Genomic DNA, 144,179 nt, shown 5'->3' with positions numbered 1-144,179 from the left:
GCTACAGTACGGCATGATACAAAATCATTTCCAAGTGTATCATAGATTAAATAGAATGGATTCCTTAGTACTGAACTGTAAAATTTTCCATTACCTTCTTCCTGCTCTCTTCTGAGACCTGCAATCCACTAGTTAAGAAATGAAATGGAGTTATGTTTACTTTGTGCAACACAAGTCAAGGCTAAATTTCATAGAATGATTTAATTTTAGTATTGAGATAAGAGAGGCTGACTCAGATTCTCTGAGGGACAATTTTATCAGTACAGTCAGTCATGCAACTCTTGTTACAGTGACACACAGGAGCAAAAGAAGCCTTATGTGCTAGCTGAGATGAGCATAATACATCCCAGCTGAGTCTGGGATTGCTTGCTGTGTCTGAACTGAACCCTTGGCTTATTGGCTACGTTAACAAGACCTCCATATAGAGTTTGATCTTGTGTGCTTCTGAAGTCAGTGGCAGTGTGAGATGCTCAGCGCCTCTCAGGACTGGGCCCATGGGGGAAGGCCTTCACTTTGAATGATTCCACTCTAAATTAAATCAGATTTTGGCCCAGTGATTATTCCCTTTCTTTCTGAAGGGCTTATGTTTCACTGAGAGAAAGTAAATGCACGTTTGGAGAAACCCTGAGCTTTTGTAACGGGCAGCACATTTCTATCGATAGCAGATTAGCATCTTGCTGAAATTTGAGGATGTGTTGAAAATTCTATTCCAATGTCCCAAAGTTATTTTCCTGACTATTCCTTTCAGCATTATAATTTCTCACTTTGCATGCGCTTATCATATTTAATCATAGTTACAAATGTGTGAGCTGGTTCAGAGTGCAGAGTGTATGTCTTGGGCACCAGATCGAGTCAGAACATGTTGTGAGTACGTGAGTATTCTCCTACTCCTTTTGCCTGTGGTGCTGACATGGTGAGTCATAAACCAAATGATAATATAAGCCAGCAGTTACTTAAATATAAGGGTGCCGGTTGAGTTGTACCAATGCACAGGAGTCTACCTATGCAGTAAAAAGAAAAGGAGTACTTGTGGCACCTTAGAGACTAACAAATTTATTTGAGCATAAGCTTCCGTGAGCTACAGCTCACTTCATTGGAAACAACTCACGAAAGCTTACGCTCAAATAAAGTTCCACTCCATACGGCTAAATGCAGTGCCTTGCATAATGACAGGTTTCAGAGTAACAGCCGTGTTAGTCTGTATTCGCAAAAAGAAAAGGAGTACTTGTGGCACCTTAGAGACTAACCAATTTATTTGAGCATGAGCTTTCGTGAGCTACAGCATCTGATGAAGTGAGCTGTAGCTCACGAAAGCTCATGCTCAAATAAATTGGTTAGTCTCTAAGGTGCCACAAGTACTCCTTTTCTTTTTGCGAATACAGACTAACACGGCTGTTACTCTGAAACCTCTCAAATAAAGTTGTTAGTCTCTAAGGCGCCACAAGTCCTCCTTTTCTTTTTGCGGATACAGACTAACACGGCTGCTACTCTGAAATCTACCTATACAGTTTCAGAGTAACAGCCGTGTTAGTCTGTATTCGCAAAAAGAAAAGGAGTACTTGTGGCACCTTAGAGACTAACCAATTGGTTAGTCTCTAAGGTGCCACAAGTACTCCTTTTCTTTTTACCTATACAGTGTAGTTCTAGCTGTGTTGGTCCCAGGATGTTATGGAGACACTGTGGGTGAGATAAGATCTTTAATTGGAACAACTTCTGTTGGGAGACAAGCTTTTGAGCCACACCGAGCTCTTCTTCAGGTCTGGGAAAGGTACTCCCAGAGTCACACCAAAATGCAAGGTAGATCAGATTGTTTAGCATAAGTAGTTAGCACATATTGTAAGAGACCATTCAAGGTAGAGTGGCCCATTAACACCTCTGCCCTCATAGGACAAAAAGAGGGGGTCAGTGGGTTACAGTTTGCTGTAATAAGCCATAAATACTGTGTCTCATAGTGAATCGCTCTCAGTGAAGTCACATGGGATAATGATAAAAGGCAAAAGCACCCCTATCACCTATGGGTGAATACTTTTCACAAAGCGATCACTCTATATGTGACCTATCAGTCCTCATCCTCAAAGGAAACCTGCACAACACTTTCAAAAGATGAGCCTGGGAACTTGACTTCATTACTCTGCTAACAAATTTATTTGAGCATAAGCTACGTATGAAGTGAACTGTAGCTCACGAAAGCTTATGCTCAAATAAATTGGTTAGTCTCTAAGGTGCCACAAGTCCTCCTTTTCTTTTTGCGAATACAGACTAACACGGTTGCTACTCTGAAACCTGTCATTACTCTGCTAGACACTAACAATCATGGACTGAACAGAGACACTGTACGTTAATTGAAAAAGCCATTAAAAGTCCTAGTCTTCTCTTTACAGAATAAAAACAAACATGTAGGTACAGGAAAGGTTCAGCTCAGGAAGTTTCTTCCTTCTCACTCCATGGGGGAGAAGAAGAGGGAATTCCCCCACTGGGCAGTGAATTTGTCTCCTTATACCAGAGCTACTGATGCCTAGTGTTTTCACACAGCTCCCCAAGATGTATAGCTCCTGAAGGAGCCATGCTGCGATTGGATACCTTACCCCAGAACTACAGAAGCAGCTGAGTAGGGATAGACTTCGGATCAAATAGCCAAATGGATACCATAGGGCCTGGAGATAGGCATGCTCTGCAGAGCAGTGGCTCCCTGTTTATACCCCTAGATCCATGTGAAAACCAGTCCGTTGGTGTATCCATCAAAAGGGGTTCTGTGAAATTGCCATTGGGAGAAGCACACTGTGAAGCTGGCACTGCCTTCCTTCCATGGCCTCCATCAGGATTCAATTGATCTAGTTCCCTTTTAATGTTTAATCAGCACTCAGGAGTCTGCTAGGTTGGGGAGAAGATGCAGAACTTTTAATGTTCTGAGCACTCTCTTTGAACTGAATATACACAGGCATCTGGAAACATCTCGTTTGCACTGAGCATCTTCAGAAACTTAACATAGGCTTTGGCATAGTCGTTAACATTTTGTCATCTCAGGGCTTGCCTATACTTAAAATGCTACTTTGGTGCAGCTGCACTTCAGTGAAGACCCTACCTTTGCCGGTGGGAGGGCTTCTCCGATGAGTGTAGGTACTCTACCTCCCCAGTAGGCAGTAGCTATGTCGATATGAGAAGTCCTTCTGTTCACATGGTGTGGTCTACACTGGGAGTTATAGGGTGGTATAACTGGATTTTCCACACCCCTGAGTGACGTAGTTACACTGACATAATTTGCTAATAGAATGAGGAGTACTTGTGGCACCTTAGAGATTACATTAATTTGCTAATGTAGACCAAGCTTCACTAGCACAGCTACTTCCATACTACTGATGTGATACTTATCCCTATGTAAACTCCAGAGCTAGGAAGCTTTCTGGGAGCAGTTTAAGAAACTACAGTGGAGCATATATATACATGTACGGTATTGAAAATAAACCCGGCAGCAGGTAGGAACTCTCTCAATTTCCCCTTTTTACTTACAGGAGGAGCCAGAGAGCTCAATGTGTAACTTAAACTTGGCAGGAGGTGAGAACACCTCCTTAATTTTCCACTTTCACATGTAGGGGAAGCCAGAGAGCTTCCATACCCAGCAAATCTCCTCGTTCTGGAACTTACACTGACGCAGGAAGCATAGGAGAGAATATAACCCTAAGATATTTTTAAAAGCTATGTCAAGATTTGTTAGCCTAAAAATGGGCTTACTTTCGTTTGACGCTGGTGCCATCTGGGAAGTTTTTACCCTGCGGTGTCCAAATAATTTTTTCTGGAACACTGTCTACAATGCTGCTCTGAGTAATAATACTAGTTTAAGAATGAAAAAAACAGAGCTGGGATTTGCAGCGAGCTTCACATTAAACAGACTAGTAGTTTTGTGACATGTGAGAGAGGGAATGAATGTATCAGTGTTTTTATTACTAGTCTGATTTCAAGTCTTGAATTTGGTTTTAAAAACAGCTGGATAGAAGCATAGCCAGTTTTTAAAAAATGAATGGTTATAGTATACGGGGACAACTGTCAAGGGAGGTCAATTTTTCAGCCCATTGCCTTGACAGAGTTTCTTCAAGCAGGGAATTGCACTGAATTGTTTCCTCATGCAACAGGTTGGAGAACCTGTATATTACATCTGCATGTATTACTTTTAGGCCTGGTCTTTGCTGGAGAAATAAAACCAATTAAAGCACCTAGGACATCTGTGAAACATTCTGCAAGCAACACTAAAATACCCTAAACAGCATATGAAGGGTCTGATCACTGATTAGAGCAGACTGCCTTTCAGCAGGTTTAATAACTGGTTAAACCTGAACCATTTCAGACTGAATCAGTTCAGTGCCAGTGTAACACAGACACTAAAATGATTCAACTAATCCTCCCACTATTTGCCCACTGTGCACTAATCCTTGTGGACTCTTGCAGAATGCACGACTGCTGGGAATTGTGACACAAGTACTGAGAAGGCATTGCAAATGAAATGGTGTAGATGAGTACTAGTGTGGATGTAGGGTAAAACAAATCAACCAGCATGTATTGATGAATCGTGTTCATACAAGTTCAGTACGACAGATTCAGTTACAAACTGTTCGTGTCTCCAGTGTAGGCAAGATTCAGAGCGAGTGATAATGTATCTGGATCATATATCTGAAAGCCCTCCCCCCCCGCCCCCGTGGCTGTGGCTTTGCATCTTCCAATGTTGTTTTGCAGAACCATAAATAAAAATCAGGCAGATGTTTCCCACCTCTAGTTGCTGGTAATTACCTAACAAATAACTTTATGAAGGGGTGCATCATTCTTTATAGAGCTGGATTAATTTTGTGAATTCTCTGTCATACAATGTTTTGCATTATATTCACAGAAGTTAGTGCAGTGGGGATGGGTAAACTGGTTTGAATAAAATAGAACTGACCTGAAGTTGAAATTTCCTGAGATTTGTAAAGATTGTTATATTTTTCTATTATTGCACAGCTGCCCTACATTTCCAGGTTTCATACAGAAGTGAATTGAAAGAGCTAAGATGCTGTGGGAGGGGTTGTTCACAGGGTATTTCTGGTTTGACAGGAGACAGCTTGTTCCTATAAAATTTCTAATCTGATTTCCAAGTCAAAGGAGACTACATGCATTCAAGTAAACACTTTAACGTTTATAAGGCATTTATCAATGCCCTGTTTGTTTGCTTACTGCACAGCTGTCTCCACACCTTCTCCCAAGGGAAACTGCTGTTGTGTGTTCACACTGTCAGCTGCCTGCACAGTAGCATGTTCACACTTGTGGCACTTGCAGCGGTATTCGGAGCGGTGCACTCTGGGCAGCTATCCCACAGAGCATCTCCTCCTCTTCTGCCGCTAAGAGTTGTGGGAAGGCGGAAGGGATCGTGGGGCATCCTGGGTCCTGTCCCAATGCCCCGTGATGCACTGCTTTGTATCTCAGCAGTCCCTGTGCTTCCATCCACATTTGGTGCCATCTTTCAACAGTCTGTGTACTACGTACTCTGCCTCTTCGGTCTGCAGGAACGGATCCCGCACTGTTGACCAGTGTGCTGCTCACGCTCACTAACACGTCATGAATGGAGGTGGAGTTATTCCTTAAACTACAAAGGCAAGAGGAGCGTGACATTGATCTTGCCACGCATAGTAGCTACAGCACGAGATTGCTTGTGGCATTCTTGGAGGTGCTGACCACAGGGGAATGATGTTTTTGGGCTCGGGAAACAAGCACTGAGTGGTGGGATCACATCATCATGCACGTCTGGGATGACGAGCAGTGGCTGCAGATCTTTCGGATGAGGAAAGCCACATCATGGGTGTGACGTTGCACCGCACAAGACTTTAGGGAAATATGCTTATGAATGTATGTATGACACAACTGGAATATATTTTATGCTACATACGCCATGTAACATATCTATGTAAAGGTTAGGATCGACTGAATATATTCATCCTATTTGTATGAATGTGTCATTTTTGTATTCAAAATTATGAATATTGACTGTATACTTGTTTGATTTTAAATAGCTTTAGTAAGGCATTTGGTCAGCTTCTTGAGAAAGGAATGTGCAAGTTAAGTGCCCAGTCAAGAAGCACTTAACGGACAATGGATCTTGGAAGGGTCCAATCCACATAAGAAATCTACATGAGGACTTTCAAGGTAGCATGTGAACCATGGCTACTACCTGTAAGTTCTGAGTCATGCATGGACATGTGACTTGCCCATGTGACTTCAAAACTCCATCTTATAGGTGGAATTCTACACAGGGGGAAGAAGGGGTATCCACCCACAAGATAAAGTCTATTTAAACCCCTGGGAGACCCCTCCATTTGGTCTTCAGCTGGCTCAAGAGATAGTCTCCCCACCCCAAAAGGATACCTGAAAAAAACTGGAACAAAGGACAATAAACACAGGGGGTGTGAGAGATTGCTGGACCCAGACTAAGAGGAGACTAGTCTGTAAAAGGAAGCTTACTGAACTCCTCTGAGGGTGAGGTTTTATCTGTATTCAGTTTTCTTACCGTATTAGGCATAGACTTGCTGGTTTTATTTTATTTTACTTGGTAATTCACTTTGTTCTGTCTGTTACTACTTGGAACCACTTAAATCCTACTTTCTGTATTTAATAAAATCACTTTTTATTTATTATTTAACCCAGAGTATGTATTAATACGGGGGGGGGGGGAGGGAAACAGCTGTGCATATCTCTCTATCAGTGTTATAGAGGGTGAACAATTTATGAGTTTACCCTGTATAAACTTTATAAACAGATTTATTTGGGGTTTGGACCCCATTGGGAGTTGGGCATCTGAGTGTTAAAGACAGGAACACTTCTTAAGCTGTTTTCAATTAAGGCTACAGCTGTTAGGGAACGTGGTTCAGACCTGGATCTGGGTTTTCAGCAGGCTAGCGGGTCTGGCTCAAACCAGGCAGGGCACTGGAGTCCCAAGCAGCCAGGGCAGGAAAGCAGGGGCAGAAGTAGTCTTGGCACATCAGTTGGCAGGCCCAAGGGGATTTCTGTGATCCAACCCATCACAATGGAACTGTGCGATGAGCTCCCCCAGCCTTGTGGTGCAAGAACATGAGAATAAGAGCTGCCCTGCCATTGCAGAAGCGCATGGCGATTGCACTGTGGAAGCTGGCCATTCCAGACTGCTACCGATCGGTCACTAACCAGCATCATGTATCAGAGGGGTAGCCGTGTTAGTCTGGATCTGTAAAAGCAAAGCAGTCCTGTGGCACCGTATAGACTAACAGATATATTGGAGCATAAGCTTTCATGGGTGAATACCCACTTCGTTGGATGCATAACCAGCATCATGACATGACACAGAAAGTCCTCCTTAGTTCTTCGTGGCTGCTTTCTAATTCTGCACAGCCGTTCAGCCGGCGATAACAAAGAGGGACGCTGGGCTCCCAAGGTCATCTCTGTGAAGCCAAAACGCAACATTTTACAGAAGCAGTATTGTTTGCAACACACAGAACACTGATTCAGTGATTTAAAACAGAGCCAGTATTCACATACCTGTCACTAACTGGCTGACCCCAGGCAAGCACACATGAGCCACAAGACCCCCAAAATGGTGAGCAGCTGCAGGGGCAGGGTAAATCAGTGTTCCCGGAGCCTCACTGTATACTGGGCACATGGCTCTTGGGGAAAGCCAGCGCTGTAGGGGGACCTGATAATCATTCCTGTCCCCACATTTTCCACAGGCTGTGTTCATTATGGAAGATATCTCGCTGCTGAGGGTGAGCAGGGAATCCAGGGAGGGTGTTCTCCAAGCCTGTGGCTTCCACCCTGGCGCTTATGTGGCTTGCCTGTGTGCAGCAATGGTCCTGCCCCATGATGGCAGAATGGCATGGGAAGGTTATCGTTAATTGGGCAAGAAACAAAGCAGCTCTGCCAAAGAAACTGAGGCAGCGGATTGCCCAGTATCTCCATGAGAGTTTCCTGGAGATCTCTTTTCAGAGTAACAGCCGTGTTAGTCTGTATTCGCAGAAAGAAAAGGAGTACTTGTGGCACCTTAGAGACTAACGAATTTATTTGAGCATGAGCTTTCGTGAGCTACAGCTCACTTCATCAGATGCATACCGTGGAAACTGCAGCAGACTCTATATATACACAGAGAATATGAAACAATACCTCCTCCCACCCCACTGTCCTGCTGGTAATAGCTTATCTAAAAGCCATTTCCAGCACAAATCCAGGTTTTCTCACCCTCCACCCCCCCACACAAATTCACTCTCCTGCTGGTGATAGCCCATCCAAAGTGACAACTCTTTACACAATGTGCATGATAATGAAGTTAGGCCATTTCCTGCACAAATCCAGGTTCTCTCACTCCCTCACCCCCCTCCAAAAACCCACCCCCATACACACACAAACTCACTCTCCTGCTGGTAATAGCTCATCCAAACTGGCCACTCTCCAAGTTTAAATCCAAGTTAAACCAGAACATCGGGGGGGGGGGGGGTAGGAAAAAACAAGAGGAAATAGGCTACCTTGCATAATGACTTAGCCACTCCCAGTCTCTATTTAAGCCTAAATTAATAGTATCCAATTTGCAAATGAATTCCAATTCAGCAGTTTCTCGCTGGAGTCTGGATTTGAAGTTTTTTTGTTTTAAGATAGCGACCTTCATGTCTGTGATTGCGTGACCAGAGAGATTGAAGTGTTCTCCGACTGGTTTATGAATGTTATAATTCTTGACATCTGATTTGTGTCCATTTATTCTTTTACGTAGAGACTGTCTGTAGTGTTGGTAGGGAGACCTCTGTGGATTAGTATGTTGTTCAGAGGTATTTTGGAAATATTCCTTGAGTCGGAGACGTCGAAAATAGGATTCTAGGTCACCACAGAACTGTATCGCTATCTTAAAACAAAAAAACTTCAAATCCAGACTCCAGCGAGAAACTGCTGAATTGGAATTCATTTGCAAATTGGATACTATTAATTTAGGCTTAAATAGAGACTGGGAGTGGCTAAGTCATTATGCAAGGTAGCCTATTTCCTCTTGTTTTTTCCTACCCCCCCCCCCCCCGATGTTCTGGTTTAACTTGGATTTAAACTTGGAGAGTGGCCAGTTTGGATGAGCTATTACCAGCAGGAGAGTGAGTTTGTGTGTGTATGGGGGTGGGTTTTTGGAGGGGGGTGAGGGAGTGAGAGAACCTGGATTTGTGCAGGAAATGGCCTAACTTCATTATCATGCACATTGTGTAAAGAGTTGTCACTTTGGATGGGCTATCACCAGCAGGAGAGTGAATTTGTGTGGGGGGGTGGAGGGTGAGAAAACCTGGATTTGTGCTGGAAATGGCTTTTAGATAAGCTATTACCAGCAGGACAGTGGGGTGGGAGGAGGTATTGTTTCATATTCTCTGTGTATATATAGAGTCTGCTGCAGTTTCCACGGTATGCATCTGATGAAGTGAGCTGTAGCTCACGAAAGCTCATGCTCAAATAAATTCGTTAGTCTCTAAGGTGCCACAAGTACTCCTTTTCTTTCTGGAGATCTCTGAGGCAGATTCCCGTAAAATGAGGGAGTCAATCAACAGCCTGGTCCGCCACTCAGACTAGGCATGTGGTGGTAAGTGCATCATACAGACACAAGCCTGCTTTCTGCAACCCTTCTGCCCCCAACAACTTGCTTCAGCGATTTCCCAAATCAAATCCACTTACCATGGGCCTCCTCTCCTGTTTGTGCTTCACCAAGATCCAACAGCTGTGACTTGCTAGCTTCCTCCAGGATAGAAAAGAGCTCCTGGCTGCATGCATCTCTGACCTCTGAGTCATCCTCTGCCTCTAGGTCCCCTGCCCCTCCCCATCCTCGTACAAGATTTCCTCCTCCTGGCTCAGTCCACTCTTGACTGGCATGCGAGCCACAGAAGTATTCACAGTGACCTTCGCAGTGGAGGTGAGGTCGCCACCAAATATTGCGTCCAGATCTTTGTAGAACTGGCAGCTCGTGGGCACAGCACCAGAGCTGTGGTTTGCCTCCTGTGCCTTGTGGTAGGCATTCTGCAGCTCCTTCACTTTGACCCTGCACTGCAGTGTGTCCTGGTCATGGCCCCTTTCTGTTATGCGTCATGAATTCTGTCGGTAGGTATCATAATTCCTGTGGCTGGAGCGCAGCTGGGACTGGACAGCCTCCTCTCCCCAAATGCTGATGAGATCCAGCAGCTCGGCATTGCTCCAAGCTGCGGATCGCCTGGTGCATGGAGCAAGCCTGGCCACCTGGAAAGATGCGCTGAGACCACTGCACGCGTCACCAAGCAAACAGGAAGGGGACTTTCAAAATTCCCAAGGAATTTACAGGGTGGGGAATGATGGTTGGTCACCTGAGGGCAGGACAGTAGAGTTCACACTGATGACCAGAGAGGCAAAAACAGGCATTGTGGGAAATCTTCCAGAGGCCAATCGCAATGCTGTAATCGACGAGGGTGTCTACTCTGGCACCATGGCACTGTACCCCCGGCACACAAAGCTGTAGGCCTCTCGTTGGGGTGGGTTTTTTTACAGCACTGCAGCTGTGCAGTTTCTGCGCACTAAGTGGCTTGGCAGTGTGTACCCCTCGGGAGTTACAAGGCAGAAAGCTGCTTTACTTGCCAGTGTAGACAGGGCCATAGTTTAAAAGAGCTCAGAAGGGCAGCCAAGTGGATGAGAAAGATTTGAATGAAAGTTGATCTGGTTATTGATTACAGTATATATGGATGGTACCAGATAAACCAGAACACCACACAAAGTAATGGAGTCCTCTCCTGTGAATATAAATGACATGAGAAAGAATGAGTCTTTATTAATATAATAGGATTGTGTTGTGTTTAACAGGTGTCTCCTGCAGTATTCTATCACACCTCTGGCAAGATTAGCTACCAACATATATCCTGGGGAGAGATAAAAGGATGCTGCCTTAGGTCTCAATTCCACTTATAAATATTCTTTTTTTGTAAAGTAGCAGTAGTAATTATTATTGATTTGTTTATATAGTGCCGAAGGTGTAGTAGGTGTCTTGCAGACAAAGGTCTAAATTCAGCCTTGAGTCTAAGGGATAATAAAATGGTGTACTTATGACTTGCTCTGGCTCCTCAGTGTATGCCAGTATAGACTTGCTTAAGGCTTAACCAGCATCCACTGAGTCATTGGAAAGACTTCCATTGACTTTAGTGAAATCTGGATCGGAAACCTTTGCCCATACTCTGCTCTCAGTCATAGGCAGGGGGTAGCTAGCACTAGAAGGGGTTCAGCATCCCCAAATCAATCCCTGCCAGGTAAAGCCACTTCCCTGCTGGCACATCAGCTCCCGCTCCCAATCCCAGATTCCCTGTGGCTGAGCCTGTATGGGGAGCAGAGTGGAAGCAGTGACTAGGAGAAGCAGGACCTAGTGTGCCCAGGTTGCAATGCCACTCAAATGTGGCCTGGCTGCCTCTTTGTTACTTCAGCAGTGAAGGGGCTCTGCCATAATGACACCCAGCTCTGGTTACTGCCTTCCCATTAGCAGAGGTGTATCCTGACTCACCCATGGCCAGGGCGGGGGTGGCAGGCTGGTCACAATCTGTTGGCTGTGAGCTAGGAGCCAATGGGAAGACAGTAACGAGAGCTGGGTGGCATGAGGCGGAGCCCTCTCCCCTGTGATGGAGGGGTGGCTGGGCCAAAGAGTGGCATTGAGAGCTGGTGCATGGAAAATCCTCATTCCCCATTGACACAGTCTCTAGCTCTGTCACATGCCACCCAGATCTGATGCCTTTCTCTGCATTGATGGGGGTGTGCCCTGCCTCCACCCACTGCTGGGGGGTCCCAGCCAGAACCTGATTGTTTCTTTGGAATTGAGAGCCAATTAGTCAACGGGGAGCAGTAACTGGAGGTGGGTAGTGTCAGAGAGGGTCTGAGCCTGTATTATTGGGGAAGCAGAGCCCCATGGAGTGTATGAAGCAGCAGCAGCTTTACTAAAAGATTGCACCCCTCAGCGACTTGGCTAAACCTTTAAAAAAAATTTTTTTTTTGGCCGGGGGAGGGGGAGGCGCTGTGATCCTCATCACTTTAAGGATTGTGGCTGGTGCTCAGATTTGGGTGGGACATGGCCCAACTATGGCAATGCCCCAGCTCCCCAGCTGAGCCCAGTTGCCTATGTGCTCAGTAACACCATTTTTAATACTGAAGTAAACCCAGAGTTTCAGCAGGGTTGTTTTGGATTTACACTAATACATGGGAGTGGAATCTAGGCCCCTTACACTAAATTCTAGTATATTTTTTTCAGCAAATAGTAATTTTTCAAAAAATAAATGCATTTTTCAGGGCACAAAATTCAAGCTGAATTTGGTGAATAGTTTTGGGGGGAAAAAATCCTGGAAAAATATTTTGGAATGTCAAAATATTTTGTTTCAACAGTTTAGAAATGAACTGTTTTGACATTTTGTTGTGAAACAACATTTTGTACATTAAATATGTATTCAAATCAATATTTTGTTTTAAAAAATTCAGTTTGAACTGGAAAATGAAACAGTTTGTTTAAGCTCACTGAAATTTGTTCAGTGTTTTGTTTTGGTAAGAAACTGAAAAAAATAAATAAATCAGTTTTGATTTGAAACTAACCAGCTGGTTTTTTTTTAGGATCTATCCAAACTGAAAAATCAATTATTTGCTCAGCTCTAATTTACATCCACTTACAAAAGTATAATGTGCACTACCTTTTGTATCACAGCTAAATTTGTCCCGTGGTCCCTACCATTAAGACCTACAGTAGCAAACAGTGAATATTATATAGGTCTTGCCATACGCTCCCTTAGGTTATGTATTCATTAGGGCTGTCAAGCGATTAAAAAAATTAATCATGATTAATCGCGCTGTTAAACAATAATAGAATACCATTTATTTAAGTATTTTTGGATGTTTTCTACATTTTCAAATATATTGATTTCAATTACATCACAGAATACAAAGTGTACAGTGCTCACTTTATATTTATTTTTGATTACAAATATTTGCACTGTATAAACCAGAAGAAATAGTATATTTTAATTCACCTAATGCAAGTACTGTAGTACAATCTCTTTATAATGAAAGTTAAACTTACTAATGTAGAATTCTGTACAAAAAATACTTGCATTCAAAAATAAAACAATGTAAAACTTTAGAACCTACAAGTCCACTCAGTCCTATTTCAGCTAATTGCTCAGACAAACAAGTTTGGTTACAATTTGCAGGAGATAATGCTGTCCACGTCTTATTTACAATGTCACCTGAAAGTGAGAACAGGCGTTCGCATGGCACTGTTGTAGCTGACATCACAAGATATTTATGTGCCAGATGCGCTAAATATTCATATGTCCCTTCATGCTTCAACCACCATTCCAGAAGACATGTGTCCATGCTAATGACTGGTTCTGCTTGATAACGATCCAAAGCAGAGCTGACTGACGCATGTTCATTTTCATCATCTGAGTCAGATGCCACCAGCAGAAGGTTGCTTTTCTAGTTTGGTGGTTCAGGTTCTGTAGTTTCCTCATCAGAGTGTTGCTCTTTTAAGACATCTGGAAACATTTTCCACACCTCATCCCTCTCAGATTTTGGAAGGCACTTCAGATTCTTAAACCTTGGGTCGAGTGCTGTATCTATCCTTAGAAATCTCACATTGGTACCTTCTTTGTGTTTCGTCAAATCTGCAGTGAAAGTGTTCTTAAAATGAACATGTTCTGGGTCATCATCTGAGACTGCTATAACATGAAATATATGGCTGAATGCAGGTAAAACAGAATAGGGGACATACAATTCTCCCCCAAGGAGTTCAGTCCCAAATTTAATTAATGCATTATTTTTTTAACAAGCATCATCAGCATGGAAGCATGTCCTCTGGAATGGTGGGTGAAGGGGCATATGAATGTTTTGTATATCTGGCACATAAATACCTTGCAACGCTGGCTACAAAAGTGCCATGTTCTCACTTTGAGGTGGCATTGTAAATAAGAAGCAGTCAGCAAACTTGTTTGTTTTAGCAATTGGCTGACCAAGAAGTAGGACTGAGTGGACTTGTAGGCTCTAAAGTTTTACATTGTTTTGTTTTTGAGTGCAGTTATGTAACAAAAAATCTACATTTGTAAGTTACGTTTTCATGATAAAGAGATTGCACTACAGTATTTGTATGAGATGAACTGAAAAATACTATTTCTTTTGTTTATCATTTTTACAGTGCAAATATTTGTAATACAAAATAATAATATAAAGTGAGCACTGTACACTTTGTATTCTGTGTTGTAATAGAAATCAATATATTTGAAAATGTAGAAAAACATCCAAAATATTTAATACGTTTCAATTGGTATTCTATTAACAGTGCGATTAATTGCAATTAATTTTTGTAATCACAGTTAATTTTTTTGAGTTAATTGGGTGAGTTAACTGTGATTAATGGACAGCCCTAGTATTCATATTAGTGTTCCTAGACTATGCAACAAGCTATTTGGATGTGAGCCCCTGTGAGAGCTATTATAGCTGAGAAACTGAGCTGATTAAACTATTTAGCAGGCTAGGTTTGCCTGGAAAACATGCTAACAAGTTTAAGGAGCTGATGCACAAAAAAGTTACTCTTGTGAGTAAAGTTATTCTTGTACAGAATTGTTTATAAAATCAGGCCCTAAATTACTAGCTTCATGTCTTTGTAGATTGAAGGAATTATATAAACTGCTGGGAATTTCTTCTAACAATACTTCTTGCAGTCCACTCCAAATAAACTCTTCAGCCTACATGTATTTCATTCCACCCTTGGGATGACAGCTCAGTGTGCAATGATCCAGATTAATGTTCTACAACCAGATAAACTAGTAAGAAGGCAAATCTGTGTCTGCATATTCCAGAAAATTCTGTATGGAGTTACAATTTGGCAGATTACACATACACTACATGCACTGCCATTGGGTTTTGTACAGTTTTAAAATATAAAATTGCTTGTGGGCTAAAGCATTCTCAGACTCAAGAAACCCCGCAAATGTCATCTCATTTTACAAGGGACCCTGAGTTAGTGCTCACACTGTTACAAGACTCAACGTAGGCATGGCCATTTATTTATTTATTTTTCCAGGCTGAAGTATCTGTTGACCGCTTTCACGGCTCCCTTGCTGGACCCTGATCTTCTGTCAAAGGTTTTATATGGCCCCCATTACGATAATATGTACATGCCTCACAAACATTTAATGTATTTGTCCTCTCAGCACCCCTCTGAGGTGGGGATATACTATTATCCCAATCTAAAAAAATACACAGTTGAGGCAGAGAGAGACTGTGACTGGCCCACACAGGAAGTCAGGGTCCATGTGAGGACTTGAGTCTCCTAAGGCCTAGGCTAGTGCTGGACCATCCTTTTGCTCTTACAAAGTAGTTCCAGGTGCACATGAAAGAGGCTCATTGCAGGATCAGGGTCTATAGTCTATAGGGTCTATATCTATAATGTTCAATGCATTGCTCATGTTCTTTGATTTTATGCTGTATTCTAAAACTTTTGGAAAACGGAGTTTCATTGTGAAGATGCTGTGAAGCAGTTCTGTGTGTCTGTTTACAAATCTGAATTCAGCTGTGAACAGAAAGCTGCTGCTGTTTAAACATTTTTGAGGAGGATTCTACAAAGAAAATCACTTTTAATTTATGGTTGTTACCTTTAGTCAGCATTCAGCTTCCCTAAAATGGCAGCATAAGAAAGTTTGTTGATTATTCCTTCTGCTAAACTGTGTAAACATAATGCTTCAAGAGCAGTTTGTTTGTCCAGATATTATTGGGATGTATATATTTTTATTACAAAGATTCTTGGATACTTACTAGTAACCTACATTTTCCCATCTTCATGCTGCATGCTTATTTCTGACTGAGAAATTATATCAGATCATTGTGTATATTTTTATCCACTCCATGTTAGTTTGGATTGAAAAGTGCTTTTTGATGCTTTTGAGTATAATAAACTACCTAAATGACAGAAATCTAAAAAGGCTCCTTTAATTTGAAATCACAAAGCTTTTATTTTTAAGTTGAATGGTAGATCTTGGAAAGCTAGCTTTGGTTTGTCCTGAAACTTTCCCACCTTTTCATGTAAATAAAAGGAAACCAGAGACATTTTTGGGCTACCTTTCCATGTTTTCTGAGCAAAAGTGTCTTCTGAATACCTCTTTCGTGTACCAGCAAAGACAGGACTCTGCTAACTAGAATCTTTATCGTACTACAATTGAAGTTGTCAAAGGTTGAATAAGTTTTCATTGTCTGCATTTCTGCTCTGAAGCAGACTGAGAGAAATGAGTGTTAAGTAAACTCAACGACAGCCTTGCTAACGTCAGCATTCCAGGCTTCTACATGCTCATGCCTGCAACATAACTTCAGATTGTGACACCTCAGGCAAAGGCTTCTAAATTAACACACATCCAGCTGTCAGGGTTTTTATTTTCTTCTTCATGTTAACTGTTGAAAAGAAGGCCTAGCAAAAGGGTGGGCTCAAGTAATTTTTATTACATTGTTTATTCTTTCTGTAACATAGATGTACCTTATTGATGGTGAGATAGGAAATTAATACAGCAATAAAACTTTAAATTTAACAAATCAAATGTGTCTTCAGTTGCTTTTGTCTTGTGCCTCCAGGCATCTGCAAAAGATATTCAGTGGTACCTAGAGGCTCTGTGCTAGTGAAGTGCTGAGTACCTCTGTCCTAAAAGCACTGAGCACCCTTCAGCTGATTGAGGTCAGTGGAAGAGGAGTTGGCTGGGTACTTTGCCGGATTGGGTCCTCTGCACTTGTAGCTGACTGCTCTAAATTTTAAAAAGAAAACAGATGTTTATTACTTTAAACATAATTTTCTTTTACAAATATGCTGCTGTGATGTGTTACAGATCTAGGAAATCTCAGTCTTTGATACCGGAAACTTTTAGAGGGCTGAAGCCCAGTTACCCTAGTTGATGAAAACAACAAGCATCCTAACTCCCAACTTCAAATGGAGGTTGCATATTGAGCAATTTTGAGTTCATAAAGAACAAGTGCCAACTTCAGAGCTTTTATTTTTGCTTGCACAAGAGAATGAACTACATGAAATAGGGCCCTGTTCCTGGAAACACCCTTGTTCACACAAGAAAGTTTTACCAGTTATGTCAACATAGTTATACCAGTATAACCCTCTGTGTAGACACTCTTATTCCAGTATAAAAGTGGCTTTTTTTTTTGTTTAAATCCCTTCCAAGTAACATAAACTAAATTGAATAAAAACACTCTTATACCAGCATGAGTGTCCCAGTGGGGAATTATATTGGTGTAACTATGGTGATTAAAATTTATACCCGAGGTTATATTGTAAAATGTTTCCTGTATAGACAAGGCCTTAGGCACAAGTGTAACTTTAAGTGCATGAACAGAATGTTGACTTCAATGTAACTCGTCATATGAGGAAAGATAAATACGTGTGTAAGTGTCCGTAGGAACTAGATTGGTCCCGGTCCCTCCTATATGGATGTGAATCTTGTGTGGTGAAAAGGAATACACATTGAGGTGTTTTCTCTCCCCTACTGCTGTGTGAAAGACCTACACAAACAAAAGGGGGAACAGATGATCTGACTATATAGGGGAACTGGGTTAAACTGACTATGTATAAAGTGCTGGTAAATCCATAAACAGCCTGAAAAAATTTCTCTAATCTATTTCATTTAAGGTCATCTTAAGAGTCACCTGTAAAAAGAAGATCTGTCCTCCTTGCTCCTAGCTCTCTGTGACTATGTGTACACTGAGGATTTTCTTAAATTCTCCGAGCATTGCCTTTGCATTGGGGTAGTTCCACTAGGGCTAGCATTGGTGCAGAGACATGGGGGATTTTAACTGCTGTGTCTTCTAGGTTTGCTAAGAGTTAGGTTACGTAACACGGTGGTAAAAATGCTTGTGAGTGATCAGTACATACGTTCCTGCCATTGCTAGACCCAGTGGAGCTGCACCAGTGCAGGGCAATTCACAGAGCTAGGAAGAGCAATCAAAGATGTTACACAGGAACGTTAGGGTTAGAGGGCCCTGTCTGCCCAACAACAAAAAACCCTGTGTGCTGAGCAGTCACGCAACAGTCTAGGCCTCTGGTAGAGGTGGGTCACTGTTAGCTGCTGCAGTGTAATTGCATATTCACCAGGTGGGCTGAGGACACAAAACATTGTTTGAGCCAACCATGGCACTCAGGGTATGTGTGCAATGGAAGGTGTGATTGGAGCATGTTTAGACATACCTGATCTAGCTTTGATCTAGCTAGATCAGAGCTAGCTTGAGTAATTATAGCAGTGTAGCCATGGCAGTAAGGGCAGTGGCATGAGCTAGCTGTTCCACTATGTACCTGGGAGGCCTGCTGCTGTGGCTACACTGCTATTATTACTTGAGCTAGCTTTGATCAAAGCTAGCTCTGGTATGTCTACACATGCTGCACTCACACCTCCTGATTGCAGTGTAAACATACCCTAAGTAGGTACAAACTCTGATAACAGCTGTAGTGTGGACAGGCACTGTGCAAACCTCCTTATAGGTCTGCCAGTGCCCCTCAATCATGACCTACAACATGAGTACTACTGAAGCCGGGGGCCCCTCCTGAGTGATCAAAATCAATCATGCTAAACTCTTTGGTGGTGGCTTTTTGGTATTGACAAATGTGGGCTAGAGTAATCTTGCAATATTGATTTTCAAGGGTGATCTACTTTAGCATTTGAATTCAGGATTCCAAGTGTTTATGGGTAGTGCTGCCAATCTTGGACCATCAATCCTCTTGCAAAATTTGAAAACCAAATACACAGTTTGGCTTACATTTTCAGAAGTGTCAAGTGATTTGGGATACTTCAATTTTAAGGTGCTTAATTTAACATTTCTTAAAGAGGCCTGATTTTCAGAAAGAGCTGTGTACCCACCTGTTGACAATCAGGTCCCTTTTAGGTATTTCAGGTCAGGCACCCAAAATCTTCAGGCATGCAAGATCACAAGTCACTTTTGAAAACACAGGCCCTTTTAAAGCCTTTTCCCCTCCCACTTGCTTCACATACATAGAATATCTATCATTAGTTTTGGTTTCTATTTTAATTCACCCTGTTTATATTTGAGTACTAGCTATTTTAAGGCTCAGGGAGGTTTGTTCAAACCTGTTTTTCAGTTATTTAAACTGGATTGCCTTCCATGCACCTTGATCAAAGTTAATAACAAAATCATAAAATCCCACAAGCCACACAGTAGAGAATACAAATAATTAAGCTAACCTTTTACCCGGACTTTCCTTTAAGATAATTTTGAAAGACAGCAGCAAACATCTCAGCTACCTGATTAAGTGAGAGAATATTCAAAGTAACCTTATTGTAATGCAGTGTCCTTTTCAAATGAGTAGAAAATCAGGAAGTGACTAGTACAAACACCCACACTAGATAAGTTCATTACCCTGGATTTTCTGGTGTGTTGACATCAGTGAAATAGTTAACAATGTTGGCATTTAAATGGTCACAATTAGGCTTCAAAGTTAACACCCCATCCCACTGAGATAAATGCGAGTAGTTTACATTTCTTAGTGCTATTGTTTCAGTCTGGCTTACTACAGATTCTAAAATAAGACAACAGTACATCTATTTACATTCTGCTTCCGCAGACCCAGATGTGTTAAAAGCTTCATTGTTTTAAATGGAAGCTTAGATTTTGGAAAATACAACAAAATCCATGGGGTGTCTGTAGGAAGAAGACTCTAAATCTTTGTGAATTACAGAGCCCCACCCCATGCCCTTGCCTGCAACTCTCTATTGTCTCAGCTCAAGGCAATAAAGCCCTGGGGGGAACAACATTTCATACATGCAACAACCTCAAAGCAAGTTCTTAACTTATAATTTTTCTAAATATGGGGAAGTTCAGATTTTTCCTCTCTTCATAGATAACAGGAGAGACTATAGATGAAGGGTGAACTTATGGTTCCACTGAAGTCAATGGCTAAACTCCCACTGACTTCAAAGGGGCCAGCCACGGTTTCACCTGAAAATGTTTGGGTCCAGATGCTGCTCTCTGTGGCTCACATGAGTAGAATCAGTGAAATCACTTCTCCTGTACGTAAGTTAAGAAGAAATCTAACAGTGAGCTGTAGCTCACGAAAGCTCATGCTCAAATAAATTGGTTAGTCTCTAAGGTGCCACAAGTACTCCTTTTCTTTTAACCATTGAAAGGTAAGTCTTAAAATATTTCCTTGCTGTTTTATTTAACAAGACAGGCGGGCCAAAGCCTGCCTTTATTTACATGTGGTGCAATCCCATGACTGACTTTAGTAGGATTGCAGGGGCAGGAATGGATTGAAGTGAAGCCAGAATTTGTCAGTAAATGTGGTGGAAGGTCTCTATTTCCACAACCCCCCAGTAGTTCATTGCTCGCTCTGCCCAACCTGAGGGTTTCTACTGAGTGGTGAGCTGCACTCAACAGCAGTCAGAGGCCGAGCTCCATGTAAGCTTCTGTGTGAAGACTTCCCACTGCATATGCTCAGCCAGTGCACTTCCCCAGCTGTCCTGGCCAGCTCCTTTCTCAGCCAACTTCCCCCACTTTTACAGCTGTTCTGGCCCATGTGGACCCCTTGAAAGATGGTAAGCAGCAGCATGTTGTGCCACTGAAACCCCCCCTCTTTGGACTTTCTGTTACATAGAGCCTGGAACCATGGGTTATGCTGGTGGAAGATAGTATGTCCGGCTCTGAACCTAGTCCAGTTCTTTCACTGCTTGTAGAGATGGCAAGATGTTCATTGATGGCTCTTGTTGGACCTTCACATTCATTTTAACAAGACTAGTTCTATAAATGAGCCCTTTTAGAAGCAGGACAAATCCCATGTCTTGTCCAAAGCATCTTTTTTTATACAAAAGCAAGTCTACAGGCCCAGGAGATATTCCAAAACCTTTTCTATAGTAAGACTCAATTCTTCTTTGTCCAAATGAAATGAGATATTTGCGTTTTAACATGGTGCCTCATGTTTTTCTTCAGAGGTTACGCTCGTATAAAGGAATGGAAACTTCACTCATTTCAACTCAAAGGAACAGATTCCCAGCTTGTGTAAATCTGAAGTCAGTGGAACTAAATCTGTTTATACCAGCTGAAGGTCTGTCCAATAGAGTTTCCTTGTCATGTTTTTGACAGTGTGGGAGGCTGATCTCTATCTCTTCTGAAGAGACAGTAGGTTCGTTGGGCAAAGTCTGCACATCCCGGAGATCATCCTGTGGTAAGGGCCATTGTGCAACGGTCCATGTTTCTACATTGACACCCAGTATCTATGTCTCTCTGTTGCTCCTTGACTGCACAGTTCCTGCTGGAGCAGTGACACCAGGGGCTACATTTACTGACAGTGTCTCCAGCTCCACGACTGGAGGGTTTTCATGACATGGAGAGCGAACCTGCACAATTTACTGTTGACATCTTGCTCTTGTGTTTGCCTTCCGGTTTTGTGGGGGGAGTTGGTGAAATGTGGTGGGCCTCCTTTCCCTCTCACTGCCTCCTGAAGCGTCTCTGTGGTGGGGATTCTGTGGGACTCAGGAGAAGGTGTGGAACATGTTATGAAGCTGGCTCTTTCCCTGACTCCTGTGCTGCTGCACTTCCACTGGCTTGATCTGTGGTGTTCAGCTCTTCTCTGGCTACAGAAAGTAGAAGGGAGCTGGGGGCAGGCTTTTTGTGAGTTTGCCCGCAGCGACTAGCTGGCTGTAAAACAGGAACATTTAATCATCATATATCACCTTTTAAATAATACCATGAAAACAAGTGTATCTGCAAACCACAGTAAGTCACTGGAAAAACCCACTGTGGTTTGTGTTGGTCCCTGTTATATGGGTTTTACGGGGATGTGTCATATTTCTGCTTGTCCGGAGGGCCAAGGAATAATATCAAGCTTGGTGGTAGGTAGTCCAGGATCATGTCAGGCTGGAGGTTTCACCGCTTTCCCTCTCCAGGGACAGTCCCAGTTATAGGTGCAGTAGACAAATGCCAACTACAGGCAGGTGGTTTTCCCAGAGGAAATATCAATTGTGTTGCCAGAAATCATGATTTTTGTTCTGTGACTCATAATATTTGAGATTTTAAAAGGGGATTAATGAATTTTCTGATTTCTGACTTACAAGTGAAGTTTTGCCTTATCCAAAATGGCTGGCATCTCCCATTCCTGAAGGGAGGGACTGAAACCACAGTCTGCCCCTGGCAAGCTGACCAACATCTCCCATTGTTTCCAGTGGAGCTGAAACTAGACTGTCCTAAGGGACAATGGTGGCCCTTTCATCACCATGTGAGAGACAGGCAAGGGACAGAAGTATGCCAAGGCCCCAGGAGTGGAATCATAGAGGCAGCAGGGAAGGGAAATTTGTTGGGAAACTGGACAAGACACTATGAAGAGACAGGAATGTGGGGGAACAGGAAGCAATCTGGGTGGGGGGGGGAGTACAGGGGAAAAGAGGGGGCTCTTCAAGGAGTCCAGCAAACCCCAGGGGCAAGCCCGGTAGGGAGAGACTGACTTGGCCACCTGGCCATAAGGACTCCAGTAAATTTGCTACCCAGCCACCACTGAAGTAAGGTGGTGCACTGCCACTGACCTTCTTGCCTTTTTTTTTTTTAAACTCTGGGTGGGGCTTATGCTCTCTCTGAGTCTGAACTTTTGCTGTTCCCCCACCTCTAAACAAAGTAAGCAGGCCTTCAAGGGTGGGGCCCACTGCAAGGGCTAAAAGGCCTTGGTCTGAACTGGGCTGAGCCCCTGGTGGTAACTGGGAGTGGCAAGGGGGCCTTAACCCAGCTAGGGAGATGCCCCAGAGAGACTCTTTTTGCACAAAGAAAAGGAGTACTAGTGGTACCTTAGAGACTAACAAATTAGAGACTAATTAAGGTGCCACTAGTACTCCTTTTCTTTTTGCGAATACAGACTAACACGGCTGCTACTCTGAAACCTGTCTTTTTGCACAGACAAAATAAGGATGATGTAAATAGGATGATAGTAAATAAGGATGATGATACCAGCTGTCAGTGCTAGCATCACAGTTCATGCTGGGATAACAGAGGGAGCCTTAAAACAGTCACAACTTTTTAACAAGGGAAAATATTTCTCCATCTCCCCATGTCTGTCTGTGATGTACATTTAATATAAAGCTTAATCATTAGAGGCATTGCAGCAAAGGTTAGATGAGTATAATAAAAATAATTCTCTGCAGTGTGGTTTGGGTGGCCCAGAAGGGTCCTTCTAACACCAGCACTTAAGATTTTTTTGATCAATTTTTGTCTCTTACCCATAACCAATCTCAGCTTTCTCTCAGGCTTTTAAATTAAAGGTGACTTGCAGAATAAAAAAAAATTGGTTGGGCCTTTGTGTTAATTTATGGCATATCAGTAAGGGTTGAAAGATTATTGTTCTGCTTGATTTTTTTTTTTTCCATTAGAAATGCAGGATTTACCTAACCTGTCTTTCCTGGTAGACCCTGTAGGTGACTAGAGAACTAGTAGGACTATGATGTCACATGGACCGGGAAAGTCAAAAGGGAGTTTTACTTGAACTATTTAAATTATTTATTGTTTTCTTAATGTCTTTATTTATTCAAACAGGTAATTATAGGCCTGTCAGCCTGACATTGATCCAGGGCAAGATAATGGAGAGTCTTATATGGTTTTGATTAATAAAGAATTAAAGCAGAGTAATGTAATTAATTCAAATAAACATGGGTTGATGGAAAAGAGATCCTGTCAAATTAATTTGATATCTTTTTTTGATGAGATTACAGATTTGGTTGATACGGGTAGTTGTGTTGACTTAATACACTTAGGTTTCTCTAAGGCCTTTGACTTGGTACCGTACAACATTTTGATTTAAAAGGTAGAACGATATAAAATGAATGCAGCACACGTTACATTGATTAAAAACTGACAGGTCATCGAGCAGGGGTGTTTCCTGTGGGGTCTCACAGGGATTGGTTCTTGGCCTTTTTTGCTGTTCAACATTTTTATGAATGACATAAAATCATTATTGATCAGGTCTGCAGATGACACAATTGGGAGTGGTAAGTAATGAAGAGGACAGGTTAACTGATTCAGAGTGATCTGGATCGCTTGGTAAACTGGGTGCAAGCAAACAATATGCTGATGCAGTCTGGGGAGGCATAACAAGGGAATCTTGAGTAGGAGCAGAGAGTTATTTTACCTCTTTATTTAGCACTGGTGCTACCGCTGCTGAAATATTGTGTCCAGTTCTGGTGCCCACAATTCAAGAATGATGTTGCTAATTGGAGAATAGTCTAGAAGTATCTACTTGAGGAGCAAAGATTTAATAATGGGCTTTTCAGTCTAGCAGAGACGGGTATAACATCATCCAATGGCTGAAAGATGAAGCTGGATAAATCGACTGGAAATAAAGTGTAAATTTTTAATGGTGAGAGTAATTTACCATTAGAGCAATTTACCAAGGTCGTGGTGGATTCTCCATCATTGACCATTTTAAAATCAAGATAGGATTTTTTTTTGCCTAAAAGATATGTACCAGGAATTATTCTGGGAAAGTTCTGTAGCCTGTGTTATACAGGAGGTCAGACAAGATGATCAAAATGGTCCCTTCTGGTGTTGCAACCTACGAATCTATGAAAAAACACTGGAAAAGCAGTGGGCAGGAAAGCTCATTTTGTGCAGTACTCAGCATAACTAACCCTTTAATAAACAGCTGAGAAAGCTCCCACTCAAGCTCTCTAGCAAGACTTAGTACTTCTGATGATGCTAGGATAAAAAACAAGCAGGGGGAAAAAAATCTTTGGGGCCTTCTTTATACATCCTGAAGAATCAAACAAGGGTGCAAGTCCATTTTTTTTTCATGCTGTCACAGCCAATTTTGTGATCAGTGAAGATTTTGCTTAAGCGACTGTTTTTGAAGTCACTATTACTGTAGAAAGGGCCAAATCCTTTTCTTGATCATACCATGAAATCCCATTAGATTCCTTGGGATTGCCTAAGTTGGTGCAGTATTGGCCTTCTGGGACAAATTCTTCTCTCATACTGATTTTCTGCCGGTACAACTGTATTGAGTTCAGTACAGTGAAATCTGATTTACTCGCTATGAGATGAGAATCGGGCTCTCCCATGGTAGCATTGTCACTACCCACCCTGGAGAATAGGCCCATGGACAGTTGAGAATATGGGAGGCATTACAGTTGCTTAGAGTCACCTTTCCCTCTTGTTCCCCACCCCCACTCTGTTTCTTGCCTTGGATAAGTGGGGCAGAGTGGGATCATAATGGATTTGCACTGTGTGAAAAGAAAAAGAGGAAACCCAAGAGCAGTATTTATTTTGAAAGCTGCTCTTATGGGTTTATTTAAACCTCCCATTTAAAAACATCACCTCAAAATGAAAATATTGATAATACATACTTGGGGAAAAAAAGCAATTAAAATGTAATGGAACCCCTACAGTGTGCAGTAAGAACACTCAATACCAAAGCCAGAGGAAAGGTGTGTTGTTTAAACAAATAATGGGCTAGAGAAGAGAATCAAAGATACATTTGTTGGATTCATTTACACTTTATGATTCTCTGGTCCCTTTCTCCAAGGATCTCAAAGCACTGTGCAAATGTTAATTAAGACTCACAAACCCTATTTGAAGTAGGTAGATATTCTGTTACTCTTTTAAAATATGGCTAAGGTGACTTCTCCAACGTCACACTTAGTCAACAGCAGAGCTAGAAATAGAACCTAGTTGACCAGTCCCCTATACTAACCATCAGACTGCACTGCCTTCCTGTATGATGAATGAATTATGGCACTCTCACCTTTTAGTAAGCAAACCATAGAATCATAGAAGATTAGGGTTGGAAGAGACCTCAGGAGGTCATCTAGTCCAATCCCCTGCTCAAAGCAGGACCAACCCCAACTAATCATCCCAGCCAGGGCTTTGTCAAGCTGCGCCTTAAAGCCCTCTAAGGATGGAGATTCCACCACCTCCCTAGGTAACCCATTCCAGTGCTTCACCACCCTCCTAGTGAAATAGTTTTTCACTCCAATGTGGAGTGTCTTTTTATAGGCCAAGAGGGTGTGTGGATGGGGAAAATAGTTTTTCACAGCAATATAAGAGCTTGAAAACACCTGCATGCACTAGAATGCATATAGGAAGAGGGGTAACTGCTCTTTTTTCCCCACTGTGCAGTTTTGTATATGGTGGTCTTTTTTCTTTTCAATCCATATGAGAAAACAACTAACTGTTTTTATTGAATGGCAAAAACATGAAACAGCCAACAGTACATGATGTGAATGAGTTAGGAACCAGAAATCCCACCATTTGAACAGTGGAGAGTAAGTGCAACTTGAAGGTGAAAATCATGATGTACAGGGCTCTGGTGCTCTACCTTCAGGTACCTCCCTCATATATTAGATGAAAGTGATATTGATAGCAGAGTAATTCCCTGGGAAATATAAACCACTAGAAGCTTAAAATGTCATGATTAGAGCTGGGCAGGAATTTTCTGTTGGAATGATTTTTTGATGGAAAATGCAGTTTTCTTAACAGTGAAATTTTCTGTGGGGAAAATCTTGATTTTGTAAAGTTTTTGGGTTTTCCAGTGGGTTTTGTACTGGCAGCCATTTTTTTTTTGTTTTGGATTGGTTCAATTGATATATTTCAGTTTGTTGGACTGACCAAAAATGTTTAGTTTCCAGTCAGTTTAGTATTAAATTGTATTTCCCTATTATGGTGCATTGCCTCATGGGAGTTGTAGTTTGGAGTGCCTGGTGTCCACATTCCTTTCTTTGGGCTTGGATCTCTGACTGGATTAGATCACTTACGATGCAACCCAGTCTCTTCTGTGACTGAACAGCATTGTGCACCGTGGAAATTGCTCTCCCACAGGAGGAAATAGAAGTATCAGACCTGAATTATAGCTCCTATGATGCAATGTGCCAGGATAGGGAAATTAGCTTAACGTTGAACTAACATGAAATGAAATGTTTCATGTCAGTTCAAGAAAATAACATGAAACATTTTGATTTGAGAATATTAAAATGTTTCATTTTGACAGAAAATGCAAAACAATCCACTTTGCCATTTCCGAACTGAAATGTTTTATTCTGTGAAAAATGTTGATTTTTCAACTTTGTCCCAATTCAAGCATAGTACATATAAATTCATGCATAAAGGGAGAGGAAATAAACAGCACAGATACAAAATAGATTAATTAGCTTGTAAGCTCTTTGGCATAGGGACCATCTTTTTATTCTGTGTTTGTATAGTGCCTAGCACAAGGGGATCCTGGTCCGAGAGTAGGGTTTCTAAGTGCTGCCACAATATAAATAACAAATAACTTGTTATAATCACAGAGGCAGATAGAGCCAAACAGTGCCCATCACATGACATTGGGTTTATTTACATGTCGTAATACTATCTTTTCATGTAATTAAACACAATAGTTGCCTCTGAAAAGGATGGAACAAGTGACTAGATTTACTCACTGGTGGAACATAGGCCAAGATTTTCAAAAGTGATTAATTATTTTAGGCAGTCAAACTTGAGACACCCCAAGGGAGAATGCTTTTTGAAAAGAAGTTCTTAGCAGCCACCCTCTGAAAAATTGAGCCCTGTTAAGGTGCCTGTTTGGCCATTCAGAAATGGAGGCATTCAAAATCACTAGTCATTTTGAAAATCTGGGCCTCAGTGATGGAAAGAGTGCCAGGTGCTGCGATGCAAGCTATCTTCAGCCCTTTTCCACTGGGGCCTTGAGCTGGTTAGTTAGGGTGGATCCAGATCAGAATGGAGTAGGGCCAGGCAAGCAGGAGATGCACTGATACTGTGCCTCTGTTGGACGTTCTTTCAGGTAGGGTTCTGGAGTAGACTCAATGGGGTTTAAAAAATGTCTTTCTCTGGTGAAGGGCAGTGGTGATATCAACACCTGCTATTCTCCAAGATGAATCTCCAGCAAACTGTACCCCACGTGGCCACAATGTGGGTGAATCTGGCCCAGAATAGGGAAGAAGAGAGGGGAGAACATAGATTTCTGTCTTAAAAAGTGAGCTGCAATATGAACAAGGGAACCACAAGCACAGTCAGTTTAGAGTTAACTTCACTGTCAGACCTTCAAGTGCTCACGCACAGATACATTATTTGGGTTGCAGAGAAATGTTTCCTTAAAAAATATTGAAGTTAAAAGAATAATCATGGAGAGATTTCTGTTGATGTTAGCTTTTGCAGGAGCTTATTTTTAGGGCCAGATGTGATCTGACAAGGTCCCTTTAAAGAACTAACTTTGGATTCAAGGAGAAAAAATAAAGTAGAAGTTGTGAAGACTTAATTGTTAAGGGCTAAAGAATAGCTAAAAAACAGACTGCACAGCCTTCCCTCTTAGCTGGAGGAAAAGACACTTAATAGTTTCAAGGAATGGGTGGATGGGGCCTAAGGAGGCAGCAGGGGAGATAAAAAGGTATCCTGTAAAATGAAGGGATTAACAATATCTCCTAGTAAACAGTTTATGAAAGATCCTGCATCATATAGGCACTAAGAAAATATGATGATGAGCATGGTATAAGAGCCTAGGCAGGTAGGCCAAACACCAGCAACAGCTGGGAAGAAGAGACGGATGCATCAGTGAAATTGCAGGTATTACAGAGGTGATAACTTTCTGGTTTCCCCGGGGGTGCTCGACCCCCACTTCGGCCCAGGCCCTGCCCCCACTCCACCACTTCCCCAAGACCCCCTCGTCCCACCTCTTCCTGCCCCTTCTCCGTCCCACCCTGCCTCTTTCTGCCCTGTTCTGCCCCCTCCCCTGAATGAGCCCCGCCCTCTGTCCACCTCTTCCTGCCCCCACTCCTCCCCCTCTCCCTCACCCCAGCACCTCCTGTACGCTGCTGAACAGCTGATCACTGGCAGGCGGGAGGAGCTGATTGGCGGTGCCCACTGGGAGATGGGAAGTGCTGGGGGGGCAGGGAGGAGCTACTCTTTTTTCCCCATGGGTGCTCCAGCTCTGGAGCTGGTGCCTATGGCAGGTAATCCAGCACGTGGGCTATGTCACTTGTTCCTAAAAGGTGCCCTCTGCACAGTGTTCTCTAAGGAGGCACCTCTATGCAGTGATGAGCTGCCAAAATCTTAACAACGAGTTCCCTCCTCACCCCACGAGGGGGTTGTTGCCCACCCCCGGCCCCTGAGACTTCTGCCTCATCCAACCCCCCGTATTCCTTGACGCCCCCCCCGTTCCCCTGCCCCATCCACCCTCCTCCCCTGTCCCCTGACTGCCCCCAGAACCGGGCAGGAGGGTCTCGTGGGCCACCATAGTGGGTGTCCACCCCACCCCTAAGAGCCAGAGGAACCTGCCGGGGGGCGAGGTGGGGAGTCCCGGAGGTGCTTACCTGGAGCAGCTCCCAGGAAGCATCAAAAGTGGCGGGGAGCGGTACCCCTGCGTGCCCTCCCACCCCCCCGAGTTGCCTGCTGCAGCACGGGCGGCCCTCCTCATGCCCTCCCCCGCCCCAGGTCACCTCCACCTACCTGGGCCTGAGTGGGAAGCCGCGGCCTGCTTCTCAGCCTGCCCCAGCTTCCCACGCGAACAGCTGATTTGCGGGAAGCCTGGGGGGGCAGAGAAGCAGAGCGGGGCGGCGCATTCAGGGGAGGAGGCAGAAGCGGAGGCGGAGCGGAGGTGAGCTGGGGCCGGGGGTGGGGTGGGGAGCTGCCGGTGGGTGCTCTGCACCCACCAAATTTTCCCCTGGGGTGCTCCAGGGCTGGCGCACCCATGGAATTGGCACCTAAGGTGCCACTTTTGGCCGGTTAAATTTAGAAGCCCTTTTAGAGCTGGTTGTCCCTCGTGGAACAACCGGTTCTAAAAGGGCTTCTAAATTTAACAGCCGGTTCTAGCGGACCAGTGCGAACTGGCTACAGCTCACCACTGCCTCTATGTCTCTGAAGTTCCAATCTATGCTACAGGGGTAAATTTTTTTCTGACTCCAGGTATGGTGATTGGAGTGAGCTTGAAGACACTAATGCTTGATGAAGAATAATGATACTCAAGTATTTTATAATCCGTTTCCCCCAAAATCACTGGTATTGATAAGCCAGTGATTCTGCTAATATCAATTGAGGAAAGGAATTCCAAATATTCATAACCCTGTGGTGGTGGGGGACTAGTCCCTAGAAATATTTAATTTACAGTTGCGAAGAAGTTTCCAGGAGCATTACATATTTTCATGTTGATCATATTTCATATGATCCATCCATATCCAAATCCTTATGTCTCCTAAGAAAATTCTCTTCCCAACCCAATATAACAAAAATCAAGTGAGGCGTCTGAGTTTTCTGGCAAACGATCACAAATATCAGTAAAATTCTGTTTTGGTCTAATCAAGGAAGACTTAGAGAGGACTTTCCCAGTTTCCTTTTTATGGAACAGTGAATCTCTTTGTGAAAGATCTGACACTGTTCTCAACTGTTAAACAGGGAGTATTAGGTGGGGAAAATAGAAGCATAAATCTGAGCCTGATTTTCATCATGAAACAGATTTAATCTAAGTTGTTCTGTGCAGCTCATAATCCCTCCTTTCAAGTTTGCCCTTTCCCCATGGATCAGCAGCAACCCCATCCCTGATGCATCAAATCCAGAAATTTGCTGAGACTGTCACTATCCCTGGCAGCATCACGCAATGGAGATCATACTTATTTGACTGTAATAAATAGCAATCTATTCTCAGGGTCTGTGTATACAGAGGATATACCAGTGTAGCCACACTACTATCTTGGTCCCAAACCCACAGCGTACATGCATTGCACCAGTACAAAATGGGGCCTTAACATTGTTAGAGGGCTTATTCCTTCACCCACTTATTTCCCTGGTCCTTCTCACATGAACAGAGAGCAACAATACCTGAAGTCCAAAGGTGCAAACAATTCAATGTTTATTGGAGTGAACTTCCAGCAGGCCTGATTCCAGTTTCCTTCCTTAGTATCCTCCTTCCCAGCTCTGACACACAGAGCCTTACACCTGTTCCCATTCCTACCCTTAGCCAAACATGATTCCAACTTCCTTACTCCCATTCCCTGTTCCCATTTCCCCCTTTAGCAAAACATGATTCCAATTTTCTTACCCCCATTCCCTGTTCCCATCTCCCCCTTTAGCAAAACATGATTCCAATTTTCTTACCCCCATTCCCTGTTCCCATCTCACACACCCACATGCCCACCCCCACCCACACCCAGTCACTTCCTCATTGACTACAGATTATATAGTAAAACTTGAGTTCTGCTTAGCTATACCTTAACCAATCATTTTCCTGAAATTTAACTAACCAATCCTAACATATTGTAACATGATTATGTAACCAATTATATCCCACCACCTTAATTAGTTTACACCCAGCAAAATTAATTATACAGCAGACAGGAACAATCACAGAACCAGACAGATTATACAGACAAACAATAGCAAAGTGGGAACTATAATGACAAGACAATACAGAAGTGAGGATTTCACATCCCAGCTATTGATAAGTGAGTTCTTGCCAGACAGGATGCTATCAAACTAAGTTTCCTTTTACATTTTCTAAGCACTTCCCTTTCTCTGGAGGTGATAGGAACTATCAGGACAGGATTGTATTCCTAACAGCCGAATAGCACCTTATTTCAGTGTGACTAGTTTGGAATGTGAGGATGTGACCAGTCGCTTCCCAGCTTATGGCTGCCTCTGCTGCTTAGCCAAAGGCCTGAGCCTAAGAACAGGGCCTCAGACTGTCACAGTAAGAGAAGGCCCTTACACCAGCAGCCAGTGATTTTGATTCTTTCTTTTATACCTCTCTCACTAGCCAAGTGATAAGAATACACCTAAATTCTTAGAGTATAGGCCTTTACAGACAGGCCTGAATATCTATATCCTAACAAACATGTCTAGTTTTACCTCAGTGTCAAGCTGGGGTAAGTTTTTTCCTTTTATGAGGATTTTTTGTTTTTGCATCAGGGCCCTGATCCAGCTCCATTGAAGTCAATGGGAGCCTTTCCACTGGCTACCGGGAAGGGTGAGAATGGGCCCCAGGAATCTTTGCTAGCTTTTCTGAAGCAGATGTACCATCCACCATTCTTTTGCTGGTGTACTCTGGTAAAACCGCTGTATCTTTTTAATGGCTGCTGTTCTTTTGCAAGGGGGTTCTGATGTTTCAGATGCTTCCCTATGGCCTCAACGACATTAAACTCTTCCTGTCACTACACTGTCCTCCGTACATCTCCACTGATGCTAGCAACGTTGGCTGAGGGCTACTAGAGATAGGCTGCCATGACATTTAGATCTGCTGAATTAACACTGGAGTGGTTAAAGTGCCATCACTTTGTCTGTGTTACTACTTCCACTGTTAGTACCCTGGCAAAGCTGCACAGTGGTGGTGGTGCAGTGATGGGACAGTCTAAGAACAATGCTAATGTAGATACAGTGGTATCTAGTGGTATCATTTATGGCTCTTACGAGCCTTAGCCATGCTAGGGAGGGAGAGGGAGTGCATTCGCTAAGGTCAGAGCCTTTAGATGTTATGCCAGATGCTCTTAACCTTTTCTATGTCACGATCCCATGTTACAACAGGAGAAATTTTCAGGACCACGACCAATACGTCCAGGGTCATCTTCAGTCTAGCCATAAAGAAAGGGAGGTTGGTAAGAACCCCCTTGGACCTGTTTGTGACCTCCAGGTTGAGAATCCATCTTTGATGTCTTTGGAAATCCTCTAGAAATTTGGGGAAGTGCTGGGAGGAACATTCCTTACTGTCAGAGTAAATACATAGTGTTCTCCCCAGCACAGCCATTTGAGCACATGGGAGGACGTGGGGGAGATGTAACCCCATCTTCCTCCCACCCAGAAACAACTCTGAATTTAGTAATTGTGTTGGCAGTCCTAGCTAGCCTCTGCCCCTTTGTACCCCCCAGAACTTGGAATCTGATTGTGTCTTCCCTGCATGGGTACTATTGGGGAGAAAGGCCCCCTTTTTCTCCCATTTATCTCACCCATGCAAGCAGAGGCATGATTTAGGCCTGGGCATCTCAGCTGTCCCCTCACTAAAATGCCCACCTATTGTTTTCAGCCCACATTTTCTTCAATTCCCAAGCAGAAGTTGTTTTGGAATTTTTAAATGATAAACCACAGACATCAGTGTCTAACCCCATAGGAAATATTATTTTTGTTAAAGAAATTTAAACACAATGTCATTCTTTCCTCTTCCGCTGTTCTTTTTATGTACCCCTCAGTTTGGATTTTGAATTCTACACCTTAGCTGGTAAGCTGCTTGCTGCTGTACATCAGTAATATTATGTTGTAGAAGAAATGCATCTTCCAGGAGAAATGCCCTACTCACTGCCTTCTCTCTAGAAAAATTCATATGTAGATGGAATTCTGTTCTGGCAGTTAAGAGACTACTTTGTGTTGTGGGAGAGCAAACATTTTTTGTTTCTCCCCCTTAAAAGCTAATACTTGTGAAAGGAACAAACTTGATGGTCCTAGAGACTATTGTCTTCATAGAACAGTCACAACACAGACAATGACAGGGTTAATTTAACTACACGGCTTTGCCAATTAAGGGAGTGACTCTGATGGTGAGAGGAAGATTCAGCCCAGCCCTCTGTCCTTGGCCTCTCTGCTGTCTCAACCAGTTTTGTTGGTAGTTTTTGCAACGGCCACTAGAAATTGGAGTAGGAACTCATCCACCAAATGACCAACAAAGATTCAAGGAAAGCCAGTGCTATAACAGCTCCCCCAAAGTTAGGCTGGAACAAGTTGGAAGTCTGTGTGTGGTATATATATTGTACTGATTTTTTTTCATTAGAATTTTTCTTTTTTTCTCCATTGTGCTCTATTCCCCTACTACTCCCACTGCCAACAGTTTCCCTGTATTTACGTTTCTTTTTTCAGTCTCTAAAGTAGAATAAAAATCTGAACATATTTGAGTCTGAGGTGAACTTTGAACCCACATATTTGAAATTAGACCAAGTAAATGTGCCCATCTGTAGTTACTGAGGACATCAAGAGTTCTGTGAGCGACCTTTCTGTGTAGTAAGTGCCAGAGCCCATTAAAATTAACTTGTTCTCTTCCCTAATCATTCATAGCTCCAGCATGCTTTTAGAGCTGTGATCTACTATAATATCATAAGGTTCTAGTTACCCAGCAGTACCCATATAGAACTACAAACTTACTGGGTGCAATTCTGGCCCCGTTTTAAGCCAACGGGAAACCTCACATTGACTTCTGAGGGGCCAGGATTTCACTCTTAGGTCTTTTTCCAGTTATAATTTCTATTAGGACAACTGGGTCATCACCCTCCAATGCAAAATTACTCTCTTCTCAACTCTGTAGAAACAGAGAAGACAGAGGAATACACCTTATTGGATGATACCTTCACAAGTCCAAGGTCAAGAGTCCATCACCCAGAATAGGGACACCTATCATTGTCCATAAGTTCCTTACCAGCTCAGGGCTCAATTCATTAAGATATTTAGGTGCATGCCTATCTTTCAGCATATGTTTAAAGTTAGGCACATGCTTAAGAACCGTGCTTGATTTGGGGCCTTAGTCACAAGAAATGTTATATCTGGGTGTCTAAATTGTGGTCACTTCATTAACCTAATTTCTTTCCTATCCTAGTAAGGTAACTCCGCTAGAAAACTCTGTAAGCTCTCCATAACCAGACATGCCAGTTGTAATCTTTCCAATATATGAAGTCAATGGAGCTGCAGCTGGTTAAAGGGCTATGCGGGGTAAAAACTGGTATTAGTGGCTAATAAAGGCTAATTCTTTTGCAAGCAGAATTAGCTCGCTTCACTAGCTTGTTATGACTTGAAGTGTCTGGCCATTGAACTGTGCATTTGGCTCATTTGTTGCTCTCAAAGAGATCACACCCTGACTGACAGCTGTAGTGGACTGAAAAAAGTAACCTAAATGAGTGAGAACAAGAGGGCTTCAGCTTGTGTGACTTTAGGATAGTAACAATCTATACAAACCATGTTCATAAGCAAACTTGACAAAGACTGTGTGTGATATGGCTACTGGTTCAGGGCACGGATTTTTCTTTAACTGACTGGTTTATAATACAAAACATTCCATACTCCCCTTGTTTCTGCCTCCTAGTCATGTTATAGTGACACAGAAGATGTGAAAAGCTTAGTTGTGGCAACCCTAAATAATCAGTAGAATTCTAATGAAAACTCAATTTCCAGCTAGCTGAAATCTTGCCATGATGCTGTAAAGTGTTTAGACTTTAACACCAGGAATAGTGTCATTGCACTTACTGGCTAGCTCTGTGTTCACATATTTATTTTTGTTCACTAATGTTTTGGGGTAAACACCACATCAAAATACTTTTATTATCCAAGTTCCTGTTCCTGAACAATGCAGCTGTACCTATTCTAAACTGGGCCATAATGTTTCATCAAAGGCGATCATTTCCTTCTTTTATCTCAGATCAGTTTACACAGAGCAGTTATCCTAACTTCTTTAATCCTAGCCATCATAAAACCCTGTTACACATTCCTCCCTGCGTCATTCCTTGACCTAGCATGTGCCTAGAGACATGTTAACATATATATATATATTTCTTTGAATAAGCCCACTTTGTTATTGTTCTCTGTTTCCAAACTTTCAGGATTGTGTGAGCATAAGCTTGACAAGGCACCAATGAAAAAAGTTGGTGTGTGATACACATTCCCTCATGCGCTTTCGCTAATGCACCTCAATCCTGAGCTACTGTTAATGCCCTTGCTGGTTTTTTCTTATGACTTTTTGAGGGGAGATTGTGTGGAATTGTGATGTGGGTATTTAGGGTCAGGGATGTTTATTTTTTTCACCAGGGTAATTGTTTTCACACGTGACTTAAAGCAGAATTTCAAGACAAGTAACCAAGAATGAAAAGCTAGTGCCTTAACCCGTTGTGCCAACTGCTAGACTCTTGAGTTTTACTCTTCAGTTCACAGTTTGCAGGGGTCATGGAATATTTGTGCGTCTAAGTTCTGGGTCCCATGCTCCTCCTCATGTCCAGGAGTTTAGGGGGAGTCTTTGACCAATGAATGGGGGAGTTCTAACTCTGCAGCATGCATCTCACACTCTTTTCCCTTCTTTTTCTTCTTTCTTTATCCTCCCACACCCTCAGGTGCATAGGACATCCACCAGTTTCTGCCTTTTATTTTGGTTTTGCACTGGTCTGTTCAGGCTTTCGAGTGTCATGTTGATTGATTTAGTGTCTTTATTAATCTATGTAATGATTCTCTAGGTCACCCTCTTTTTCTCTTTGCGGCGAGTCTTCACTTTATCACTTGACATGGAAGACATGTTGGTGACATCCTTCAAGCATGTCCTAAATAGGTCCATCGTTGTTCAGTGCTTTAAGCTCTACTTAGAATTTCTAATATTGTTGTAATAAACACTTTCCGATGGACTCTGAAAGTCTTCCACAGGCATTTACTTTCAAATGAGTTGATCTTCTTATAAATTGCTGTTATGGATTTGCATGACTCTGCTCAGATATTGCTGATCATGCTACTTTTCAATTTTCTAATTTTTTTTCTAGTTTGTGAAAATTATTTGCTGCTTTTGATATTTGTTGCTTGACTCCTAGCATGGTGTCACCATCACTACACATCTCATTCCTCCGGTAGGTAATATGATGTACTTGTTTCTCTGTCTACTCTGATGGTTGCTTTTGGAACATTGATAGCCAGGTATTTTGTGTGTCCCATTGTTGATGAACAAGCCAACTTGTTTTGCTGTATCTGGCAAAAGCAAAAAAAAATTTTTTTTTTTTTTTGGAACAAAAGGGCTTCTGTGAAGTTTCTTCTCCATAAAGCTTGCAGAGGATGAAACTGAAAAAGTGAGAATCCAGCTGAGTTCTCCTAGATTCTCCCTATTATCCCCAAACCTGTGAAAAAAAGAAGTGCAAGTTGCAAACTGGAATATAAATCTCTTAATATTTACTCAAAATTTATTTAAAATGTGTAAAGTTACAGCTGACCAAACTCTACAGTGTAGACTCAGTCCCATTTTGTATTTAAATACCTGGATTTAAAGTTTTACACTATTGACCTAGTCACCTCGATGTGGGAATAGCCTGCCCTGGAGAGAAGAAACACTGGCATTGAAAACAACAACAAAGACCAGGAGAATAGTGACAAAAGCTAGTCCTAAATCTTCTCATGTTTAAAAATAATGAGGGTCCTACCAAATTCACAGTCCATTTTGGTCAATTTCACAGTCACAGGATTTTAAAAATAATAAATTTCATGATTTCAGCTATTTAAATATGAAATTTCATGGTGTTTTAATTGTAAGGGTCCTGACCCAAAAAGGTGGTGTGTGTGTGTGTGTCACAAGGTTATTGTAGTGGGGGTTGGGGTACTGCTGCCCTTACTTCTGCGCTGCTGCTGGGCAGCCAGAGTGTGGCGGCTGCTGGCCAGGAGCCCAGCTCTGAAGGCAGAGCCGCTGCCAGCAGCAGTGCAGAAGTAAGGATGGCCTGGTCTGGTATTTCAACACTTCTACGCTGCTGCCTGCATAGCTGGGCCCTCAGTCAGCAGCCACCACTCTCAGGCTGCCCAGTTCTGAAGGCAGCAGCACAGAAATAAGGGCGGCCTGGTATGGTATTGCCAACCTTCTGCGTTATTGCTGGCGGGGCGCTGCCTTCAGAGCTGGGTGCCCAGCCAACAGCTGCTGCTCTCCAGCCACCCAGCTCTGAAGGCAGCGCAGAAGTAAGGCTGGGGATACCACACCCCCCCTAAAATAATCTTGCAACCCCCCTGCAACTCCCTTTTGGGTCAGGACCCCCAATTTGAGAACCGCTGGTCTCCCCCGTGACATCTGTATTGTATGGAGTAAAAGCACACAAAAGACCAGATTTCATGGGGGCAGACTAGATTTCATGGTTTGTTACGCGTTTTTCATGGCCGGGAATTTGGTAGGGCCCTAAAAATAAATTTAAAAAATTACTGTGAAAGGTTTGGCCCAGTACTCCAACCACTGAATGTTCAGTGGCAGTTGGTGCTAATGAACTCCGATGCAGTCAGTAAGATTCCATCTACCTAGATGCAGTTACTGTTACATTCGTGGCAAGATATCAAGGTGCTGAATTTCTCAGGGCCCAGACTGCAGCGAGTTGTGAACCTCTGGTCTTAATTAGAAGTACTAGCAACAAAGACCTTCGGGACCTGATTTGTCTCAGAACTGGAATATTCCCTTAGGATGCACCAGTAGATACACTGCTTCCCATCTGAAAGTCAGAAAAGGCAATCTCCATAACTGTGTGGAAATAGCTACTAATATTGACTCTTCCATGGTGTACAGTGTAGGCTGGCCCAGTTCCCTACCACTGGTCCCATAGGCTCTACTGACTTCTCTCCCATCATCACCACAACCTCCTCAACTTCCTCTCATCATCTCATAAATCTTCTTGGGCCCAATCCTGGGTGTTGAGGGCACATAATATTTCTTAAGGCTCTATTCATCCATTCCTCCCTTGTCACCTGGTTCCTATTGTGAGATGTATTTTAACATTATTCCCATCCCCTTTACTTCTTCTCTTCCATCTTCAGCTCCAGAAATTCACCTCGATACATTACCTCTTTATCTTCTGCTCTTTCCATCTCCTCATGCCCTCCTCTCTCCCTATGCCATGTCACCGCCCTCTGCCTCAGTGATCCCTGCTCTTTTCATTATCCCCAATTCAAAGGCTGGGCAATGTCCCAACCTTTGGTGCTCCCATACCATCCCTCCCTTCTCCTCCTACAGCTCCTCCTTTGAAGCCCCTGCATCCTTCTGTTTTCTCTCCATCTCCTTTGAAGAATTTGCCAACCCCAGAAAAATCAGTATGCAGCGATGATGGTGCTAAGCTGCTAGTGGATACAGGGCTAAAGCATTTTAACTGCTGTGCCTTAAAATAGTCTCTGAGCCCATTTCTGTGACATGGTGATAAGAATACTGAGCCTTGTCAACACTGCTTGCTGACACTCTTCCTACCCGTAGTGCAGCTGCATGCTTTGTGGCTATTGCCATAATACAGATACTAATTTGTCTCTAGCATAGACAAGGCCTGAGTGCCTACTGCCTCTTTGTCTCTCCCTCCTGGTTCTTCCCTGATTTGAATGCTTGATGCAAATCCCAGGATGATGTGCACTTAATTTTATTGTCTGGGCCTGAGTCAGCAACAATACTTCAGACACAAGTCATTTAACTGTGCTGGTATTTAAGGCCTCACCTGCTTTCCTATAAAGAAACTCTATACTGCAGTTTAATCAAATAGCTTGTATGTCAGAAACAGGGTATGATTATTGCATATTAATCCCATTCTATACTCCTTTTACCTGCTGTAATAGTCACTGAATCAAACTTAGCCACTTCCACTTCTTTTCCTGATGCCTGTGATAGATTCAGTATGAAAATAATTCTTTATGTTCTTTTCGGGAAACCATTAGTTTGTGGTTTTTTCCATTCTCTCTTCTTCTTTAGGAATAACAACTGTCTGGCACCCGCTATGTCATTTTTAAGCTATTAGTGACTTTGTGATGGAGAGGCAGTTGTCAATCAAAGCTGGTTCAAAAGAAACCTCAAAACCTAGCAGGCCATATGTCATTATGAGGAATCATCACCAAGTGTGATGGGTTTGGGCCCTTTGGGGTGTCACCTGATGTGCTGGGATGCCACTGAGTCAGCCTATTCTGCTAGCCTGGGTCTCCTTTCCCTGGCCTTGCTGGGTTAGGCTCACAAGCCTCTTCCAACCAAGCACACAGACAGGGCCACACCCAGCTACACAGAGAGACAGAGATCCGCTCTGGAAAGATTCAGCCTTAGGAGCTTGCCCCAACACCCTGGTGCCCACTTCCTTAAAGGGGTACAAACCCAAAGGTTGTTTTATGAAAGTTACCCCCTCCCTTAATGTGGAGGGAGATATGCACAACTTCTTCCCCTCCCCGCTACCCAATTTGAAATTGCATAAACTGGGTTTTATTATAAATAAGAAATAAGTTTATTAACTATCAAAGGTGGATTTTAAGTGAATATAAGAGATAACAGACAGAACAAAGCAGATTACTGAGCAAATAAAACGAAGTATGCCAGCTAGGCTCAGTATACTTAAGAAACAGGTTACAAAATGTAATTTCTTATCCTAAACGTTATTTTAGGCAGGTTGCAAAGTTTCTATGGTTTAGAGTTCCAGTTATATTTCTTTTCAGACTGGACCCCTGTATCAGTCTGAACTGCCCCCCTGCCTTCACTTCATGTGGCTTTAGCAGTCTTTCTTCTTGGGCAGACAGGCCATGGAGAGGCGGAGTCCCATTTGCCTTCCTCCCTGCCCTTAATTAGGATTTACATACTAAGGCAGGAATCCTTTGTTTCCCAAATGTGACCCCCCTTCCTTTCCAGTGGAAGGTTACAAGAAGTCCCAGGTAATGTTTAATATCAGGTGACAAGACCACCTGACTCTCTAGTATCACAGCATCCATGAGTCAGTGGGAGTATGGAGCATCCACAGGAAGGCCAAGCCTTTTTATAGTCCATTGTCCTTGCTGATGGGCCATCCGCCCTGTCTGACTTTTCCATTGTTGTACCTGAAGTGTTAGCAGTGGGCGTCACCCAAAGTAGCATAGTTGAAATATAGATACATAGTCAATATTTCTAACTTCAGATACAGAAATAATACAGGCATACAAATTCGATAACCACATTCAGTAAATTATAACCTTGCCAATGATACCTTACAAGACCCATCTTGCATAAAGTACTTCTCAGTTAAATCATATTCATATCATAAGCATATTTTCATAAAGAATATGGAGTGAAACGTCACACCAGAACATCAGTGTACTTTGCATGGGCAAAAATACCTGCTATCCTTGACAGTTTAGTGATTGTTTCACACTATAGTTCTTATGTGAATTTCTTAAAGGATATACAAGAAAATGATGTGTCAAATTCTTCTCTTAATTGCACCTTTGTGGCTCTGATGGTAGAATTTGGCCCCATGTTGGATTATCTCAATTAATCTGATTTTTAATCAAGAGAGAAATTGGTGGGTACCTTTTCTGCTCCTTAGAAATGGCTGATCTAGACTAAAATTAAAATTTGATTTGAAGTTAAGTGAATCACTGTTGTGAGAAGCTGATTTCAAAATGCTTTAGTCTCCCTCTAGCATTTGCATTTGGTATGGTTGAACTTTGTTACCCATTGTTTTATTGTCTTTCTTTGAATTTATTTTCATAGGGGACAGTGAGGGATTATTAATCCTAATGGGCCCTTTCCTATTTTTTGTTGAGATTGCAATTGTATGTTGTAACCTCTACATTCAGCGAATAAGTGGTTGAAGAGAAAGCTGTGGATGTCTAATAGCTATAACAAAAAGCCAGCATAACTTGTATTGTTGTAATACCAATGTGTCTTCCAACATTTGCTGCTACTTCTGTAAAAAGGAAAGGAGTACTTGTGGCACTTTAGAGACTAACCAATTTATTTGAGCATAAACTTTTGTGAGCTACAGCTCACTTCATCGGATGCATACTGTGGAAACTGCAGAAGACATTATATACACAGAGACCATGAAATAATACCTCCTCCCACCCCACTCTCCTGCTGGTAATAGCTTATCTAAAGTGATCACTCTCTTTCCAATGTTTCTGATAATCAAGTTGGGCCATTTCCAGCACAAACCCAGGTTTTCTCACCCTCCGCGCCCCCCCCCCCACACAAACTCACTCTCCTGCTGGTAATAGCTCATCCAAAGTGACCACTCTCTTTACAATGTGTATGATAATCAAGGTGGGCCATTTCCAGCACAAATCCAGGTTTTCTCACCCCCCCCTTTTCCAAAAACCACACACACAAACTCACTCTCCTGCTGGTAATAGCTTATCCAAAGTGACCACTCTCCCTACAATGTGCATGATAATCAAGGTGAGCCATTTCCAGCACAAATCCAGGTTTTCTCACCTCCGCCCCCCCCCCCCCCCCCGCCCCACACAAACTCACTCTCCTGCTGGCAATAACTCATCCAAACTGACCACTCTCCTTACAATGTGTATGATAATCAAGGTGGGCCATTTCCAGCATAAATCCAAGTTTAACCAGAACGTCTGGGGGGGGGGGGGGAGGGGTAGGAAAAAACAAGGGGAAATAGGCTACCTTGCATAATGACTTAGCCACTCCCAGTCTCTATTTAAGCCTAAATTAATAGTATCCAATTTGCAAATGAATTCCAATTCAGCAGTTTCTCGCTGGAGTCTGGCCACACAACAGAACCACTAACCCAGGAACCTGTCCTTGCAACAAAGCCCGTTGCCAACTGTGCCCACATATCTATTCAGGGGACACCATCACAGGGCCTAATAACATCAGCCACACTATCAGAGGCTCATTCACCTGCACATCCACCAATGTGATATGTGCCAGCAATGCCCCTCTGCCATGTACATTGGTCAATCTGGACAGTCTCTACGTAAAAGAATAAATGGACACAAATCAGATGTCAAGAATTATAACATTCATAAACCAGTCGGTGAACACTTCAATCTCTCTGTTCACGCAATTACAGATACGAAGGTCGCTATCTGAAAACAAAAAAACTTCAAATCCAGACTCCAACGAGAAACTACTGAATTGGAATTCATTTGCAAATTGGATACTATTAATTTAGGCTTAAATAGAGACTGGGAGTGGCTAGGTCATTATGCAAGGTAGCCTATTTCCCCTTGTTTTTTCCTACCCCCCTCCCAGACGTTCTGGTTAAACTTGGATTTATGCTGAAAATGGCCCACCTTGATTATCATACACATTGTAAGGAGAGTGGTCAGTTTGGATGAGCTATTGCCAGCAGGAGAGTGAGTTTGTGTGTGTGTGGGGTGTGTGAGAAAACCAGGATTTGTGCTGGAAATGACCCACCTTGATTATCATGCACATTGTAGGGAGAGTGGTCACTTTGGATGAACTATTACTAGCAGGAGAGTGAGTTTGTGTGTGTATGGGGGTGAGGGGTGAGAAAACCTGGATTTGTGCTGGAAATGGCCCACCTTGATTATCATGCACATTGTAGGGAGAGTGGTCACTTTGGATAAGCTATTACCAGCAGGAGAGTGAGTTTGTGTGTGTGGTTTTTGGAAAAGGGGGGGGGGTGAGAAAACCTGGATTTGTGCTGGAAATGGCCCAACTTGATTATCATACACATTGTAAAGAGAGGTTTCAGAGTAACAGCCGTGTTAGTCTGTATTCGCAAAAAGAAAAGGAGTACTTGTGGCACCTTCGAGACTAACCAATTTATTTGAGCATAAGCTTTTGTGAGCTACAGCTCACTTCATCGGATGCATACTGTGGAAACTGCAGAAGACATTATATACACAGAGAATATGAAACCATACCTCCTCCCACCCCACTCTCCTGCTGGTAATAGCTTATCTGAAGTGATCACTCTCCTTCCAATGTGTATGATGATCAAGTTGGGCCATTTCGAGCACAAATCCAGGTTTTCTCACCCTCCGCCCCTCCACACACAAACTCATTCTCCTGCTGGTAATAGCTTATCTAAAGTGATCACTCTCTTTACAATGTGTATGATAATCAAGGTGGGCCATTTCCAGCACAAATCCAGGTTTTCTCACCCCCCACCCCCGTACACACACAAACTCACTCTCCTGCTGGTAATCGTTCATCCAAAGTGACCACTCTCCCATCAATGTGCATGATAATGAAGGTGGACCATTTCCAGCACAAATCATGGTTTTCTCACCCCCCCCCCACACACAAACTCACTCTCCTGCTGGTAATAGCTGATCCAAACTGACCACTCTCCTTACAATGTGTATGATAATCAAGGTGGGCCATTGTAAAGAGAGTGGTCACTTTGGATGGGCTATTACCAGCAGGAGAGTGAGTTTGTGTGTGGGGGGGGGGCAGAGTGTGAGAAAACCTGGATTTGTGCTGGAAATGGCCCAACTTGATTATCAGAAACGTTGGAAGGAGAGTAATCACTTTAAATAAGCTATTACCAGCAGGAGAGTGGGGTGGGAGGAGGTATTGTTTCATGGTCTCTGTGTATATAATGTCTTCTGCAGTTTCCACAGTATGCATCCGATGAAGTGAGCTGTAGCTCACAAAAGCTTATGCTCAAATAAATTGGTTAGTCTCTAAGGTGCCACAAGTACTCCTTTTCTTTTTGCGAATACAGACTAACACGGCTGTTACTCTGAAACCTGCTACTTCTGTGTCATTAAATATATCCTGCACAGAAGATAGTGCTGTTTGTTTTGAATTTTTGTATGTACGAATCTACTCTTCTAGTTTATTTTGTAAGAGCTAATTTTTCAAAGGATCTTCTTTAAAAAAGTGCCTTTGAAAATTGCGGCAAACCTCTGCCTGCAAAAATTGCATACGTCTTCCCACAAACAAGCAGGTTTCCCATGTGAATAACTGAATATAAAAATGCCTGTATGCTGCAATGTGGGTTATTGTGCGTGCAAATGGATATGCCTTAAAGTCTGATAGGAATGTTTTCATAAGCCCCTTTGAGAATATGTCTCTAGCCCATTCAGTGAAAACATCTGTCTCTTCTTAAAGCTGTTATGTCAGTGGATCTTCCAGGTTCCTCCATTGTAATATTGGCCCTTTAATGCCCTATTCACCTCTGAAAGTTTTAATTTTGGGCAGAGTACCTCCTGTGCTCATGAAATTAAAGAAATCAGGCATTTGTTTGTTTTCACAACATGTATTTTGGACAAGTAATACCTTTCCCTAAATAACCCTTTTGCAGAAATTATGAGTCACTGTCTCACTGATGTGAAGTGCTTTTTATGCTTTACACATGAAACACACAAGCCATTTACCTCCAAGCCTTGGCGTTTAGGAAGTCTGACCTAGTGGATATCTCACTGGACTGGGACTCAGGGCTTCTCTACACTACAGAGGCACAGCTATGGCACTGCAGCTATGCCACAGTGCTGTGGGCACTTAAGAAAGGGGTTTTTCCATTGCTGTAATTAATCCATCCCTTAGAGAGGTGACAGCTAGGTCAACGGAAGACTTCTTCCATGCACCTACTGTGTCTATACCGGGCCTGAATTATGTCTCTCACCTTGGTCAATCTGTCTACACTTACATTTTATAGCGCTCTAACTTGCTGGCTCAGGGGGGTGAAAAATCCCCTCCCTCAGGGCAGCAAGTCTGAGCTCTTTAAAGAGCTAGTGTAGACAGGCTCCGAGCACTGGGAGCTAATCCCCTCATGGAGGTGGATTACTAGGAGCGCTGGGAGAGCTCTCTCCCAGTGCTTGCACGCGACCACACTCGCACTTCAAAACAGTGCCATGGGAGCACTCCCACGACAGCGCTTTGAAGTTTCCAGTGTAGCCATGCCCTAGGTTTTAGGGATGGACCAGGCCTCAGAAGCTTTGGGTTCTGTTTCAGGACCTGCAGATAGCCTGCTGGGTGACCCTGGACCATGAGTGACCATGTGAAAAATGGGGGGATAATGGTAGCAGGAAATTTTGAGATCTATGGATGAAAGGCGCTAGATGTTAAGTATTACATTGTTGTTACTACCAGAAAATAGAGTGATAGAACTCTCTCCCCACACATCCATGCACTGATGAAGGACCAAATACTACTAAATTAGCAGAGGGTATAATGAAGCAATGCTGGTCAGAGACTTGTCTTTAATTCCTGTCCCCAGTCATATGACATGGGTACAGGTTACAAAGGTTATGTCTTTGCCACAGGGCAGGACTCAGGAACTACTAACTTCGAAGACAAAGGTGGAAAGAAACAAAAATTATTAAGAATTTTATAGAGATCTGTTGTAAAAATATCTTGGAATTTTTCAGTGGAAAAAGAAATGTATTTCCTGGAAACTACTTCAACGCAATTTTGTCTAACTTCTGCTTTTCCAGACAGCTCCCCTTTTGCCAAAGACGCTGAAATTTATCAGAGGGCACATGCCAGAAAGCTGCTTCATAGTTGCATATACTCCGTATATTACAAAAGGACTATCAGAATTCTTGAAAGAAGAAGAATCAGTTTGTCTTCCTGATTTCTGTGGGATTGAGGGACTAAGGAAACCTGAATTCACTTTAAATTTTATCTGTGTCTGTCTACAGTGTCTATTTGCTCTAGCCTTACAAAATTTGCATGTAGCAATTGAAAAGGATCCGATGAAACTTGCATTTAACCTGTTACCCTTTAAATAAGGCCTATGCAATTTGTATCAATTGGTTGAAATCTAGCTTGATTAAACATGAGTGCTTGTTTCCAATTAGGCTTTGTCCTCCATTTTTGTGGTAAGGCAGTGAAGACTGCAGAGTGGAGAGTGACAGCACCCTACTGCATTCACATTTCTTCATAAACAACTCAAACAGTTATGAGGGTTATAAATAAAACTGCTTACAGATAGTGTCACTTCCTCCTTGCAGGTTTCTGAGGTTGAGGTGAAGAAATCTCTTCTTCCATTGTTTGGCATAGCGGAGGACTCTCCATAAGAGAGAGAGGTCTAAGTACAGGGTGGGGAGCCAGGAATTCTTGGAGTTCTAGTCCCAGCTCTGACACTGATTTCTTCCATGGCCTAGGATAAATCTCTTAACCTCTGTGTGCTTTAGTGTCCCCATTGATAAAATGGGGATAACCTGTGCCTACCTTACAGGGGTGTTTTGAGGATTAATGTTTGCACAGTGCTTTAAACATCTGGGGTGGGAATTTTCAAAAGCGCTCAACACTGACCTAAGTCTGCTCCCATTGATATCAGAGGGAGTTTTACAATTGACTTCAGTAGGTGCAGAGAGAGGCCAAAGCTGAGGTTGAAAATCCCATGCATAAAGTATTCATATGAGTGAGTGAGATCCTGAGTCTGTTCTCATTTGTACTAGCATTGCCCTGCTAGTTTATTTATTTTATTAATTTACTTAAATTTACAGTGTCTCTAGTCTCCCTGATACTAGGGAGATCAGAGACCTTAATGGATCATAACTGTTTAAATTCCACCTGGAGATCAATAGGCAGCCAGTGCAGGTTGCAGCGCACTGGTGTCATGCTCCCAGAGAGATGTCCCACTCAATAACTGAGCCTCTCTGTTCTGCACCTTCTCTAAATGGTTTTAGTCAGATGAAGAGTGCACTGCATTAGCCTAATCTTGAGGAACAAAAGCATGGGTAACAGTGACCACGTCTGCATCCGAAAGGGAGGTTTGCAACCTCTTAGTGAGATGGAGATGGTAACATCCTGAGTGGGATACTGCTGCAATATGGTCACAAAACAGCAGCTGGGGTCCAACAGCAGCCCTAGACTGTGGGGGCTTGGTAACTAATGGTGGATAGGTTTCAGAGTAACAGCCGTGTTAGTCTGTATTCGCAAAAAGAAAAGGAGTACTTGTGGCACCTTAGAGACTAACCAATTTATTTGAGCATGAGCTTTCGTGAGCCACAGCTCACTTCATCAGATGCATACCGTGGAAACTGCAGCAGACTTTATATATAAACAAAAAAACAAAAAAACTTCAAATCCAGACTCCAGCGAGAAACTGCTGAATTGGAATTCATTTGCAAATTGGATACTATTAATTTAGGCTTAAATAGAGACTGGGAGTGGCTAAGTCATTATGCAAGGTAGCCTATTTCCTCTTGTTTTTTCCTACCCCCCCCCCCCCGATGTTCTGGTTTAACTTGGATTTAAACTTGGAGAGTGGTCAGTTTGGATGAGCTATTACCAGCAGGAGAGTGAGTTTGTGTGTGTATGGGGGTGGTTTTTGGAGGGGGGTGAGGGAGTGAGAGAACCTGGATTTGTGCAGGAAATGGCCTAACTTCATTATCATGCACATTGTGTAAAGAGTTGTCACTTTGGATGGGCTATCACCAGCAGGAGAGTGAATTTGTGTGGGGGGGTGGAGGGTGAGAAAACCTGGATTTGTGCTGGAAATGGCCTAACCTGACGATTACTTTAGATAAGCTATTACCAGCAGGATAGTGGGGTGGGAGGAGGTATTGTTTCATATTCTCTGTGTATATATAAAGTCTGCTGCAGTTTCCACGGTATGCATCTGATGAAGTGAGCTGTGGCTCACGAAAGCTCATGCTCAAATAAATTGGTTAGTCTCTAAGGTGCCACAAGTACTCCTTTTCTTTTTAATGGTGGATACGCTCCTTTAATCAAAGGAGCTGATATTACTTGCACCATCTCCTCTGCTGCTTCCTCCAACTCATCGCCATCACCTCAGTCTTATCAAGTTGAGGTTTAGCCAGCTCTTTCTCAGCGATGCCCCCAATCTCACCTAGACACTGGGTAAAGCACTGAACTGCACTGTCTGAGTACAATGACAGTTGGGTGTCATCAGCATACTGAATACAGCATGCCTCCTTCCCACCCCTCCTAATTGCCCCATATATCCTTTGCCCAGGAGGCGGAATAGGGGGACCCCACACTTGAGAGCTCTTCGGGAAGAGGAGCCCACAATTACCCATTGCAACCTCTGTGAGAGCAGAGGACAAAGCTACTGAAGAGCAGCCCTGAGGGTCTACTATTGCGTATGTCTGCAGCACCACGCTCTAGCTGGGGGGCTAGTTATGTCACAAATACAAAAAGGAACACCACATTACAGCAGGAAAATCTACATGCTAAGGTAGGTGTTACAGCAACAGAGAAGTTTTCTCTGGAGGGCTAAACCTCTGGCTCCCATTTCCTGAAAGCAATGACTACTGCTTCCTCTGTTACCAAGTGGCCTGTATGTAATGTGTATGCTCAGGCCATTATTGTGCTTTGGTGCTGCCGCCTTGGATAAGGTTGACTGAGGGACCACAAGGAATCCCTACAGTTTCAAGAAAACTTTCAGCCTGGAGTGTTGAGATTTTGCCAGTATTCTTCTCTGAATCTCAGCCCTCTGCTTCAGAAAACAATCCCCCAAGTAGGGCACAGTGTTTAAAGGCTTTGTATTTTTTCTGTAACCAAGCTGATATTCTGGTTTCAAAACTGCTGCAGTCACTGAGGAGTGTTACACTGATACAGGTTGGGGGGTGTTGTGTATGTGTATGTAAATACTGGCTCCAGTGGCTTTGCAGAATTAGTTAGACTTCCTTTATTTACAAAAAGAAATTACAGCCCATGCGTTAAAAGTGATAGTATTTTAGTGAAAAGGCAAACTTTGTAATCCACGCATGGTGATAGAAAACAGCGTGATACACTTGTCACATTGGGTTGGCACAAGGAAATGTCTCTAGAACATATTGGCGCAGAGGTATGTGCAAAGCTTACCTTGTTCACAGCTCAGCCAATGGAGAGAAAATGGGACCTGGACTGAAAACTGCTGTGGCTGCCAGTTCTGAGGTTTGTGTGAGCTCATCTACTCACTGGCCATTACATTACTAATATGACATAACTGTTAATTGTCACCACAAGGGATGAATGGCCAGCTAGAAGCAGGTCTCTTGTTATTTGAACTGGCTAAATTACTTCTGGTGGTTGGAAGTGATTTGATAAAATGGTCAAAAACATTTTTGATTGTTAGGTATCCTGGGACTTCTAGTACTGTTAACTATTTACAAAGCACAAGCGATTACTTGGTAACTGTAAGGATAGATATCAAATTATTAGCACGAGTGACTCTGCAAGTGGGATGATGTAATGTGAGCATGGGAGTGACCCTGTTAATGCATGTGTTAAGCCACTCAGCATATTCAGTGTGAACTAGATGTTTCCAGAAGCCTGAGCAAACACAATCTGAGCAGACTGCTCATACAGTTAATAAAAAGTACTCTGCTTTTGTAGCCCACTGTTCAGTTACACATCACCTTCTGTGTCTGAGCCAGAAAACTACAGCTACCAGTTAGGGGACTACCTAAAAGTGCAGGTAGGCACCTAATGGGATTTTCAAAAGCGCCTAGGTGTCTAAATTCCATTAATTTCAATGGGAATTAGGGGACTAAGCACTGTTGAAAATCCTACTAATCTCCTAGCTGCATCTTTAGAGACCTACATAACTTTAAAAATCTGGCCTTTTAGTCCTTCAGCTCAGCTTGTGGAGGTCATAGGTTCAGTTCCCGGTGATGACTAAAATGACTTTGCCTGACTCTCTGCAATGTTTGGTACATACCTATAACCAAAGGGAAATTTCCTTAAGAGGAATAGGGAACAGAAGCATCTGGGTCTTTTTCTTAGTTTTGCCTCCCATCTCTGTTCCTTGTTGCAATCTGGTGCCAAGTTCTTCTTCTGGTGCCTGAGGTTTTACCTCTGCCTCACTGTGTCTTTGTCCTTGATGCGTGTTGCTTTGCTGTCAGATCAGATTCTAGTTTCACTTTGAGTGCCCTGAATGTGTTAATACAAGAACCAAGATGAATATCAAGATATTGCTTAAAAGAAAAGCACTGGACATTTCTATAGGACTTTTCATCCATAGTTCTCCAAATGCTTTACAACTATGGGCAGATATAGCTATCCCTATTTTACATATGTGCTAACTGAGGCACAGCGAGTTTAAGTGACTTGCTCAGACTCACCATGAGTGTCCCAGAGGGAGCTGGGCTTTTAAGGAGTTGAAGTCGCAGCTCTGGCCTGTCTGTGGTTTTCCTGCAATTCAGATCATATAACCAAGAGAGCAAGGCCTGCTGGGAAGTATAAGAGGCATCTTGGTCCCAGCAGGGAAAGAGCTGGCAGGAACAAACCTTTTCTGGAAGACTTCTTCTGTAGCTTCCCATTACAAAAACCCCACCCAGGACCCTGCTGTAGCCTGTGTCTAGGCCCTTCCTGGGCTCTACCATGCCTCCCTTTCAGCTGTCCTTTCCCAGACCCCAGTTCCTGTGCTCCCATCTTTCTAACCCTGCCTCCCAGGTTGCCAGCTACTTAGCCTTCCCAGGGGGAGCTGACTAGTCTCCTGACTGAAATTGGAGAATTGCTGGGTCTAACAGACAGGGTTCTAATCTCAGCTTTGTCATAGACTTCCTATCTATGCTTCCCAAGCTGCTGTCTCCAGCCTGATGCGCCTGTTCTCTGCAGCCTTTGGCTTCTATTGGAGCCCAGTCTACTCTAACCTCTGGCATTATTTCCCTTTCCTGTACTTTAGAGGTTTTGGAGTCCTCTGCTAGCTGGATGTTGCACTGGGGGTTAACACAGGGCTCACCAGTGAGATAGCAGGTGGTTCATATTAGTCAGCAGTCCTGTCACAAAAAGGGGCAAACTGTCTGGGGAGAAAGTAACAGAAGTTATGGGAAGTTTGCAAAATAAGACCCACTGTATGACCACAGTTGAGCAAACTGAGCGTGTTCACTCTACAGAAAAAGAAGAGACCATGGGGACCATGATACTAACTACAGCTACCTAAAGGGAAGTTATAAAGAGGATAGAGATCAAATATTCTCATTAGTTATGGCAGAAGAAAGAAAAAAGAATGGTATTAAGCCGTGTCAGGGAAAAATTTAGATTAAATGTTAGGGGAGAGTTTATTGCTACATGAACACTTAGGCAATGGAATAAGCTGCCAAGGGAGATTTTTGGAATCTTCATCACTGAAAATATTTAAGGCTAGATTAGACGTTCCTGTTTCAGGGAAGGGATACTGAAACCAATCCAGCCACAAAGTAAGGGGAGAGACTAGATGAGCCACCAGAGTTCCCTGCCAAGTTCCAACCCAAATGATTCTGTGATTGTTAGAATGGAAAAACCAGGAATTTTCACTTGCCAAAGCTTTCACTATATACTGTAATCATAAAGGCAGGCTTTCATTCGACATTTTAAAGCTTATTGTTAATAGATTTTTTTAAAGTTACTTATTTGCAACACTGATTTGTAAAATTCTTAGCAGCTTCCATCCATGACTTAGAATATTTTAAATTGTTCTAGAACTAAAAATACAAACTATTGGAAGAGATAAAAATAATATGAAAACCATCCCAAAGGAAAATAATAAAAAATTATAAATACTCTGAAAATGAAAACCCCCTTTACCTAACACAATATATTTCCCCAAGTGTGCCCCATACTACTTCAGATCATTTATATTAGACCTGAGGAAAACTGTGACATAGAGACACTTTATTTTTTGCATGCCTCGAGTTAGAGATTAGTAATGGTATGCACAGCCTTTCTCCTGTATATTACAGGTTCAAATACAGGCCAAGATGGATGTTTCTCACTCACCATCATCTTTACAAAATGAGTTGGCTGATTGTAGTTCAGTTCCTAGAGGATAAGTGGCATCATCCTAGCTGGTACTATTCTGGTTATTTCACTGGAGTGACATGGCAGATTTGGGCATGTGGGGAGAGGGTCAGTGGGAAGGACTGGGGTCCAGATTTTTAATGGTGTTTAGGTGTGGAAAGATGCAGCAAGGTACTTCTGGCCAAATTTTTAAAGGTGACTAGTGTGATTTTTTTAAAAACACCTAGACATCTAAATCCCAATGAGATAAATGGGAGTTAGGCAACTAGGTGGCTATCTGCATCTTTAGGAACCTAAATACCTTTAAAAATCTGTCCCTGAGTCATCTGAAAAGTTTGCATGAAACTCCGACCCACTTCTAGTACTGACCAAGTCTCAATAGTCTTCTCTCTTTCATGTTTATATCAATGCATATTGTGGAGGTGGAGATGAATGAAATAGCTTTCTGAAAATCTAAGTACATTATATCCACCGGAACACCCTTATCCACATGCTTGTTGATTCCCTCAAAGAATTCTAGTAGATTGGAGAGGTATGATTTCCCCTTACAAAAACCATGTTGACTCTTCTCCGACAAATGGTGTTCATGTGATGATATGTGTCTGATAATTTTGTTCTTTACTATAGTTTCAATCAATTTGCCTGGTACTGAAATTGGACTTACTGGCCTGTAATTGCTGGGCTCTCCTCTGGAGCCTTTTTTAAAAATTGGCATCACATTAGCTATCCTCCAGTCATCTGGTACAGAAGCTGATTTAAAACTGTGTGTTGTTAACACATTAGTACTATGTGTTGAAATCCTAGGCAAGTTGTAGCTTTAACACACGTTAAAATGATGATAAACACTAGGCTACCCCAGCTAGTATCTTGTGACGCTTTCCATGGGTACTCAGGGTTGTGAGGCTCCTCACCACCACCTATCCTTAGAGGGAAGAAGGCTTCCCTGATGCTTGCTGCAGTTCAGCTCCCTGAAACTAACAGCCTCTGGCCACAGATAAGCACTGATTTGTCTCTGCAGACCTCACCCCATCTTGTACAGGCTAGTGACAGATACGCACCAACACCCAAGAACTTCTGCCAGCACCCCTCTCTGTAGTATCCAGCCTCTGTCACTAGACACTCATAGAAATAACCAGGTAAAGTGTTTTTGAAGACACAATGTACACAGAGCTTGAGTGGTACAACTCAGGATAAGGCCCTTTATAACAACACAGCACTGGAATCTACTTACAGTGAAAACAAATTATGTTTACTTACAAAGATTAACAGAGATAGTGAGCAAAGATAATAAGAACAACAGGTTAGATGTTAAACAAAAGGGATAACTCACTTCTCAGAGTGTAAAGTTAACTGTAACAGGCTAAAATCCTTGTCTAAAGCAATTTCTCACCCAAAGCAACCTCCCAGCAGTGGAGTAACCTGCAGTGCCAGATCCAGCTTTTTTATGAATGCAATCTGTGCTGTCTTTTTTGCTTGTTTAGTGAAGGATAAGAAAGGGGCCTTTTTCCATCCTCGTTAATCTGCTAAGCCTCTGAAATGCTCCATTTTGAAGTGCACCCCCAGATGAGACTCTTCTCCCCCATTGCTTGTTCTCCAGTGTGCTCCCCCGGTTGGTTTCACACCCCACCCCCCGCCGTCAACCTGTTTTTCCTGTTGACTTCACATGCAAATGGAGCTTCCACTGTGTTGGCTTGATTTACACATGATAGAGATATACATTGCAACTCCTGTCTGACAAAAACCTGTTTGTCAACTCTGCCTGGTTACACCGTTTAAAACGTATTTGGTGGGCACACATAACTCTTTGCACACCAACCACACATTCATCTCGCAGTGCTTATTATGACCAGTATAAGGTAAGCTTTCATTTGATAACTTACGAGATACTTTTTGGAAAAGTACAATGAAAGCAGTGTGTCGGATGTAATGAATTTGGCAGCCTGATAGGAGTTGCTGACACAGAATGGTGAACCCTGTTGCCATTTGGCACCATCGGACCTCTATGTCACATACCTGCTAAAACTAAAATTGCCTTCTCTATATTAGGATTTTAACAGTGTTAGCTCACCCACATTAACATATTTTTTCCTAATATAGTCATAATCCATGTGTTTGTATAGTGTCTAGCAGAATGGAGCTCCACTCTTAAATGTGGCTTCTAGATGCTACTATAATGCAAAAAAGAATTATAAAAAAGTGAGGAGGTTACATAAGGTGGAAAACAAACTCTGCAAAAGACTACATTTGGCATGGGCCTTGTGCTGACTTGGCTTTAATTTCCTCAACCCAGATACATTGCCCCAAAATAGGAAAGCCAGATGTCATCTGTACATGGGGTTCGAAAGAGTCGATAATGGAGGAAGAATGGTAGCTAAAAATCTAGAGGGGAAAACACCACAGTAGACAGGTGGGTAAAATGAGAAAAGTTAACAAGAAGTTATGATGCATGACAAGGGTAATGAAGTGTGCTCGCCTCAAGTGAAAATGTGAGTATTGTAAGAGGAATGTCAAATGTATTTGGGAGCCTTTTTCAAGCGTCTGTCAAAGCTTCTTTACAGCAAGGTTTCAGAGTAGCAGCCGTGTTAGTCTGTGTCCGCAAAAAAAAAAGGAGTACTTGTGGCACCTTAGAGACTAACCAATTTATTTGAGCATAAGCTTTCGTGAGCTACAGCTCATTTCATCGGATGCAGTGAGCTGTAGCTCACGAAAGCTTATGCTCAAATAAATTGGTTAGTCTCTAAGGTGCCACAAGTACTCCTTTTCTTTTTACAGCAAGGCTCTTTCTCTCTCCTCCTCAGTGGAAGTTCTGTTAGCGTTAGCTTCAGAAAATTGCCTGAATTACTTGGTGTATGTAGTGTTGTTGTAGCTGTGTTGGTCCTAGGATCTTAGAGAGACAAGCTGAGTGAGGTAATATCTTTTACTGGACCAGTGTATGAGAGAAACAAGCTTTCGAGCTGACACCAAGAAGACCTGAAGAAGAGCTCTGTGTAAGTTTGAAAGCTTGTCTCTCTCACCAACAGAGGTTGGTCCAGTAAAAGATATTACCTCACCCACCGTGTCTCTCTGAATTACTTGTTGGTGGATATACATTCATATGTTCAGAGGTAGGGGAACTATTCCAACCAAAAATTCAACCCTAGACAAGTGTAACATACAAATAGAACAACTGGCAAATTCTTACTAATCTTCAAAAGGAGCCAAGATCAGCAGCCACCAGCACTGACTTACTGGTTTATTATAAAAAGCCCTCATTATATGATAGCCTGACTTCCCTTCATCAGTACCACAGTGTCCTATTTATGCTACTTAAAACTTACAGGTCCATTTCACAGCATGTATCTGTGTGTGCACATGAAAGCGTGTCAACATAGCAACAGTCATGTCTGGATAAACGTGAGCTGCTGACACTGACAATGAGTCTATTCGAGAGGAAATGGTACATTCTTCCTGTCATGGTGGTTTCCTTTAGCTGAAAAAAAAAAGAGGTCTCTGTCACTTTCAGAAACAAACTCTTTGGTTTTTAAAGTCAAATACCTTCCTGCATTGTATTTGACATACATATTTATGAACTTCAGGGAATGTGGCTTTTCCCAGAGCTGTGCAGCAGGGACACTGGCAGAGGGGGACGGGAGGAAAGGCAATGCGGAGCCAGAGCCTGGTCTGATGATGGTTGGGAGGGCAGTCTGAGAAAGGATGTGCTGGATGACTGGCATTCCTACTGGGGCAAGAGAGACCCTGCATTGTCTGTGGTGGTTGTGGTAATGGTGAGATGTGTGTATCTGTGGGTGGAGGAGCAGAATGACAGCTTAACTTTTCATTTCCTTGTTTCTGAGGCCATGTGTTAGGTATGTTATTTGCAGTATATATATATATGTTATATCCAGTCTTAACTGATATACAAAGTACACTTTTTGTGTGGGGATATATGTTATATACACCCAGATATATAGTACTTTAATATCTTTAGTAAAAAATTATGCTAGATTTTTGAACCTCTAATATTAACTCCATTTTAATTTTCCTATCCACTTGATGAATCTCCACTAAAAATAAAAAGGGAGAGTCTGTTATATGGAGAGACTAATGGACTGACCATAAGAATGGGTGCCAGGAATCACAAATGTTGCTGGTTGTGTCTCTGTTAGTAATAGTACATCCCCTGGAAATCAAAGGACTGCCAGATTCTAAGCAAACACATTTTTAGAAAGAATCTTTAAAATTAAATTCCAGCTTTTCCCTCAGAAAAATTTACACAATGTATTTTATAACTTGATAGCTTTCACTTGCATGATAAATTAGCTGTCACCGCTCAAGAAAGAGATCTTGGAGTCATTGTGGATAGTTCTCCGAAAACATTCACTCAATGTGCAGCGGCAGTCAAAAAAAAGCTAAAATAATGTTGGGAATCATTCAGAAAGGGATAGATAATAAAGGAGAAAATATCTTATTCTGTATCAAATATCCTCTGTATAAATCTGCCTGCAGATCTTGTTGCCCCATCTCAAAAAAAATATATTGGAATTGGAAAAGGTGCAGAAAAGGGCAACAAAAATGATTAGGGGTATGGAACAGCTTCATATGAAGAAAGATTAATAAGACTTGGACTTTTCAGCTTGGAAAGGAGACAACTAAGGGGGGATATGCTAGAGGTCTATAAAATCATGAATGGTGTGGAGAAAGTAAATAAGGAAGTGTTATTTACTCCTTCTCATAACATAAGAACTAGGGGTCACCATATGAAATTAATAGGCAGCAGGTTTAAAACAAACAAAAGGAAGTATTTCTTCACACAACACAGTCAATCTGTGGAACTCTTTGATAGAGGATGTTGTGAAGGTCAAAATGATAACAGGGTTCAAAAAAGAACTAGATGAGGATACGTCCATCAATGGCTATTAGCCAGGATGGGATGGGATGCAAAACCATGCCCTGAAGTGTCCCTAGTCTCTGTGTGCCAGAAGCTGGGAGTGGATGAGAGGGGATAGATCACTTGATGATTGCCTGTTCTGTTCATTCCCTCTGAAGCACCTGGCATTGGCCGCTGTCGCAAGACAGGATACTGGGCTAGATGGACCATTCGTCTGACCCAGTATGACCATCTTATGTTTTCTCAGTGAAGACAAACCCAAAAATTACATATTGCAAATGCAGTCTCTTAGCATGATTTTTAAGACCCTTGCAAAGAGACCCCAAGGTTCACTCTTTTATTAAAGGATAAACCAGACAATATAGGTCCCCTTGAAATGGTGATCCTTGTGGGTAAAGTAGGAGTGTGCAGGAATATTCTACAGTGTATTCCTCTTATAGCATCAGTAAAACAAATCTGTGTTTGCTTTCTTCAGAATTAACAGTCCCTCCAGAGATAGAACAAAACTTTCTTTCCCCTTTGATTTTTGGTGGTTTTCTAAAGAGTTTGTGAGGGGTAGGGGATTCACCTTGAAAATGGATGATCTGTGTGCAAAGTTTAGGTATTTGAGTAAAGTGATTTATTTTTTAAAAATCTTTGGGAATGTAAAAGGCTGGAACCAAAATTTAAAAGTATGGGCTTGTCTAGATTCGGAAACTTTTCATCCATATTGGTGCAAACACCTTATATAGACATACTGTACCAGAACAAAATGGGGCTTAAAGGGAGCTCTCACCCATAACATAGCCTTTTCAAAACTTAAACCTTAGTCACTGGAAATCCCCATTTATTTTTTCATTAATCTGGTTATTTTTATATTGTCTCTCCTTATTTCGAAGCCATTGCTTTACTTTCTGATGAAAAGCCAGGGTTGCTGGCACTGTTCTAATAATACAGGGGGAGTAGCACTAATTAGCAGGAGAGAGAAGCAAGGTTTCTGCTGCCGTGCCCTGTGGGAAGGGGAAATGTATCCCGCTCTAGCCACTTCCCCTAATATGGAACCAGAATACCAGTCAGAAGATTCTGAAATACTAGTACTTGCACCAGTGGTCGGGAACCACTGTTTTAAAGACATAACCCTGTTAAGGTGCTATGAAAACAGAATGCATAAGATGTTGCTGCCTGTTTCAGTTCAACTCAGGGTATGTGACATTTAGATGAAAAAGACAAATAGTGCCATATCGTATCAGCTGCACTGTCTTTGTTCCCCAGTGAAAACCACAAATTAGCTTTGGTTTAATGAGCATGCCCTGATGACATCAATAGATGTACACCTTTACATGATTGGGACAGGAGAGCAACCAGTGTAATCTTAGCAGGGGATATTAATTAGGTAGTTGTATTTTTTGCAGGCTGGAGTTGTGATTTTTGTTTTTGCTGGTTTACTAGTTTCCTCCAAAGCTGTGGCCTTTTTCAAACAACAACATTCTGAGAAAACCCTGATGTTTAAAAATCTTGCATCAATCTACAAACTCTGTTGTTAAGCAACAGTCTTAATTAGGAAGCTGACATTTAATGGGAGTGAGATGTAAATCGGCACATCACTGATTTTAATCACTGTGGATGCGTGGTTTTCTTTTCAGCCTAATGAAGTATTTGAAATTGGAGATCACAGCACTTTTGGATTAATGTCAATGTTCATCTCACACATTTCCAAGGTGGCTAAGATGTGGCTAATAATAATACCATGTGTTGTCCTTTTCTCTCTCAGCATGGGGTACAAAAGTAGTTTGGCCATAAAGTGATGTATTATTTACATGGTGTCAAGAAGACAGCCGGTGGGATGGCAGAGAGCCAGATTAAATCACCTCTGATTTTATATGCAGGATGTTTAGTAATAATGCCGTGTCATGCTTGATGACACTGGAAGCTGGCAAACCAGCAAATAGCACTATATGCCAAGTTCATTTTTATAGCCTTGTTTTTTATATTTGATGATGAAAGAATCAGGCTGAACACAGAGGACAATGTGTAATGTAACCCTTTCAGTACTTCCAAGCAAAGCAAACGTGCCCAGAACATGGGCACTTGTTGATTAGGAGGAAGCATAGGCTAGAGCACTGGTTCTCAACCAGGGGTATGCCTACCCCTAGGGGTACACGGAGGTCTTCCAGGAGATACATTAACTCATCTAGATATTTGCCTACTTTTACAACAGGCTACATAAAAAGCATTAGCGAAGTCAGTACAAACTAAAATTTCACACAGTCAATGATTTGTTTATTTTGTTTTGTATGCTATTCACTAAAATGTAAGTACAATATTTATATTCCAATTGATTTATTTTATAATTATATAGTAACATGAGAAAATAAAAAAATTTTCAGTAACAGTGCGCTGTGACACTTTTGCATTTTTTATGTCAGATTTTGCAAGCAAGTAGTTTTTAAGTGAGGTGAAACTTGGGGGTACGCGAGAGAAATCAGACTCCTGAAAGGGGTACAGTAGTCTAGAAAGCTTGAGAACTGTTGGGCTAGAGCACTGTACTCAGTACAGTATTCTTGACTCTGTCACTAATCTATTGTGTGACTTTGGACAAGTCATTTCACCTCCCTGCCCTTTGTCTGTCTTGGCTTTCTTTAGAGTGTAAACTCTTTGGCACAGAGACTCTCTCTCACTATGTTTATACAGTGCCTAGCACAATGGGACTACAATCTCAGTTGAGGCGTCTCTGTGTTCCTATAATACAAATAACACACAACCATTAATTGGAATGGTTGCCTCACTAAAATTGCTATGTCAGAGTGTGGGAGCTAAAAAGGGGTTAAGAGGAGTATCCAAAATACTGGGCTTGGATTCATTTTTCCATGTCACCATAATACCCTTCTTATGAAACTAGAGCTATGCACTCTCATAAAAAGCTTTGCTTTTTTGTTTTAAAGGATAATGCAGCCATTGGAATCTGTGCATAGTTCTTTCAAGTTAATGCTTAGTTCAACTTTCTACTTCCATTTCCTGGTAGAAAATGTTTTATATGAAAGCAACTGCAACCTTTCAGAAGGGTTCATTTACTGTTATGTTTGGTGTCAACTTTCAAAAAAAATGCAGTCTGTGTTCGGAATATTACAGTTTCTGTTTTAAATATTGTGTTAAAAAAGTCACGTGTCATAAGTCAGAAGTAAAATATTATGCCAGAAGTCTCTCTGCATGAATTCAGCTTGTAAGTGAGTGGTTTATCTCCAAAAGCGAAGATTTGGGCTTGATCCATCCAGGAGTCTGCGGGTAACAAATAACACATTGAACCCTTGGCTACAGGAAAATGTTAAGTGGACGTTTGATAGATGACTAAACTCTTACAGCTTCTGAAGCACAAGAGAGCATCATACAGACATTATAAAATATAGTGCACCTCTGCTGAAGATGTTTTAATAGCAATATAGTCCAAAGGTCTGGACTAAGCTTTCATTCTGCTTTCAGTTTATCAACTACTTCTGCATTGTTGAATTTTTTGTTTCGCATTGTCTAAAATTACGAAGAATTTTTTCTTAGTAGATTAGTTTGTATGTGGCAGTGGTGGGTAAGGCATGAAGAGGGTGCAAATCTGCTGCAACCTCTCACGACACAAGTTAGACGGGTATGCATAAGGGAGGGCCCTGTGTAGGCTACTGCACCCAGTGGGCTGGAGTAGCTTCCACATTCTAGGGTAGAGAATTCACAGCCCCGGCCTCTCCCCAACTCTAAGCCTGTCTACACAGGCAGGGGACTTAATTTGTCCTATACTGTATTCATGCAGGCTGGTTCTTTGGAACATGTGGGGTAAGGAGTCCAGGCCTATAAAGAAGTTACTCAAATTGTTTAGTCGGATCTCATCAGAGAAACTGTTTTGTTTTTTTCCCCTCTCCACATCATAATGGTACCAAGAGATGTGTGCGAAATGTAAAAATATTAGTTGCTTTCTTGATATTGTTTATTATTATTGTTTATTTAGTAAGTGTTGATGTTACTGTAAAAAACAGGGCATGAGACACAGTTCCATACATAGGCGCCGGTGCCTACTGGCGTTGGTGGGTGCTCGACCCCCCTCTCCCCCGGCCCCGCCCTAACTCCACTCCTGCCCCACTCCTCCCGCCCCCATTCCAACCCCTTCCCCAAAGTCACCGCCCCTACTCCACCCCCTCCCGCCCCCATTCCAACCCTTCCCCAAATCCCCGCCCCGGCCCCGCCTCCTCCCCGAGCGTGCCACATTCCGGTCCTGCCCCCCTCCCTCTTGGAGCTTGCTACAGCTGTTTGGCGGCGGCAAGCGCTGGGAGGTAGGTGGAGGAGCGGGGATGTGGCGTGCTCTGGGGAGGAGGCGGAGGTGGAGGAGGAGGTGAGGGAGCTTGGCTGCCGGTGGGTGCAGAGCACCCACTAATTTTTCCCCGCGGGTGCTCCAGCCCCAGAGCACCCATGGAGTCGGCGCCTATGGTTCCATGAGCCTGACCCTCACAGGGAATCAGCATCCCTCACATGAATACGGCTCGCAGGACTGGGCCTGCTCACTGCCCTGCAGATCAGCAATGAACGAGACAATAGAGTCTGATCCTGTGCGCTGCGGAGCACACACAGCTCCCGGCGAAGGGCTCAGCACCTGGCAGGATCAAGATCCGGAGCTCAGGCTGTGGAGCTGGTGCGGGGGTGTCACAAGCAGTTTTAAGCAGCTAAGGTTGCCACCTGGCCGGCTGGTTTTGTTACTGCCTTGCTGATTGCCAGTTGCAAAGGGCTGGTTTTTTTCTGTTTCACAAAAAAACCCCCCCAATCCTGGCACATTGCAACTAGCAACAATAAGCTGTGTGCATGCGTGGTGGTCCCAGTGGCTGTGCAGCAATCTTTTAACTATAGCATGCAGGTCACAGGGCTGGGAGCTTTGCCAGTGCAGCTCCGGGGTCCTGCTCTGCTGCTGGTCTGAGGGGTCAGGCTGGTGGTGGAGGGTGGCAGCTGAGACTGGGGAAGAGGAGCGTCCGGTGGCTGGGGGCATGTGTACTATAGGGAGTAAATCTGTGGTCCCTCACTTTAAATGGCACTCTACGGTCACTGCTTCAGAGAGTGGGACTTCCAAGAATCTCAGTAACAAAGTCTTGTGGAAATTGGATGAACTACAACATTCTAAATCTATCATTCATAATTATAACGTAATTATTTATATTCCATTAGTGTCTACTTGCCCCAATTGAGACTGGGGCCCCATTGTACTGGGCCCGATCCATACACCCATAGCATTGTATGAGAGAGTCCCTTTTGCTAAAACCTTGCTTTTCTCCCATTGTTTGTCTTGTCAATTTAGGTTGTAAGATTTATTTGAGGTGGCCGAAGAGGGCCAATTATTTTTCATTTCCTAAAGTGTACATTTTTCAGTTTTAAAAAATTTCTACCCAAATTAAAAATTTTCCACGGAAGTGTTCATTTGATCAAATCCACATTTTTTACTGATTTTTTTAGCCACTCTATTATTTATACCCACTTTGTCGATAGGGAATGGAGGCATAAAGAGACTTGCTCAGGGTCACACAGAGAGTCTATGATACAGTTGTGAATGAACCTAGGTCTCTTGGGTGCCAGGCCAGTGCCTTAACCACAAGACCATCCTCCTTCACAAACAAGGTATTGATAGTTTTCCGAATATCTCCACCCATTCTTTTATTCTGTCTGTCTTTGAGGACCCCAGCTCTGAGATAGTTGAGCATTAGTAAAGATAACATCATTAATATTTATTACATATATTATTCATCTGCATATGTAATGCATTTTCAGGGCCTTGAAGCTGCAAAGTGCTATAAAAGTGCTATCTATCATTATATCTACAAATGTGATTTGTGGCATCCTAGGAATTACTCACACAGAACTGTTTGTTTTGCAGTTTTGATTCCTTTTTTGTGCACGTGCAGGAGTACTTGTGAACGCATCCATCTGGGAATGATTTCATTGTGAGAAGAAGCCTTCCACTCTACTGGGAGAGAGGGCAGAATGAAAATCATGGAATGCGTAAGAAGAAAGTGCTGAAGTCATTGTTTGACAGCACTGTGGGTCCACTAGAGATGGAAACCAGAATAGGGATTTTTACATCCAAATTTGATATGTTCCTAAAAATCCAAATGATGAGAAGCAAATGTACAAAAGTTCACAAAAGGAATGGCTGCTTAAAATAAGTAAATAAATAAATTGAAAAGGGCCCAACCAACCAAAAACAAAAAAACCACCACCAAGCCCCCCCCCCCCCAGCTAAAAATGATTGTTGCTGTTAGGACAAATAGAGCCATAGAAAAGGATGTAAGTATGTACTGTTATAATCCAAAGCATCAAAATGTGAAGATTTACAGGCATGCTTAATATATTTTTGATCTCACATGTTGGTCAATAAGTTATTTTTGTAAAATGTTGTCACTTTTATTGGCGTTATACTCATTCATTAACTACAAGTAATAGTTGTGATTAGCCATGGGAACAAGCTACCAAGGGAAGTGGTGGATTCTTTATCACTTGAGGTCTTCAGACCAAGACTGGCTGCCTTTCTGGAAGATATGCTTTAATCAAACACAAGTTACTGCACTGAGTGTAGGGGTAATTGTCAGGAATCAGGGCCTGCAGCAGGCTGCCTGATTAGCCGCACAACCTGATTGGCTGCAGAAGTCAGCAGCCTGGCTCTTAAGCCAGCCAGCCAGCCAGCAGCAGCAACTTCCTGGCTTCTCAATGTTCATGCCCACCATTGAGCCTGCTGCCGTGTTATCTTGTTCCTGCTGCTCCAGCCTGGCACCCAGCCTTGCCTCTACACTGCCCCTGCCTTGGACCTTTCCTTATCTGCAGGGCTGGCTCTAGGCACCAGCCTAGCAAGCAGATGCCTGGGGCAGCAAACTGGAAAGGGCAGCACTGCGGCAGCTTTCGGTGGCACGCCGGCGGCAGCTCCTCCACTTCCCTCTTCGGCGGCATGCGTGCAGCAGCCCCTCCTCCCGGTTCCTGTTCGGCAGCACGCCTGCGGAGCTCCTCCACTTCCCTCTTCGGCGGCATTTTCCTTCTCCAGTTGGGACGGCCAAAAAGGTAGAGCCGGCCCTGCTTACCTGCTATCGTGCTCACTCCAGTTCTTGACCTCTGGTTTGACCCTCGGCTCTGGTTCCTGACTGGCTCTGGTTCCGCACACTGATTCGACCCTTGGCTCAGGTACTCAGTTTCAGCCTTCCAGTTTTATGCTTGGCCTTGGCTCCTGATGACTGACTACGGCTCTGACCCCGCTGCCGGCCACAAGCTCTGCTGCCTGTGCTGGCCATAAGGCTAGACTGTCCTCATCCTGGTTGACTGACAGGAACTGGGTGAAATTCTATGGCCTATGTTATATAATAGGTTTGAATAGATGATCAGATGCTCCCTTCTTACCTTAAACTCTATGAATCTATGACCTGGGCAGATTCTAATGAAGTGGTAATCTTGTTTTACGACTGTTCTTCTTCATATTGAGAAAGCATGACTGAAAAAAGATATTCAAGCTGGATGCTGAAAAGATAGTTGCTCCTGTCTATCCTTAAATCTTTTACATGTTTTCTTCTCTCTCTCTCTTTTTTTTTTAAACCATTCTGTCACATTGGCTTCATCAACAAAAGTCTTTTTGTCACATTGAGGCTATAGTCAAGTACAAGTACTCAGACAATACTTTTGATTTAAGGAATATCTGCAGGCCTCAGTCTGTGCTGACTTGGCTGAAACATATCTGTTTTTAAAAGTCACATAACTTAAAAAAAAATAACCGAACAAACAAAAGTCCCCCTGCCCCAAACATTCCACCACGCTTCCTCTAAAAATAAGGAAAGGTCAAGAATTTGAATGGCTCTAGAGACCAGACTATGGTCTCACCCACAGTCAATCTTCAAGTTCATTGTTGAGCCACAGTAGAAGGGGAGTGTGGGGAAGCTTGTGCTACCTGCATGTTCTGTTTGTTTTGTGGACACATAGAGAATTTAGGCTTTCAATATTTTCACGAAGGAAAGTTTGAGGTTAAACTGCTCCATTACCCTTACTACTGCTATATTGTGAAGTATGGGCTCTGGGTCAGGCTCCATATGCATTGGTATAATAAGGCAATAACAAGAGTTCTGTGGCAGTCTTAACTCAGACTCCTCTTGATTTCATGCACTTGTGACATGGCTGTTGCTATTTTTTCTATTCTTTTTTTTCGTCTACAAAAGCGTAAAGTACAAAATAGCCCTTGGATATACAGGCAATATGCAACTACATGTCACCAGTTTCATGTGTGCTAGAAATCAATAACTAAACCATTGTGCCTGTTTCTCCTAGTCTTTGCAATGATTTTACACGTCTAACTCTATAAAGGTGTATGTGGACTTCGGCTAAAGGCCAAGTATGCCCTAATCCTGAGTTTAGCAGAGAACCAGGGCATTCTGGGGGATTTAGTCTAGAGGGGCTGATTGGAAATGGAGTCCAGTAATGATATGACTGTGAGCTGGGACTAATATAGAGCAAGTTCTTGCTCAACAAGCAGACCAGGAATGAGGTCCTCTTGATCAACGTGTGGGTTGGGAGGCAAGCATCTCAGGAGAGGCTATGGAAATGGTTCTGGGAAGAAACAGGAATCCGAGGGAGGTTTAAATTGTGTGAGGCATTGTCCATGAGATGGAAGGCTTGGGTGGAACCCTGCAAAGGAGCGTAGGAGGAGGCATACAGTTAATCAGGTTGCAGAAAGATCCTGGTGTGTGAGTGATGCAAGAGGCCATGGGCAAAGGCTTGGTTGGGATGGTAGTGTAGCATTAGCATTTCGTTTGTGGGCCCATGACCAGGGTTTCCTGAGACCAGGATAAGGCCAGGTAGAGAGAGTGAACTAGAAAGTCAGGGGAAGACAAAGGTAGAAACTGTTTAGCCTGTGGAGGGCAAACTACCATCATTACTGAGCATCCCTGTGTGTGAGGTGAAAGCTGTACCCCTGGGTGGAATGAAGGACTACTGAGGAAACCCTGAGGAAACAGTAGGGCTGAAATATTGTCTTGTTTGGCTTTTTACATTGCCCTGGAAATGAGGGACTTTATGGTTTGGCTGAATGGCCAAACTACTGTACCAGAAGAGAAACTGAGGCACAAATTACCTTACTTTTAGAAGGAGACAGCCTCCAGAGTGAAATGCAAGGAGGCACCAATGAGGAAGCTGAGGCAGCGATGCCAGAAACTTAAGAACCTGTTACAGATTCCATTGTCTTAATGGATTTATTCTTGATTCTCACAGTGTGAGAAGAAAATCAGAGTCCAGAGATCTGAGAACAGGTGTGATTTTAGGCAGTGAAAATGGGAGATGCCTCTGCTTTTGATTCGAAGAGTAGCCCTTCTCTTTCTCTGTTTTCCAAGTAAGGAGTGTAATACAGTATGCACAAATTTCCCAAGTATATTTTGTTCCCCTTCTGATTATTAAAATACCAAAGTTTTGTGTAATAAAAACCTCAGCTCTGCAGTTGGGGTATACTTTAAAAACCTGTTTTTAAAAAATTCCCATGGTTCTAAGACTTAGTTATGTTTCTGAAGACACTAAGAATGGGCACAACTTCAGAATTAGTTCCAAGTCCATACTGCACAAGGTCTCTCTGTAGGACTATTCTTAGCATATCCATGCAAATGAGCAAATACAGCATGTGCATATGTTTCTAGGAATCTACTATTCTAATGCATTGTTTGACTAAGATTATTGTATTGAAACCAGTAGGAAAACATTTCCCATGGCAAACATATTACAGACTGTTCACAGAAATGACATCAACCTACAGATTAAAGTAACCCTGGGAAATGTTTGCTTATCATTTAATGTTACAGTAATACATCCTTTAAAGTATGATGGCATGTTATTAGAGCTGGACTAAATCTGGAATTTTGGACCTGAAATCTTTTGAATTAAAATGGGGTGTGTGTGTGTGTGTGTTCATATTGTACTCTCTAGATCAAAACCCAAACTAGAATTTTGGTTTTAGATTGGATTCAGAACCAGAAGAGATTTATCAGAGCAGAATAGCTGATGCTGCAAGGTTTCAGTCCAAAATGGGGACAATTTTGTGGGAAAAGCGGATTTAATGAGATTTCCATTGTGTTCCAAATGTCATGAGTTGCTGGCACAGTTGAATCTGAACCCCAGCTGAGAGCCAGTGAATCTAGACAAAGAATGAAAAAGCAGAAAAAGCTATCTCTTTTTTTTCTACCTCTGTCCCAGCACAGGACACGGATCTGACGTGGACTATGTAATTCAGACTACACTTTTTTACCCCATCCTTTTTTGCTGAGCAGTGGCAGATAAACTAGGGTCCATGCAGTAACCACATATTACACTGTCTCTGGGGGAGAGAGAGGGCCTCATTGCTCCTGCCAGAGAGTTGAGGACATGCCCATTTTCTCCCCTTCAGTGCTCCACTCTTAAGGCCATATCTTGTGGGTGCAATCTTCTGAGCAGGGGGAATGTAACGGGACTCTCTACAGAGCCATCAGCACCACTCCTTGGTCTCCAGAGGGAATGCTTCATGATACCTCCTTGTCTCACCTCTTGGCTGAGCACCTGACTCTTGCAACGCTCCTTGTCCAGGGAGGTAGAGGCATGGGTTTGATTTTCTCTTGTTTATACCAGTTTAAGGGCCCAATCCAGCTCCCACAGAAGTCAATAGGGAAAGCTCCCCTGGCACTAAATGAAGAATAACACTGTTGAAGTCTCTGGCTTTGCAAAGATTTAAAGCTGCTGTCAGTGAGAGGAGAATCCAGTATATTACGTAGTAAAAATTTTTTGCAGTACATTATATGGCCTGTTCCTACATCTTATTACATACAGAGAAGCAGCCCGTGGTGTGCTACAGTAACAATATTTATTACCACGGACAAGTGTTCTAAGTGGCATGTTAGACCTTAATAATGTGGCAGGGAACCCGGATGTATGCAGTTCATTCCCCTGCAGTCCAGTCCAATCCATAGAGCATTCTCTCTGTAATGTACTGCTTTTGATACTAAATTCAATTTATTTTGTAATGTCCCAAATCTTAAATTCTGTTGTGCCACCAATATTTTTGCACTGACATGAGTAAATGCATTGTAGGAGCTGTGGGGGGAGATCTGAGTAAGCAGCTGCTGGGACTATGTCTCTCATGGTGCTGGCGTTGGTGTTTGGAATCCCAGAGGCTGCTATGGCTCTTGATACTGGGAAGGAACGCACCTCTTATTTAACTCTTCTTTTTGGACTTGGGCAGAGGTGACTCTAAACTTGAGGGGAGAGGAGTTCGAATTTCTTGTGCCCCATCTCAGCAACCCTCGGCAATAACTGCCTGCCTCTTTGCCGATATCTACCTTTTATGTCCAAACTGACAAATCAGCAGATCAGCTTGATGGTTCTGCTAAACTGATGAGTAGAGGAATTATTAATGTTGACATTTAAATTATCATCAGATTTCAGCATGAACACTTTGACACCATTTTCAGGCTGTTTGCTGACACAGGCAGACATCACTACATCAGTTCAAATTTCACTCCATGGCTTTCTTCACAACCATGTGAGCCAGAGAAGTCATTTGCTTAAAAAAATGAAAGTTTAGTTCCTTGAGTACAATTACGCGCAGGATTGAGTTCTTGATTGAACACACACCAGAAGAAGGTGCCACGCTGAAAAATGTCATGTGTCTAGTCTTAATTTATTCATCACTACAATAAAATAGAAACTCTGGACCTCTATGGTTGGCTTTCCTAAGGGGGAAAAAAAAAGATTTTCATGGTTTAAAGGAGGAAAGCAATGTTGACAAGCAATGCCATAATAAAGGCATTTACTTGCAATGCTCTTCTTTACTCTATATGAGGCAGTAATGACACTATGCCTATTCCCAGAGCTGATCTATGTTCATGTACTGAAAGTGAAGTGCAACCCTTTCCGTTATGAAGTCACATTTTTTAATGCCTGAAGGATGATCCTCCCTGCTCCCCCCAGGAGCACAGCCTCCAAACGAACATGACTACTCAGTGGGACTTCTAAATAAAGCTGGGCAGGATTTTGTTGGTGATATTTTTTTCTTTGAAAAATGCCAATTCGTCAAAAATGCAACTGTTTGCAGGCAAGTTTTTTAATGTTCAAATTGTCAAAATTGATAGGTTCAAAACAAAATTCACTTTTTTCAGTTCAAAATTATTTTGTTTTGAAATTTAAGTAATTATAATAAAGCAATATTTTTTTAAAAAGGTCAATACTGAAAGGAAAAAGTTCTATTGACCCAAATGGAATTCTTTTTTCAGATTGTCAGTTCTCAAACTTTTGCGATCTTTCATTTTTCATTCCAATTTGGGACAGGAAAATTTTTCAAAGTTTGGAAGTTTCCCCATGATGGGAGAACTATTTTCTGCCCAGCTCTACTCCTAAAACTGTTCTGATTCGAACAAAAATGCTTGTTACCATAGGTTGTGCTGACCTGACTCCAGCATTCTTTGGCTCCTGGCTGGGTCTTAAATTCCTACAAGGCCGCTCAGGAACCAGACTCAAGCAACTATCAAGGGAAGCAGAGGCGCTGTTTTTCTAAGTAGCTGGGGGGTACTTGACCTCTGTTCCACCCCAAGCTCCTTCCCCGTGCTCCAACCCCCATCCCCCCTCCTCTCACCTTTTTCCCGTCCCTGCCCCGCCCCATCCTGCCCTCCCCCGAGCACGCCTCATCCTTGCTCCTCCCACTCCCCCTGCAGCGCCTTCTGTACACTGCTGAACAGCTGATCCGTAGTGGGCCGGAGGCACTGGGAGGGATGGGGAGGAGCTGATTGATGGGGCTGCTGGCAGGCAGGCAACGCTGGGGGTAGAGGGAGAAGCTGATTGGGGGGGCCTGCTGGTGGGTGCTGAGCATCCACTATTTTTGTGTGGGTGCTCCAGCACCAAAGCACCCATGGAGTTGGTGCCTATGAAGGGAAGCATTTCATAATGACTTGGAAGAAGAGAAGACTGATTTTGGATTTAGGAGAAGTAGACTGTTATGCATATTGTGGAAAAGAGGGGAAAGAAATCCAAGTATCTTCCCCCGCCCACCAGAAAGCCAATTTGACAGCTCTGAACTGAAAAGAAAAATAAGAGGTTATGATGGCTATACTCTGAAATGGCATTTTTTCTATTTTTTCTGGACTGTGGCCACAGAAACTAAAGACCAGGTGGTTATCACAAATACCATCGTTAGACACAGGGACAAATATAAGACCATCTGGAAACTCCCACGTTCTGGCAATCTTTTTGACTATGTCATCATCGGAGTCTGTGATCGTATTGATATCCATATTACATGAGCCATGAGAGGTACGGGTGACTGCTGGACAGACCATTGTTTGATCAGCTAAGTCGTGAACATGTGGCTTGCACCACAACACTGTAAACGACCAAAAGGAATACAGAAGTGATTTAACATCAGGACACTCCAAATCATGCTTGTCATGAGACCTTTCAGCAACGCCTCATTGAGAGGCTGTCTGACCTACGTGACAACAACGATATTCAAACACATGTGCTGAATCAATTGGATGCTCCATTCACCACCAGCAGGATTTGTTTCGTGAGAACGAGGAAATCTAGCACTTATTCATCAGAAGAGAAGCACATTTTGCACTTGGGAAAATTAATCCTCTAACCAGCAAAAACGAGAGACTTATCGTTGGCTTAAAGTTGAAGTTCAAAGGAGGTTGCATGACATCAAGAATCAGTGGTGGCAAGCAAAGGCCATGGAGATCCAGAGCTTTGCTGATCAGCATGATATGAGAAGCTTTTTTCCAGCAACAACGGTTTTTTTCCAGCAACAACATTATTATGGGATAATTCCCAGATGTGGACACTTTCAGAATATAAGTGACTCTATTCCAGAATAATTACTCTGTTTTAGAAATAGCTTTTCTTCAGAATGTAATTATTCTAACTCTTATTTTGGAATAATGCCCATAGTTATTCTACTATAGCTGTGACAGTTGGTTTTCCCATGTAGACTATTCTGTTCTGTTTTGTATAGGTTTTTATTCTGTGTTCATCATCTTAGTATCTGAACTTGGACATGCCCACTCGCTGGAAGTGGTACATTGCATTTTAGATACTTCCTTCTGGACTTTCTCAGGCCTGGGGCATACTACAAGGGTAGGCCAACCTAAGCTGACTTGTGTTGACCTAGTTGTTAATGTGTCTACACCTAAATCTGTTTCACCCTGATACAACGTCACAATAACACCACCTCCCCAGACGAGGGGGGGGGCATGCAGAGTACTTTTCTTTTATCTGAATAGGGATGTCCCTTTTATCCTCTTGAGAGATCTTGGTAAAACTTTCACTGAGGTACTTTGTAATCCTCTTCTGGATGTTTTAAGGGACGGCAGCCTTGTTTCTTCCCCCATGATAGGACACATTCCCATGCTGCTCTGCGATGGCAGGCACCATTGCAGTACACAGACTAGCAGCACATGGGCCAAGGGAGCTTTGGGATGCCACCAGCTGCTGGGTTCTTTGTTCCTGTGTCACCCTCAGGAGTGAGATATCAGCCAAAATCACCACCACCTGTGAAAATATTGGCAATATTCACTGCACTTTTCCTGTACTCATATCCAGGGCCCCAGTACCTACACCTTCCATGCAACAGACACCCGTTCCTCCTCCCCACCTGGCCATACTCAGCATGTCTTGGGATGTAAGAGCAGCGCTGTAACGAGGCACTCCAAAGCTAAAGTGACAATTAACATTTCTTATTGAAGGTATTTATGAGAATAATGGACAGGAGTTTTGAGACTTATCTTTCCATTTTCATTGTGACTGTAAATTTAATGGTGCATCTCTGTATTTTAATCACCAGCCTCTGGTGTGTAGGCCTTGAGAGGTGCCCCTTCCATGCCTGCTGAATGTCTGACCTTGATCTGGAGGAGAAAGAAGCAGAATTGGGAGGATATGTCCCGTGTTATCCCACAGTACTCTGCAGCCACTGATTGTGAACACAGGGCTTGGAGGGGCCAGATGACTGTGACCATGGAAAAAGACCAAGAATGGAGAGAGCAGTTGCTACAGGAGAGGCAAAAAGCCTGAAAGGTACATTTGTAAGTGCACCAGGACATCATGGGTTTGCTCAGGCAACAAACTTGTTTCAGTACATTATCAACCTATATGCTCAAAGACCCCAGACTCAGCTGCTTTTCTAATCCATGGAAAGCTCCACGATCACTGCTTCCTATATCCTCATTCCATGCCAAGGGAAAACAAGGAGAACCTGAGGTACACCTGTATTGGCCTTTGAAAACCACAGGGTCAGTCACAGTGCACTACATAAAAAGAAAAGGAGTACTTGTGGCACCTTAGAGACTAACAAATTTATTTGAGCATAAGCTTTCATGAGCTACAGCTCACTTCATCGGATGTTTTCTAATGTGACCAAAATGTTGCAATATGTTTGTAATAAATAAACATAAATGTTTATTGTTTATTTGGGTTTTTATTTGGGTGTTTATAATATGGGTCACCTCTTAGCATGGAAAAGACCTGTGTTCTTAGAGATGCAAGTGTCATGCACCTTCCCTGGCCAACCCACACTGATATCAGAGAAGCACCCCTGTGATCCACGAGCATTTGCCTAACCATGGAAAAATATCCTTTTCTGTTTGTGTACTCACTGGAGTGATATCAAAATAGGGACATGCATGCTGACTATCACCCCACGCACTTTGGGAATCCCATTGCTGCAAATTCAGCCACCATTTCCTGCACATTGCTGCACAGGACTGTAACTCTCAGCATGGCCTTGTCCAGTTGGATGATGATAACCCCCACTGTGGATTTTCCAATTCCTAACAGATTGACCACTGACCAATAGCAATCCAGCATTGCAAGCTTCCAGAGTGTGGTCGCCATTTGCTTTTCCACTGTCAGCCCAGCTCTCATTCTTATGTCCCTGTGTTGGAGGGCTGAGGTGAGCGTGGCATGCAGATCTAGGAATGTGGCCTTTTCCAGCCGAAAGTTCTGCAGCCTTTGCTTGTCATCCCAAACGTGCATTATGATGTGATCCCCCCAAATCAGTGCTCAGTTCTTGGACCCTGACATAGCAATCCACCATGTGGAGCTGCTTTGTGAATGCCAGCTGCAATCTGGCATTTTTATTCGCTGAGTCCATCAGCATCTAGTTATTGTGTTTAAACATTTCCTCCTCTTCCTCATTACATTCCCATTTGTAGTACTGCTCATTCAAATTATGCAAATACAGGAGAATCATACATCCAGTATTAGCAAATAGTCATTAGGAATGTGCTCAGCTCTGCAGGCACATGCATAGCACTGTGGGAGTTTTAAAAAGGTGCGAAAAAATTGTGGGATGGAACAAGCATTATGGAGCAGAGAAAGTGGCATTGTTTGAACTTGACCCCTACTTGCCAGAAATACCTGCAATTTGTCCAGGTAACGCAGAAAGCACTGTGAAAATGTCCCACAAAGCATTGCACCAGATAGCAGCAGGAGGCACGTTAGGATACCTATGTGTGATGCACCTCAGTTTCTATCAGTGCAACCACTTGTGTGAGCCTGCGCACCACCAACACAAGCAGCCGGGTGTGCACATGCCCGAGTGATGTACAAAAGTCAGCAGCTGTACGCTAACATAGATTAGATGGACAGCTGTTCCTCCGAGACCTGCACTTCAGTTCCAACATGCACTTAAGTTTCACTCTCACAGGCTATGGGAGAGACCTAATGGCTGAGAGGTTAGGTCTCTGCATTGCAATGCATTGTGCTGTCAATGGCATAAAAAGACATACAAGAGGTTCACCAATAAAAGAACACTGAGAGCTTGTCTACATGGGGTATTAGTCTACGCCAGAGGGGTGTAAATTCTAGTGGGTGTTAGAATGTCATGCACTAAGAGGCCTGTGTGGACATGGCTGACGCGCATTAACAGTTCCCTAGTGCATATTAATGTAGTACTGTTTCAAATAGGACTATAATGACATGCTCTAAGGAATGTTTAATGTGTGCCAGCAGGTCCACATGGGCACTAGAATTTGCACCTCTTTGGTATGTCCTAATGCACTGTGTAGACAAGCCCTAAGATACTGTCTTGGTGTGCTTAGGAAAGATGCACTTCAGATAAAAAGGAATCTTAACAGCTTTCTAGAGCTGGGCTGTATCTTTACTATTGATATTTTCCTTCTTTGGGACACTTCCAGAGAGTTGCATGTGTGGTATGAACAGTACCTGTTTAGAATGATAACCTATGATGTACATACTGGTATTTTAATAAGAGAAACGAGGCCTGGATTGATATTAAAAAGGAAACTAAAATAGTGTAAACATCCCATTGTACTGGGCTAGTTATTTTTTTAAACTTGAGTTACCGTGAGCTATTTGCCTTCCAAAATACAATGCTTACAGGAGCCTGCACATTTCTCAATACCCTTTACAGCTCCTGCTGAGTGATCCAAAAGGCTGTGGTCAAAGGGGCCTCAAAGATGAGGTTCCTTCTTATGAGGTTAATGAATTTAAGTTTTCAGACAAAAATATCTGCCCCCCCTGAAGAAAAGCCTGTTGAGAAAGGGATGTCTACTTCATTTCAACTCCACGCTAATTCTAAAGAAAAGCAGAAAATGGACCCAATCTTCAACTGTTATAAACTGGTAACCATGGAGCTATGCCAGTTTCCACCAGTTGAAGGTCTGGCGCGCGGGATTCACTGGGGCTGAGAAGACAATTTATTGTGATCTGAAATGAAACACAGCTTATAAGTGTGAGACAAGAATGTGCATTTTCAGTTCTTTTCTGCCCTAGTTCCTTAAAGTAGATGGTACCTTAGCAGTAGAGATAGGCCTAGTCAAGATACCTGATTCAAATATCCCCACCTTCTGGGGTAATCCATAGCTAGAGCCAAACCTTACAGCTCATAACCATCTCTAATTAGTATTACTTTTGGTTAGCTGCCTTATTCTAAAGACCAACAAGACTCACATAAACTTATGATAAGGTATTTTGTTATGGACATAGAAGCAATGTGATGGACACAATATGTGGAAGCGGCAATTTTACCTAAAATGTTTACTTAACGGGGCAATGACCCCAACTACCTGCCAGGGTTGATCAAATGGGGATCTCAGTTGGCACCAGTGGTCCTGGTGTACTACAAATTGAAGGTGGGTGTGGAGGGGGATGCCCCTTCTACAGCCTCAGGCCTACCAAGGGACTCTGACTGGAACCCTGACAAAACTGTGCCAGAACCCTGTAGGAAACAACAATGTTTGAAAGTGATTTAGCTGAAACATAATTTTGCTCTTCAGCTCTGTCCTGATAATGGGCCCAGTTCTGCTAACAGCTGCATGCTCACTTGCTCCACTGAGTTCAATGGGAGGCAGCAGAAGATGCTCAGCACTTTGCAGCGTTGAACAAGGCTAAGTGCATAAATATCTCTCTGAAAATCTCCCTCATGCAAATAGTCATAGCAGCAGCCTCAGCTGAATCCCGTGGGCCTGCCAGTTTGGGCAGAGAGAAACCGTAGTGATGTCAGAAAGGGATGGCTTCACTAAGCCCTGTTAAAATCATAGCAGATGCTTCTGAGCATTGTGAGAAGGGACTTTTCAATCAACTATAACTTTTAAAAAAATCTGCCTTCCCCTAACACAGCCTTGCATGCACCCCTTATTAAAAACAATGCCAATGCTGAGTTTCACATTTCAAACTTCAGCTGTTTCTGTTGTAGCCCTGCTCAAAAACAAGTGTGGTTAGAAATGCATTACAATGGGAAAAGTGTGTGTATGTGTTTGTTTCCCACTGTCCCACAGCACAAAAACAGCTGTAGGGATTTTGTTCACATTTTCAGCAAGTTTTTTTTTAACCTTCAAGCAGAGGTCAAGCATAGAAAAATTCAGCCTCAACAATGTTTTGGAAAGTTATGAACACAAGGGGCTATAATGGAAACTATTTTGCAACTTTAACTATAGTTGCTGACACTACAAACCACTGAAATTCTTTGCTGTAGTCTTCATCTGAGGATCTCAAAGTACATCTAAATTAAAGGTGGCATTATTATTTGGATTACAATAGTGTGATGGGTTGGATCACAGAAATCCCCTGAGGGTTGCCAACTGATGTGCCAAGACTACTTCTGCTCCTGCTTTCTGCCCTGTCAGCTTAGGAGTTCAGTGCCCTACCTGGTTTGAGCCAGGCCCGCTAGTCTGCTGGAAACCCAGACCCAGGTCTGAACCACGTCTCCTAACAGCTGTAGGCTTAACTGAAAGCAGCTTACCAAAGTATTTCTGTCTTTAACACTCAGATGCCCAACTCCCAGTGGGGTCCAAACCCTAAATAAATCTGTTTTACCCTGTATAAAGCGTTTACAGGGTAAACTCATAAATTGTTCACTCTCTATAACACTGATTGAGAGATATGCACAGCTGTTTGCCCCCCTCCCCAAGTATTAATACATACTCTGGGTTAATTAATAAGTAAAAAGTGATTTTATTAAATACAGAAAGTAGGATTTAAGTGGTTCCATGTAGGAACAGACAGAACAAAGTGAATTACCAGGCAAAATAAAATAAAACACGCAAGTCTATGTCTAGTATAGTAATAAAACTGAATATAGATAAAATCTCACCCTTAGAGCTGTTTCATTAAGTTTCTTTCACAGACTGGACACCTTCCTAGTCTGGGCACAATCCTTTCCCCTGGTACAGCCCTTGTTCCAGTTCAGGTGGTAGCTAGGGGATTCCCCATGTTGGCTGCCTCTCTTTGTTCTGTTCCACCCACTTATATATCTTTTGCAGAAGGCGGGAATCCTTTGTCCCTCTCTGGGTTCCCACCCCCTCCTTCTCAATGGAAAGCGCCAGGTTAAAGATGGATTCCAGTTCAGGTGATATGATCACATCACTGTAAGACTTCATTACCCACTTGCCAGCACACATGTATACTGGAAGACTTACATGTGAAACAGAGCCATCTACAGACAATTGTCCTAGTTAATGGGAGCCATCAAGATTCCAAACCACCATTAATGGTCCACACTTTGCATAATTACAATAGGTCCTCAGAGTTATATTTTATATTTCTAGTTTCAGATACAAGAGTGATACATTTATTCAAATAGGAAGACCACACTCAGTAGATTATAAGCTTTGTAATGATACCTTACAAGAGACCTTTTGCATGAAGCATATTCCAGTTACATTATATTCACACTCATTAGCATATTTTTATAAAATTATATAGAGTGCGTCACAAATAGCACCTAAGACAGGGGTGGGCAAACTTTTTGGCCTGAGGATCACATCGGGAAATAGAAATTGTATGGCGGACCATGAATGCTCACAAAATTGGGGTGTAGGAGGGGGTGCGGGCTCAGGGGTGGGGCTGGGGATGGGAGGTTTGGGGTGCAGGAGGGTGCTCCAGGCTGATATCGAGGGGTTTGGAGAGCGGGAGGGGGATCAGGGCTGGGGCAGGGAGTTGGGGCATGGGGAGAGGCTCAGGGGGTGCAGGCTCTCAGTGGCACTTACCTCAAGCAGCTCCCGGACGCAGTGGCATGTACCTTCTCCGGCTCCTATGCAGAGGCTTGGCCAGGCGGTTCTGTACCCTGCCCCATCCACAGGCACTGTCCCTGCAGCTCCTATCGAAGCATGTAGGAGCCGGAGCAGGGCCATGCCGCGGCTTCCAGGAGCTGTGTCGTGCGGCCCCAACCCAGTGCCCCAGCTGCAATGCTGGAGCGGGGCTGGGTTGTGTGGTGTGGCTGCTGACCCTGGGCCCCAGCTGAGCTGCATGGTCCAGCCCCTGACCCAGCACCCCGGCTGGCGCGCTGGAGTGGGACCAAGCCGCTGGTGCAGCCCCCGACCCAGTTCCCCGGCTGGAGTGAGGCCGAGCCGCATGGTGCTCACCCCTGACCTAAAAGGTCCAGCTGAGATCAGGTCCTTATTCTGCTATGCGGAGGCCTATGACAAGGTCCTCAGGAGGCAGCTTTACATCTTTATTCTGTTGTGCCTGCACTGAAGGAACTTCCCCTGGATGGATGGGGGGGTTTTTATGGGCCCTCGATGCAGTTCTGAGGTGTAAAAGGACTAGAGTGTATGTGTAAATCGTAAGAGAGAGTTGCTGCCCTCAAGAACTTAGTCTAATTTGACAAGACAAAGAAAGGGTGGGTACTGTTTCCATTTTAAAGATGGGAAATAAGTTGAAGAGACACTTGCTAAAGATCACACAGAGTAAATCCAGGAACTGAGACAAAATCTTGGGAGTTAGTTAACAACAGGATCAGCCTTCCTCTTAAAAGACCAGGAGGGGAACTTTGATTTTTATAGAAGTATAAAGAAGACTAGAAAAACTCTTCCCTATGGTTTTTACACTAGAAATTCTCCTCTTGACTTCAGTGGGAGCTGTGGGTGCTCAGGACCTCTAAAAACCAAGCTGCCTTTTAATTAGGTACCTAAACCCATATTGCTGTATCTAAGGTCAGGTCTACATTCAAAAATTAAGTAGACCCAGCTATGTTGCTCAGGAGTGTGAAAATCCACACCCTTGAGTGATGTAGTTAAGTCAACCTAACCCCCGGTGCAGACAGTGCTAGGCCAACTTCTGTCAACCTACCTGTTAGGATAAATATATTCAGGCCTGTCTGCAAAGGCCTGTACTTTAAGAATTTAGGTATATTCTTATCACTTGGCTAGTGATAGAGGTATAAAAGAAGAATCAAAATCACTGTCTGCCGGTGTAAGGGCCTTCTCTTACTGTGACAGTCTGAGGCCCTGTTCTTAGGCTAAGGCCTTTGGCTAAGCAGCAGAGGCAGCCATAAGCTAGGAAGCGAACGGTCACATCCTCACATTCCAAACTAGTCACATTGAAATAAGGTGCTATTGGGCTGTTAGGCACTATCAGGACAGGAATCTATTCCTATCACCTCCAGAGAAAGGGAAGTGCCTAGAAAATGTAAAAGGAAACTTAGTTTGATAGCATCCTGTCTGGCAAGAACTCACTTATCAATAGCTGGGATGTGAAATCCTCACTTCTGTATTGTCTTGTCATTATAGTTCCCACTTTGCTATTGTTTGTCTGTATAATCTCTGTCTGGTTCTGTGATTGTTCCTGTCTGCTGTATAATTAATTTTGCTGGGTGTAAACTAATTAAGGTGGTGGGATATAATTGGTTACATAATCATGTTGCAATATGTTAGGATTGGTTAGTTAAATTTCAGGAAAATGATCGGTTAAGGTATAGCTAAGCAGAACTCAAGTTTTACTATATAATCTGTAGTCAATGAGGAAGTGGGTGGGTGTGTGGGTGGGTGGGTAGGGGAGATGGGAACAGGGAATGGGGGTAAGAAAATTGGAATCATGTTTTGCTAAAGGGGGAAATGGGAACAGGGAATGGGAGTAAGGAAGTTGGAATCATGTTTGGCTAAGGGTAGGAATGGGAACAGGGACATAGGTATAAGGCTCTGTGGTGTCAGAGCTGGGAAGGAGGATACTAAGGAAGGAAACTGGAATCATGCTTGCTGGAAGTTCACCCCAATAAACATCGAATTGTTTGCACCTTTGGACTTCGGGTATTGTTGCTCTCTGTTCATGCGAGAAGGACCAGGGAAGTAAGTGGGTGAAGGAATAAGCCCCCTAACACTACCTACTTCTTCTCAGGCAGGTAGATTAACCGTGCCACTGGGAGAACTCCTTCCATCACTGTAGTGATGTAGTGAGTGGCTACACTGACGCGCTACCGCGGTGCAGCCATGCTGCTGTTGTGTTTCAAGTGTAGACAAGCCCTGACTTTCCTTAAGGCTATGAAGTCAGTCAGACACAAAGCCAGGAAATAACATAGGAGTTCTGGTCCCATTCCACAATGCCTAACGTTGTGTTACAGTGTGGAGAATCTTCTGTATTTATGGAGCGCACATATCCTTTCTTTGTGAATTGGTTCTGACAAATCTCATCCCATATACCTGGAATGAATTATTTACTATTTATTCACTTTATTTGTGGGATGCTGGTACTCAGCTGATACATGAGAACATTCAGGTAGGAAGATGTGCTGCATTGATGTCTCGGGATCTTTGGAAAAGCCCCCTTCAGTGCAAAACATACTTTCACTAACCACGATTTAGCAATTCCTTTGTACTAAGTGTTCTTCCAAATGAGCCATCTGAAAGCAGAATGGGTATCTGGGGACCTTTTAACTGGAGCTATAAAAAGTCTGTGTCAATAAAATCCTGTCAGATCTATTCTCCAATTCTGTGATTCCGGGTTGTGGGGGCGGCATTACCCAATATGATGGCAATATTCCAGCCCGTAATCTTCTCACACATGGTCATGTTTCCTCAGATAAGAAAAATCACCACTCTAGTGTCAGTGGAGATGGGGTCAATGACTGGGAACTGAGTTCTCATTTTTTCACAATGGACAGTTGTTTTGTATCTTTTCCTGACTAGGTAAATTATGACTATGGTTACTGGGTAAAGTTTGTTTCTGGAGGAAGTAGGTAACCATGCTTGTGCAGTAGGCGGTATCGGGACAGCAGAAGATTATGGAAGGAAGGGGCATAGGTCAGAGGCAGAAGGGATGTGATGAGGAAGTGTGATGCGATATGTCTTGTGGATTTTGGCTTGGACTCCATGGGTCGCTTCCTTTCAAGCCGCTTGTGTGCAGGAGAGGAGAATAGATGCTAATAGATAATACAGCAGCAGTGTAAATTACTTTCGGGGCAAGATCCTCAGCTTGTGTAAACTGGCATAACTAATTTAAACCAGCAAAGAGTCTGGCTTAAATTTTAATTGCCTTTGTCTACTAAATTCTGTTTTCTTAATGCATACACAGGCTATCCAAACGGTGCCAACCACTGTACTTTGGCAAACTCCACTCCTGTTGCTGCCTTTCATTGTTCATTACATTCTTTCCAAATGCTGCTGCAAAGTGACTTTTTTTTTTTATTTCATATTCGTAATAGAAAGTGCCCTAAACAATAGAGTTGGTTTTATGAATGCCTGTAACATTTAAAAATTTTCTTTCCTCTCATGAGATGATCAGTATAATGCTGGAAGGCTAGAAAATATATAGTTCATTTTACCAAAAATGTATATGGTCACTGAACAGACTATATCCTATTATTTTAGATTAATCTTGTTCCAGGCACAGCAAATATTATTGTTGGTATTACAGTAATGCCTAGAGGTCCCAGTTGAAATCAGGGCCCAGTTATGCGAGGCACTGACAATTCCTGCTGCAAAGGGTTAACAGGTCAAACGGTCAAAGCAGGGAAAGGGTGGGAGAAAAGTATAATACTTATCTTACCGAGGGGAACTAATGCACAGAGAGATTAAATGGCTCGACTAAGGGTACATATGAAAAGTATGTCAGAGATGGGACTTGAACCTAGGTTTTCTAAGTCCTAGTCCACTGCCTAAACCTCAAGATGCTAACCACTTTGGTGTCATGCTTATGTTATGCTATGATTATGTGCTGTTATCCATAGCTTGTCTTTGACTGTAAGCTTCTCAGGGCTTCTGTGTTCATGCAGTGCCCAGCAAATGGGGCCCTGGTGTCTGATTGGGACCCATAGATTCTACAGCAATACAAATATATAGTTAATAAATCCTTGTGATTTTCTTCACTGGTGTAAATAAGTATTGGGACTCATAAACTCTTCTTGGGTTCCTGAAACCCAGTCGGTACAGTGTAGTGTGTTGGCATTGTACTTACAAACCCTCTGATCTTGATTACCTCACTGGCATTTAGGCGGGGAGGGGGAGAAGGAAACACTGAAAGATACTGCACTCCAGCAGTCTTCCTTGAGTAGAATACAGTGGTGTGTAGCCTGGTTGGTTCCAGGGTATTAGAGAGGCAACTGCAAGGTGGGTGAAGTAATATCTTTTATTGGACCAACTTCTGTCGGAGAGAGACAAGCTTTTGAGCTTACATAGAACTCTTCTTCTGTTCATTCGCTCTGACGCACTTGGCATTAGCCACTGTTGGAAGACAGGATACTGGGCTAGATCGACCTTTGGTCTGACGCAGGATGGCTGTTTCTTATGTTCTTCTTCTTGAGTAGAAGACCACTGATAACCTCCTCAGAAGCTGGGACCCTGCACATTTATAAGGCCAACTCTGGAAATAAAGGACCTACATTCAGTGACTCATCTAAATTGATATATATTAGCCCTGGCAAAATAAAAGAACCAGGTACTGAAAGACAAAGTTTGCTTTAAAATGGACAGAATCCACTAGCTTAGTTCCAGGAAACCTGACTAAGGAGCTATGATAATTATTCTGTAATGTGGTACTACATGTTAGAAGGATTTGCACTGCTTAGTAATGCTCGAGAACCTGAGCTCCACCCTGAGTAACAATTTACACACAGTTATTTTTAGCATGCTAGTCTGAACCCTGGTAACATAGTCTGTGGACCTGTGCTGGGTAGCTCACTCCCAGATGTAGTGTAGACATACTCATTGGTTCTCTGTGTAATTAATATGCTGCTCTTAGAACCACAGTAATGTTGACACTTTTTACAATAGCTCTATAGAATCATTAATCCTCAATGTGCTTGAAAGAGTGAATTGCCTGATGTTGCAGCGAATCAGGTCAAAAGAGCTGGGATTAAATCTCAGGAGGTTCTGACTCTTAATCCCATGCTCATTTGTCTAGTCCAGGCTGTCTCTTTGAGAGAGCCAAACAGATTGGAATTTGGGTCATTCCTTGCTCTTAATCCTTGTTTGGAGCTCTCATTGATGTCAAGGGGAGTTGTGTGGGTGGACGGAGGGCAGTACAGTGCAGAGTTCTATGTCTGTATTACAAATCATGGACTTGCTGCAAAATTGCCCCATGTTATGTCTCCCATTCTTTGCATTCTTCTTCTTTGGGTCGTAGTGGTGCCCAGAGGTCCCAGTCATGATTGGCGCTGCTTTGTGCTAGGCACTGTCCAAATATTTGTTAAGACATGATCCCTGCTTTAAAGAGCTAACAATTTAAGAAAGGAGAATGAAAGTTTGTTCTCAAAGCCGTAAACAACTAATCAATTGCCCCTCCCCTCACCCTCATAGCTCCTGAGAGGCAAAGCAAAGTTAGCTGCCTGTTGAGCTTGCTGGGAAGACAAATACCTTTTCTCATCTTGGTATCTAGATCATGCAACAGTCACTTTCAGAAATGCTGGAGCCATATGTGTCTCTGGGAGCTGGTGATGGTAGTGGGGAGAACTGTCTTGGTCTTTTTATTCTGAGACAAGTCTTTCCATTTGTAACTATCAAGAAATACACACTGGTATGGGAGACTTAAAAGTACAGCCTCCTTTAACACTTTGAATGCTGCTGTGGGGATACGTGAACCTCAGCAGCCAAATGGAGGGCAAGATTGTATCCTGAGGACAGGGCCCACTGCACATTTCACTTGCACCAGGGGCATAGTAATTTGCTGCTGGGTTATACCAACAAATAACTGTCCCCTCTGCCTCCCGCACTGGTTTGGCTCTGGTGGCTGGCATGCTGTGAATATTGGAGATGGGGAACAGAGCTAAGGCTCCTTGCATTAACAGCTGCTCCCCGTCCATTTGCTGTGCTGGCAGTAAGTGGGTGTGCAGCACCTCTCACCCTGGGCACCACACTCAAGGTTCAGCGGGCCTATGCAGAGGTATGCTATACGGGGCAGGAGGTCTTGTGTCCCTGTGTGGCTGCCCAGAGGAATTGCCATACTGAGTTGCAACTTGTCCAGTACCTTGTATCTGACAGTGACAGCACCAGACACTTCAGAGGAAAGTAAACAGTCCCCACAGAGGGCAGACATGGGGTTATTAGCCCCCTATAAGGTCTCCTCCTAATCTCTAATACAGTGTTTCCCAAACTTGTTCTGCCGCTTGCTCAGGGAAAGCCCCTGGCGGGCCGGGCCGGTTTGTTTACCTGCTGCGCCCGCAGGTTCCGCCGATCGCCACTCCCACTCGCCGCGGTTCGCCACTCCAGGCCAATGGGGGCTGTGGGAAGCAGCGCGGGCTGAGGGACGTACTGGCCGCCGCTTCCTGCAGCTCCCATTGGCCGGGCACAGCGAACCACGGCCAGTGGGAGTCGTGATCGGCCGAACCTGCGGATGCGGCAGGTGAACAAACCAGCCCAGCCCACCAGGGGCTTTCCCTACACAAGCAGTGTCCGAAGTTTGGGAAACACTGCGCTAATAGGTAGAATTTGGCTTGAGTTCTGAAACATGGTTTTATTTGCCTTCCAAAACTCTTTTGGTTAACGTTAAATGTTGTAACTTTAGATATTCTTGTTACACATATAAATGTCCAATTCCTCTTTCAAATTTACAGATTTTAAGGCCACAGGGCACTACTATGATCATCAAGTTTGAGCTCCTACTTAATAGAGGCCATAGAAGCTCACCCAGTAATTATGCAAAAAGCCTATAATGTCCATTTGAGCTATAGCATATGTGTCTCTTAAAAACATATTCAGCCTTGATTTAAAGGCTTCAAGTGATGGAGAATCCATTATGTGCCCAGGCAAATTGTTCTAATAGTTAATTACACTTAAAATCTTCTTAAGTTTTTTCATGCTCTGGGCTACTGTCTAGCTCAGAATTCTTAGTGGTTGTTTCATTCCAAGTGGGAACTGGAATGGGCAGAGACTCAAAGTAAAAGAATAAATAAATCCCCCAAGTTAACCAAATTATTTGAATTTCCAAAGATATTTGAGTTTTGGCCCAAGATTTGGGTTCACTTTTAACTTGCTTGATTCACTCGTCCTTAACTGGGACAATTTCTATAGTCCTTATTCAAACAAAATTCAGCTAAGTCAGTGTGAGGCTTGCTGGGGAAGGACTAAGTGGGTACAGCAACACAGCAAATTGCAGCCTGTGACAGCAAGCGTCAGAACTTGGGTCAATAGACTCGCACTCACGGGGCTTAGACCACCGCATTAAAAATAGCTGAGCAGATATTGCGGGTAGACTGCAGGGCCTGAGCTTCACCTAGCTGCCGTGTCTACACAGCTATGTTTAATACATTAGCACGAGCTCCACAAGATCACGTCTGTTGACCTGGATTCTGAGACTCACTACCATGAGCTGCCACTCACTGTGTAGATTCACCCATTGTGGCCTATATGCTGTACATGTCAGTCCAAAAGTACGTTTGCCTGGCCATGTTTGCTTGCCTTCTAAGGGTTCAGATCCACAAGAGTTATAATAGGAACATCCCGTGCACTGTGGCTGAAAATTCTAAGGGTCTGATTCAGATGTCCACATGGTCTTGAGTCTTAGAAAACTGTTATATTTTGTGATGAAACTGCAAATTGCAAAAGAAAACTAAATAACATTGTTACTTAAAGACTTGTGTTTGGACTCTTTGGAGGATAGATGAGTGCTAGAAAGCCAAAAGCACTATTAGTTTATATTTGGATGTGTTATAACATACCATTGTTCAGTATTTAGTTCCCAGTAAGATTTCAGTAACGTTTATAATTTGCACAGGCATGAACGAGAGGAGGCAGATTTTGAAGCTCCTTGGCTGTTCCTGACAACTAATTGAATGGTAGCAAGATTGACATGATGGGAGACAGTTTTGTGTGATAGTTTAAAAAGAATAGGATTAAATCACGTGGGCAAATTCTGCCAGCTCTACTCACATAAAAAAGTACCTTACTTCTCAATTAACCCCATACAGCTCACACTTGGAGTACTCTTGGAGTAAAGTACGACTTGAGTCACAGTGGCAGAATCTAATTAATATTTAACTTTGTTCTATACTACATAAGGGAATTAGTTCCTCTAAGCTTTTAATGGAGGGCCAGATTCCGCCACATTTACTTATGTTGAGTAGTACCTTATTCTACTGGTAGTAAAGGACCATTTCAGTAATGTACTACTGAACATAACTATGTGTGGCAGAATCTGGTCCTTAATTTCCAAACAAGAGGAGTGTGCTGCTTTCTGAATGGTAAGCCCCTCCTCCAGGTGGAGTTAAAGGTGACGATAATGGGTACTGGAATTCGAAGAGAGTCCAGGAAGCCACTGTAATGCATTACATATTCTACTTCAGCTACTAAAAATGTAGTGAAATTTTTATCAGAGTGTCTGAGGTGGCAATCATCTGATGCAATGTGTATGTTATGGAGCAGGTTAATGCTTTGCACTGCAGCTGCCAAGCAATTGTCTGGATGACTTTACCATGCCACAAAGGAGGTTGTAAACTAACAAAACCAGCAGGATAAAATAGCGATAGTGAATACAAGCATATCAGCCCCACACCTTCAACTCAAATATTTATTGTATGTAGTGTTCTGGGTTCCACAGAACACAAAGAATGTTTTGTCTAGTTGTCTTGCCAAGGTTGTTTATATTTTTATGTTGAAAACACCCAGCTTAGCCAGTGTAGCAAAATAAGAGAGTGAGTCAGTCCTGTCTGAGCAAACATTAATGCAAAGCAAAGTTTTTGCTTTCAGATTGGAACCTGCATTTTGTTTTCAAGTATGTCATTAATCAGAAGAGGGGATAGGGAGGGGAAGAAATCAAAACCTAGCTCAAATCCCAAGCCAAGCCACACTCCATGTTTCCAAGCTATCTTGTTCTCTAAATGTATTTAAAACAATCAGGTAGAACAGGGTTTATTGTTTCTCACTTTTTGGTGCTGATGGCAGGGCTGTACAATCAGAATTACTGAGATTCCTGCTGCACCAAAGAGGCTGATGGATTGGCAATTATAACGTAGATATGAGAAAATGTCAGGATCCAAAAGGGTTCTTAGTTGCAAAATCTTCCAGTATTGAACTGATAAATGTACTGCTGCGGTGGCATTAGTGATGGAGAGATGATTTGGTTAAAAGGTCTGTGTTCTCTATTTGGGGTGCCTAGACTTTACCCAGTTGACCACGGAGGAACACACCTAACTTTCCCCTGATCCTCATGATAGGGTACGTCTATACTGCACACCATGGGTGATAGTGGCATGTAGGGGTATGTGGAGTTACACATGGTAGTGAAAGGAGGCTGTGTCCACACTGCAGCATGTAGCTACACATGGCAGTGAAAGGCGCTGTCTGTGGGGAGGCAGAGGGGAGCTGCCAGAGCCTTTTCTCGCTTCCTCCCACTGTGGGAGCCCTTCCCCACTGCTAGAGCCTTTCCCTTCAAGGAGGCAGTAGGACACTACACTGCTAACAATAGTAGTGTAGATGTGGGAGGCACTGTTTGGGCATGTGGAGAGCCGTGTAGGGCACGTACCCTAACAGTTCAGGCGTGTATTTAGTCTGCTCACCTAAGCAGTGCCTTACTGTCTATAATTGTTATACCTGTGCTAGGGGGGCGTGCAGTGTATGTAATCACCATGCCGCCATAAGGAGTGTGCAGAGTAGACGTAGCCATAGGGGTGCTGCCTGGGGACACAATGCTCTATCATGATCCAAGCAGCCTTATGCTCAGAATAAGGTTAAGTCTCCTATGCTGAGGGCTCCCTGTATTAGTGAGAAAAGTTGCATGCTTCATGGTAGCATGGCATGGGTTGCATTTGGCCCACTGACAGCACTTTGTCACTCCTGTGCTATATTGCCATTAGAACCAGCTTGTGACAGACCATACTGGTTCTTCAAATGTTTTAAATCAAACAATATATTATTCATATAGTATCATATGCATTCACAGGACCTCTGCAAAGGAAATTACTTATACCTACCTCCAAGACTTCCTCCTGTTAAAGAAAATTAACTGGAGTACTCTTAGATGTTTTAATTGCCTGCGATTCAGTTGAGAAACTTCTAAGAATGACTTGCTTTCTGTAATGTAATTTGAGAGCTAATTCAGCTTTTTACATTGAAGATTGAACATAATTACTCTGTGGAATGGAATTTGAGGCTGTAACTGGGTTGCTGAATAAGTCTGGGATGACAAAATAATGGTAATAAGAATAATAGTGCTTGAGGTATACAATACTTCCTTACAGTGTAGGTCCAACATACTGTAACCTCTTTGTTTAGGACTCCAACTTGAATGCCAGTGCTCTCTTCTAATTTCTTCCTGCTATACAATGGTATATATTCTACAGACTGTATCTGTTGCTGTTGTCTTGGACTCCACTACCAGGTGGCTTGGCTGTGCTGAGGACTCTTTGGAGAGGTAGAAGAGGAAAGAAGTCCTACACAGACTGTGGAGGGGCAGCAGAGATGCAAGCTCTGGGCTGGTGCACTACCAATTCATGGGGGGAGAATAGGTAGTGATCTGCATAGCTGCAGATAAACCAGCACTGCTCCTGTTCCCCAAGTTACCTGGGGGCTGAGATAAAGTAGAAGCCCCCACCGAGTTCCAAAGCCCAGTGGGTGAGACCATTTGGGCGAGGTCTCCAAATCCTTTCCTCATGACATCACAGTGGCTGTGCCAGGCCAGGGTCCTCCATGGTCCTTGCCAAGGGACAGGATTTGCTTCTTACTAATGACACCTCCATAACTTGTTTTTCAATGTCAATGTTAGAAAAAGCATTCATAGATTCTTTAACAAAAAACAAATGCACTTCTTTGTCAAACAGGTGAATGAGTGTGTTTGTCTTTCTGGCTTGCTCTGTAGTCTCAGACCTATTCCTATTAATCTGCAACTAGCAAGTTGGCTGGAAGAAAGCCACCTCGCCACAGAAGCGCTGCTGTTGTTTTTGTTGGGGTTGGTAGAGAAGAAGAGCAGCATATACCGCTATAGAAAGTAACTAACATAGGAGGTTGAGGGGCAGCTTAAAAGAGGTAAGATGGTTTCTGAACTGAGGGGACGTGGTAAGAAAGGTGGCATTGCTGAGCTTTTTCTTTGCTGAGTGCTCACTTTCTCTGTAACTTAAGAAACCAGACAGTGTGCTTTCCTGACTCCACAGTTTTCTCCAGTGAGGCGACTTGAGCATTTTCTACTTCTCTGTTTCTTATTTTCCCCCCTCCCTCTTCCAGATGTGCAGGCCTGCATAAAACAGCAGGATTCCAATTACAGAGAGCCTTTCCTTTTCACTATTCATCCAATTTCTTCTTTATGTTGACAGGAAACATGGCCCAAAACAGCCCCCTTTTTTTTGTTATTTAGTTACAATTTATTTTCCCCTGTGTGCCTTTTTTTTTTTTATTTGGTTTTTGGAGAAGAAAAACAAAACAAAATACCACACTCAGGAAGGTGTGTAAAAGGCTCCCATTCAAGTAAATGGGAATGACAGAAACCGTCTCCTAGAAAGAACAGGTGAGCAAGACATTGATGTATATTGATTACTGGTTAATAAAAAACAATGTAAAATATTTCTCACATTGTACAAAAAGACCCACGTCAAAGAGACCCAGAAAAGTGACTTCTGTAGCCAGATGCCAGAATCCTTGCTGAGAGGATACAGACCAACACCGTCAATTGTAAAGGGATAGTCTTATGGGGCCAAATCCTGGAGCAAAAGTCTCATTGCAGTCAATATGATTTTTACCAGAAGGACAACTCAAAAGAAGAGTAAGGATTCCAGTATTGATCCATTTTTAAATATAGCCGAGATAAAATTGTCTATATTTGCATTTTGTTTACCAGTTAATCAAACTGATAGGGGAGGTACAAGGAGGCTATTTTTCCGGCCATTTATTATTTATATATCAGAAATGGTGCGCATAGCACCTTACAAACAGGCCCCTGCCCTAAAGAGCTTGTCATGTAAACTGTCAACATCTGAAGGCAAGGTTAGAGATGAGAGGCCACAAAATGCAGTGTGATTAAACAGTGGCATTCGATATGTTTCACTCACTTCCAGGATTTCTGTGTGGGATTTTGTTTTGGATAAGATTTTCTGGTGTCTAATTTTGTTAATGTTTTTTCTAGCCTGAGCCAAGGTGCATGGACCATCTATATGGAATGCTGTAAGCAGGGACATGTAGGCATAGGTGTGGAGGCATGGTGGATTGGGTCAGGAAGGAAGTTCCAAGCAGAGTTGGGACATGTGAAAGAAGGCCTAGAAGAGAGGATGGGAGAAGAACACGGGCTGGGGAAGAGAGTGACTAGTCATTATTCACTCACCCTAAGCATAGCTTCTCACAATGTTTAACTTATTGTTTCTTACCCATTGCAAAACACCATGGTCAACCTCTCTTCTAACACCTTAGTCCTAATAAGACTCAACTTTCATGCAACAGCTTTTTGAGTCTGGTAACCATGTTTACACTCAGAGAACAAACTACTTTCAATGCCTGTTGTTGTGAGGGGATCAGATGGAAGCCATATTTGACACTTGCCGTCAAACACAGATCCACTTCCGACTGTAGGTGAGGCTTGTGAAATGATTTCTCACTGGGGGTATGTTTACACATATTGCTAATGTGGGTTAAAATAGCAGTGAAGACAGAGCAACTCAGCTTTTAACTTGGGTTAGTGGCTCAAGTTCAAATTTTAACTTAAGTTAAAAGCAGAGTTGCAGTGTCTTCACTGCTGTGTTAAACTGAGTTAACTAATACAGGTTAGCTAACAAGAGTTAGACCTTTTTTTGCCTTGCGGACATCCCCTATGAGAAAACATGTGGGTCTGTGGTTTTCTTTTCTAAGGTACCACAGTGCCTAGTGATTTCAACTGGAGTTGCAGGTGCTCAACACTTTTGAATATCAAGCCTGTAACTACCACCTCCACCCAGGAACTCCCTGGTCTGATTCTGTGAGGTGATGCTCCAGTTTACAACAGTGGAAGTTGAAGGTGCTCATCCTCTTACGAAACTCTCAGCACCCTGTTTGTTTGGACCCTAAATCGTTTGGACCCAAATTCTCAGCTTCTCCCTTGCTTTTTAGCCAGGGTTGTGATGGCTGCCACCTTGGCCAAAATCAGGAACCACCACAGCTTAACATGTGAGTCTGGCAGCTTGAGCTATGCAGCTGGCCTCTCTGCAGCTGAGAGCAGTAATCGGCTCATATCCTCTCTGTGGATTGGGCACAGAAGGGACATGTAAGACCCACTGACCAGTGGATTACACATGCAGAGCTCTAATTTTTTCCTTCTGAGTTTCCTTCAGGAAGGAATCAATCCCCATAACCTGCAGGTTGTCACCAGTTTTATTACTTTCAAACCTCCTTCTCCTTCAGGCATTGCAATAAAGACAGTGCAGACTTGTTGTGGGAATCACATAGCCTCATGTTTCAGAGTAGCAGCCGTGATAGTCTGTATTCACAAAAAGAAAAGGAGTACTTGTGGCACCGATGCATCCGATGAAGTGAGCTGTAGCTCATGAAAGCTTGTGCTCAAATAAATTTGTTAGTCTCTAGGGTGCCACAGGTACTCCTATTCATACCCTCATATACTTAGTTACATTTTCATATATTTATGAGTCATCACTTGTTTTAACAGCAACACCATACACTGAAATAACCATCATTATGAGAATGAAGGATCCAAATGAATAAATATTTATTCCGGTTAATCTTAAAATTTGTACTTATCACTGTAATTCATATTTATCACTGTAATATTTCCTTGTCAAATATTGCAGCAAATTTTGACTTTTTCTTATGCTGCTTACATTTGGGAACAATCTGAATTTACATCCATGGTTGTGGTCATGTTTGGTTGTCTTGTTAGCAGTTTGAATAATTACAGGTACACAGAACCTGATGTTCCGAAAAGATTAGAGGCAATTGTATACTCCTATATCGGCTACTGCATATCATCTTAATGTGGCTGCTTGAAATACCGTAAGAGAACTATGTCTAGCTGTTTAATACCAAAAGAAAAGGCCAAGACCCCCAGGCAGCGGGTAGCATAGGCAGGGGAAGGCTGTGTCTCCCCAAACAGCCTGGTGTGGCCCCACCCATGCTCCACCTCCAGATGCCCTCCTGCCTGCTTCCAGTTCCCTTCCCACTCTTCTATGGCCAAGAGGCTGGGGGGCAGGCAGGCTGGGGCTGGTGTGCATAAGTCCCGGGGATGAGGGCACTGGGGCTGGGACCACACCTTGCCACCCCTCCACCCAGCGCTGGGACCGTGCCACCCGCCTAGCGCTCCAGGGCTTAGGGTACTCTGGCCTTGCTGCCTGCCTGGCACTCCAGGGCTGGGGGTGCTCTGGCTGCGCCGCCCACCTGGTGAGCTGGGATTGGGGTGCTCTGATCATGCGGGGTGTGTGTGTGTGTGCCCGTCTCTGGAGGGGGGCGGGGGAAGGAGAGGAAAAGGTGGGGCAGGGCCTCAGGCAGAGGGGGATGGGCCAGGGACTAGCCTACTCCCACTACGTGTTCACCCACCGCCTATGCCACGCCTGAAGCCATTTTGCAGGAAATATTCTCTGCTAGGGAATTTTCCTTATGAAGGGCTGAACTAAAAATTGAGTGAGGACTTTGGGATTTGGTCTGAAGCGTTTGTCAAAGGAATTATACATCAAAATATCCCTTCAGATTTGGTAGAACTTCTTACCTCATGAGGTGACATGAGTTGCACGACAATAATACTTTGCAGTTCCCTATCTGAGGGTTTCATGTGAAGTAAGCAACCCAACTATTATTTTTCTTTTGCAGGTGGGGAAGCTGAGTAACAGGTGGGTTAAGTAACTTTCCCGAAGTCACAAAACAAGTCAGTGGGACAAGAGGTGAGATCTTTTCTTGGACCAACTTCTGCTGGTGAAACAGACAAGCTTTTTGATCTTATACAGAGCGCTTCTTCAGATCAGTGTCAGATACATGAATCAAGCCTCAACCTCCCAACTCCCAGTCCCGCCTTTATTCACTGGAAACAACTAGCACCCTCCTATTATTCCAGTAGATATGCATTGACCAGGCAAGTGGTTATACGGATAGGTGCACAGCATGGGTACCTTGTTTCAGATTCCTGACTCTTGCCTTCAAATACATAATAAGGCTACTGAATGATCTGTATTTCTTGCTTTTATAACAATGTTGGGTAAAAGTTGTAAGTGAAGGTAATCATCCCTTCTCTCTTTTCCTCCCTCCATTTAAAAAAAAAAATCTTCCCCCAATGTCAACACATATGGTCTGATTCTCCTCTGATGCTGATTTTACACTGGTGTAATACTGACTTCAGCTGAGTTATTGCTGATTTACACCCATGTACATGAGAGAAGAATCAGGCCCACAATTTCTCACTTCTTTAGAAATGTGGTGGAAAAATGGCATTTGCAATGGCTCAGCCTGTGCAATTGACAAGATTTCAAACAATTGGGAGGCCGGCACTGCTTCCGATCCCATGGAAACGGATCTTAAAAAAAAGAGCCTTCCTATTTTGAAACAGTGATTAGTTTAAAGCACCCTATCCAGTTTTTGGCAGTTCAGTGCCAGTTTCCATGGGGATGGGAGTGGAAGCTTGCAGCAGTGTTATCAAAACTCTTGTCAGTGACACAGATGGAGGTTAAAAGATACAAATGCCATTTCAAGTGCACCTGTAGTGTTAACTTTGGGGGAAAATAAATGAATATCTAGAATATGTTCCCTAGGGATAAGGGAGCTAGTTTGGGTAAAATGAAGTGATTTGAGTCTTTACTCATGCTTTTTTGAACTAAACACTTTTTAGGTTCTGTGATATAATACATATAATAGATGGAAAATGTAGTGCTTTTTGTCTGAGGATCTCAAATTGATTTACAGAAGTGGGTAAGTATCATTATACCCATTTGATGAATGGAAGCAGGGAAAGGTTAAATGTCATGGCCACGGCCATACAGAGATAATTATGGGGCTGGGAATAAAACCTCTCTCCTCACTTCCACTCCAGTGCCTTAGCCTTGGGAAAACCCTGCTCATTTAGCCTGTGTCTACACTATGGACCTTACAGCGGCAATGCTGTACAACTGCAGCCGCGCTGCTGTGAGGTCTCCTGTGTAGCCGCTCTGTGCCAACAGGAGAGAGGTCTCCCATCAGCATAATTAAACCACCCCCAGCCAGCGCGGTAGCTATGTTGGCAGGAGAGCGTCTCCCACTGACATGGGGCTGTCCACACAGGTGCTTTTGTCAGTGAAACTTATGTCAGTCAGGGGGTGTTTTTTTCACACCCTTGACTGACAAAAGTTTTGCCGACAAAAGTGCTCATGTAGACATAGCCTTAGTCAGTGTTTTTCTAGCTTGCTACCAGGGCAAAGTCAGAACTGCTGAAAATCTCTTGAGGCACTACTCCTCGAGATTTCCAGCTCAGATGTGCAGCTGCAAGAGGGTCAGGTATTTTAAATAAACCTCTAAACTTTTTGAGGGGATTTTGAGCTGAGCAAGTCAATCTCTTCCTCTTAGTCTCTTGCCCATTCATGTATGTGTGTATTAATTTAGGGCGAATACATTCTAGAGCTCAGTGATCACAGTGGAATCTGAAACTCCCCCTGTTTCAGATAACACAATGAGCTTGACATTTGGAGGTTTCAAATTAGTGTTTGCTTTGAGATTTTGGGGTCATTTGAACACATACCTGAAGGCAAAACTCAGGGAGGAGTGTGTTACTTTACAAAGATCCCAACTGAAAATATTTGCATGAGCCCTTGCATGAGCCCCTATACAAATCTAGTATACTTCTACTTGCAGTGTGAATCTACTCACCTTCCTGTGCCCCTCCATCTCCAGTAAACTAGCCAGCTGATAGAGCTCACTGGACAGTCTGTGACAAAGTATCCAAAGAATTTAGCTTTTTTTTGACTGTGGAGTATCTGCCATCAGATTGCAATACTTGGAAATTTATTTATAACTTGAATGGATTTTACCAATATCTCTTTGAAAGCTTTTTACTTTGTGGATTGATCATGCCTATTCTAAATTCTTTTGCTTAGTTGTGATTTGTCAAATAAGTTATATAGCATTGCTTCTCTTGCTTGATCGGATTAGTACTTCCCTTATTTATTTTGGGAAAGCCTGTGTTATACAGGAGGTCAGACTATATAATCAAAATGATCCCTTCTGGTCTCAGAAACTATGTTGTGTACAAAGTTGTATGTATATCACTAATATGATTCCTTCTACAACAAATTAGATATTTCTATCCCTGAACTTTCCATCCTCTGTCTCATTGAGAAATTAGCATTATGAAAGGACACAGCTAGTGGCTGGAGAATCTGTAGCCTCATAAGTGAACAGAGTTTGACCAATTTTGCACACAGTTCTAAATAACTGGGTTTTTTTTTTAGCAGAATTCAGTTTGGCCACAATGGGGGGCAGTTATGTTCACACTCCCTGAACATTTGAGCTTTCAAGTCTTGCTAGCAAGTGATCGCATTGTGAAAAGCGTACACTCACAGATGGCAGGGTGTTTTTGTCTTTTATCATTTTCCTGTGTGAGTTCATTTGAGAGTGTGGTTTCACCTACATAGTTGTTGTTGTGGCATTGTTGATTTCAATAGCAGCTGACTTGGGCCTTTAGAGCTTTATCTTGTGAGGTGCTGAGCTTTTTCAACTTCATTTGTGTTCCGTGGGAGTTGAAGGTGCTGTTTATCTTTCAGGATCAGGCTCTTACTGTATATGTGCCAGCTTAGTGTTGAACCATTGGTCCGCCCCAAATCACATGTATAATTTGAGCATATCAAAACTAGCATAGGAGACAATGTGATAACTGACTTCAGGCTGCAGCACTGGTCTGCTTCCTTCCCCCTGACATGTAAAACAAACTAAAAACCAACCTTATTCCCCACCCACCAAAACCCCAAACAAGTTGATTTTAAAACAAAACAAATATTAGTGGGTTCAGTTTCAGACACACTCTGCACTTTCAAAATTCAGATGGCTTTATTTTTCCTCTGTGGGTCTGCCATGTACCTATTGCTAATCAAATGAATTCCAGGTTTTCCTTCCTAACACACATCCTGGCCCTCAATCTATCATTGTTATCCTTCCAGCTGAGAAGTCCTTTGTAGCTCTTGGACTTCTGTGTATGTGGTCTGCTTTGGCTGGATCAGGTCTCAAGACTGGAAACTGCCCACAGGTCTCTCTCATGCTCAGTTATGCCACCAAACTTGGCTTAGGGGTTTATATCTTTGTTTAGCCCCTGATCCTGTAAACAATCATGCACATGAGCTGTCCCCTTGAATCCAATAAGACTAACTCCTATGTGTAAAGTTACTCTTGTGGGTGAGTGTGTGTAGAATGGGGCCTTTGTTTCAACAGCTAAATAAAATGGAAAAGAACAAATGATCTTATTTAGGAAACCAATCTCTGTATGAGTACTAACTTCCTCTCCCCATCATAAAGATGTTAGCTGCACACATCAGCTGCTCAGATGTGCGCCTGACTGTTACGTCAGTAAAGTGAAAACTAAAAAGCCTTTCAGTAACCCTTGACACAATAAAGCCTAGCAGCTCCGAACCAGCCATTAGTCTGTCACGTCAGGAGACCATGTACTAAGAGCTCCAATAGGTCTGACTCTTGACACTGTAGACTATGATGTCGCAGTTCCTAAATATAGATTTACCAGACTGAGTCAGTTAAAATCAATCAAATCAATCTGCATTTTAGACAGTATATGAATCTACCTTTCTGTGCTTCTGCTTGTGCTATTGACAAATGCAGGCAGGTAGCAGAATTTTGGTTACGACAGGATCTTCTTGTAAGGGTCCTTTCGAAGTCTCTTTGTGTATGGCTATTTACCTAAATCCTAATGGCTGATTTTTATCCTGAGAGTTTTCCATAACATATGCACCTCTCTGTTATACACATTTGCACACACAGAGCACATTTTTTCTAGTCTAAAAATAAATGAGTATATTGAACAGGTCTATTTGTTGCATTGTACAAAGCTGGGACGACATTTTTGAGCACTCAGCATTTGGCTTCACACACAGGAAATTCCTTCTTGGGCTGTACAAAGCAATAAAGAGACCTCATGTGCGTTAACAAACATTATGTTTCTTTTACTTTTAGCTTCGGTTTTAGTGCCACAGTGAACAGTATGAATTGGATCTGGGACTACATTTTATGAACATTGTGGTTAGTGATTTTTTTGGCTGAAATTCAGGTAATAATAAAAAAGCTTAATCATAATATACCCCCAATCTCCTCTAAAAACTCTTTAGATATTTGATATTAAGATAGGGGGGTTGGGGTGAAAGGCACAGGAAACAGAGCCGTGGATAACCTCCTTTCATCCCAGATGAATTTCTCTTTATGTTCTAAACATTAGCCTTGTGGTCTGCACAGCTCTCTCAAATGGGACTGGCATATGGAAAGGGGGGAAAAGTCAGGAGAAAGGTTATTCTACACGCTGTGAAACAGTTATATGGTTTCTGAAAAAGCTTGACTGCCCTAAAAGAGGGGCTTTCATCCTATGGAAAATGTGCAAGGGTAGCTTCATTAAAACATAGGTTAATTTCCCTTGCATCTGCTTTTAATACTTTTCTTTGCCACTTCTATTAATTATAAAATCTGTTTGTACTGGCAGGAGTCTTCTGTTCTTTTGCCCCTCCACCCCCCTGACTGCCCAACAGCTCTGCCTACAAAATCTTGTGGCTAGAGTCCAAATGGCAAATTGATCATATCGCAACTGCTTCCACAGCAGCCAAATGCAATGTATAATAACAATATCTGGACATATATAGCACTTGTTATCTAGAAAGTCCCCAAGTGCTTTATAGAGAATAAACCTGCACAGTCTTCCTGTATGGTAGGTACAGCAGTCCACTTCAAATAGGAAACATTCTCTTGGTTAGAGTGTTGTAAATCAGGAGTAACAGAACTCAATTGAATCATATGAGTGTAAAACTGGTTAAAGTGGGGGCCTACTTGCTTTCCCTGAAGTGTTGTATTCAGTTCAAAGCTCTTCGAGATCTATGGATGAAAAGCACCCGAAAGATATTAGCACACGCAAGGAAATTCTTAAAAGAGCAACAAAAATGATCCAGAGGGTTGGAAAGATTGATCTAAAGGTGAGCAGCATAAGCTCCCAAAAGTGGTATCTGAAGACCATTAGCAGCAAGGAGGAAGAAGGATTTCTGTGTGTGGAACATGGGAGGGATGCAGAGTGTAACTAGCCCTAATAGGATGAATCTAAGGCTATGTCTACACTACCATGGTAAGTCAACCTACGCTACGCAACTCCAGCTATGTGAATAACGTAGGTGGAGTCGACATACCTTAGGTCAAATTACCGTGGGGTCTACACCGCAGGGGGTCGACGGGAGAAAATCTCCTGTCGACTTACCTTACACTTCTCATCAGAGGTGGAGTGCAGGAGTCGACTGGAGCGCCATCTGCAGTCGATTTGGCGGGTCTTTATGAGACACGCTAAATCGACCGCCGGTAGATCGATCTCAGAGTGTTGATCCCTGCCATAGTGTAGACCTGCCCTTAGAAAGGGGACATTGAGGCTTGGGAATTATTTCCCATGGGAAGTGGAGGAAGCCCTGTTTCTTGGAACTGTTGAAACTTGAGTGGACAAAGCATCAGAATGTGTACTGAAAGGGACCAGTGAGAGATGGACTGAATAACAAATAGGTCTTTTCCGTTTCTATATCGTAGCATAATATGTAAGATAATAAATCCTAACTTTTATACAATACTTTTCAGCTGAGGAGCTCCAAGCATTTTACAAATTATAACTGAGGCACAGAGGTGAAGTGACTTGCCTAAAGCTGCCCAGCAGGCCAGCAGCAGAGATGGGAATAAAACCCAGGTCTCCTGAGCCCTGGTCCAGTGCTGTAGCCACTAGACCACACTACCTCCCAGTAATATGCCATTCAGAATATAGAAAATTTGCATTTTATCTCCTTGACAGCGATGTCACAATAAGGAGGATGCTTGTGGCACCTGTTCAGAGCTATGTATTCTTCTCAATACCGCTCCAGTGGGACTGTTTGCTCATGGAATCTGAATGCAGAGTGAGATTCATCACATTTTTCTACTGAGATCAGATGGGCTTGGGTTCCAGGGAAGGTGAAAGACGCACTGTTTTTTTCAAGCCTCTAGCAACTGATTCTTGGAATGATCTCAGTGAAGGGGCATCCTGGCCTGCTCTTTCTGCCTGCAGATATGGCTCCATAAAGATGGCTGTGGAGGAGAGGGGACTATAAGGCCTCAAAAAATTGAAGCAGAAGGGAAGGATTGTATGTACTAAATAGATTTCTAGAAACAAAAATAAAAAAATCTCAACACTTCAATAGCAGAGCTGGTTAGAAAATGTACTTTTTCCTGTAGAAAATATTGAGGTTTTGGCAAAAAAGTGAAATATTTTGTTTGAAAACTGAAATATTTCACTTAAGAAATCCTGCTTTGGTGGCTCACGGGAGTTGTAATTTGGCTGTTTCATATTCCCATTTTTCTCAATAGACCAGGCTTCTTGTTTGGACTACATCTCCCATGATGCACCATGGTCTTCCCTCAAGTTGATGAAAGGCAGTTGCATTATGGGAGTGTGTGGTTGTGGTGTATTATGAGAGAACATCTTTCCTTTTTGCCCCCCTGATTTCCAGTGCCCATTCTCACTAGTCCTCTGCCTCTCATCCCCTGCTGCAATCTCCCTTCTGATTTTTCTCTCTGTAGTCCCCTACTATTTTTCCTTTCTTTGTCTTTCCCATGCCCTTCCTTCTAGACTCCTTGGCGTGTCTCAGTCATTGACTTCCTTTGGTTATTTCCTTCTGGTCTGTTGGGTTTGGTCCAACCCAAATAAAATCTCTAAAAAGGTCTCGGTGTAATATGGACATCTGGAGAAGACGGCACTGAAGCCTCATGTATCCATAGTGTTATAAGCATACGGTGCATGAGGACTCAGTGCTACTGCAGCTCTAAAGGTGGGGAGGGGAACTGAGGTGATGAGGTGAATGAATCACAGGGCCATACACATGAGAGCCTGAAACCCTGGATGCTATATATTTCTAAAATAAAGAAAAGAAAAGAAATAAGAAGTCCAAGGACTGGGCAATGCTGGTTTTTTTCATTAAAAAAAACCCCGTAAGGTTCCATCTTCCTCTGAAAGGAGCTCCCAGGGCAGTACTGGCTCAGGTGAGGAGCTAGACCTACAACCCTAGGATGCTACTAGGTGTTTGGGGGCCCTAGTTAGCAGGGACAAGTTGAAATCGCCCCACTGCTGGGTAGTGGAAGCTGCTTTGTGCTGACAGAGCTCTGGGGGCAATAACTGGATCCTTGTAGTGATTCAGGGTGTCATTGTCCTGGCTGGGACACAGCACAGATTTCATCCACTGCTGCTTAAGAGGAACCCTCCATTCTCTCTTCCCCCAAATTCACTGCATAAGCAAATCAGCCGAAGTTTTGAACATAGTGGTATGGGCCGCGGAGACTAGACCCTTGTGCGGTCATTACACGAGAGCACAGTGGGTATAAAATGCTGCCAGTTGGAACTGGATGCATTTTGCACTCACTTCACACCAGTATAATATCTGTTGGAGATGCAAAGCTCTGGAGAATCACTCAGACCTGTTGGTTATACTCCCTTCAACCGCCCTCGGCTGGCATGGCTAAGAGATTGGAGATAAGGATGCACATGGAACCTCAAGGTTCCAGCTGGAAGAGGGGAGGTCCCCATAATTGACATTGTTTTGGGGGGATGGGGGCAGGGCAGGGAATTTGCTTGAACTGGCTCTGTCTCCGCGATAATTGCCTGCATTTCTGGTGAGGAAGGGTCCTCTACAAATAGCCAGCAGATGTATGTTTTAATGGAAAACCACCCTCCTGCTTTCAGCTGCTTGCAACAGTCATCTCTCAAACAACCATGTCTCTGGAGCCCCTGACTGCACAACTGATTAAATACAGAGTCCACAGAAATACAGTTATGAGGCAGGATTTTTAAATGGACTCTAATTTGTAAAATACATTCATGTTCACTCCATATATCTTTGCCTTCCCATTTCCCTACTTGAAATGGATACTTGGATGCATCACTTAAACCAGGTGTGTGCTTTATGTATAATTAATCTGCTCAGAAAATGGAGCCTCAGTTAATTTGTCTCCCAGACATCTTTGCCTGCAAGGAGTCAACAGAGCTCCACGACAGTACTTGTAGCTGTAATTCTCAAGGCAGAACAATGTAAAGAAATCGTGGGTCACTTTTAAAAACACACGTTTGTCCTGAGCAACCCCTCAGATATGAGCTGTTGTGGATTTATAAAATCAAGGTCTGAAAAGTATTTGGAAAAAAATCTGAGCTTCCCTTCTCCAACCCTCTGCTACCGCAACAATGCTTCACACAGTGGGTTTGTTTTGTGGTCCTATGGGCTTGTATTAGGGAAAAAATAGAATGGGGTAGGAGATGATGTCAGCTTCCCCAGTTATCCAAAGTTACAGTGAGTATGTGTGTGCATGTTGTGGGAGGGGGGAAGAGATACTGGCTTTCAACCCAAGTTAGCCAGCTGCGTCTGCCACACCATTACTGTAGCTGGATCAGTACGGGGGGGGGGGGGGGGGGGACACAATCTTTTGGATCCTCTACAAGTGCAGCTGTCAGGCAAAGGTCTGAGCTTCCTGTGAGAGCTATGAAGACACCATCTTTCAAAGAGGCCAGGGAAAGCTTTATAAAACCAGAATAAAAGTGGGGAAGGTGGGAGAATGTTTATAGTCCCAAATCGTTTGTCGTTAGTGGGGGCAGTGAAGCAGATCCATGCTGCTTCAACATCCACTGGTGTTTTCCTGTACCATGAATGGAATTGTTTTCCATACACCCACTCTGCACAAAGTGAATTCCTGTACACACTATGGGCTATATCATCAGCTGAGGAAGTCTGCAGGGTTCCACTAAGGTCAATGGAAGTGTACTGTTGTACACCAGTAGAGGCTCTAGCTCTGGGTATCATTGCCCACCCTTCCTGATGTACTCAATTTAGAAAAGGAACAATGTTATATTACTCTGGCTAGGCTACAAATAAGTGAGATGTTCATAAAGCTTCGAAGCTGAGGAGCTTTCTGAAAATTTTTTGTGGGCACTGCGGAAGTTGCACATCTTTAAGTAATTTGTAATTGTGTATTATATAAAACTATGGTGTGAAATGTATTGAGTCCTAGCAGATTACCAGAGCAGATTTAGAATGCTGTTTGTTCCAGGGATGGAAGAAGGTGGACATTCAGCATTGTGTGTTACGTACTACAATGAAGAATGCTAGGACAGGGTAAAGTCCTCTGGGAAAGTGCAGTGTTTATTCTGCTGGTCTGATTTTATGAAACATTGTGCAATTCCTCACCTTTGTTTGGAGTATTTATTAACTCTCCCCCTCCATCCCAGACATGGATTGTGATCATTTTTGTTTTCGTATATAATTTTTGGGCCAGATTTTCTGCCAATTTACACCAAATGAGCACATGGCCTTTTATCCACAAAGTTAAATTACATATAAAAGATACATCTGTTTCTGTACCTCAGGATCATCACGAGGATTCTAACATAACATCTGACATGTTTATTTATAAAGCTTTTTATTCTAAAAGTACTGAACAAACCAGAATCACTTACTGACCCTGGGAGAAATTCTTCACACCTACAAGGTGGAATGCGGAAACTGGTAAACAGTGTGCAGCAACACAACAGGGTAGGACAGGATGCGAAAAGGAATAAAATATCTATCTGGAACTGTGGGGGATATACAGACAGGCAGAATGTGGAGTAACTACTCCACAATCTGTGCAGAGGACGGGGTGTGAATGGGGTGATTAGGTGGAGCAGGGAGAGCAATGGATTTCCCCTACATGAAATGAACTTTTAAAAACAATAACTGAGAATCTCCCAAATTATTGAGTAATGTGCTACCGAAGATTTGGGCAACGCTTTGGCTTACAAGTTAAAAGGCTAATAGGAGGGCAACAGGGGAAGAGGAGAAATCACTCCAAGTCCGCCTCGGTACTGCGGGCAATTAAATAAAATGCTGCATAAGAGCTGCTCACTCATTCTCAGCATGTAGTGCAAGTTAAGGTCTTCTATTCAAACATAGCATAGAAGAGAGTCTTACTAAATTTGGTCTCACTTAACATCAGATAAGGGGGGTTTCTAAGAGGGAACCTTCTGGGCTAAATTTTGAAAGGGTGCTTGGCCTCCTCTCTATTTTTAAGGCTGTGGTTTTGAACTCTCAATTAATTTCAGGTGAAAATGTTAGGATTTGGGTGTTTGCCTGATTTGCGGGCACAACCAGCTAGTGGGGGGTCATTAGAACATCTGGCTCCAAATGTCTAAATAGTACCACTCACACCCACAAAAATGGAAGCCACTGTAAATCAACCAATCAATCAATCAATCAATCAATCAATCAATCAATCCCTCTAACACGCTCCATCTTCCAGGTTCCACACAGTCTGTGCTTGTATATCACAGATGGTAGTCATTACTGTTTACCTTGAATAATTCTTCATTTTTTTATTATAGTAACAAAACAAAGGTTTGTCATGTTTCCAAGAGCCTGACCCTGTGAGGTGCTGAGCACCCTTCCCTGCCACTGAAGCTGTTTAACCGAATGGGAGGTGAAGGTGCTCAGTAGCTCATTGGATCGAGTCCCAGCTGTTATCCATTCTGTATGTTTACTGGAGGCAGTGGAGGATTTTTATGGGATGATTTTATAGCTAGCTTAGGCTCTAGAGTTTTGTAGATGCTGCTGTTATTTAATTACTGCACATCAGTCGGGGTACATGGCATTCTACAGACAAATAAAAAATGACAGATCCCTACTCTGAGGAGATTACAGCTGAAGTCCTGATCTATGAGGCTGGATCTTTGAGCCCCCTATGGTGTCCTATTGACTTCAATAGGCACAGAAGTCTGCCTGCATCTGGGATTCTGTCTCATTTGTATGTGGACACAGAATGTCAGTGGAAGACTGAGGAATAAAGTCAAGGGATCCTTGCTCCCAGACCCTATGGTTTCACTAGACAACGGTTCCCCTTAGAAAGCAGGAAGTTATGGACCTTCCTCAAGATACTTCCATTCAAATTATCTTGGGTCTGTAGGACCAAAAGTGTTTATTTCACTACAATGTGTTATTGTCAGGGTTCCTGGCTATGTCTGAGACCTCATGAAAAGCTTCTGCTCACTGCCCAAAAGCATAGTACTTCAAAAAAAAATAACTTGGCTAATGTTTTCATTTTAAAAATGGAAAACGCCAGTCAGCACTAATGGCTTGGTGCTCACCACCGCGTCCTAGCTCTGCTGCTTCGGTTGTTGGCACAGAAGGATGCACCTACTCCTACAACACAGAGACCTTGTAGCTGGAGAGCAGAGTATTTCAAGCTTGGGCAACCACCCCATTGGTTTTTGCAGAGCAGCAGGTCGTACTATCCTGCTGTTATGGGAACCCGAGAAAAAGGGATTCACACAGATCATTTTCAAATGAGTGTACTCACAGAGAATATGGCTAGCACATGGGCTATCAGAAACCAGGACTGATTCAATCTATAAATAGTAGAAATGGAAACTCAGTAGATTCTAGTATAATACCTACCTTTGTTGAGGCATGAGGCATTGCCTCTGGATCCAGAGCTTAGCACCCAGCTGCCATAACTTTATGCTAGATATGGATGCAGGTCCAAGTTTCCCAAAAATCTAGGGGTCTTTGCAACTGGGTTTTTGGTTTGGCCTGGCCCCATCTCTAAATTATACTTTGCAGTGTCTAAAGAGGCATAAGAGACATATTATAATGTAGGGGTGGTCAATTTTTTTTTGTCAAGGTCCAAATTTCTTGGTCAATATATAGTCAAGGTCCAGACTCCAGAGAAAATAATCCCCCCCCCATAATGATAATAATAAGTAAATAAAAAGCTTTTGCGGTCCTTTCAAAAGTATCTGGCAGTCCAGATTTGGCCTGCAGTCCGCCCATTGACTACCCTGCTATAGAGGCTTTGTTCTGAAGTAATTGGGTCTGTAGGCCACAGATAATGGTGGATTTTTTTCTATTACAGCAAATAGCTGCTTAGTTTCTTTTTTTGCTATTGGCTTAGAAACAACAACAACAACATAACCCCACATGGAATGCATCATCTTCTGTCCCTTCATGCATTAGTTCAACAAATTTTCCTGTCCAACATACATTTTGCTAAGGGTAGGCGACATTCCATATGTTTTTGCTTCAATATCTCCCTTATATATCTCTGTCTGACATGGTTTTCAGTGCACATTAAGTGCCTAAGCAAAGTACACACTATGGCAGGGGTGGGCAAACTTTTTGGCCGGAGGGCCACATCGGGTTTCCAAAATTGTATGGAGGGCCAGTTAGGGGAGACTGTGTCTCCCCAAACAGCCAGGTGTGGCCCGGCCCCCACCTCCTATCCGTCCCCCACGCTTCTCGTCCCCTGACGGCTCTCCCAGGACTCCTGCACCATCCAACGCCCCCCCCATCCCCTGACGGCCCCCCCGGAACTCCTACCCCATCCACCACCTCCTGCTCCCTGTCCCCTGACGACCCCCAGACCTCCCACCCCTGACTGCCCCCTGCTACCCCATCCAACCCCCGCTCTCATTCCTGACTTGCCCCCCAGGATCCCTGCCCCATCCAACCACCCCTTCTCCCTGTCCCCTGACCGCCACCGGAACCCCTGCCCCTGACTGCTCTCCGCCGCCCCATCCAACCCCCCCTCTCCTTTCTGACTGCCCCCCCGGGACCCCTGCCCCATGCAATCCCCCTGTTCCCCATCCTCTGACTGCCCCAACCCCTATCCACATCCCCGACCCCTGACCACATCCCCGAACTCCCCTGCCCTCTATCCAACCCCCCCTGCCCCCTTACCGCGCTGCCTGGAGCACCGGTGGCTGGCGGCACTACAGTCATGCAGCCCAGAGCACCGGCTCAGGCCGTGGCTCTGCAACTGCGCTGCCCGGCCGCCCAGAGCGTTGCACCGGCGGCGCGGCGTGCTGAGGCTGTGGGGGAGAAGGGACAGCGGGGGAGGGGCCGGGGGCTAGCCTCCTGGGCCAGGAGCTCAGGGGCCTGGCAAGAGGGTCCCGCGGGCCGGATGTGGCCCGCGGGCCATAGTTTGCCCACCTCTGCACTATGGTGTGAAAGAGATATGTTACATACGAGGTCTGTAAGGCTCTGGCCCCTTACAGTGCTGGCTGCAATATAAACTGTCTAGGAGGTGGACACAAAGCATCTCCCAACCTAGGATTAACTTTGAGTCTTGATTTGAGAGAGGGGGGAAGAAATTTGCATGTGCTATTTTAGTGTCTTTACCAGCTACATAAACCATGGCTTGAAAGTATGATGTGTATAACACCCAACATGCCTCAAATGCATTTGATAAAAAGAGCTAGTCATGCAGGATATCTAGCCACCTCTTCGTGTTCTGTAGCTTCTTCACTTGGCCTGTAAGGTACAGCATTTTCCTCTGCAGTTAACTTGACAACAGCATGTGCCTTTTGCATATACTGGTCAGATGGATCTGGACTTCTTCTCCCTTCTTTTCTGCAGCACTGGAGGGAGTGTGAGAAAAGCAAACTCTTCACATGATGGGTTATGCCAGATGTTTCTGTCTGTTGATGACCTAATATTAAAGCAGACTTATTCAATCAGCAGTAGCCCTTACTTTTCAAATGATCATAGCTAGGTAAACTGGGAGACTCATGTTCCATATGTAACTGCTCTGCTATGGCCAGGACATCTAAAAATCACCTAAAGCTCTGGGATGAAGGCCATGGTCAGCATTTCTGTTTCTCAGGCACAATGGCACTTATTATCATAAAGATAGAGCTTGTCTGGTGGGAAAGAGAGGCCAGGGATCAGTAAGAGATTATGGAATGAACTTCCCCAGGAACTAAGGACCAGGAACTAAGGACTCACCACCTTCTGCACCAAGTGCAAGGAGCTCTTCTTGACTTTTCCTTCTCTTCATATAAACGTGTATCAGAGTATATGTAAGAGCCTGCACCCCAAACAAACCCAAACCAACCTTACAATCCACTGCACATGTGATTCCCTCCCTGAGGAGATGACGAGAGAGAGAATAAACCATACATAACAGATTAGTCATGTTGCTAATGCACTATCGGAAGGCACTCTGATTCTACAGCAGATGAAGTGCTACAAGTATCTATTGAGAATAGGATGGAACTACAGGATCAAAAGGGAGCCAGTCTCCCTTTGGCCAGTGATAGTTCTAAAAGCTCCTGTTAGCTGCCTGTTTTACAGAGGCACTGAAATTCTGGTCTGTAGTAAGAAAAGCCAATACTTTATGGTTAGGGCTGCAGCAGCACAGAAATAAGGGTGGCAATACCGCATCCCCCCCAAGTAGCCTTCTGACCACCCCCACAACCCTCTTTTCAGTCGGGACCCCCACGGATATAACATCATGAAATTTCAGATTTAAATACTTGAAGCCGTGAAATTTAAGCTTTTAAAGATCCTTTGATCATGAAATTTATCAAAATGGACCGTGAATTTGGTAGGGATCTACTTAGGGTGGTCAGAAGTCCTAAAAACTGACCTTGGTCCCATCCTAATGGTTGCTAAGCAACTGCAACTCCTCTTCATATCAACGCAGGTGAGGTTGCTGATCACTTTGCAGGAGGTACTCAGCACCTTACAGGACTTTTGGAAATAGATCCAATGGGCAAATTGCTTGTCAGATTTTAAGGGTGAACTCTCTGCAAAGACATTTTTAATGCCAAAATACGCATGTTAATTTTGTGACTTCCACTCTGGGCAAGTACCTCATTTCTCCTTGTCAGCTTGCTACCAGAGAGCCACAGAAAACAGTTATGGAGATATGAATAATGAGTCAAATTGTATCCATCTGGAATACAATGGCTACAGAATGTTTAAGAATGAAATACAGTTGAGATGCTGCAGAGTATCTCGAAAGGCAAAATGTGGCCTGGAAAAGCAAAATCATTAGGGGCTTTGAGTATTTTTAATTGTTAGATGCAAAATATTTTTGAGCATCTTGTTTGCTTAATTTCTGGCTCCCTACTGCTCCACATTCATCAAGGGAAATTTTTGATGCTGAGCATATCTTTCAGCATCCTGCCGACTTGCTGTTCCGTGCATGTCACAAGACTTAACAAATCATGATTTGCGCAAAGCAATAGATAAAACTGCTAAATGTTATCAGTCAAGGCATCTTCAACTTTTTTTTCATTCCAGAAAAAGGGCTGAGAACAAGCTTTTTATGGCATTGCATATTTACAGATATATGCAATTTGTACTATGAATGTACTAAGTCAACAAAATACATCTAGAGATATAAGGTCAGCCTGTGCCTGGTTCTATGTGAATGTATGAGAGGTGGGGTGGAGAGTGAGGATGCAAAGAAACTCCCTGTCCTTGCATTTTTGCACAAGGGAGAGGCACACAGGGGCTTGGGAGTGGAGGCTGTGACCTTGGGGGTCTGGTTTCTCAGAGCTAATGAGCATTCAAAAGCTCAAATGACATCTATAGGTCTGCATGTTGACGTAGCCATCTGAAAAGGGAAGAGAAGGGTAGAGTGTGGGGAAGGCCAACTCACACCCTTAAAAAGGTGTAGGAGCATGCCACTCTTCCAGAGCCCCACGAAGAATCTGATAGAACTCCCATTACAGCTCCGGCTACTGTGAAGCCTGCCTAAATGTCCTTAAGTTTTGGGCATAGCTTAAAACCTGTACAGTTTGTGTTTGGGTGTAAGTTTATATATCCTGTCGCTGACAATCTAATCTATTTATACTAGGCACTTATGCATTGGTAATATCCATATAGTAGATTGCAGGGCCAAAACTTATATTTATCATGCGCCTTTGACTGCCTCACTTGCACTCTGCCCACTAATCCATGTGCCCTGAGACTATTTCAAACATTCCAAATTCTAAACAGTTATCTACCATTTATTCTCTAAATACATCTGCCAGAGAAGTGTTCCTACCTAAACTACACTGGTCCAATGCCCTGGACGCACTTTACTCGAGTCTAGACCAGTGACAGATTTCAGGGCTGGTCTCTCAGGAACTTGCAGGATTAGAAATGACAGGGCTTTTTCCAATAGAAAGGAGAGATTCCCAGCTTTCCAGTGAGACACATAACATTGGCTTCTAGCCATAGAATGTCTCAAGGTATCAGATGTTAAGATTATAACTCCTTAAGGTATCATGTAAGCCAGTGGTCTGAATAAACTCCTGCCATCTGGGGAAAAACACCTGAGGAGCAGACTCTATTTGCATTGACACACCTACTTTGTCTAGATGATCAATAGGCATGCCTATTTTTCCAAAGTTATCAGTTCTGGCAGTTTGGGATAAAAATTCACTTAAGTCTTGGATACAGGGGTAATGAAGTGTTGTTACTCGTATTGAATGACTAAGGAGTGGCAGAACTGGACTTAATGTGCCCTAATTGCGGGGGTCACTCTAACTTTAACTTCACTTGGTAAGCGGGAGGAAGTGAAGTAAAGCCAAGGGTGGGGTAGAGATGAAGCTAAAGAGAGACCTGACTAGACCAGACTCATTTGAGACTCCTTGTCTTTTTTCAAAGTGATCACTAGAGCTGAAGTCACTGATAAGCTGGTTTATGGGTTGAGCCTTCATTCTCATGGGGAGGTACTGTTCTAGTGAAAGACAATATAGAGGAGATAGTAGTAATGAGGTTCCTCACGACCTGTGAAATCACTAAGACCTGGGCTAGATGGTGGAACCGCCAGACATGGCATCCTAGCTAAAGCTGTGATTACTAATAGCTGTGGTAGGTGGTTGTAATGCTGTGGGACTGGACTTGACCAAGGACACAGCAGTGACAGAGGCAGCAGCAATGAGTGGCAGCAGAGGACAGGACTCACCTCTCTCCACCCCCAGGGTCTGGGAGTGAACCCACCTCAATGCACAGCTGGATCTTGTGACTTCGCTGTTCTTGGACAACAAATCGTGAGTGGGATGCAGTGGGGGAAAGAAGGAGTGGTGTGATAGAGGGACATTCTTCCATGGACTTTCACACCGCAAGGTGGGAAACTGAGGCAAAGGACAATGACCCAGATACTCCGATGTGGGTGTTTACTTATTGTTTACATTCTTTGAGTCACTGTAGTTGTGATTTCCCAGTTCCCTCACCCTGATAAAAGCTTCCTCCACCCCCTACACTAGACATAGATTCAGTGCTCCTGAGTGGGGAGAGGAGCCCAGCTGTGGTGTTTAGTTTTCTCAGATTTATGAGTGGGGGCTTGAGCCCGTTTTGTTTTGTAATTTTAAGAGGAACTTTTAGATATGGTACCCAGCCCTTGTTGCTGTCAACACCACCTGGCAGAAAGGTTACAATAGAAAAGCTATTATAAGGTAAAAATTAAAGTTTTTAAAATGTATTAGTTATATTTTCACTCTCCCTCAGAAATACAGGATCTCAGGGCATGGTAGTAAGAGATCCTGGCTGCACAGGTAAAAAGGACACAATACAGTCGTCCCCCCCCCCCCTTTTTTTTTAAATGCAGATATTTCTAAAATGATGTTTTCTTAAATAGCTGATGTGTATGGAATGCATGGCTGAAGTGGTATAAAGCTTTGCATTCCTTTGAAGTGACCTGCCTTACACATGTGTGCCTTTGCCACCTGTGAGCATTACAGACTTTGCAAACTCATTCAGCCAGATCCTCACCACTTGAGCATGTGTTTCCTACCTGTCTCTGTCTCTCATATGCATATATTATAATGCAGGATAGATTTTTCAAATGAACTCAGGGCCAGATTTTCAAAGAGCCCAGCTCCCATTTAGGCACCTATATAAGAGACCGATTTTTGACAGTGCTCAGAACCTAACAAGTCATTTTGTGACACTTAATTGTGAAAATCTGGCCCTTGGTGATACCCACAACACAAAAGTAGTCCCCTCTGTAGGAGCACCTTCCTTGATCAAATCCTGGTCACTACTAACGCTTAGTGTAGAGTTGCCTTCTTAGAAGAACTTTTTCCCAGTATGCTTTGCTTGTATTTTCTGGGGCTGGCCTTTTAGATATGCAACTGCAGCTGTAAAGAAGCCATTTTGGAGCTGGCTTCTGCTTACTGCCTCTCCCTCTCTTCCAGATGGTAAGTATTCTTAGTTTCTTTTTTTATGGATTTTCTTACTTTTCCCTTTCTTATTTCTGAAGAGGTGGCTATTCTCGTGTATATATATATGTATAGCCATTCTCTATACAGGAAGTAGTATTTGTGTGTGTGTGTGGGAGAGACATTATAGGCCGTGCTGTTATTAAAGATGCCTGACATTTCCCATTATAAGACCTTGTTTTCAGCTGCTTATAACTTTGCCAGACCTTAACTACTGGGGCTGGAATTTTCCATGCCAGATGTCTTCTTCAGGCTGCTTTGTTTTTTAGAAAATTTCAGCTAAAATGGTTCAGTCAGTTCCATGGATGAGACTAGTAAAAAAAAATGTGTTTTGCCCATGTTAAAAAATTCTGGCAACCTTTTCTTTAAGATGCTTTAGTGTCCCCATGAATTGGGACGGGGACGCTCACTGCATCAGGGATGTGCCTTTTGCCATCCTTGGGAAAATTATCCCAAATTTGGCCAAGTTATAAGACTTGGAAAAATCTCAGTTCACACATGCTCTGTAGAGACCAGCTAGAGCATCACAGTTAAAATCTCCAAAGATTCTCTCTGTGTGGAGTATACTCTAGCCTGGGGCTTTCCCTGCAATTGTAGCTCAAGATTGCTGCAGGCTGGGTCAGGCACCTGAACTTAAAGCAGGGAGCCTGTCTTCTCTGGGCTCTCATTTATAGCTGAACCCCTCACCCCTCATTACTTGGGGGGCTTTCGGGTTGGCCAGGCCCTTTTGGGCAGTAAGTGGTTTATGGTCAGTTTCAGCTAACACAGGCCTCCCATAAATAAAGACATGAAATGTTTTACACCCGTGGACTAAGGCCAAAGCCCCTTTCTCTGTTTGAGCAGATTGACACTTAGTTTTTGTTAGCACCTGTGACTCAGAAGCCATTGGTCTCCAGTTTTGAACATTACTGTTGTAAGAGGATTTTACCAATACTCTCCTTGGCGGTATCTGTGGGCAACTTAATTTTGCTCTTACCATCACAGTGCTTCAGGACTAGGGTCTCTTTAATTAACTCCATGGTTCTGAGACTCTTTATTAAGACTGGCATCACATGTCCATTGGACATGTTTGCAGTATAGTTCTCTCAGATTGCTGGTTTGGGTGGCTATGTTAGGCACAAATTTCCCTACTTCGTTCAACGCTCCAAGGAATCTTTTCACCCTTTCCTTGTCTGTTGGGGCAGGCATGTGGGTGATGGCCTCAACCTTCCTGTAATCTGTCTGTTCACCGTGACGTGTTAACCTGCCTCACAGGCACATTACTTCTGTTCAACAGAAATTTTGTTCCTTTTGCTTTAGGCCAGCACTTCTGGTTCTTTCCAAAGTTGCTTGGTGGAGCCTCTGGCAATGCTCCTCTACTGTTTTTCCCCACATCAGAATGTCACCCAAGTAATCCTTAGTACCCTCTATTCCCTCGAATGTATTGTATTCTCCAGTGAAACACCTTGGGTGCTGAACATAACCCCGGTGGCAATCTGTGGAAACTGTGTCTCCCAAAGGGGGTATTGAATGCGCACAAATGTGATGCATCTAGCATAGAAAAATATTTGACATCAGCCATATCCCCCAGAATTTCTCCCCTTGTAGGTAGTGGAAAATATTCCTTTTTTACATAAGTGAAGGATTCTGTCTTTTTTCCTACAATGACTGAGCGTACCCACTCTGTTGGTTCTTCTCTGCTCTCTATGATTCTCAGAATAAGGAACCTCTCCAGCCCCTGTTTCAGCCTCTGCAATAGAGTGAGGGGAATTTTCCTTGGGAGACATGCATTTTGGGGTGGTTGTGCCTTTCAGCTCTGTCCCATGCTCTGAGAGCTTCCCTATCCCCTGGAAGATGTCCTCAAACTCGTCCTCAATTGTTTTCACCCCTGCCTCTCCAAAGAGTGCACCCTCTTGATGAGACCAAGGGCTTGACATGCTTTTCACTCAGTATTGTGTGAACTCTTCCCTGGTACTATTACAAATTGTATCTTTTCCAAGTTGTCATTTACCCATATATTTAGTTCACATATGCCTTTAGAGGGCATAACCTCACCACTGAAAGCCCTGGGTTTTACTCAGTTACCCTCCAATATCTGTGGCTTTCCCATTCGCACTAATAACATGTGTCTGGCAACTCCTTGCATTGTGCACCTGTGTCCAATTTAAAAGTAATAAACATCCCATTTGCATTCAGATTAATAGTCCAATCATCTTCTGTTGCAATGTTGTCCAGTGCTCCGATGAAGAACTGATCTCAGCTGGTAGTACTATCATCACGCTTTTTGTTCAAGCTGTACACACTCTTCTGGTGCTTACAAACTTTTGCAAAGTGATGTAATCCATTGCCTTTCTTGCATCTTTTCCTATGTGCTGGGCATTGTCTTGCCTTGTGGTGTTTGCAGGCCCATTTGCTGTTTTTTGTTGGACTCCACCTTTGAGCTCTGAGCCTTTCTGCTTCAGATCTCTTTTCTTGTAGTATTTTGGATTCTTATTTATGTCCACAATGTCAGAGCACATTCCACCCTTCATAAGCTTCATTCTGGACTGGGGGAGTTCCTTTGCTTGACAAATTCTAAGTGATTTGTCAAGGGTTAATTCTGAATTGTCCAGTAGACTGAGTTTTTTGTTCCAGATGCCAATCACAATCTCATGTCTTACCAGGGTCTCTGATGGCCTCCCAAAAGAGAAAGATTGGCTTTTCAGCCTCAGATCAGTCGCACGCTGTTCTGTGGTTTCACCTTCTTTTTGTATGCTCATCAGCCATCTCTCTAATTTGTCTCATTTTTACGTGGAGTGCAGTATTGCTCAAATTTCTGTAATACAGTTTCATTGGCGGACTCCTGTCTGAGTCAACTGAAAACTGTTAAACACATCCAGTGCTTCAGAACTGGTTACTGTCAGACAAAAGGCTATCTTCTGGATGTCTTCCTTTTTGCTTGCAGGTACAAGAAATGTTGTTTAAACATCTATCTACTCGCTTTCCACGTTTCCACAGTTGAAATTCTGGTGGGGCTTTTAACTGCTCAATTCTACCACTCAGTGTCTTTTCCAAGTTCCTTTGCTACTCCTGAGACCATGTGGTGTTCAGTCATCACTCCATGCTTGCAAGAAATCTGCTTTATTCTGGATCTGGCTCCAACTGTCTGTGTATAACAACAAGAGCTTCACAGCGCCCTGCCCAGACTCTCTGTTGGGAAGCTTAGCCTGGGTTTGGCTGGAGCCAGTGGATGGGGGATACTGAGATCCGACACGGAGCCAGGAAGGGAGACTGGGACTGGAAACCATTGAGGATGAGGGTAGGAGGAAGGGAGACATTTCTGGGCACAGAGGAGTACTGAGACTGGTTAAACAAAGAGACTGAGACAAGTAGTTACGTACGTGTGTATATATTACGGGGGAGGGATGGCTCAGTGGTTTGAGCATTGGCCTGCTAAACCCAGGCTTGCGAGTTCAATCCTTGAGGGGGCCATTTAGGGTTCTGGGGCAAAATTTGGGGATTGGTCCTGCATTGAGCAGGGGGTTGGACTAGATGACCTCCTGAGGTCCCTTCCAACCCTGATATTCTATGATCACATTCTGTGGCTCTATGTGTGTGTGATGTTGAGACCAAAGAGGAGTCCAGGGCAGGAGATTGGGACTCTGAGCCAGTGGGGATGGAAATGTAGATGGGGGCAGGGGCTGGGTACAGAAGGCTGGGAGCAGGAAGAGACAGAAATCAGGCAAGGAGCTGGGAGTGGGAAAGTCTTGGTTAGGCTGGAAAAGAGACTGGAGACAAGGAGTCAGAGATATAGGCGGGGACTGGGAGGGTAAGAAGATCGGGAACAATGGGAAGAGTGGGACTGGGAGGTAGGAAGACCAGGACTGGCTGTGCAAAGACACTGGGACTGGAATGAGAAGCCAGGGGTGGGGAACAGGCAGGACTTGAACAGGGACAGGTTGGACAAGATAGGCAGAAGGGATCAACATTGGGGGGAAGAGGCAGAAGTTTGTGTCCAGAAGAGCACAGTCCCCTCCAGAATCCAGACTAGAACCCAGGATTTCTGGGTCTCACCATTCCTCCGTTGTCAGCCGATATCTGTGAAACTCACTGGCAAAGTGTCTCACTCCCATCTAGTGCTGGTCCACACAGAGGCTGGTAACCCTCCACTGCTATCAGTTACTCTGTTAGCTGAAGTGGCAGAAGCCTGTGCGATAGAGCTAAAGGAGCCAACCCTGCTAGTGAACTGTAAGAGTGTCAGTATGATACCACGTGAGGGAATTTCTGGTTTTTTTAGTTTGCATTTTTTAAAAGCCTAGGAAATTACACACAAAACCCCCTACATTAATAGAACATTATTAAGGTTGCAAAGTTAGGAAATGCCAGAATTAAGGTTGCCTTACAGGACCCACAACAAAGCATGCATTCTAGATAAGGCACTTTGCAAGTGCAGGAAGATGATCACACTCCTGTTCTTTGACTGGGGGACATAACTGATACTGATTGTGAGCCATAAGTGTCTGTTGCTGTGAAAGAATGGGTGCAACTTTGGTTGAGCTGTGGTATGATGTTTCCATCTGATACCTGCAGACAGCCAATGGCAGCATGTGATGATTAGCTCTAGAGTACATTATGTTCCTTTAGCACCTGAGGCTTGATCTGTAGCACACTTAAAGCACATTGCATGATTAGCATCTACGGTTGCTTCATCTCCGTAGCTGAGTTGAGTATATGCAAACTGAAATACACTTATTTCGGTCACCACCTCAATGTATAATAGCTGTTCTCCAAGGGGCCTGACTCCATATACAAAGGAATTGCTGCCCACAGGTTCTGATGAGGACACATAGCATTCTCTGTCAGGTGTGCATTTCCTTCCCAGCATTTCTTTCTGGTTAGCTTTTGCTCGATAAGAGTCATGTCTTCTGCAGATCTTTTCCTGCCTCATCCCCTTGCTGCTATCTAAAGTTATAGTGATTTCAGTACTTTGTCACAATGCTGGCTTTCTGTAAAGGTTTAGAGGACAAGACCATCAGGTATGTTAGCAGAGCTATATATATGCTTAGGGAAAATATTATATCTGTATGTATGCGGAAGTCCCAGAGCTAGAAGGCTGAGAGGGATGGAAGTCTGTGCTCCCTATATAAGGGAAAAGCTAGCTCTAGCCAGTCGCATGTACATATATTATTATGTTGCTTACCCACAGTGTTTTGTTGCTTTAGCTGGAATTTGTCTGTTTTGATAGTATAAATCAGGGGTGGCCAACCTGTGGCTCCGGAGCCACATGCGGCTCTTCAGAAGTTAATAGGCTGCTCCTTGTACAGTCACCAACTCTGGGGCTGGAGCTACAGGTGCCAACTTTCCCATGTGCCGGGGGGGGGGGGCTCACTGCTCAGCCCCTGGCTCTGCCACAGGCCCTGCCCTCACTCCACCCCTTCCTGCCTCCTCCCTTGAGCCTGCAGTGCCCTTGCCCCCCCCCCCCCCCCGAACCTCCTTCACGCCATGAAACAGGTGACCGGGAGGGAGGGGGAGTCGCTGATTGGCAGGGCTGCCGGTGGGTGGGAGGCGCTGGGAGTAGGGTGGGGAGCTGATCGGGGGGTTGCTGACGTATTACTGTGGCTCTTTGGCAATGTACATTGGTAAATTCTGGTTCCTTCTCAGGCTCCGGTTGGCCACCCCTGGTATAAATGATAATAATTGATTGTTAATGTGACTGTACTCCTGAAAGGGCCTAGGACTTGAGCAGGATATTCCCTGGAGTGAGTGAGTTCCGCTGACTCTACAGGCAGTGGACTCTGGTTTGGAAATAGGATTCAAGCTCAATAAGGAGAGCACAGAAGGTTCTGTCTGAGGGCCTCTGTCCATGGGTTTTCTTTTGCTCTGGCTTCCTCACTCAGAGAATGTGAAGGAATTGGCAGAGTTCATTGGTCCAGCAGGGTCATTAGATACAGCAAGGCCTGATGGGACTCGCAGTGGTGGTGTGGAGATGACTTCGCCCCCCCCGCCCAGGTGGTGGAAGCACACAGCCAACTTCACAGTGGACTAGGTAGCTCTAGATCAGAACAGAGATAGATGGTGCAGCCTTCTCTGGACTGGAGCAGACAGGATAAGAGCCACTCTTAATACCACTGAGTCTAACTGGATCTGTGAGTAGGGGTGTAGGTGGGTGGAAATTGGACCTCCACAAGTTGGACAATTAATATACTAGAAGTGTGCTATTGACTACTCCTGAGATGCTGCTGGGTTTTGCTCATGTTGTTTTTTTTTTTTTTTTTTTTTTTTTTGCACTTTGCCCTATTTTGACACCTTCTGTCTCTGGCTGTAACATCCACTAGACATTGGGGGCCCGATTCCCCTCTCATTTGCACTAGTTCTACTGTGGTGTAATGCAGCCAACATCACACTGCGGTGGCTCTGCTGACTCATGATTTACATCAGTGTAAGTGACAGGAAGATCGGGTCCTCTGTGTTTAATTTGTACATGGCATTATTCTGTACTCCTGCTCGTGCCTGTTACCACTCATCTTAGTCATAATAAGAACCGAGTCAGAGAACCTGACTACAACGCTGTCACAATCTGACATGTTGAAAATATGGTTCCATCTTTAGTGCAGATAGGGCCTAACCATGTTTTATGTTCCCTCCCCAATACTATGATACAACCCAACTGTCCGGGTCTCTTGGTTGGTGTAGGAGAATGGCAAGATCTCGTCTACGCGACAAGAAGCAATTGGGTTTTAACTGTATTGCAGGACAGAAATGTACTTGAGTTCCCTGATGTGGCTGTTAATGTAATTGAGATGGGGCCCTAGAATGTCTACTCTCTGGGAGAGGGATTCTGTTCTTTCTTTGCGCTTTATCAAGCACTTGTAGAGTGTAAATCAGCAGCAAAAAGTAAATCATGAATAATTTTCGACCAACTTTTTATTACATTAAAGTGTGGAGTATGGCACAATATTTTTAAAATTCAATTTTTTTAGTTTCTTCTGACAACACAATTGCATGGATGTGAAGAACAACAAACATTCAGATTTCTCTCTCTTTTTTTTGTTTTTTGTTTTGTTTTTTAAAAAGGCCAATAGCTTTTTGAACATAATCTCTTCTGGTGTTAACTGCATGAAATCCATCAGCCCTTAGCCTGGTGTAAGGGAGTCTAAACTGGAGTGCTTTTACAGATGAAGAAATGATGGGAAATGTAAGTTAGAGCAGAAGTTGTCTGCTTTAACTTACACTTTTATTCTGTTGTCAGTTGTTTTTCCTGCTACATTCCTCTCTTCTGGCCCCTCAGCACACGAGTTAGACTCCATCAGACACAGTGGGCCCAATTCAGAGGTGATGTATATGGTTGTATAATTTATGTGTCATAAATGGATGTGAGCCTAAGGCTAGTTTGGGCCTGATTAAGGGGTGAGGGGGGATGCTATGCTGCAGGGACGCATAATCGTTTGCAGAACGGCCCAGTGTGTGGGGAAGTGGAAGGGGTAGAGATACACAATATCTTTTCAATGGTGTGGCTGGCTTGACCTGTGAACTGGCATGGTACATTGCCTCTTTTCCCTTTGAGGCAATGTGTGCCCATAGGGGCCCGTTAAGAGGTACACAAAGGGAAGAAGGGTCCTTGATTCCTCCCCTGTACACCCACACAGGGCCCAGTCACGATGTGGCCCTGGAGCAGAGGTTGTCAAACTTTTTTTTTGTGACTGATTCCTTTTCAAATGCAATGTTAATCACAGACCCCCACCTGAGAAACTGATTGGCAAAGGTACATGTGTACTTCATATAAACACATCTGGTTAGTAATGCTTTAAGAAAAAGAGTATAAGAATACTTACAGATACCAGTGAAAGGGGTGTGCCTGCTTCTTACTGCAGAGCCTATCTATCCTTGGTATGAGGGTTGGAAGTTTGAAGACCCCCTGTGCAGTCTCTAAGGACCCCTGGGGGTCCCAGGATTCTAGTTTGAGAACTGCTGTCCTAGAGTGATGTCACCACCTGCAGAGAGGAGTCATAAGAAGGAGCAGCTCACACCCAACCTTGACTCCCTTAGACAGCTTAGACTCACCTCTGAATTTGTCCTGGAAACTGAACTCCCTTCTCCTCCCTGAAGATGATCTTTCCAGGTCAGGACAGAGGCAACACTAGTATCCAGATTTGGCTCTGAATTGGATGTTGCCTAAGGTCTAGATTTGAAGCTGGAGTGACATGTGGGTTCAAAGACACCAAAATCTCATGAGCTGTTTCCATCTGGCGAGAGCAGTTTTGTTCCTGAGATACCCATCCTCATAGGCCATCGTTGTGTTCTGGGGTACAATCCAGACCAGTTAGGGGTTGTGTCACTGCCTGCCCTGTAACCCTGAGTGCCTCTGCTGCCATAGCTCTCTTGTCTGGATGCGTCCAGCCAGCATACGGGTATGCATGGTGTGTCAGTCTTAAGCAGCTCTGGTGCAGCAATTCTGATTCCAGCAGCCTGCTTGTTATACCAGTGCCACACTCTGGCCTCAGTTACACCTAGCAAGAGGACCCCGGCACCCCTGAGTCCCAGATTTTCCCAACGTTGTGTGCTCTGCAATGTCCAGGGCTGTAATGGGCCATTCAGGGAGATATTAAGGTTTGCTTGTTCCTTTAAAGATACAGTATTCAGCAGCTTGCCACATTAAATGGAGTTGACATTCACTTTAAATCAAACTGAGCACTGGGTTGGCTTAGATTAAAAGTCAAAACAATTTTCTTAACAAAAGGCGACAAGATTTTAAGCGAGTTCAGGTATAAAGGTTTGAGTTAGAAATGGTTAAAAGCAAATAAAAAAAATGCTTTCTAGAGGCTAAGACTTAACAAAACAAGCTACTGCCTTTGTGTTCAAGATAGTTTCCTTTCCAATCTACTTTCCAGCAAGTTGGCTGACCACTCCTTTGGTCAGGATCTCCCACAGAAAGAGTGACAAAGACCCAAAGTGGAGGACACAGAATAATTATTCATGTAGGAAACTTAAAATGATATTGGGATTTATTCCTTCTATAAGAGAGACAAGGCGGGTGAGGTAATATCTTTTATTGGACCAACTTCTGTTGGTGAAAGAGACAAGCTTTGGAGCTACAGAACGAAAGCTCTACATAGCTTGAAAACTCTCTTTCATCAACAGATGCTGGTTTAATAGAAGATATTACCTCACCCACCTTGTCTCCCTAATGTCCTGGGAACAGCATGGCTACAACGACTCTTTCTATGTGATCAATTTCATGCTCTTTCATTTCCGATGGAAATAATTCACAACAATAAAATTGATGGTAAACCGAATATGTGCAGGCTTTGTGAGCAAAATGAATGCCAGTCCTTAAAAAGAGAGACAGTTGAGAGGTAGACCTGTGTCTGCTTTCATTTAAAAATGCTACCAGAAGAATGGCTGGCTGTTGATAACTTCTGTGAGGACAGACCAAATGCACAGGTGCTGCAAAATTCTGGATGCTGCAAAATTAAGTTCAAGCTAAAATTCTTCAACCTAAACACAGTGAAAGAGGTTTTGTAATGAGGCTTTGATTTTTATGGAGGGTCGGCATAAATAAAAGCTGCTGATTTCTAAGGCACGTGGCGATGTCTTTATGGTATGTTTTATGATGACTGGAGGATTGCTATCTACCACAATAAACATATTATGGTTAAAATTAAAAAAATGGTTTTGAAACTGAGACTGGCGACGTGGATGCAACTTTCAATAGCACTTGCTTTAACTCTTGGTTTTCAATTTAAAAAAGAGCAAAACAAAGTGAGTATAAAACATTTACTGACTTTACTATATTTTTTAATGAAAACTAAAATGTGTGCGTCTGAAAGTGAATTGGGTATTGAAAGTTGTGGCCGTGCTGATGCCAAGGGCAGGGCCCAGAGCATGAAGAAAAGTCTAGGAAAGTTTAATAAACTAAATTTAGTCATCTATAATAATGTGAAATATTTGTCAATGTCCCTACCCTGTTTTGTTCTTTAATGTAGCCTCAGGAACATACATGTGTTGTTCTGAGGTACTGCGCTAATCTGATAGTATCTATCTGTCATATTTCTACAGCAAACATCTGATCACTGCATGGTATTGCCCATAGTGGATTCTACTCTTTTTCTCACTTAGATGGGAGTGGTCTTTAATGAGTCTGACTGGTCCAAGTCTCTTGCTTCCTGAGCTTGCTCAGGCTAGAAGCATAGTGCAGAGGCAGGGCACTCACCTTCCATCATGCCAGGAGTGAAAAAGACCACGGCCCAGATCCACAAAGGGACTAAGGCATGGCAATGCAGAGTGTTGCCATGCCTAACTTTTCAGTGCCCTGGTGTCTAGGAATCCACAAACTCTGGGTTAGGCACTTAGGCTCCCTGTACAATGCATGGGGGGAGATGGGCACCTAAGCCTCGGATCCACAAATCCAGCATGCTAGGTGAACTAGCCAATAGGAGATGCCAATGAGAGAGGTGTTTCCTAAGCCCCACTCCCTCAGAGAGGTCAATGCCTAAGTCCAAGCTGGGGAGAGAGGTGTACATGTGTGGTTGTGATCCACAGTGAGGAACCCCGCTCCTGGAAGGGTGTCCAGGCGGTTACTTACAAGAATGACAGCACATGCCTAACTGCACACAAAATGGCTAAGGACGAGGTGGTGGCCTACCTTATAACATCAGGCAGAGGGGAAAATTGAACTGGTGCCTCCCATAGTTTAGGAGATAGGCTGCTGCTATGGCTGCCTCATCCTTTCTTCTGCCCTCTGTGCCTGGAGTTAGTGTGCCCAGCACACCTGCTGGATTGGGCCCTGCAGATGAAATAGGCAGAGGAATGCCTGTCTTCACCGGGTCTGAGGATCATGCTGGGACTTAGGCAAGAAATTGGCATCTGGATGCCTGCCTGAGACAGAAGAGTGAATGTCCAGAGGCAGAAACTTAGGTACGTAGGGAACTTTTTCAGCAAAATAAAGGTGCTGAGTGAGTTAGGAACCTACAAAATTAGGTGGCAGCTGAGCTGGTGTTTTGTGGATCACAATAGCAGCTAAAACTGGGCTTTAGGCACCTAAGTCCCTTGGGGAGCTTGTCCCCTGTCTCACTCATCTCCAGTACCCTCTTTTTCCTTACCCCATAACAAAACCTTAAACAGATATTGTTAGACTCCTGCAAGGTCTTTTGAGCTAAACTAAGAACATTCTACAAAATGCTGGAGGCATCAAAACTCCTGAACATCCCTACTGCACATACCTTGGTTGTGGCTGTGCCCTCTGAGCATCCCTTCTGTCAGGGAGTCTATAATCTTGCTTATTAACTTATTACTTTCCCCTTCACTCTGTTGGCCTATCAACATCTATTAGGCCTCGCTGAAGTCACCCCTATTCCAGTACATCACAGAGTATGTATATACACACACACTCTTCGTTGCCTGAAAGACTCTGAGTACTCTCATCTCCCTTTTTCAATGGAAGTTGAGGGCCCTTACCAACTGATAGGGTTGGTTCTGTAAATTAGGAGCTTCTTGGGTCTATCAGTTTTATCGCTGTTAGAGTATCATGCACATCTGTGGTGCTGTGTAAGTGATAATTGTTATAACAATATTATGATATAATAATAACAATATGTATAACAGAAACACAACCTGAGTACCAAGGTGCACCCTTTAAAAGAACTTTCCCACACCATTGGGAAGGCCAAGGTCATTTTTCTTTCAATAAATGAAGGCAGGAGGTACTGTCAACAATAATCTGGGAAATAATTAAAGACATTGTTTACTTAAATTTGGCCCATAAGTTAAATTTTGTAATAGCTTTCAGCACTAAATGTTTCCACAATTAAAAAACCAAAACAAACAAACAAACAAACCAAAACAAAAACCCACAATGACAACAACTAACTAATGAAAACAGTTATATTTAAAGAAATAGACATTCCCCAGCAGTGTTGGAAACCCAAACATTAGAGCACTGAGAAACATGAAAATGACTATATACAACAGTGGAATAGTCTTCGCTGAGTTTCATTACCTAAACAGTGAGAAATGAAAATTCTAAACACAGAGCATAAATAGTGAGATTTGATTTTTTTCCCCCACTTCTAGTAAGGTTTCTAACACATAGGTAAAGACATTTACCTGTTTACGTGAGACTTTTTTGAGTTGTCTCTGGAACCCTTGTCGAGATGAATTCTTCAATCCCTTGGGAGCTGCTACAAAGTGTATTTTAATCACAAATGTCCCTTTCTCTATCTAGGTACGTATGTGATTCTCATTATCCTAGTACTTCACAATCATTCATTAATAGCCTTTTTCCTCATGGTGACCTATTTAGTCTAAATATCCTTCCAGGGCTGCCAAAACAACCTCTCTTCTCAAACACCTTTATTTTCATTTATCCACTTTTTCTGTCTTCCTCTTCTCTCTCCCTCAGCTTTCCTTTCTCTTCTCCTTTCCTCCTTCTTGTCACTCTTAATGTTTAATCCTTAAATATCCAATTACAATAACTCACCAAACAGCAATGAAGAATGCACAGTAACAGTTGTGTGATGGAACATAATCACCTTGTTTATTGTATTACAGATAGTTTATTGCTTATGAACAGGATATTTATTCTCTCTTCCAAAGTTTGAGCATGTCTTTGTTTGGTCACAATTGACCATTGTTAATCCATTTATGTTCACTTTCTATTTTAAAATTAAGTTCCTTTTTGTAGGAAAAAAGGGGACAAAACTTTTTCTTGGGACAAATGAAAGGAAATTCACTGTTTTGTCTCTAGTGAAATCGCCCCATGCTGGGACTGAAAATTTTGGAAGTGGAAATGGGAAAACCTCACCTCAGATAACATTTGAGTGGTTGCCACGAAGCTTGGCTCTGGAGAGGAAAATCAACTTTTAAGCAGCTATTAATACTACCTTATGGGAGTATTAAAATAGTTCACTGAAACAAGGTCAATAAACTACAGCTGTAAACCATTGGTGAGACTGACACTGAAAGGAGAGAGTGTGGTCTGGAGAATCAGAGTGAACTGCCACAGACATTACAAAACCCACACAATCAAGTGTATACCTTACACTTCACTTTATGTCGCTGCCGTGTTTTATGAACTGGGCTTGAGTTTTAACTCTGTCCTGGCTTAAAAGAATCTTCACTTCTCAGGTTAACATTATGACAAACGCTGGAGTTCAGCTGGAATCCTTTTGTCTTTGTTTATTTAACATTATGTACTGAGTAGTCCCCTTTGGAGGTTTAGTTTGAGTGGTAAATGATATGGTATTGATACTTTGATGCTATGTTGACTGATGCATTAGAAATCCCTATGCTAGATAGAAAGGTTTCAGTCTGACTTTTGCTGGTCTCAGCTCATTTCTGTAATAGTTCCCATTCAGATATGCCAAGAGGGCCAGATGATGTGTGGCCCTTGGCAGAGGGGTAGAAAGGTGAGGTAGGATGCACAGGAAATGAATGTATGAATATATACTTTCTTGTGTTTTACTACTAACACCTTAGTTTTATTAAACAAAAGGTTTTCTTTCAACTTTTGACTTTGCTCTTTTTTCCCATTTTTACGTCCTCCACGTTGGCCAATGGTTTCTTTTATGTTTGTATTCATTCTTCTAGTCAGTGTCACCTGCTGCTGATTCTGATGCAGTCCTGAAATGCAATGATCAAATCTAAACTAGATGTACAGGTAAGTCCAACTAGGGTGACCAGCTACATTTCAAGGAAATAAAGGACAACGCCATGAAAAATAGTGGCCAACACTTATTTCCATGGGACATCCGCAGATAATGCTTTACTCATAGTACAAAATCAAACATTTAATCCTTTGCACTTTTACTTCAGAAAAGCATACTTTTTTTTTAATCGTTTCCTTTGTAGTAACTCCATATTGGGTATGGGTCACAGGCAGTTAGACAGCAAATGACTGGTGTCCCTTAAAACATGGGATGTTAGGTCACCCTAATCCTAGATCAAAGTAACCCAGAATTATGGCAAAGTTCAGATGGACATCTGAGATTTCAGCGCATTTCTAATTTAAACAAGCAGTTTTTATTAAATTAAAAAAAACAAAATGTGAAAACATTTGTCTACGAAATTTGTGTAAACCTTTTTTCTTCAGAATTTCTATTTTTGGACAAAAGAGTGTCTCCTTACTGCACTAATTGAAATAGCTCCTGATGCCTCCTTTTCAAGCATCTTTCTTTTATTGTACATGTTTTGCGTATATATGGTAGATAGTTTTCTGAAGGGTAAATGTTTTCCAAATTGGTACATGTCAGCACTGTAAAAAAGGAGAAGAAGAAGAAGAAAAGATGGTTTTAAAAGTTAGCAATTTTATACCAGGAGGTAGAAGGTAAAACACTACCCAATCCGGATTGTGCTGTGGCGGCTGTCTGTAGCCCTTTAAAAGTAAATTATGAAGGAGGTGAAAGCAAAGACTGTTGGGTGAGCTGTAATCACACACACATTTCTTTACAATACATTTGAATTTCTCCCTCATCTTATAGCAAAACGTAGAGAATCAAACCGCCTTCCCCTGCCTTCCCAAGAACAATAGTAAGCTGGCTAGTAGCCCTGCTTGAAATAAATGTGGAAAATATTATGTAACTTTGCCCTGTGCTGTTGCACTGGCAGCGTGGACACTAGGCAAGTTTCTGCTACTCTGCCTATTTTTGGTGACCAAAGGCCTTAAAGTTTACATCTCTATTTCCTTTCCCCTCTCATTTTTTTCCTTCTTTTCACTGCCAGTGTAATATAAACCAAACATCTGCAAGCAGGCAGACAACATCAGCAAAGTTGTTTCAAGAGCTAGCTTGCTTATTTATTTATTTATTTAATGAAGACAGGAGGAGGTGGATAAGAATATAGCTCCTGACTGCATCAAAGCACTGAAACAGTCAAGTCAGTGATTCCCCCATCCTGGAGTTATACACTGTGTCAATACCTCCCTCTGCTGAGAGCTCTACATTCCTTCTACCACACTTGATTATTTTTTTTTTTTGTGGTAGCACTTGAATAGAAGCACAATCAGTCTATAATGCATGATGGGACAGCTTGCTAACTGTAGTAGAGGTGCTCTGTTGGGATTTGCAGGGTGTGCACATATCTCCCCCCCCCCTCCCCCAATCAAGAGCTGTTCATCTGTAGACTAGAACCTGTTGCTAGGGAATGATCATAAAGAGTCACTGAACTTTTTATATCATCTTAAAGAATCCCTGATACTTCATGGGAAAGTTTAAAGAACATTCTATTCAGATGTGTTTTACAATTTTGTGTTCTCTTCAGTTTTTCTCCATAGAAATATTTGCATGAAAACAGGTCCTGTTCTTGATCTTGAACCATCAGGTGAAGTTGTATGGCTTGTGCTATTTAAGCAATCAAATTGGATGATCTTAATGGCCTTAAACATCTATGAATAATCTTACCTATACTTGTGTGAACATGAGAAACTCTGGTAGGAAGGTCAGAATGAGGCCCATAAACTCTGTTGTTCAGAGGCTTCAGTATTAGGTGTCCAAGCTGGCTGTTCTTTGCTTGTAATCATATATGGTGTAGATTTAAAAAAGTGACTACTGATTTTGGTTGCCTTGATTTTTGGATGCCCAACTCAAGAAACATAAAAGGGGTTGATTTTCAGATGATGAGTGCTTGGCCCTGTCTGAAGACCAGGCCAATTTAAGGTGGTTCAAGTTCGGCACTAAAAAAAATGGAGATATGAATAATTTTTAGTTACTTTTGAAAATCTTGGCCATAGCGTAGGGCCTGAGATGTAACTTGCACTGCGTTACTTTTTTATGTCAGCAGAGTTAATCCCATTTTACACTGACATAAATGAGATCAGAATCAGGCCCATTGTGTTTAATTAGTGCGAGCATGATTGGTTGCTTTGGAAATTTTGATGCTAAGAATGACACCAGCTAAGGAATAAGCAGCAGGAGCAAATTAACTCCTGAAAGCGAAGTTCTGGTGTCTATTTGAATTGGTCTAACAATAAATCACAAGGAATAGGATACCCACCTGATTTGTGAAGCTTTCTAAGCTAGTGTACCACTTTGTGTATGCTCTGTCTTCTATCATGTTGTAAAATACCAGACTTCCCTCTGTTCTACTTCTTGCATATTTATGCACAACAGAAAAGTGTAAGTGAAATGCATATATTAATTACAGGGTGCAGTGTGGGATCATTTTGAAAAGCTGGCCTTAGTTTTTTCACTTGTGAATTGGATTTGCCATTATTTTGGGGCACAGCTGAGTTCATTGAGATCTCTAAGACTTTGTCTGCACTGCCAATTGAATGACAAAACTTTTGTCGTTCACAGATGCTTAAAAAAGCCCCCTCCCGCCGAAAGACAAAAGTCTTTTGCTGCGGCAAGTGCCTGTGTGAATGCCCGTGTTGTCGGCGGAAGGGCTCTCCTGTCGACAGCGTGAACCCTGCTTGTAGGGGGTGGAAGTATTTTGCTGGCAAAAGTGCTGACAAAAAGCGTTTACACTGCCCGACTTGTAGTGACACGGCCATGTCGCTAAAAGCTGTGTAGTGTAGACAGAGCCTAAGTCCCTGATTTGTAGGTGCGGTCATCTAGTTAGAAATTAAAATGATATACACTGAGTTTAACTCTCAAATGCAGATGCAAAATTCCATCAACAAGTAATTGTGCGCACAAAAGGCTTGAATCAACTCCTGAAAGGTTCCCATTGACTTTGATGGGTTTTGGATTAGGACCAGATTACACGCACAAAATCAAGGGCTAGAGTATCTATATACATAAGGCCTGATCAACCAATGGCAGCTGTTGGTGCCCAGCACCGCTGAAAACCAAGCCCATAGTCTGCATATATCTGTAAGTCTATTCACAAGAACACCTTATCTCATCGTTTTTGATTATACATGATACATTATTTCTTTTAAAAGCCATAAAGTGGTATCAGGCTGGTTGCATTATATTGTTTGAGATCATTTAAAGAAAAGTTCACTTTCTTAACTCTGATTTTCAAAGGTGCACTAATGTAAATGGAGAGAGATACAAGCACGGTTTCTGGACTAAAACTCAGATGTCAATATCTGTCTTACTATAGATAGCATTGTTACGTTGTGTAAGCATAGCCTGCATTCTGTGCAGGATTACCATCATTCTGGGAACCATTTTCCATGGGCCCAGCTAAGAGATGACACTCAGTTCCATGCTTTGCTGCTCAGGTTGGCTTATGTGCCCAAATAGCTCATTTGAATGCCTTCTGCAGGTCCAGGGACAAAGGTGGTTGGTGCCAGGGAAACAGGCACAAGGGTTAAAGATGTATGTAGAAGGAACTGTACCTGTGGAACCTGGAAGCATGATCTCCTTCCCCTTTGAGAAGTTTATCCTCTAAAGAAAAGCTCACATTAAATAGAACAGTGCAGAAAAACCTTTGTCTCCAAACCATCAAAGTGTACTTGGACTTTCAGAAAGCCTTTGACAAGATCCCTCACCAAAGGCTTTTAAGCAAGTAAGCAGTCATGGGATAACAGGGAAGGTCCTCTCATGGATCAGTAACTGGTTAAAAGAGAGGAAATAAAAGGTAAGAATCAGTGGCAGATTAGCCACTGGGCCCATGCCCAGGGCCCCCAGCCAATTGGGGGGCCCCAGAAAAATGGGCACCCCCATGTCCTGACCCTCTCCGCCCGCCCGGCACTCCGTCTGAAAGCCCCTGCATCCCAACCCGCTCCAGAGGAGGACTGCTTCCGGGGGTGGGGAGGGGGAAGAGTAGGGCAAGCCCCTGCGCCTGGACCCTATTTCCCCAGGAATGTGTGTGTGTGTGAGGGGGGAGACACTGCAGGCGGAAGTGGTGGGGGAGGGGCCCCCACTTGCTCTGGCCCAGGATCCCACAAAACAGTAATCCGCCTCTGGTAAGAATAAATGCTCCATTTTCACAATGGAGAGCGGTAAATGCTGGTGTCCCCCAGGGGTCTGCACTGAGACCAGTGCTGTTCAACATGTTCATCAATGATCTGGAAAAAGGGGTGAACAGGGAGGTGGCAACATTTGCAGATGATACAAAATCACTCAAGATAGTGGAGTCCCAAGAGTTACAAGGGAATCTCACAAAACTGGGTGACTGGGCAACAAAATGGCAGATGAAATTCAATGTTGATAAATGCAAAGTAATGCACGTTGGAAAACATAATCCTAACTATAGATACCAAATGATGAGATCTAAATTAGCTATTGCCACTCAGGAAAGTGACCTTGGAGTCACTGTGGATAAATCTCTGAAAACGTCCTCTCAATGTACAGTGGCAGTCAAAAAAGTTAACAGAATGTTAGGAACCATTAGGAAAGAGATACTATACTATTCACTCTTATTATCTGCCACTATATAAATCCATAGTACGCCCATACCTTGAGTACTGCATAGAGTTCTGGTTGCCCCATCACAAAAACGATATATTGGAGATGGACAAGGTACAGAGAAGGGCAACAAAAATGATTAGGGGTATGGAACAGCTTTCATATAAGGAGAGACAAAAATGACTCGGACTATTCAGCTTGGAAAAGAGACAACTAAGGGGGGATATGAAAGAGGTTTATAAAATCATGAATGGTGTGGAGAAAGTGAATAAGGAAGGGTTATTTCCCCCTTCACATAAGTTAAGAACCCGGGTTCACCCAATGAAATTAATAGGAAACAGGTTTAAAACAAACCAAAGGAAGTACTACTTTACACAAGGTAAAATCAACCTGTGGAACTTGTTGCCAGGGGATGTTGTGAAGGCCAAAAGTGTAACTGGATTGAAAAACGAATTAGACAAGTTCTGGGAGGGTAGATCCATCAGTGGCTATTAGCCAAGATGGGCAGGGATGCAACCCGATGTTCTGGGTGTCCCTAAACCTCTGACTTACAGAAGCTGGGACTGGATGACAGAATATTAGGGTTGGAAGAGACCTCAGGAGGCCATCTATTCCAACCCCCTGCTCAAAGCAGGACTAACCCCTACTAAATCATCCCAGCCAGGACTTTGTCAAGCTGGGCCTTAAAAACCTCTAAGGATGGAGATTCCCCTACCTAGGTAACCCATTCTAGTGCTTCACCACCCTCCTAGCAAAATAGTTTTCCCTAATATTCAACCTAGACCTCCTCCACTGCAACTTGAGACCATTACTCCTTGTTCTGTCAACTGAGAACAGCCTAGCTCCATCCTCTTTGGAACCCCCCTTCAGGTAGTTGATGGCTGCGATCAAATCCCCCCTCACTCTTCTCTTCTGCAGACTAAATAAGCCCAGTTCCCTCAGCCTCTCCTCATAAGTCATGTGCCCCAGCCCCCTAATCATTTTTGTTGTCCTCCGCTAGACTCTCTCCAATTTGTTCACATCCTTTCTGCAGTGGGGGGCCCAAGACTGGACGCAATACTCCATATGTTGCCTCACCAGTGCCGAATAGAGGGGAATAATCACTTCCCTTGATCTGCTGGCAATGCTCCTACTAATGCAGCCCAATATGCTATTAGCCTTCTTGGCAACAAGGGCACACTGTTGACTCATATCCAGCATCTTGTCCACTGTAATCCCCAGGTCCTTTTCGACAGAACTGCGGCTTACCCAGTCGGTCTCCAGCCTGTAGCAGTGCATGGGATTCTTCTGTCCTAAGTGCAGGACTCTGCACTTGTCCTTGTTGACCCTCATCAGATTTCTTTTAGTCCATCCTCCAATTTGTCTAGGTCACTCAGGACCCTATCCCTACCCTCCAGCGTATCTACCTCTCCCCCACAGCTTAGTGTCATCCACAAATGATGGATCATTTGATTAAATTGCCCTGTCCTGTTTACTCCCTCTGAAGCATTGACATTGGCCACTGTCAGAAGACAGCATACTGAGCTAGATGAACTACTGGTCTGACCTATTATGGCCATTCTTATGTTCTTAGCATATCCCGACAATGGGCCAGTCCCTCCTAATATGATTGAAATCTCCAGTGGAACCACTCCTCCTTCTGCAGGAGTTCCCGTCTGATTTACACCATGTTGAAAAGTTTGGGATGATATAAATTCTATTCAGAATTTGGTTTTGAATTACAGTGTTGAGTGCAGATAGAAATGTTGGTAATGTGTTTTGTAAATTTGGCACCAGTATTTTTCTGTACGAGGGAGATTAAGGGAGTTTTGCCAAGCATATGCTAAGAAAGCAATTGTATTTACATTTCCTAAATGAGTGTCACTGAACTTAGTTTAAATACACATATAACTGTGTGCGGGGCTGGCGGGGGGGGAGGGGGGAAATTGAGCAATCAATATTCTAGCTTAGGGCAAAAGCAGAAAGCTGTCTGTTCATGTCTAGCAGCAGTTAGAAAGCAGATTGAAGACTGAAGAAAAGAGAGCATAAATCAGAAGGGATCACTATTAGAGCTGTGCTCAATGCTCAGAGAAACCTGAGACCAGGCAAATCTCAGCTGGTTTCAGGTTTTCTGACAGTCGAAACTCAGATCAGGTTCCTTGAGAGTTTTTCTAAGGCTCAAGAATTTCTGAGCAAACCTCGACCTGCTGAATACTTACAACTTGAATAGCAGCTTTACAGTACATGCTCAGAGCACTTTACAAACATTGACTAATTAATTCCCACAACACCCTTGGGCGGCAGGGAAGTATGATAATCCTCATTGTAGAGATGGGGTCCTGAGGCAAAGAGATGAAGGGCCAGATTTTAAAATATATTTAGGCACCTAAAGCTGCAAATGGGAGCCTAGTGGATGTGTAACTAGCGTCTAGGTGTCTAACTCCCTTCTGGAAATCCCACTAGGTGCCTGTTTGAATCTTCAGGTGCCTAAATACCTTAAAAAATCTGGTCCAAGTGACTTCTCCAAAGTCTCACAGTAAGTCTGTGGCAGAGCTGATACTAGAATTCATGACTGGAGCTGGATGAACTATTTGTAATGAAAAAATTGTAGGAAGAATGTAGTCCTTTTTTCAGTTTGCAAATTATCTGCAAACTGACTTTGATTTTAACATATTTGTTCATTATTCAGATTAGGTGAATGATGAATGGGAATATATTTTATTCTATGGGTAGATTGCAAACTATTTGCTGTAACTATTGTTTTGATTATTTGCTATTCATAATTAGCTGTTTATATTAAGTGATGGGATGATACAAGCCCACAGAGAGCTTTCATAAGGGCCACACAAACACTTGTGTGAATACATATTTGCATATGTATTCCCCAGTTTGGGAAGCTATGTGGCTAATTACACAACATACATACAAGCGAAAGAAGACTGCCTTTTCATTAAGGCACTCAACTAGAAATCTGAGATCTGGCTCCTATTCCTGGCCCTGTCACACGCTTCTTGTGTGACCTTGAACAAGTCTCTTAGCCTCTCTGTGTTTCAGTTTCCACATCTGTAAAATGGGGATAGTTGTACTTCCCCACATCACAGGGCTGTTGTGAGGGTACATGGAGGTTGTGAGGTACTCAGATACTAACAGGTGACAAAGGAAGATTAAATAAAAACTCTATTAAATGGGCAAAGTATTTTTTTCAAGCTCTTTGCACACATCTGCCTCTTCCAGTAACTGATCACTGCAATCACAGCTGATGAAGAACCTGCTCTGCATATCCTTCTCTTTCGATCTAATGACAGTTCCAGTCTCTAAATTAACCAGCAGTGGGTGCTACAGAGAAACATCCAGTACTCTTCTACTGAACACAGGGTTTCCACTCTGGTCTGCTGGGATGATGATCCAAGGCCAGTTTCACTGCTGCAGATCTTGATTGATAGCTGAAACAAAACCTGCATCTGTGGGCTGTCTAGGTCAAGCTGTCTTTGACTGTTTTATCACCACATGCACTTGGCTTGACATAAGAAGATTTAGGGACACCACCAATCCTTGGTGATGGTGTTCTGGCAGTTTGAAAAGACTGTTGCAAGACATCACCTTGCAAAATCTGGTTAGGTTACTGCTTTGCTTTTAGACACTTCCTAGGACCCTGGAAAAAAGAATGGTTGAATATGACCCCACGCAATCAGTAACTATATGGCTATTAGCTATACAGTAATAAAACAGACACTGAATTTCTTCCATTGATAAATCCACTACTCAGGAGGGACTCTGATTGGAGAAGTTGAAGAGTATTCTGTAGGGCAGGAACAGTGCAGGGAGCTGCAGTCAGTACCTTTACAGGTCACTGCATTTGATTTGAGGAGAAAAGCAACGTGCACATTTGGTTTCTGTGCTGAAAACTCCTTTCTTTTTGGAGTGGCGAGAGGAAACCAGAATTGTGATACCAACTTAAGCCCTCTTCTCACTCCCAGTTCAGCTTGACGCTAGTTAGATTTTTGGGGCCAGGTGAGGAATAATTTATAAATGTCAGGCTAATTGATATGGATTGCTGATACTATAAGTCAGGAGAAACTGTTTAAGGTAGAGATGGGCCCAAACAGCAAAATTCTGCTCCTGATACAGATTTCAAACACTTCCGAGTTCAGGGATGGTCAGACCAAAAGATTTAGCTTGGTCCATTCTGTAATCAGAACCTGCTCTGTGTTCAGGTTTTGAATACCTTCCTGAACTCAAAGCTTAGGGGTGTTCGGTTTGGGTCCATTTCAACTTTAAAGTGATGCCGAATCAGTGGTACACTTTGTTCAGTTGTGCTCACTTGTTGACCTTTCCTAGATGTCAACACAAGGCTCCTGCTGGGAAATTGGTTCACATTCAGATGTCGACGCAGTGCTGATTTTACCCAAGAATTGTTCTGTGACTAGCAGGAGGTAGGTAGGCAGGTGCACAGAAGGGATGTTTTTCAGCTGCAAAATAAAGAGGAAAGGAAATGAAAAAGAATGTTTTTTTTTAAATAAAAGCTATTTGACTGCTCACCCATTATGTCAAATTTTCCTCTAGTATGCAGTCCAGATGATATTCACCCAGAGATTTGAAGGAATTCAAACATGAAACTGAAGAACTACTATCAGTGAAACCAGCCTCTGTGCCAGATGACTGGAAGGTAGCTAATGTAATGCCAATTTTTAAAAAGGTCTCCAGAGGCAGTCTTGGCAATTACAGGCCAGTGAACCTAACTTCAGTACTGAGAAAATTGATAGAAGCTATTATAAAGAACAGAATTCTAAGATAAACATGATTTGTTGGGGAAGCGTCAATATGGATTTTGTAAAGGAAAGTCATGTTTCACCAATCTATTAGAATTCTTTGAGGGAGTCAACAAGCATGTGGATAAGGTGATCCAGTCCATAGCGTATTCTGAATTTTCAGAAAGCCTTTGACAAAGTCCCTCACCAAAGGCTCTTAAGGAAACTAAGCCATGGGATAAGAAGGGACGTCCTCTCATGGATCAGTAACTGATTGAAAGACAGGAAACAAAGGATAGGAATATATGGTCAGTTTTCACAAAGGAGAGACGTGAACAGCAGGATCAACCAAGGATCTGTACTGGGGCCTGTGCCGTTCAACATATTAATTAATGATCTGGAAAAGGGGGTAAATACGGAAGTATCAAAGTTGGCAGATGATACAAAATTGTTCAAGATCGTTAAGTCTAAAGCAAGGAGTTACAGGGGGAATCTCACAAAACTGGGTGACTGGACAACAAAATGGCAGATGAAATTCAATGTTGATAAATGCAGAGTAATGCACACTAGGAAACAATAACCCCAACTATACAAATACAACGATTGGTTCTAAATTAGCTGTTACCACTCAAGAAAGAGATCTTGGAGTCACTGTGGATAGTTCTCTGAAGACCTCTGCTCAATGCACAGCAGTATCTTAGGAATTATTAGGCAAGGAATAGAAAATATCAGAATGCCACTCCATAAACCCCTGGTGCGCCCACACCTTGAATATTGTGTCCATCTCTGAAAGGAGACAATGGAACGGGAAAAGGTTCAGAGAAGGGCGACAAAGATGACCCAGGATATGGAATGGCTCCCATTAGAGGAGAAACTAAAAAGATGAGGGCTGTTCGTTTCAGGAAAGGGACTATTGAGGGCAAATATAAGAGAGGTCTGTACAGGAACTCCTCGCTCAACGTTGGAGTTCTGGTCCTGAAAAATGCGACCTTAAGTACAACGATGTTAAGCAAATCCAATTTCCCCATAAGAATTAATGTAAATGGGGGGGTTCTAGGGAATTTTTTTTTTGCCAGACAAAAGAATATATAAACACACACACACACACACACACACAGTATAAGTTTTAAACAAACAATTTAATACTTACACAGTGATGATTGTGAAGCTTGGTTGAGGTGGTGGAGTCAGAGGGTGGGATATTTCCCAGGGAATGCCTTACTGCTAAATGATGAACTAGCACTCGGCTGAGCCTTCAAGGGGTTAACTCATTGTTAATGTAGCCTCACACTCTACAAGGCAGCAGGAATGGAGGGAGGGGAGACAGCATGGCAGACAGAGACAGAGACACACACCCTGTGTGTGTGAGAGAGAGAGAGAGAGAGATGCGCATTTCCCCTTTCAGTACGCTGACCCACTCTCAAGTACACTGCCTTGTTAAGTTAATCAGCAAGCTGAGACCGCAGCTGCTGCCAGGAAGCTCCCTCCGTCCTGAGCCCTGTCATGTGTCCCCCCTGCTCTATGGAGATGGGGTAAGCAGGGTGAAGGAGCAAGGGGGAGGGGGACACCCTGACATTAGCCCCCTTCTTCTCCCCCCCTTCACAGCAAGCAGGAGGCTCGGGGAGCAGCTCCAAGGCAGAGAGCAGGAGCAGCACACGGCAGTGGGGGGAGGGACAAGCTGAACTGCTGGCAATTGATAGCCTGCTGGGCGGCTGCCACACAGGGAACTTAGCGGAGCGGGGAGCTGAGGAGGGGGCTGCTGGTCCACCCTGGTTCCAAGCCCCCACCAGCTACTGCCCCTCCTCCAACTCTGCCCTCTCTTTCCCTGGGCCACTTCCCCGCAGTCCCAGCACCTCCCCTGCCCTTGTATCAGGGCCTCAGTCGGGCAGCCATCAGCCTGGAGCTCCTACTCTGCTGACACTGCCCAGCACTGCTCTGTCCATGGTGCTCCAGCCCTCTAAGCAGCCAGTCCTCCTCCCTCAGACTCAGGGAGTGACTTCCCCTGCTTTGCCCCCTCTTCTGCTGGCGCCGGTGGGTGATTGACCCTGCCCCGCCCCCAGCCCCATTCCAACCCCTTTCCCAAAGTCCCCACCCCAACTCCACCCCCTTCCTGCCCCTATTCCAACCTCTTCCCCAAATCTCTGCGCTGGCCCCACCTCTTCCCTGCCTCTTCCCCTAATTGCGCTGTGTTCCCGCTCCTCCCCCTCCCTCCCAGAGCTTGTTATGCTACGAAACAGCTGTTTTGCAGCGGCAAGTGCTGGGAGGAGAAGTGGGGATGCAGCATGCTCAGGGGAGGAGTCAGAAGCGGAGGTGAGGTGAGGTGAGCTGGGGTGGGGCAGGGAGCTTGGCTGCCGGTGGGTGCAGAGCACCCACCAATTTTTCCCATGGGTGCTCCAGCTCCAGAGCACCCACAGAGCTGGCGCCTATGATATGGAACAGCCTGGCCCTGATTGGCTCCTCCAATAAACCTTCCCCTAATTGGCTGGCACAACAAGCCTTTTCCTTATTGACTGCCTCCTGCGCAGCCTCCCCAGGGAGGCTTTAACCCCTTACACACCAGTGAGGGGCAGCTGCCCCATCACAGGCGCTCTGAGATCTGTGGATAAAAGGTGCTATATAAGAGCTAGATGTTATTAGAGATAGTTATTTTAAATCAGTGCTCAGTGATCTCCAAGTCTCAAATTATTTAGTTCATTATATTGCTTATCTTCTTTTAATTTTCTGAAAATGTGTGTACATCTTAAATAAGCATACGTTAAATTATGGCAACTACAACCGGTGGCTCTTCTTAATAGCTGCCATTTATTTTTTATAAACATACAAAAATCATTAATATCTTGGAACATTTTTTACTTTTTCTCACAAATTATTATTAGGTGCATTTAATGCTTGAGCGTATGCCAATCTGCCCAACCACGCCTCAGTTTAGAATTCTGAAGTGTTGACCTACATATAAAATAATGAAGCTTGTAGACAGCTGTAGATGGTAGCAAGAGCCACCTTTAAAATACTACAGTAGTAAACAGAACTGGTCCAAATCACTGCAGTGACATGATTAGAAACTATTGTGTTTTTAGACCACAACTGTAAAATCCTGTGGTGGTTTTTAAAATAAGGACACAATGTTCCATGTCCTGTAATGACTGCAGGACATAGAGGCAGTGGGATGCTTATAAGTACCCCATTATATAAACCTGTCTCTTACAGTGCTTGTGTATAAGGCTAGGACATCCCACTATGACATTTCAGAATAGAAAACTTTCCCTACACGGTCTGGCTCATATAAGAGTTGTGACAGGGTCAGGCCAAATGGCTACAGGAGAGTGATTTTTTTTAATAGGCATCAGGTTTAATACAAACAAGGGGAAGTACTTTTCCCACACAATGGCAAGTTAAACTGTGGAACTCATTGCCATGAGATGTTGATGGCCAAAAGTATAACTGGGTTCAGTGAAGAAAGAGGTAAAGGATAGGTCCATCAATAGCTATTAGCCAAAATGGTCAGAGATGAAGGCAGATATATTAGCCCCAGGTTAAGTAGGTCCCTTTTCCCTGGGTAAGGTAACAGGGAAGGTTCCAGAACAATCAGGAACTTTCTGGAAACAATTCAGGCAGGCAGGCTAATTAGGACACCTGGAGCCAATTAAGAAGCTGCTAGAATCAATTAGGACAGGCTGGCAAATCAGGCCACATGAGTTTAAAAAGGACCTGACTTCAGTTTGTGGTATGCGTGCGGAGCGTTGGGAGCAAGAGGCACAAGAAGCTGAGAGTGAGGAGGCGTACTACTGGAAGACTGAGAAGTACAAGCATTATCAGACATTAGGAGGAAGGTCCTGTGGTGAGAATAAAGCAGGTGTTGGGAGGAGGCCATAGGGAAATAGCCCAGAGAGTTGTAGCTATCACACAGCTGTTACAGGAGCCACTGCAAACAGCTGCATTCCACAGGGCCCTGGGCTGGAACCCAGAGTAGAGGGTGGGCCTGGGTTCCCCCCATCCCTCCATCCCCCCAACTCCCTACTTGATACTGGAGGAGTTGAACTGGACTGTGGGTTCCACCAGATGGGAAGGTCTCTGGCCTGTTCCCCGATCCACTAGGTGGATCAGCAGAGACTGCAGGGAATTGTTCTTCTTCCTTTTCCCCATGCTGGCCAGTGATGAGGCTAACTGAGTGAATGGCAGATTTGAGCCATGAAAGTGGCCAAGCTGAGGTCTGCCATGAACCTCTGAGGTGAGCAAATCCACCAATAAGTGCAGGATCCACCAAGGCAGAGGAGGAAATTTGTCACAGCGTGCATATGTTAGGTTACATGGCGTGTGCGAAACTGTGGTGGTATTAGGTCCCCCGACTTCCATCAAATCACTGGTCTTACTCAGGACAGGACTTCTACAATAAGTAAGTAATGTGTGTTACTCTTTTCTTTCTTCCTGAAAAGTAACTGATGTGTTGCCCAAAAGCCTAGTTCCAGCAGGAGTAGCACAGTGGAAAATATAAGCCTTCCTATTGGTCTGGGTGACAGAAATGTTGATCAGACTCATGCAGTGATGGCCAAGCTTTTCTGGAGAAGCTTGTGTCTCAGAAGAAATAAGAGTGCAGTTTTTAATTTACATGGGTCCATAGAGTTCTGTTGGCTTGAGCACAGCAGTGAGGGGGAACAGAAGAACTGTGTTCCATATCCATATCCCATGTGTAGCATTGGGAATGGAAGTGCTAATGAAGCATTCATATGCCAGGGTTTTACAAACTGGGGTAGAAAAGTACCAGAAAAACTTCTATTAGCTCTTCCAGACTTAACACAGACCAATGGCTGCACAGAAGTTACTGGTGAAAAAGAGTGAAATTCTTTAACACTGTGTTATTGCAATGATTGGGTTAGTATATATGTATACACACAAACATCCTTTTTGCATACTTGATAGTACATTTTGTGCATGCAGTTATTTCTTTGCACCCATGAGTAAGTGAGATGAGAATCTAGCCCGGTGAGATTTCCTCCCACCCCCCCGCCACCTCCCCGGGTCCTAGCACAGTCTTCTGTGCCATACCAAGCATAGCTAGTCCTGGTTCTTCTCTGTGGGATTATCTTCCCAGCTCTTTATTAAAAAAATTGCTCATTTGAAAACTAGAGTTGCAACCTTGATTTTAGGTATATATAATTGCAATTCCAAGCAATATACCCCTCGTCCCAGCAGAAGCATTTGGGGCACCACAGATAGGGTGACCAGATGTCCCAATTTTATAGGGACAGTCCCGATATGGGGCTTTGTCTTATATAGGCGCCTATTACCTCCCACCCCATGTTCACGCCTGCTATCTGGTCACCCTAGCTGCAGAACAATAATTATATTTTTTATTTGGTTGTCTTTTAAAAAGATAGAAGTTAATTAAAATAGAGACAAAATCAAAATCCAGACAACCCCTCAAGCATGGCAGCCCCTAGAGAATACAGCTGTTATCAGTGGACATTTATTTTTTTGCTGGGAAAGAGTAAAGATTGAACACCAGTGAGAGCCCAATTCACAATCTTGAGACACTAGCTGCACACTCTCTCACCAATTTAAGTCAAACTGGTGTCACCACCAAAAGCTGGTTTGAGAAGAAACCTAGAGCAAGAACAGGAAGCCAGTAAACTGAGAACAGGTCCCATTGTTTGTGGCTAATGGGCCTTAACGTGCATCCACTGCAGTGTATGGCAAAACTCCTGTTCAAATAAGTGGGATATGGTCAGGCCCTTATATACATCAAAGCAGGGATCCAAACCTGCAATGCTTACCACTGTTTTTTTTATTACTGCAGAACCTAAAAACCCCAATCAATAACCAGGGCCCATAGTGTTATGTGCTGTACAAAGAAGTAATGAAATCAGTCCTTGCCCCACATTGCTCACACCTTCAGTGTCAGACAGGAGGCAGGAGGTGGATGAAATAGACAAACAGCTGGTTGGAAAGATGAGGTAAAAATAAAACGAACAGAGCTGAATGGAAAAGCAGAACCAATGCCAGACGGGTGGTGTGTAGACAAGAAACCTTGACTGCAGGGTTGGGTGCCATGGCTGTAATTCGCCTTTGGCACAAAGAAAATGCAGTTTTTAATCACTCCCCAAATATTTTCCCCTTGCCTAGCCACCTTTTAATTTCTCTTTCCCTCTCTCATCAGCCCTAGGGTTGAATGCTTTTACTTATTCACTATTCAAGCCTTTACACTGCTGGGTTCTGTCATTTAGATCATGTATGCTCCACCACCTGGTATAGTTTAATCCTGTAACAGCACTTTGGTACCCAGTGTGTGGAAAACCCACTGTATGCTTGTATTGTACATTCTGCTTCTCTGTTGAGTGTGACTGTGGTGTGAATGCCAAACGCTAAGCACAGAGAGCATCATAACATCAGCCTATTACATCAAAAGTGTGAAACCACATACGGAAGCCACCCAGGTCCCAGGTTCAGCGTGCTTTCTGGGGCTTTTTCCCCCCCTGCTTTCTGAGCTGAGCTATGACTGTAAACAGACCTTTTGTTTTTGTCCTTTTCATGCATCTCTTCCTGCATGGCAACTATGTGACTGCAGTTATCTGCAGAGCAGCAGAATTTTCCCTTTAAATGCTTGTTATGCAATCTCATGATTATGGCTGCATTTTTTAAAAATAAAAGACTCATCTTGAGCTCCTTTGCTGGGTAAAATCAGCACTGATTTAAAGTGAGAATTTTTTCTGCTTTATCTTGTTCACCAAGATCTTGGTAGGTCACATGCAAACTGCTCTTAAACCTACTTCTATTCAGCTACTTGCTTTGATGGGTGTTTAATGCTATAACTAGGAAACAAAATATATGTACTATAAAATAATAACAATAAAGAGCCTGACTTTTTCCACTTGTGCTGGTTTTACATCACTTATGTCAGGGAAGTTACTCTAGATCTACACTGGTGTAAACAAGGGAAGATTCAGCCCCACTTGGTCTTTGCAGATGCATTCTAGACTATAAGATTGCATTTTATATTTTGTTCTGTGAGCCTGCTTCTTTACTTCCATGTACCTACCACTCACCCACACCAGAGGTAATGTTTTACACCCCTCTTCACAAGTGTGAATGTTAGGCAGTGTGATCCAGGTGATAGGAGACCTGGGTTCTTGTCTTTACTCTGCCAGTGGCTTGCTGTGTGTGACAATATGTAAATTTCAAGGTCCAGTGGCTGAAAGTTGAAGCTAGAGAAATTCAGACTACAAATAAGGTGCAAATTTTCAACAGTAAGGGTAATTAGCCATTGGAACAACTCCACCTAGGGAGGTAGAGGATTCTCCATCACTTAAACTCTTTAAATCAAGACTGGATGTCTTTCTAAAAGATGGTCGGTAATCCCTCAGAGTTCAAGGATGATTGTCTTCCATGGTATGATGGCCAGTTATTGCTGGTGGATCTGCAGGTGGCTAATGAGACCAATCTGGGATTCACAGATCTTGCACAGTTGGGGCAGGAACAGGAACAGGAAGCCAGTAAACTGAGAACAGGTCCCATTGTTTGTGGCACATTTCCCAGTGGAAGGAGTGGATCTGGATTTTTGAGTCAGGCTGTGGCATGTTCTTTTCTCTGTTTCCTGTTGTCTTTGTTGGATCTCGAAATACGGGGATCCTTGCCACAAGATCCTTTTCCATTTTGGTCAATTGAGGGTTTGGGCTTCTCAGGAGTTTGTTAATATTACACTTGTTCATGTTGGCTTTGACGGTGTTTTTAAAGCTCTTTTTTTTGCCCATCCATTAGCCATGGGTCAGTTGTGAGAACATGACCTGCAGTTGATTGTCAGACATTTGAGGAACATGACCAGCCCAAAGGGCATGGTGGTAGCCAGTGCTTAATTTGTAACAAAAGAGGTGCCGGGCTCAAGCAATTTTTTTACATTCATAACTGATGCAGCAAGTGCAGAGGCTATGAACCGCAAAACCTAGAGGTGCCGGGGCTCAGCCTTGGCAAGCCCTGGCACAAATTAAGCACTGGTAGTATCTCCATTTTTACAGGTGGAGAACTGAGGCACACATTGTCAAAAGTGTACACTAATTTTAGGTCCTAAATTTGAGGTAGCTATGGCCTGATTTTTCTCCCCAAAGAATGTAGCATTTTATAGTACTTTACATGTTCAAAGCACAGCTCCCATTGACTTCAGTTGTACCTAAGTGCATAGCACTTCTGCCAGTCAAACACCAGTTGTCTCAAGTTGAGCGGGTAGCTAGTGAGCATCTGTGAAAATTTTGATTTAAGTGACTTACCCAGCATCATATGGGAACACTGTGACATAGGCAGGGATAGAATCTAATTCTCTAGGATGGCATTCAATTGCCTTAACCATCAGATTTTCCTTTCTCTTCTGGCAGTCCCCTGCATAATTCACTACAAAACTTCCAACCTCTGTAACAAGTGAGGAAGTGGTTCTGTAGACAACAGTCCCCTTCACTGCATTACAGTGATTCACCTCTGAGCAAGACCACTGTGTGCATTGAATAAAACAGTGGTTATGTGGAAAAAATAATTTGATTATGCAATTAAAAACAGTATCATAATGCATACATAAAAGGGGACTGAACTAAGGTTACACAGCAACCTTAATTCTAACACTTCCTAACTTCTGAGTTCTTGACTTTGAATCTTAATAATCAGAGAGGTAGCCATGTTAGTCTGGATCTGTAAAAGTGGCAAAGAGTCCTGTGGCACCTTATAGACTAACAGACTACTGGAGCATAAGCTTTCATGGGTGAATACCCGCTTCTTCAGATGCATGCATAATAATGTTCTTTAATGTTGGGTTTTTCTTATGTAATCTCCTAGCTTTTATAAAGTAGAATGAAAACAAACATTCAATCATGTGGCATCAAATTGACCCCCACAGGGCTGAAACCTATAGACCTCTGCCACTTGAGCTAATGGAGTAACGGGTTGTTGTTCTCTGTGTGGACCACCACTAGAGGGGGATGGGACAATTTGCCAATGGCTGACAGCAGAAGAATGACGGGACTCAGGGATCTTGTGTTGCTTTCCAGGCTCTGAAGAGGAGTGTTCTCTAGAGAGCACAGGCTCTTCTGTTCATTCCCAACAGGTTTTTCCTCCAACTTGTTCCTGTTCCTGTCCTGTCTCTTCCCCATCCCTTACTCCTCATCCTAGTCTCTTTCTCCTCACCTAGCCAATCCCCCCAGTCCCAGTCTCCTTGCTCAGCCATTCTCAGTCCTCCATCTCCGTGTCCCCATTTCCCCTTTCCAGCCATTCCCAGAGCCTCCCCTATGCATGTTCCTCATCCCCAGTCCCCGTATCCCTCCCCCTGCTTCTCAGCCAGTTTCAGCGTCCTCTCCCCTTTGTCCCAGTCTCTTTACCCTTTATGTCTCTTTATGTCTTTTACTCACTCACAACTTTCCTCTCAGTTTCCCTCCTACTCCCAGTCTCTGCCCTGGCTTCCAGTCTTCTCCCTCATTCCTAGTCTTCCTCTCCCCATCCAGTCCCAGTCTCTCCCCCAGTGTTCTTTGTCCCACTCTTTCCCCCGACCCCTGAGATCCAGCTTTTCCCCATTTGCATTCAACTCAGGTATCTTCCTTGTCTGGACACCTCGGGGGTGGGATGGGGTGTCATTGAGGGCACAGGAGAGGCCACCTGCCTGTTCTTAGTTCCAGTGCCCAGCCCCATCCTGGCCCAAAGCAGCCAGAAGCACCATTGCCCCCATACTGTAAGCTAGAGCTAAGCTAGAGCATGGTCCGTGACCCTGTGGAGCTGCTGCAGGCATAGTCTGGTCAGCATCAGGAGCAAGGAGAGGCTGGGAGCATTCTCAGTGAGGATGGAATCTGGAGATTTTAGCTGCTAATATTTAAGAAGTCTGTAATGAGCATGTGGAAACAGATTCCCCCCTCCCCCCCTCAAGGGCTTATACAGTGGCCAAATGGGTCTTATGGGAAGGGTTGAGCAACCTTGATAAAGGCGATGCTATCAACCCCACCTGTAATAAAGGCCATACTCTGGATTCATTTACACTGAAGTAAATCTATGATCAGACTCTGGCTTCTAGTCTCTTTCATTCTAAGTAAAATTAGGAATAGGGAAAATCAGACTGTGGAATGAGAATCACCCCAGTCTAAAGGCCAGTTTGCCCTTCCCTAAAATGAGCCTGTCTAAAAGAATAGTTAATGGAATGAAACTGCTCCTCAGTGGACCACATGCCTGATTCTCATGTGATCTATACCCATTTTACACTTTTGCAACTATTTTATAGTGGTGTAAGTAAGAGGGAACTATGGGCCAGATTTTCAAGTGCTCAGCAATCACCATCAGGGCCAGATTTTAAAAATAGCTCACATCCCATTTAGGGTATGTCTACACTGGAATAAGAAACCCACAGCACAGCTGAGGCTGGCTTGGGTCAGCTGTTTCGGGCTAGTGGGGCTCAGGCCGTGAGGCAAAAATTGCTGTGTAGACCCCTCACGGGGTCCCAGAGCACTGGCTCTAGCCCAAGCATGAACATCTATGCAGCA

This window comes from Eretmochelys imbricata, chromosome 3, assembly GCF_965152235.1.
Source record: "Eretmochelys imbricata isolate rEreImb1 chromosome 3, rEreImb1.hap1, whole genome shotgun sequence".
Classification (NCBI taxonomy): Eukaryota; Metazoa; Chordata; order Testudines; family Cheloniidae; genus Eretmochelys; species Eretmochelys imbricata.
Note: the sequence above shows the minus strand (reverse complement) of the source record.